The 144179-nt window shown below is 44.0% G+C and overlaps 6 protein-coding genes and 2 pseudogenes across 14 annotated transcripts; 3 read left to right on the top strand and 5 right to left on the bottom strand.

Moving 5' to 3' along the window:
• Positions 1–586: 586 nt before the first annotated feature.
• LOC129830720 (cdc42-interacting protein 4 homolog) lies at positions 587–31236 on the bottom strand. 6 transcript variants are annotated; one of them, XM_055893364.1, is made up of 16 exons: positions 30922–31235; positions 20271–20386; positions 17301–17357; positions 16644–16791; positions 16108–16170; positions 15334–15438; positions 15009–15137; positions 12817–12963; positions 12434–12631; positions 10250–10414; positions 5640–5669; positions 4704–4813; positions 4379–4511; positions 2678–2787; positions 2439–2575; positions 587–2331 (listed from the first exon to the last, which is right to left on the bottom strand). In XM_055893364.1, exons 1-16 carry the CDS (start codon positions 30943–30945, stop codon positions 2186–2188), a joined length of 1818 nt encoding a protein of 605 aa, XP_055749339.1. In that variant the 5' UTR covers positions 30946–31235; the 3' UTR covers positions 587–2185. The 6 variants fall into 6 exon arrangements, with proteins under 6 accessions (XP_055749339.1, XP_055749348.1, XP_055749356.1 ...); XM_055893373.1 differs by lacking the exon at positions 5640–5669 and having other exon boundaries at positions 2436–2575; positions 30922–31236; XM_055893381.1 differs by lacking the exon at positions 10250–10414 and having other exon boundaries at positions 2436–2575.
• A 174-nt stretch (positions 31237–31410) lies between these two features.
• Positions 31411–35944, bottom strand: LOC129867567 (kin of IRRE-like protein 1; annotated as a pseudogene).
• On the bottom strand, positions 35511–41055 carry angptl6 (angiopoietin-like 6). The gene is made up of 7 exons (XM_055943811.1): positions 40675–41055; positions 39433–39914; positions 39150–39290; positions 38770–38989; positions 37260–37453; positions 36605–36875; positions 35511–36485 (listed from the first exon to the last, which is right to left on the bottom strand). Exons 2-7 carry the CDS (start codon positions 39892–39894, stop codon positions 36301–36303), a joined length of 1473 nt encoding a protein of 490 aa, XP_055799786.1. The 5' UTR covers positions 39895–39914; positions 40675–41055; the 3' UTR covers positions 35511–36300.
• Positions 41056–52900: 11845 nt separating this feature from the next.
• LOC129830739 (suppressor of SWI4 1 homolog) lies at positions 52901–57602 on the top strand (annotated as a pseudogene).
• Positions 57603–57701: 99 nt separating this feature from the next.
• p2ry11 (purinergic receptor P2Y11) lies at positions 57702–61247 on the top strand. The gene is made up of 2 exons (XM_055893435.1): positions 57702–58304; positions 58919–61247. Exon 2 carries the CDS (start codon positions 59007–59009, stop codon positions 59949–59951), a length of 945 nt encoding a protein of 314 aa, XP_055749410.1. The 5' UTR covers positions 57702–58304; positions 58919–59006; the 3' UTR covers positions 59952–61247.
• Positions 61248–69800: 8553 nt separating this feature from the next.
• LOC129830765 (eukaryotic translation initiation factor 3 subunit G-like) lies at positions 69801–74340 on the top strand. The gene is made up of 10 exons (XM_055893467.1): positions 69801–69901; positions 69988–70034; positions 70392–70480; positions 70613–70672; positions 72647–72751; positions 72939–73131; positions 73258–73377; positions 73675–73811; positions 74005–74111; positions 74270–74340. The coding sequence occupies exons 1-10, from the start codon at positions 69879–69881 to the stop codon at positions 74283–74285; spliced, it is 897 nt and encodes a 298-aa protein (XP_055749442.1). The 5' UTR covers positions 69801–69878; the 3' UTR covers positions 74286–74340.
• A 472-nt stretch (positions 74341–74812) lies between these two features.
• Positions 74813–92550, bottom strand: dnmt1 (DNA (cytosine-5-)-methyltransferase 1). Of its 2 annotated transcripts, XM_055893446.1 has the most exons (35): positions 92312–92550; positions 91544–91586; positions 90540–90647; positions 90136–90385; positions 89806–89881; positions 89628–89718; positions 89493–89533; positions 89351–89405; positions 89179–89262; positions 88863–88972; positions 88637–88755; positions 88392–88484; positions 88116–88267; positions 87730–87917; positions 87319–87333; positions 86861–87044; positions 84807–84904; positions 84298–84451; positions 82645–82760; positions 82355–82556; positions 82050–82186; positions 81275–81454; positions 80363–80587; positions 79975–80167; positions 79770–79860; positions 79490–79624; positions 79047–79329; positions 77382–77523; positions 77056–77222; positions 76780–76957; positions 76168–76363; positions 75727–75890; positions 75420–75536; positions 75226–75334; positions 74813–75089 (listed from the first exon to the last, which is right to left on the bottom strand). In XM_055893446.1, exons 1-35 carry the CDS (start codon positions 92356–92358, stop codon positions 75055–75057), a joined length of 4578 nt encoding a protein of 1525 aa, XP_055749421.1. In that variant the 5' UTR covers positions 92359–92550; the 3' UTR covers positions 74813–75054. The 2 variants fall into 2 exon arrangements, with proteins under 2 accessions (XP_055749421.1, XP_055749428.1); XM_055893453.1 differs by lacking the exon at positions 87319–87333.
• An 8938-nt stretch (positions 92551–101488) lies between these two features.
• On the bottom strand, positions 101489–131081 carry s1pr2 (sphingosine-1-phosphate receptor 2). Of its 3 annotated transcripts, XM_055893486.1 has the most exons (3): positions 130342–130932; positions 114365–114427; positions 101489–104977 (listed from the first exon to the last, which is right to left on the bottom strand). In XM_055893486.1, exon 3 carries the CDS (start codon positions 104809–104811, stop codon positions 103690–103692), a length of 1122 nt encoding a protein of 373 aa, XP_055749461.1. In that variant the 5' UTR covers positions 104812–104977; positions 114365–114427; positions 130342–130932; the 3' UTR covers positions 101489–103689. The 3 variants fall into 3 exon arrangements, with proteins under 3 accessions (XP_055749461.1, XP_055749471.1, XP_055749453.1); XM_055893496.1 differs by lacking the exons at positions 114365–114427; positions 130342–130932 and adding an exon at positions 130939–131081; XM_055893478.1 differs by lacking the exon at positions 114365–114427.
• Between the last annotated feature and the right edge of the window lie 13098 nt (positions 131082–144179).

The raw sequence follows: 144179 nt of genomic DNA on the forward strand, positions 1-144179 counted from the left end.
AGCATTGGGCCAGAGACTGAAAGGTTGCTGGATTGAATCCCCGAGCTGACAAGGTAAAAATCTGTCGTTCTGCCCCTGAACAAGGCAGTTAACCCACTGTTCCTAGGCTGTCATTGGAAATAAGCATTTGTTCTTAACTGACTTACCTTGTTAAATAAAGGTTATAACATTAACACGCCAGAGGACTTGGGGTTCTGCTGAGTTTGCCTCATTTACATTTTTTTATTCTGCTTTGCCACTATCATAAACACTGATAACAATATTTTAGTTATGTGTATTATTATTAATAATAATAATAACAGTGGAGGGGAAGGGGGTAGTTAAAAAATGTACCCCAAAAGGTTCTTTGAGGATCTTATAGGGCTTCCCCCAGTTTCAATTTGAAGAACCCCTAAGGATACTCCAACAGCCTTTCCCTTTAAGAGTATGTACATGCACTTGATATTTCTAGACATTTTCTCATCTCATTCAACTGCATCTTATTTCTTGGGGACCAACTTGCTCTCTTATAAATAATACAACGGTTGGCTCTACGCCAGACAAACATTAGCAATAAAAAAAATCCATGAATAAATGATACAACCACTTGAAATTTGAAATGCGTGTTACATTTATTAGTCTTAAAAACTGAAGACATTTGCATGTTAGGTATATACACAATGCTTTCAACCAGAAAGGCACCTGGACATACGAGTGAGTTTTTACATTAGGAATATTCCCGCGTGGCTCAAAACTGGAGCGTCTATTAAACTCCAGACAAAATGGACACATTCACCTCACGAAGATACACATCTGCTCTCAACTTCTCAATCTTTATTCATCAGGTTAAAAAGCTAATAAGACAATAGTGGTGTAGTGATAGCTAAAATATATTATTTTATAACATAAATATGATAGTCTTAACATTGCACATATTCTGTCTGCAACTATTTATTGGCATCGCTCTCACCTCTGGATACAGACAGTCCACCGAGTTTGCAGGGAAAAGTACAAATGGGAGTTGACTCCTATGATATAAACCAAAACATGCCTTAAACTTTTTTAAATGTAGCAACTTGCACATCCTTAATAAATTATATTCTCAATACAAACAACTCATTATTTACCATTCAGAATCAAGAGCTATAAAAGAGCTCTCGTATAGGCCATTTATGTCGATGGCTTGAAACTGAGCTGTAGTGAAGATACGGCTGTGATTGTCTGAAACATTTCTTTATTGCCATCAGTATGTGCGTGTCTCTCTAAGGGGGCTTTACTGTCAGTCTTTGGCCTTGTGGGTGGCTAATCTATTTATACATCAGAGCACAAGGAAATAAAGTCACGCAAACTGGTGAGTATATCTGATCTGAATAGTGGCTGTCAACGGGGCTTTCCTACTGAAATGTAGTGCCCATAGACCTGTGTTGAGACCCTTCCTTTATCTGAGCAAATGTTCTTTGTCCAAAACGCCATGTGCAAGTATGAAGAAGAGCAAGAATGTGATCAGTTTACATTCTGGCTGCATGGGAGTGATAGAGAGAGCAGGTTATGCTTACTAATGTGTCAGATAAACATCCTCTTAATCCTGGCTCCTGTTCAGTAGGGCACACTGTAGCACTGTGTTCTCATTGGACAAGTTCAGGTAGTACCTCTGTTTCACTCGGTTTCAAAATGTTTTATCCTTACTGAACACAACCCTGATATCAAATGCTCCAGTACAGCACTTCTAATCCTTCTCTCACTGTGAAAAGGAGAAGCCTTCCCACAGTGAGGTGAGGGCATATGGACATGTTGGTTGGTGCCTCATTCTAATCTATATCATCAGTCCTGCTATGATATCCACTACTAAACCACAACCACAAACGCACTGTGATAATATCAAGGAGAACTACGATGAAAATGTGTGGCTTGTGGTAAGTATAGTGACCTGGTACAGACATGCAAGCCAGGAGGAGCCAAAAGCACAATTGACTGCATCTTCTCTGGCCAGCAGGGGAAAGAAATCATGGGTGCGTATCTGTGAGGAAATCAAAGTGACTCGATTGGCCCTAGTAGTCTCCTTACGGACACCCAGATGGTCCTGCCCACAGTGCTTTTTTTCTCTTTCTGATTGGTCCCATGAGAGAGCTGCCACATTATTTTGGAATCATCATCAGTGATGATTGGCCGTTCCCTCAGGCCTCGTGTGGGTGGGATGGGTGTCGGGTCACTTGCTGATGCTGACGTAGGATGTTGGGATGTAGCCCTCGTTCCCGTTGGCCCTGCGGACCCTGGTCCAGCCGTCACCTTTATCCTCCTCCACTACAGACAACACCTCCCCCTCCTGCATGGTGATGGTCCCCTCACTGGCACCTAGCAGGGACATGACAGCATGTTACACTATCGCCATGTACAAGTAAGTGTGTTATACAATATTAGTGTTGAGTACATTGGTGTCATTGTGACCCATCCACAACTACCTGGAAAGTTGTACATGGCTGTACATTGGCCGATGGGAGCGGCAAGTTCCTCCTCCTCCTCAAAGTCGTCGTCAAACTCGGCGTAGATGGCCTGAGAGGGATCCGGGGTGCCTTCTTCAGAGTGGGTTCCGTCAGGGCTGGAGGGAGAAACACACATATGCTTAATAATAAATATAGATATATGACTACAGTACATTTACTGACAGCCATAAGTGAAGTCTCAGCGTCTGGTTTCTAACCTGTATGGTTCGTTGTTGTTGGAGTGAGACCTGTAGCTCAACGCATCCTCTCGTAACGTATCTCTCCTGAGCATCGAATCCCCTCGCCTTCCTGCCTCTGTCAACCATGACTACGAAACAAAGCACGGAGGAAATATGCCATTGTTTCCTATAGATTGTGCTCGTGACAGACAGGATCACAACTTTATTTTAAGAATGTGAAATGTCAGAATAATAGTAGAAAATGATTTCAGCTTTTATTTCTTTCATCACATTCACAGTGGGTCAGAAGTTTACATACACGCAATTAGTATTTGGTAGCATTGCCTTTAAATTCTTTAACTTGGGTCAAACGTTTTGGGTAGCCTTCCACAATAAGTTGGGTGAATTTTAGCCCATTCCTCCTGGTAACTGAGTCAGGTTTGAAGGCCTCCTTGCTCACACATGCTTTTTCAGTTCTGCCCACAAATGTTCTATGGGATTAAGGTCAGGGCTTTGTGATGCTCACTCCAATACCTTGACTTTGTTGTCCTTAAGCCATTTTGCCACAATTTCGGAAGTATGCTTGGGGTCATTGTCCATTTGGAAGACCCATTTGCGACCAAGCTTTAACTTCCTGACTGATGTCTTGAGATGTTTCTTCAATAAATCCACATAATTTTCCTACCTCATGATGTCATCTATTTTGTGAAGTTGCACTAGTCCCTCCTGCAGCAAAGCACCTCCACAACATGATGCTGCCACCCCCGTGCTTCAGGGTTGGGATGGTGTTCTTCGGCTTGCAAGCATCTCCCTCTTTTTCCTCCAAACATAACGATGGTCATTATGGCCAAACAGTTCTATTTTTGTTTCATCAGACCAGAGGACATTTCTCCAAAAAGTACAATCTTTGTCCCCATGTGCAGTTTCAAACCGTAGTCTGGCTTTTTTATGACGGTTTTGGAGCAGTGGCTTCTTCCTTGCTGAGCGGCCTTTCAGGTTATGTCAATATAGGACTCGTTTTACTGTGGATATAGATACTTTTGTACCTGTTTCCTCCAGCATCTTCACAAGGTCCTTTGCTGTTGTTCTGGGATAGATTTGCACCTTTCGCACCAAAGTACGTTCATCTCTAGGAGACAGAACACGTCTCCTTCCTGAGTGTGACAGCTGCATGGTCCTTTGGTGTTTATACTTGCGTACTATTTTTTGTACAGAAGATTGTGGTACCTTCAGGCGTTTGCTCCCAAGGATGAACCAGACTTGTGGAGGTCTACAAAAAATATTCTGAGGTTTTGGCTGATTTCTTTTGATTTTCCCATGATGTCAAGCAAAGAGGCACTACGTTTGAAGTTAGGCCTTGAAATACATCCACAGGTACACCTTCAAAAGCCATGACATCATTTTCTGGAATTTTCCAAGCTGTTAAAAGGCACAGTCAACTTAGTGTATGTTAACTTCTGACCCACTGGAATTGTGATACAGTGAATTATAAGTTAAATAATCTCTCTGTAAACAATTGTTGGTAAAATGACTTGTGTCATGCACAAAGTAGATGTCCTAAACGACTTGCCAAAACTATAGTTTGCTAACAAGAAATTTGTGGAGTGGGTGAAAAACGAGTTTTAATGACTCCAACCTAAGTGTCTGTAAACTTCCGACTTCAACTGAATGTATTCTAGCTTGCATATGGGAACATGTCATGCAGTACATGACTGTGGCCAGTAGAGGGGAGTCCATTACCTCATACTTGTTGAGCTCTCCTCTCAGTCTCTCCATGTTCTGGGCTGTCTGGTTGATCTGGGGAGACAGGCTGGCAGGGTCTCCCATCTGGGGGTTCTTCTCATACACATCCTTCATCTTCTCCAGGGCCTCACTGGAGACACACACAGAGACAGAGCAACAGAGAGGGAAAGAGAAGAGATGAGAGGTGGATTGATTCTCTGGGGAAATGCATCCCCTGTGGAGTGCAGTAATTGGTAAACAACACACACACACACAGTTGGGAGAAGTTGTCAGTAGTCACAGAGATGGTTGTCAAAGCAGTCAGTCAAACTCCCCCACACACCTCTGGTCCACTTCTTTCTGCAACTCCTTGCCAATGTCATCTAGTTTCTGTTGTAACCTCTTCCTGCGCTGCTCGGGGGGGAGATGGCCAAAGTCCTCTGTCACCGTGGGCTGAGAAAACGCACAGGGAGGAACAGTCACTTTAACACGGACGCACGTGCACACACACAGACACGTTCTCCATCACCACGACACGTGGTAGGAGAGGAACACACCCCGCCACCCACAACCACCTCTAGAGGAAACGCCGGTCTGTGGTTATGGTTCAGCTCAAGGGAAACGGTTGATGACAAGAAAAGATATTTAACCTCTAGTAATGACATTGTTTTTGCTTTAGAGTGGACAAACAGATATGCTTTGTTTTTACAGTGAGCTGAACCCAAGACCACCACCATTGTCACCCATGTAATCATTCCCAGTACCATCCCATTGGCAGCACACACACCCAAATAAGAACCTGTTTCTAGGAACTCTTCCATTAGGTTTTGTAGTGATCGTTTAAAGGAAGGAGTTTATCATAGTGACAGACCAGTAAAACAATGGAGGTAAACTGAAGCCAATATATCAGTCAAATTAGATAATTTTGCCCCATTGCTGAAGTGACTTGAGTTATTAAGTGTTGTTACACCCCTAATCCACCAGGTGGCCACCTCTTCAACTCCAAACAGACAGGCCATGTTATCAGCCCTCTGCTTTGCATCCAATGCTGAATTTGAATCTGGCTGTGTTACAGTTCATGTGCTAGCAGCTAAACTAGAGCGTGAACATTCCAGCATTGATTTGAGAAGGTAAACAAGAAGACTTTAGTGTGATGTTTGAGACCAAGATGCTTGTACAATTGTACTGATGGAGAGGTGGTCATGTGTGAGATTCCCTGTCGATGTGAGAAGCTTGAGACACCCTTTAACACCCCACACAGACACCACTCTAGTATTACCATTACTATGATCCTCTCTGGAGTGAGCCTCTGAGGGAGAGAGAAATAGACAGACAATGTGTGTGTGTGTGAGAGAGAGAGAGAGAACTGGGTGGTTCAAAACCCTGAATGTTGATTGGCTGAAATCCGTGGTATACAATGGGTATGAAAAAAACATTTATTTTTAACTGCTCTAATTACATTGGTAACCAGTTTATAATAGAAATAAGGAACCTCGGGTGTTTGTGGTATATGGCCTCGGCTAAGGGCTGTATCCAGGCACTCTACGTTGTGTCGCACATAAGAACAGCCCTTAGCCGTGATATATTGGCCATATACCACACCCTCTTATTGCTTAAATATACAGTCGTGGCCAAAAGTTGAGAAAATATAAATTTTCACAAAGTCTGCTGCCTCAGTTTGTATGATGGCAATTTGCATATACTCCAGAATGTTATGAAGAGTGATCAGATGAATTGCAAAGTCCCTATTTGCCATGCAAATTAACTGAATCCCCAAAAAACATTCCCACTGCATTTCAGCCCTGCCACAAAAGGACCAGCTGACATCATGTTAGTGATTCTTTCGTTAACACAGGTGTGAGTGTTGATGAGGACACGGCTGGAGATCACTCTGTCATGCTGATTGAGTTCGAATAACAGACTGGAAGCTTCTAGAATCATTGTTCTTCCTCTGTCAACCATGGTTACCTGCAAGGAAACATGTGCTGTCATCATTGCTTTGCACAAAAAGGGCTTCACAGGCAAGGGTATTGCTGCCAGTAAGATTGCACCTAAATCAACCATTTATCGGATCCTCAAGAACTTCAAGGAGAGCTTTTCAACTGTTGTGAAGAACGCTTCAGGGCGCCCAAGAAAGTCCAGCAAGCGCCAGGACCGTCTCCTAAAGTTGATTCAGCTGCGGGATCGGGGCACCACCAGTACACAGAGCTTGCTCAGGAACGGCAGCAGGCAGGTGTGAGTGCATCTGCACGCACAGTGAGGCAAAGACTTTTGGAGGATGGCCTGGTGTCAAGAAGGGCAGCAAAGAAGCCATCTCTCTCCAGGAAAAACATGAGGGACAGACTAATATTCTGCAAAAGGTACAGGGATTGGATTGCTGAGGACTGGGGTAAAGTCATTTTCTCTGATGAATCCCCTTTCCGATTGTTTGGGGCATCTGGAAAAAAGCTTGTCCGGAGAAGACAAGGTGAGCGCTACCATCAGTCCTGTGTCATGACAACAGTAAAGCATCCTGAGACCATTCATGTGTGGGGTTGCTTCTCAGCCAAGGGAGTGGGCTCACTCACAATTTTGCCTAAGAACACAGACAATAATAAAGAATGGCACAAACACATCCTCCGAGATCAACTTCTCCCAACCATCCAGGAACAGTTTGGTGACGAGCAATGCCTTTTCCAGCATGATGGAGCACCTTGCAATAAGGCAAAAGTGATAACTAAGTGGCTCGGGGAACAAAACATCGATATTTTGGGTCCATTACCAGGAAACTCCCCAGACCTTAATCCAATTCAAATCAAATTTTATTTGTCACATACACATGGTTAGCAGATATTAATGCGAGTGTAGCGAAATGCTTGTGCTTCTAGTTCCGACCATGCAGTCGGAAGTAATCCCATTGAGAACTTGTAGTCAATCCTCAAGAGGAGGGTGGACAAACAAAAACCCACAAATTCTGACAAACTCCAAGCATTGATTATGAAAGAATAGGTTGCCATCAGTCGGGATGTGGCCCAGAAGTGAATTGACAGCTTGCCAGGGCGAATTGCAGAGGTCTTGAAAAAGAAGGGTCAACACTGCAAATATTGACTCTTTGCATCAACTTCATGTAATTGTAAATAAAAGCCTTTGACACTTATGAAATGCTTGTAATTATACTTCAGTATTCCATAGTAACATCTGACAAAAATATCTAAAGACACTGAAGCAGCAAACTTTGTAGAAAATAATATTTGTGTCATTCTCAAAACTTTTGGCCACGACTGTAAATACAAAGTGCATTCTGAAAGTATTCAGACCCCTCAACTTTTTCCACATTTTGTTATGTTACAGCCATAATCTAAAATGTATTAAATAAAACATTTCTCATCAATCTACACATTATACATCATAATGACAAAGCAAAAACAGATGTAGACATTTGCAAAAATGTTTACATAAGTATTCAGACCCTTTGCTGTGAGACTCGAAATTAAGATTAGTTGATTGGAGTCAACTTGTGGTAAATTCATTGATTGGACATGATTTGGAAAGGCACACACCTGTTCATATAAGGTCCCACAGTTGAAAGTGCATGTCAGAGCAAAAAACAATCCATGAGGTCGAAGGAATTGTTCGTAGAGCTCCAAGACAGGATTGTGTAGAGGCACAGATCTGGGGAAGCGTACAAAAACATTTCTGCAGCATTGAAGGTCCCAAGAGCAAAGTGCCCTCCATCATTCTTAAATGGAAGAAGTTTGGAACCACCAACACTCTTCCTAGAGCTGGCCGCCCGGCCAAACTGAGCAATCGAGGGAGCAGGGACTTGGTCAGTGACCAAGAACCAGACTGTCACTGACAGAGCTCGGGAGTTCCTCTGTGGAGATGGGAGAATCTTCTCGAAGGAGAACAATCTCTGCAGCACTCCACCAGTCAGGCCTTTATGGTAGAGTGGCCAGACGGAAGCCACTCCTCAGTAAAAGGCACATGACAGCCCACTTCGAGTTTGCCAAAAGGCACCTAAGGGAATCTAAGACCATGAGAAACCAGATTCTCTGGTTTGATGAAAACAAGATTTAACCTCTTTGGCCTGAATGTCAAGCGTCACGTCTGGAGGAAACCTGGCACCATCCCTACGGCGAAGCATGGTGGTGGCAGCATCATGCTGTGGGGATGTTTTTCAGTGGCAGGGACTGGGAGACTAGTCACAATTGAGGTAAAGATGAACGGAGCAAAGTACAGAGAGATCCTTGATGACAACCGGCTCCAGAGCGCTCAGCACCTCAGACTGGGGCAAAGGTTCACCTTCCAACAGGACAAAGACCCTAAGCACACAGCCAAGACAACGCAGGAGTGGCTTCAGGACAAGTCTCTGAATGTCCTTGAGTGGCCTAGCCAGAGCCCAGACTTAAACATCTTTGGAGACCTGAAAATAGCTGTGCAGCGACGCTCCCATCCAACCTGACAGAGCTTGAGAGAATCTTCAGAGAAGAATAGGAGAAATTATCTAAATACCGTTGTGCCAAGCTTTGTGCGTCATACCCAAGAAGACTTGAGGCTGTAATCGCTGCCAAAGGTGCTTCAACAAAGTACTGAGTAAAGGGTCTGAATACTTATGTAATGTAACATTTGGGTGTAGATTGAGAAAAAGAAAATAAAAAATAAATATTTCATTTTAGAATAAGGCTGTAACATAACAAAATGTGGAAAAAGTCAAGGGGTCTGAATACTTTCTGAATGCACTGTGTATTCAGAGTATAAAAAACATGAAGGAAACCTGCTCTAAGCCTTGAGACAATTAAGACATGGATTGTGTAATTCTCTCCTTCTCTCTTTCTTTCTCTCGGAGGACCTGAGCCCTAGGACCATACGTCGGGACTACCGGGCATGATGACTCCTTGCTGTCCCCAGTCCACCTGGCCTTGCTGCTATTCCAGTTTCAACTGTTCTGCCTGCGGTTATGGAACCCCTACCTGTCCCAGACCTGCTGTTTTTAACTCTTAATGATCGGCTATGAAAAGCCAACTGACATTTATTCCTGATTATTATTTGACCATGCTTGTCACTTATGAACATTTTGAACATCTTGGCCATGTTCTGTTATAATCTCCACCCAGCACAGCCAGAAGAGGACTGGCCACCCCTCATAGCCTGGTTCCTCTCTAGGTTTCTTCCTAGGTTTTGGCCTTTCTAGGGAGTTTTTCCTAGCCACCGTGCTTCTACACCTGCATTGCTTGCTGTTTGGGGTTTTAGGCTGGGTTTCTGTACAGCACTTCGAGATATTAGCTGATGTACGAAGGGCTATATAAAATAAACTTGATTTGATTTGATTTGTGTATGTGTGCCATTCAGAGGGTGAAGGGGCAAGACAACAGATTAAAGTGCCTTTGAACAGGGTATGGTAGTAGGTGCCAGGCACACAGGTTTGTGTCAAGAACTGCAACACTACTGGGTTTTTCACAGTCAACAGTTTCCTGTGTGTATCAAGAATGGTCCACCACCCAAAGGACATCCAACCAACTTGACACAACTGTGGGAAACACTGGAGTCAACATGGACCAGCATCCCTGTGACACGCTTTCAACACCTTGTAGGGCCTATGCCCTGACAAATTGAGGCTATTCTGAGAGCAAAAAAGGGGACGCCGGGGGGGGGGGGGGGTGCAACTCAATATTAGGAAGGTGTTCTTAATGTTTGGTATATTCAGTGTATGACACCTCCAAAGATTCAGTCTTTCCACTCTGAAAGGTCAACACCTGAATCATGAAACATTTTGATCAATAATTTAGCCCGTTTTGATTGGACATATTCAGTCATTTCCTGGAACAATAAGAAAGAACAGGTTGATCCACCAAACAGGTTAGCGGAGGCCTTTGTGAGGAGACGTTGTGGCCCCTGAACCTGATGACTCACCGTTCGCCCGAGGGTCCGGAAGGAGGATATTCTGGGTTTGACTGTCTTATTGATCTCCTTCAAACAGTACGACAATGGGTCCCGGCCGAACTTGGGGGAGGGGGGTCCATTAGCGGGCGAGGGGGCGGGGGGCGTGGACAAGGGGGTGAGTGAGGAGGGGGAGAGCTGGGACAGGGTGAAGCACAGACACCCAGGGAGAGGGTGGCATGGAGGGAGAGAGGGAGGGGAGGACAAAAACAAAACAGATGACAAGGGAAAGAGAGAGAGACACCATCAACACCTTAAGCACACCACACAGAGAAGACAACACTGCAGCAGTTACCCCTGCAGAAGCCCACAGTCACCGGATCATTCACATAGCGCCACAACAGCCGCACCACAACAGCCGCACCCCAACAGCCGCACCCCAACAGCCGCACCCCAACAGCCGCACCCCAACAGCCGCACCCCAACAGCCGCACCCCAACAGCCGCACCACAACAGCCGCACCACAGCCCCAACACCAGCAATTAAACACCAACAAAACACAAGCCACGATGAAGGGTAGAGTAGAGTGAGCCTACGTGAGGAACAAGGTTGACAGATTGGAGCGGACCAACAGGAGGTTCCATTGGTTAACCTCAATCTGGACACAGATACATAGGTAGACTGAAATATGTACAAAGGACACCCTACAGGTCTGGGCCTGGTATACGTGCTTGTAATACGGGTAATAAGAAACATGGCAGGTCTCTAACCTGGTGGGAACTACTGAACGTTGGCGTGATGGTGTAACCACATGACCAAGTGAGGAGCAGTGAGGGAGAATATCGTCAACTCTACAGGCTGGTTTCTCAGTCACAGATCAGCCTGGACCTACAGTAGTCTTGGACTAAAAAGCAGTTTAACTAGGAGCTGTTTGAATCAGTGTTGTGCAGTGGGGAGGGGGTAGACTTTTTACAAATGACATCCAAAGCTCTTTCTCACAGGCCAATATGAAAATTAACTCTGATCATTACTGAACCACCTCTTTGGGGAGAGCAGGAGCGATGACACAGAGCGGTGCACCACACAGACAGGACGGGAGGTAGACAGGGTGTATTAGAGGAACAGGATTGGACAGCAGTCAGCAGTGTAGCCAATCAGACATGCAGCAGGAGGAAAGTGCTGGAAGAGACTGGAGGGGAGAGAGAGAGAGATGCAGCAGTGGGTAGAGGCCGGCCATGATGTAGGTTAGCTAGGTGTTAGTTTGCTGTACTCTCAACATTCATGTGTAGTTTATTTTTAGTAATTTCAGACTGGCTCAGGAGGCCTGTTTAAGGGACATCCGATATATTCTAGATCTAGACGGCCTCTAGTGGTCCAACGTCATCCATGATCTCCAATGACAGTGTAGAGAGAACACAGCAAAAAATGAGTTCACCTGGAACTAGTCATCCCTCCCTGTCCCAGTATCATCCCTGATGGTTGGCATTTCCCAAAGGTGTCATTGTGATGGTTTGACTGCTAATGTTATAGTCTAGGCCAGTATAATAGCAGTGTGTTTGTAGCGGAGAATTCAATGTGTTTGTGCCTGTCTGTGCTGATGAAAGCACAAGCTCTGCAGAACGCTGCCTGCCAGTAGAGTTGACCTATTGGAAACCACAGTCAGTCACACGCTGCAGAAAGTCAGAGGGGGCTTATTCACAGACAGGCCAGGGACACAGCCATGCACATACCAGTTCTAGAAAGGTGTGTGTGTGTGTGTGTGTGTGTGTGTGTGTGTGTGTGTGTGTGTGTGTGTGTGTGTGTGTGTGTTAGAGAGGGGGGCCATGCAGTATGTACATGCAGAGCTCTGGGAACAGGGAAGATTGTGTGTGAGACCACAGCTTCAGGACCATAGTGACAGATGGAACGTCCCTCTGGGGACCCCCAGACGCTGTCTCCCTGATTCAGCCCCTCTGCTTCAACACTGACACACACTGCTCCTGGTTGATCTACCTGCACCTTGGAGCACTGATCATTTCAAACACTAAGAAATCAACTCGGGGGACTAGTCATTCATAGGAGGGAAATAACCTGATTTGGACATGAATTGTAGATTAGGATAATAATCCTCCTAATTCAGAAAGTTACTCAGTCAGAACTGAGTCATGGGAGTGGGATGTACCAGGGGTGTAAACTAGTAATTGTGTCTGAGGAGGACTGGTGGTACTAGCAGCCTACCTTACTCTTCTTGCTGAACAGCCAGAACGGTTTGCTCCTGTTCTTGCCCAGCAGCTCCAGGGGGCCTTTGGGGGTACCGAGGGTGCCCAGGCTGCTGTCTGAGGAGGCACGGTTGATGCCCTGACTGTAGTCCTCAAAGTCCAGGTCGCCAGGACGCTCAAAGCCTGACTTGTACTGCTCTATAAGAGCTATGGAGTCCTGCAGGGACAGTGGGTTAGATTATGACAGTGAAACACAGACCAACAATACCAAAACGTTTCAAAGCATTTGTGTTTCATACCCATTTCCCTCACATTCTTTTGAACTTCATTGGACCACATGTATCCACGTACGTTACGTCTGGGTTTGTTTTGTATACATGCAGTACAGTACGGCCGACTCACATTCCTCTCATTGACATTAGTGCCCGCTTTAGTGACGCCCTCCAGACACTTCCCGATAATGGGCATCACGTGCCTCTCCGTGTCTGAGAACAAGACGTAGCCCTGCGCCAGCTTCCTCACCCGCCTCTCATCCATGTCCTGGAGTTTCTATAGGGAGAGGAGGCACATACAGGACGTAACTCAACCAGATCTGCCATGTCTTGGTGCCTGATTATAGAATAACAACCTGCATCAAGTGCAGCTTCAAGTGTCTCCTGAAACTTGACCCCAAAAAACCATCTGGGTCAGCCGATTTAGACCCTTTCTTCTTTAAGGCTGCTGCCCCTATCGTCGCCAAGCCTGTCTCTCCTCTCTGGGGAGGTTCCCATTGCTTGGAAGGCAGCCACGGTGTGTCCTTATTTAAAAGGGGGAGATCAAGCTGATCCTAATAATCAACTGACTGGCTTTCTTGATGTCTATAGTATTCTCTCTGGTATGAAATCTGGTTTCCACTCAGGTTATGGATGTGTCACTGCAACCTTAAAGGTCCTAAATTATGTCACCATTGCCTTTGATTCTAGGCAATGTTGTGCTGCTATTTTTATTGACTTGGCCAAAGCTTTTGATACGATAGACTATTCCATTCTTGTGGGAATATTGGAGTATTGGTGTCTGAGGGGTCCTCGGCCTGGTTTGCTAACTACCTCTCTCAAAGAGTGCAGTGTATAAATGTATGTAATGTTATGTATGTATGTATGTATGTATGTATGTATATGTAAGAACATCTGCTGTCTCAGCCACTGCCTGTCACCAAGGGAGTACCCCAAGGCTCAATCCTAGGCCCCACGCTCTTCTCAATTTACATCAACAACATAGCTCAGGCAGTAGGAAGTGCTCTCATCCATTACTAAGAAGATTATACAGTCATACTCAGCTGATGTTGTGTTAAATGCTCTACAATAAAGCTTTCTTAGTGTCCAACAAGCTTGTTCTGAACACCTCCAAAAAAAGGTAATGGTGTTTGATAAGAAGAATGCCCCTCGCCCTACCGGTGTGATTACTACCTTTGAGGGTTTAAAGCTTGAGGTAGTCACCTCATACAAGTACTTGGGAGTATGGCTAGACGGTACACTGTTCCCATCTCATCACATATCAAAGCTGCAGGCTAAAGTTAAATCTAGACTTGGTTTCCTCTATCGTAATCTCTTTCAGCCCAGCTGCCAAACTAACCCTGATTCAGATGACCATCCTACCCATGTTAGATTACGGAGACATAATTTATAGATCAGCAGGTAAGGACGCTCTCAAGCGGCTAGATGTTCTTTACCATTTGTCCATTAGATTTGCCACCAATGATCCTTATAGGACACATCACTGCACTCTATACTCCTCTGTAAACTGGTCATCTCTGTATACCCATCGCAAGAGCCACTGGTTGACGCTTATTTATAAAATCCTCTTTGGCCTCACTCTGAAATATCTACTGCAGCCCCATCGCAAGAGCCACTGGTTGACGCTTATTTATAAAATCCTCTTTGGCCTCACTCTGAAATATCTACTGCAGCCCTCATCCTCCACATACAACACCCATTCTGCCAGTCCCATTCTGTTAAAGGTCCCCAAAGCACACACATCCCTGGGTCGTTGGTCTTTTCAGTTCGCTGCAGCTAGCGACTGGAATGAGCTGCAACAAACACTCAAACTGGACAGTTTTATCTCAATCTCTTCATTTAAAGACTCAATCATGGACACTCTTACTGACAGTTGATGCTGCTTTGTGTGATGTATTGTTGTCTCTACCTTCTTGCCCTTTGTGCTGTTGTCTGTGCCCAATAATGTTTGTACCATGTTTTGTGCTGCTACCATGTTGTGTTGCTACCATCTGTTGCTGCCTTGCTATGTTGTCGTCTTAGGTCTCTCCTTATGTCGTGTTGTGTTGTGTTGTCATATATATATATATATGTGTGTGTGTGTGTGTGTTTTAAATCACAGCCACCGTCCCCGCAGGAGGTCTTTTGCCTTTTGTTAGGCCGTCATTGTAAATAAGAATTTGTTCTTAACTGACTTGCCTAGTTAAATAAAGGTTAAATTAAAAAAAGTCAGCTGTGTTTTTAGTGTCTATTGAACCAAATGTTAGCATTTCAAATAGTTCCAGCATAAGGAAGGGAAGCTAGGCTAAGGTCAGGATGGATGGGTGAGAGGCTCTGCCGCACGTTGAAGATGAGAGGCACGTCGCTGAAGTAGAACTGGCTCTGCTCCTGGTTGTATTTCTGCAGCTGGGCTGCGTAGTCGTTCTTACACTCCTCCGCTATGTGTGTCCTCATGTTGGCCTGCTGTTTGGCCTGGAAACAGGTAACAAAACAAACACACAGGTCACACACACAGGTCAGTCTGGTGGCTCACATTCCACTGTTTAAAGGGGAAACAGGACAAGTAGGACAGCTGGATTGTGTTCAATAGGGCACACCGTAGGAAAACCTTTCGCAACGGAAAATGAAAACCTGTGTTCTTTTTAATTCTGTGTTGGTGTCCTACTACCTTCTCTACGTCGGCCTTTGTGGCGTTGATGTCCTGGTCAGTTTTCTCTGCATATTGAGCAGCTTTGTCCGCTTCCCGCCACTCCCTCTCAAAACGTTTCTTACTCTAAAACACAGAGACAGAAACACATCCATGTTGATCTTAGCTAACACAATACTGTGCTCTGTGGGCATTCTCTGAATGGAATAGAATAGACTCTACTATTGTGTAGAAGAAGCGAGACCTCTGCTACACCCAAGGGTAGTCGACACTTGCCCAATGGTCACTAGCACCTGACTTTACTGAATGGGGCTGGAACATCAGTGGTTTAAGTGAATGGTGCTGACCCATACAGCGACGAGCAATGCGCTGGAGTGCTGCTGGCTTCTGGTTCCCTACCCCTGCTTTAAAAAGGAGCTCCTCATCTCTTTTTACTGTATATTACAAATACTGGTCACCTGAGTCACCACACACACACACAACTAGAGAACAAACGTCCCTTTCACTGATGTAACAATGACCCCACTTACAGCAGACAAAAAGCAGACAATATGAGAAAGCATTCAGAAACATTTGACAACTTTCACCACTATAGACAATGGAGGACAGTGACTGGACAAAACATTGCCCTTTGACTGAACAGAAAGAATAAACAGACAAGTTGTTCCCTGACAAGCAAAGTATAGGCCTACTGTATAGAGAGGATGTATACATTAGTATTCTACCAACAACGTAGATGTTCCCTTTGGAAGAGAGGAGCTATTGGCAGACGGCCTGACATGTAAACAAACTTACACTGTCGAGCTGCTTATAGGTGCTCTCCAAACTCTGCTGGGCTTTCTTGGCCTCCGACAGATGCTGCAAACAGACGAACAGAGAGAGGACACATGAGACACCAAGAACACTAGGATGATGACATGACGGTCCCTACTTAGACAGGGCCATTGGCATTGTGTACAGAATAAACAACGGCCACCAAAAACCACTGAACAAAACAGATGGTAAACAAATAGCAGTCTGTCTGTCTGTGGGTCATGTCTACTGGGAGACTTTATAGTGTTTGTATGTGTTCTATATTCCATTGGGGATGGGCCAAGGCATTTCTCTCCTTTCAGAGGATAACACGACAGTTACCACCCCCCTACGAGACAACCCAAGTAAGGCTACCTTCGTGCCATAACAGAGGAACCTACAAATCTCTGCTGGTCCTTCCTGTCTCCTTCATACTCTCCCTCCTTTTCCCTAGCTCCCACCCATTTTCCCTCGCCCTCACTATAATAATGTGAGTTGTGAATTCCATCCTTCCCTCTCAGTATGGATCTCTCTCTCACCGTCTTACGCTCCATCTTGAGCTCCTGCAGGTACTTGGTGAGTTCGATGCAGATGTTCATCATCATGTTCTCAGCAATCAGCTCCCTCTGTCCTGCGTAGTCATTCATCTCATTCAGGATGTCCAGGAAGGACTGGTGGTTGGAGAACCTATGGGAGAGGAGGGGGAGTGAAGGAGGAGGGAGGGAAGAGGGAGGAGGGGAGGGAAAGGATACAGAAGAGATGAGATCTGTAATGGATTTGGGCATTGACAGGAAGTTACATACACTGTTGCTTAAATAGCTGTGTTAGCCAGGTAATGATAGGTCCATTACTTCCTTATTCCCGTTTCCCTCTCAGGGGGTATAGTAGCAGTCATTTGCATTGCTCTGCAGGTGCTGGCATAGCCTCTCCAACTACAGTACTATAGACAGGAAAGCAGTTTGAAAAGACATCATTGAAATTACGTCATGTATTGTTGCTGTATTATTTTAGTCTAGCTTTGTTTTCCTTCTCTTTGTCTGATTAGGAACTGAAAGTCATGTTGAAGATCACAGCTGGCCTGGGCAGGTACAAATAAAGCACATTTATTTTATGCACACACACACACACACACACACACACACACACACACACACACACACACACACACACACACACAAAAGCCCACAATAGCTCACCTGCATTCCTGTTCCTCTTTACAGCCTCGTTTAGGATTGTATTTCTTTGTTAGATTTCTGTCAATATTAGGAGAGGGGGAAGATATGGTAAGTAGTGTGGAAGATAGAATATATGTCAAAAGCACAGATGCAAACTTAATTATCCTAAATGATAGACAAACACAATGCATCAAATTAGGGTGTCTATTCAAATATCAATAAAGAAGTTCAAACCTAAGTTGGTTACAGTTCGCCTTTAATAGAAATGATTCAATTTAAAATCAATCCACACCTCTAAGAACAATACACACAAATATTTGCTTCTTGTAGGCAAGACTGCCCCGGTCCACTGGCACAGTTGATCTTTCCTTTTTGCCGTTTTTATCTCAATATCAAATCATTTATAGGTAACAATTAATTACCTTACTGTAAATGTTTTTAATTAAAATGGTCAAAAAGAAACAAGCAAGAATTCTGCTAAGACTGTGAGTGGTCTGTCTGGGAGTGGTCAGAGGAGCCTAATGGGAAGGATGTGTAACCTGAAAGCTAGCTGTTATTGGTCTTCTATTAACATCTAGGTCTAAAGAACCCCCCGAGCCAAACAAGCTGAAATGTCAGGCAGCTCTTACACTAAAAGGGCATTATCATAATTGTCACAATTTCACTGTATTCTTCCAACCTCAGTGTGGAGATATATATACACTGCTCAAAAAAATAAAAGGGAACACTTAAACAACACAATGTAACTCCAAGTCAATCACACTTCTGTGAAATCAAACTGTCCACTTAGGAAGCAACACTGATTGACAATAAATTTCACATGCTGTTGTGCAAATGGAATAGACAACAGGTGGAAATTATAGGCAATTAGCAAGACACCCCCAATAAAGGAGTGGTTCTGCAGGTGGTGACCACAGACCACTTCTCAGTTCCTATGCTTCCTGGCTGATGTTTTGGTCACTTTTGAATGCTGGCGGTACTTTCACTCTAGTGGTAGCATGAGACGGAGTCTACAACCCACACAAGTGGCTCAGGTAGTGCAGCTCATCCAGGATGGCACATCAATGCGAGCTGTGGCAAGAAGGTTTGCTGTGTCTGTCAGCGTAGTGTCCAGAGCATGGAGGCGCTACCAGGAGACAGGCCAGTACACCAGGAGACGTGGAGGAGGCCGTAGGAAGGCAACAACCCAGCAGCAGGACCGCTACCTCCGCCTTTGTGCAAGGAGGATTAGGAGGAGCACTGCCAGAGCCCTGCAAAATGACCTCCAGCAGGCCACAAATGTGCATGTGTCTGCTCAAACGGTCAAAAACAGACTCCATGAGGGTGGTATGAGGGCCCGACGTCCACAGGTGGGGGTTGTGCTTACAGCCCAACACCGTGCAGGACGTTTGGCATTTGCCAGAGAACACCAAGATTGGCAAATTCGCCACTGGCGCCCTGTGCTCTTCACAGGTGAAAGCAGGTTCACACTGAGCACATGTGACAGACGTGACAGAGTCTGGAGACGCCGTGGAGAACGTTCTGCTGCCTGCAACATCCTCCAGCATGACCGGTTTGGCGGTGGGTCAGTCATGGTGTGGGGTGGCATTTCTTTGGGGGGCCGCACAGCACTCCATGTGCTCGCCAGAAGTAGCCTGACTGCCATTAGGTACCAAGATGAGATCCTAAGACCCCTTGTGAGACCATATGCTGGTGCGGTTGGCCCTGGGTTCCTCCTAATGCAAGACAATGCTAGACCTCATGTGGCTGGAGTGTGTCAGCAGTTCCTGCAAGAGGAAGGCATTGATGCTATGGACTGGCCCGCCTGTTCCCCAGACCTGAATCCAATTGAGCACATCATGTCTCGCTCCATCCACCAACGCCACATTGCACCACAGACTGTCCAGGAATTGGCAGATGCTTTAGTCCAGGTCTGGGAGGAGATCCCTCAGGAGACCATCCGCCACCTCATCAGGAGCATGCCCAGGCGTTGTCGGGAGGTCATACAGGCACGTGGAGGCCACACACACTACTGAGCCTCATTTTGACTTGTTTTAAGGACATTACATCAAAGTTGGATCAGCCTGTAGTGTGGTTTTCCACTTTAATTTTGAGTGTGACTCCAAATCCAGACCTCCATGGGTTGATAAATTTGATTTCCATTGATAATTTGTGTGTGATTTTGTTGTCAGCACATTCAACTATGTAAAGAAAAAAGTATTTAATAAGAATATTTCATTCATTCAGATCTAGGATGTGTTATTTTAGTGTTCCCTTTGTAACAGTATAACTTTAAACCGTCCCCTCGCCCCGAAACGGGCGCGAAACAGGGACCCTCTGCACACATCAACGACGGTCGCCCACGAAGCATCGTTACCCATCGCTCCACAAAGGCCACGGCTCTTGCAAAGCAAGGGGCAACACTACTTAAGTCTCAGAGCAAGTGACGTAACTGATTGAAATGCTACTAGCGCGTACCCGCTAACTAGCTAGCCATTTCACATCCGTTACACCTTTATTTTTTTGAGCAGTGTATATATATATAGAGAAAAAAAACAGGAAATCATGTTTGACTACACTACCCCTTTAAGGGAAAGCCAATGCAAAACTAGTCAAGAAGAACATCTATGTTAAAACAGATCCACTTCTCCTATTCTTCCTTCTTTCATTAGAGCTCTCTGACCACATCCTGTCCATCATGTGCCAGTCTGCTCCCACTTCCTCTCCTCTCCACCAGAGCCCATCAGCAGATACTGACAGACACACTCGGAGTGAGAGTGAGGAAGAGAGAAAAAGGGAAAAAGGGAGGCAGTAATGCAGGCTCAAGCTTGAGAATGAGGGCAGTGTTTCTGGGACTGTCTGGGCTGGGGCAATGCCAACAGGGAGAGACAAGTTCAATTCTGCCCCAAACTAGTCATAAGACACCACATACATTTCATAAAACAGCTTTTGAGCACAAACATCAACTGCTGTGGACACACGCAGGAATGAGGCATGAAGAATGAGGCCTACCTCAGCTGCTTGGCATAGTTCTGCTCTATCTCCGTCCTCTCCTTCACAAACTTGACATACTTCTCTACCAGTTCCAGCCCGGATTGCGTGTGCTTGTCGATGATGTCATATTGGTCCTGGGGAGAAGGAACATGAAAAGAGAGAGAGAAAGAGATTATGCACGATACACACGAGATGGATGATAGCTCATCACCATTAGATAAGAATGACAGGGCACGTTTCATTGGATGAGTGACGTCATCTAAAAGAATGCTGGATATTAATCAGTCTGAGGGAACATAGTTTACTGTTGATAGTGAATCTCAAGTCACCATATCTACCCAAATGTTATGCCTTCCAAGAATTCTCTACATATGCACAACCCTTGACCCCCGACCTTGAGATGCTAAATCATGCTGCGTTCTGCTAATAAAGAGAGGGGGAGAGGGAGAAAAAGTTGGAAAAGGGCGAGAGAGCGAGAGGACACAGGGAGGACAACCTTTTACCGACAGGAAATAGGAAGCGCCCCACTCTTGCACTTCCTGTGGTACGTAGACTCAGTAGAAACATCCCGAATATGAATTGCATATAACACTAAACAGCCAATTGATTGCTGCATTAATGTAAAATTGGAGGCGGCAAGTGGAAGGGAGCGAAGGTAGGGAACTTGTTTGTCGACCCTTTACAAGGCCAAAAATTGGCTGAAAGAAATCTTCATAAATTGAAAAAGACACCAGTTTCATTTGAGGACCAAAATGTTGGCAGCTTGTAAAATAGAAGAGATTTGATGTACCGATTCTATGGCACATGGTTTATGAACTGATACAAAAAAAACAAACACTTGATTCAAAAACTTAAGAGTTTTTCAATAAAAAATGATGTATAAAATTCTTGCCACCAACAGAATGTTATGTATATGGGGCATACAACCATCTCAGCTCTGCAGATTTTGCTGCGAAGAGACAGTATCATTAGATCATTTATTCTGATATTGCCCCTATGTAGCTTGTTTCTGGTCACAGGTTCAGGAATGGCTGAAAAATCACAACATTTACCTCAAATGAACGCTACAAATAGCACTGTTGGGAGATTTGGAAAGCCATAGTCAATCAATCAACAATATAATAGTTTCAATCAAATTATTCATCTTTAACTTACAATCTGTAGATACTATGTGATTAGGAAGGTTCAGAATCTATGTGAAACATCACAACACAATTGAAATCAAGTTGAGGGATCGTGTAATTGGCATGCTGACTGCAGGGATGTCCACCAGAGCTGTTGCCAGAGAATTTAATGTTCATTTCTCTACCATAAACTGCCTCCAACATCGTTTTAGAGAATTTGGCAGTACGTCCAACCAGCCTCACAACCACAGACCACATGTAACCACTCCAGCCCAGGACCTCCACATCCAGCTTCTTCACCTGCAGGATCGTCGGATGTGTGCTGGGGTGGGGGGGGGGGGGGGCTTCGTTATTGTTATTTTATTGTGTTACTTGTTATTATGTTTTACTTTAGTTTATTTGGTAAATATTTTCTTAACTCTTCTTGAACTGTACTGTTAGTTAAGGGCTTGTCAGTAAGCATTTCACAGTAAGGTCTACAATTGTTGTATTCCGCGCATGAGACAAATGGAAGTTTGATTTGATGCCCTCCAAGACCCACCCATGGCTGCACTCCTGCCCAGTCATGTGAAATCCATAGATTACAGCCTAATGAATTTATTTCAATTGATTGACTTCCTTATATGAACTGTAACTCCGTCAAATCTTTGAAATCGTTAGAATGGCGAGTTAATATTTTTGTTTGGTGTATATTCTTGCTGTGTAACTACTGTGGAGAAAAGAAAGAGATGTGCCACGTATGTAAACTGTGTATATAATGTACAACAAAAATAAAAAGCTGTAAAAACAAAGTTTAAGTTTGTCCTCGGAAGAGGGTGATGGATGGGTGAAACAAAAAACGAAACACTAAAACGTAACGCATCGTTATTTGATTTCCCTACACTTTATAAGCAAACATATCGTCAACTCACACAAGAAAAACAAAATAGGCTTGCTACCACACGTATCATTAACAGAAATTCCCACACTTTGATATGCAGTGTTCTAGACTCTCTTCTCTTTAGTTCCTTTTTTGGCTGCGTGCTTTATGGCCACTTCAAGCACAGACAAGCCTGTTAGAGAGTGATGATGATATCAAGGAACAGCCAATCCTCCCCCCGAACACCTCCAAGCCCTCTGTAGTTACAGTATGGAGGAGGGCCGTCTATGGGAAGAGATTCCTATCATGTTGGGCCATGTTCTTGACCCATCCTACCCCTTCAAAGGGCACACGAAAAGAGAGTGAACAAATAACACCTAAGGCCTTTAATTTGAGAAGAGCACGTAACACATGAACATGTGGGCTTGTATGAGACATTGCGAGCAACTTGCTGTATGTGTGCATGTGTATAACAAGGAGGACTTATTTTTAGAAGTCTGATCAAATGTTTTGGGGCAGGAAAATGGAGGGCCACAGCACACAGTGTGCTCTTCTGGTGTTCACCCTAAACACCACCAAGAGACAAGGAGAGAACATACCAACTGGTTGATTTTCATTCCAGTTTAACAAAGTTCTCCTGTCTTAGCGGTTAAGTTGTAAATAAACCAAGCTGATTGTTGTTTCACAACCATTAGGCCTACTGGCTGGGGGGGGGGGGGGGTCTTCCACCGCACGAACAACCTTGTGTGCCCTCTCCATGAGGCAATTTTGTTTAGAAATTGGTTCCAGTTTAAAGTCTCAGTAAGCTAGGACATTCAGTTGGGCTTTTCATTAGCATACTGTTGGCTTCATGATAGCATTTAGGACACACGGACACGGCAAACAGTAATCTTCCAAAGACTGTAGGCCTAGCCATCCATGTTGGCCCTGCCTCAACCCAGCAGCCTGTGTCTTCTACCTCCACCCCCCAACTCCAGACAGATTAACTTGTAAAGGCATCACCCTAGGCATGGGAAGTCATCCTGCTCAGTGGTGGAAAAAGTACACAATTTTCATACTTGAGTAATAGAAAATGACTCAAGTAAAAGTCACCCAGTGAAATACTACTTGAGAAAAAGTCCTTGGTTTATCCAAAAGTAAAAAAATTAATTGCTAATTCTTTTATAAAGCAAACCAGATGGCACCATTTCTTGTTTTTTTACTTACAGATAGCCAGGGGCATGCTCCAACACTCAGACATAATTTACAAATGAAGCATGTGTTTAGTGAGTCCTCCAGATAAGAGGCTGTTCTCTTAATAAATGTGTGAATTAGTACTTTTGGGTGTCTGGGAAAATGGATGGAGCAAAAAGTACATATTTTCTTTAGGAATAGAGTGAAGTAAAAGTAGTCAAAAAAATAAAAAGCACAGATACCTCCAAAAACTACTTAAGTACTTCCAAGTATTTTTACACCACTGATCCTGCTCCACGACCATGGAGAATGTTTCCTCCCTTAGTCACTGTCTTTAATGAACTTTATAAAAAGGGCCCGTCTGCCATGCTACATTTTTTACAGTCCTGGATTGTGGAACACACACAGAGCCTATCCTCACTCAGTCACACTAGCAGCCAGGGCTAATGCCCATACACTGATCTTGCACACTGAACACTAGGTGCCTAAAATAACTGCTGGATTAACGGCAAGGAAAGCAGGGGACAGATGCCACAGAGCAGGCAGCACAGTTGGCCACAAACGTTACTGGCCAAACACAATCACAACCAATTAGGCAGTCTGGACATTGTGGCGAGAGAAGGAATGAATGTATGTTTGCCAATAGTCTCCCTCACACATAAATACAAACATATGAAAACCTGGATAGATCTGTGCGCAAATTGAAGTCATTCTCTCACAATCAATTTCACTAGTAGTATGGTCTAAACCTGATAGAAGGTACAGTAAACTACCAGCTAATAAAATCTGTTTGATTTTGCATGTTCTCAGAGAAAAGTAGAGGTTTGAAGAAATGTCTCTTGGGTTAAAAAGTGAAACAGATGTGGCAAATATATCCATATAAATAAATACAAGAGCATGGATAGATGAGATGTTTTGAGTTCATTAAATGAGGTCAAACCTAATTAGGTTGCTGGTGCTCCATGCAGCGCAGCACTGAGGATGGAAAGGGGACAGGAGGAAGAGAGAGAGGCCCAGGGGGAACATGGATAATGAGGTCAAAACCTACCGTCCCACCCTCTCTGTAACGCTCCATTTACATACTCACTATGTGGGTGTGTGTGTGTGTGTGTGTGTGTGTGTGTGTGTGTGTAGGAGGTCAGATCACTGGGTGGGTGGTGGAGTAGCCATAGCCTAGCTCTCAGATAAACAGTGTAGCAACATTGAGGGGCAGTGTGTTCTCGGTCTGACTTTCTAGAGAAAAGACTGCTTGTTTCTCTGTTGGTCTTGTCCATTGTGTCGCCTACCAGCTACCACTGTAACTCACTCTTGTGCACATTGGCTGGGGAATCCATGAAAACCGGTGGCAGACAGAGGTTGAAATAAACTCATACTAATTAAAACCATGTGAGATCGATGAGTGAGAGCAAAGATCCATCCAGCTATCCATGTTAAAAAGTAAGCTATTGCTTGTTGTCACACGGTACTCTAGTGGGCAGCAATCCTGGTCCTGGAAAGCAAGTGTACACTACAGTGTTTCCCCAGGCTATTTTAAACTCCTCAATTAAGGTATTGGTGGTCAGTAATTAGCCTAGTTGACAAACCCTCTCTCCAGGACTAGAGTTGTGTTGGTGACCTCTGGCATGTTGAAATGTTGAAAACATTGAAGGATCTGGAGTAAATGTGCCATCATGTAACTGATATCATTCAATATGTCAACTTCAAGTCAATGGTGGGTGACAATATAAGTTGCAAAAGAAAATGTATTTGGAGCAAAATTACTACAGGGTAGCAAGCAAGTGATGAGCTTGGCTCAAGCAGCCATGCCCATGCCCTTGAGACTGTGCTCCATCCATGCGCGCATTGGGCAGCAAGAGGCAAAAGTGTCCTATTTCTGGGAATCAAGTAATGCCCAACTGTGTGACAACTTGTTGCGGGCATGGCCCTCCCAAAAGTGGATCCTTCCTTAGGACAAAACTAGTCTTGGGGCAAGGAATGTCAATGAAATTCACGTGAGTTTAAAACATCAAAGTCCTAGGCCCTAGACATTCTGAATGTCTGGCAGTTTGTGCACAACAATCTGGGTCATTAGTTTTTTCTTGAGAAATTAAAACATTGACTTGAACTTGGCTAGCTAGCTAATAGCATAATGATCTGAGAGACAAGACACCAGCACAAGCTGCTTTGTTCTTTAGCGTCCCCAATGACAGCACTTTGATTTGAGTTACAAATCGTGCTACAACTTATGTACCTGCTACAATGGCTGTGTTTACACAGACAGCCCAATTCTGATCTTTTGCCCATTTATGGAAGGGGGGGGGGGGGGGGGGGGGGGGGGACTTATATGCAGATTCGGGAATGCCCACATGCAGGAACGCAACAAATTGCGTGCTGCAATCACACACTATTAAAATTATGGGCAAAAAAAACTACCTGATCTGATTGGGCAAAGGACAAATGAGTGAAACATATCAGAATTGGACTGCCTGTGTAAACAGCATCACATTTGTATCTGTTCAGAGAGTGACATGCTGGTCCAACTCAAGGTGTCAAAAAATAATATGGACCCATCCAATTGGCGACAGATTTTCATGTGAATATTCTAAAATCTTAGTCATTTCAGAGTTTCTTTTAGGAAAATCTGGCGCTGGACAACATAACAGGGAACATTTTTATTTACCAGACATTTGAGAAATTGAATGGACATCCTCATGCATTCAGATCCAACCTGACGCAGCATCAATAAATGAGGGATGCTGGCCAAATTAGCCACATTTACAAGTCCTTAAAAACCACCCTTAAGCAAATTACAAAAACACTATTCCTTGTTTTGATGTGTAGCATATGCAAAACTTTATAGACTAGTTTCCTAAAACAATTGTCCACCTCACGGTTGACCTGTCAGAGATGAGCACTAAATGCATCAGGGCATTGCATGCAAAGGCTTCGGTGTCCACAGTATGATTTTCATATTTTAACAGCTTATTTCTCTAAATTGTTGTGCACAAATTTGTTAACATCCCTGTAAGTGAGCTTTTCTCATTTGCCAAGATAATCCATCCACCTGACAGGTGTGGCATATCAAGAAGCTGATTAAACAGCATGATCATTACGCAGGTGCACCTTGTGCTGGGGACAATATAAAGGCCACAAAATTACTACAGTGGAGTATCCAGCAACTTCGCACAACCATTGAAGAGGAGTGGGACAACATTTCAATCAACAGCCTGACAACTCTATGCGACGGAGATATGTCACGCTGCATGAGGCACGCTGCCAAGTTAAATAAAGCTTCAATAAAAATGTATAATCACACCAGATACTGCCTGGTTTCTGATACACACCCCTACCTTTGTTTTTAAGATATGTGACCAACCGATGCATATCTGTATTCCCAGTCATGTGAAATCCATAGATTTGGGCCTAATTTATTTATTTCAATTGACTGATTTCCTTATATAGACTGTAACATGTTTGAACTTGTTGCACGTTACATTTATATATTTTTGTTCAGTATGTATGCATGCGCATGTGTACATTGTATACAAAGTATTCAGACCCCTTGACTTTTTCCACATTTTGTTGCGTTACAGCCTTATTCTAAAATTGATTACATTGATAAGGAAAACAAACAATCTGCACACAATACCTCAATCACAAACAAAAACAAATTTAGAAAATGTTGCTAATTTCTAAAAAATATATATTACATTTACATAAAAGTATTCAGACCATTTACTCAGTACTTTGTTGAAGCACCTTTGGCAGCGATTACAGCCTCGAGTCTTCTTGGGTATGACGCAACAAGCTTGGCACACCTGTATTTGCGAAGTTTCTCCCATTCTTCTCTGCAGATCCTCAGTCAGGTTGGATGGGGAGCGTCGCTGCACAGCTATTTTCAGGTCTCTCCAGAGATGTTCGATCGGGTTCGGGCTCTGGCTGGGTCACTCAAGGGCATTCAGAGACTTGTCCTAAAGCCACTCTTGTGTTGTCTTGGCTGTGTGATTAAGGTCGTTGTCCTGTTGAAAGCTGAACCTTCACCTCAGTCTGAGGTCCTGAGCGCTCTGGAGCAGGTTTTCATCAAGGATCCCTCTGTACTTTGCTCCGGTCATCTTACCCTCAATCCTGACTAGTCTCCCAGTCCATGCCGCTGAAAAAACATTCCCACAGCATGATGCCGCCAACACGCTTCACAGTAGGGATAGTACCAGGTTTCCTCCAGACGTGATGCTTGGTATTCAGAACAAAGAGTTCAATCTTGGTTTCATCAGACCAGAGAATCTTGTTTCTCATGGTCAGAGAGCCCTTTAGGTTCCTTTTGGCAAACTCCAAGTAGGCGGTCAAGTGTCTTTTACCGAGGAGTGGTTTCCTTCTGGCCACTTTACCATAAAGGCCTGATTGGTGGAGTGCTGCAGAGATGGTTGTCCTTCTGAAAGGTTACAGAGTAACTCTGGAGATCTGTGAGAGTGACCATCGTGTTCTTGGTCACCTCCCTGACCATGGCCCTTCTCCTCCGATTGCTCAGTTTGGCTGGGCGGCCAGCTCTAGGAAGAGTCTTGGTGGTTCCAAACTTCTTCCATTTAAGAATGATGGAGGCCACTGTGTTCTTGGGGACCAGAAATGTGTTTGTACCCTTCCCCTGATCTGTGCCTTGACACAATCCTGTCTCGGAGCTCTACAGAGAATTCCTTCGACCTCATGGCTTGGTTTTTGCTCTGACATGCACTGTCAACTGTCTGAACTTATATCATGTTCAAGCAATTGAATTTACCACAGGTGGACTCCAATCAGCTTGTAGAAACATCTCAAGGATGATCAATGGAAACAGGATGCACCTGAGCTCAATTTCGAGTCTCGTAGCAAAGGGTTTGAATACTTATGTAAATAAGGTATTTATGCTTTATATTTTTAATATATTTGCAAAAAATGTTTTTCTTCGATTTGTCATTATGGGGTAGTGTGTGTAGATTGATGAGGAGAAAAATTAATTTAATACATTGTAGAATAAGGCTGAAATGTAACTTAATGTGAAAAAAGGGAAGGGATCTGAATACTTTTCGAATGCACAGTATCTGCTTCCATTAATTTCTTTCAACTGGTGCCGGGGGACCTTCAGATGAGTCTTGTGAGGCCCGTGGGCATCCTAGAGCAAAACAACCGACATGTGCATGTTCTTGAGTCTAACCTTTCCACAGAGGGGTCATATTATTGTAGCCCAGACTGTTTGCATGCTACAGACAGAAGTTGGCAGATCGCCTGTACCAACTTCAGACGTGTCCCATGGAGTAATCTTTCCATAGAGGAGTCATAATAGTTTGAAGGCCAAACCGTTTGGACGCTACATACGATTTTGTGAGAAGAAAGATTTTCGGGATGTCTCATGGTCTGACAAACCCTACTCTAGTTCTGCCACCTTTCACCACAGCTGCGGAACTGCGACATCAGCGGATGCGGTGGATTGAGATGCATCCAATGCAACAAAAAAAGCTGACCTCTTGCTTGAATTGACAGATGTATTATTATGCTAATTAGAGTTCCGCAGGGCGCGAACATCGACTCTAGGGGTTTCTAAAGCAAACTTAAAGCAGACTCAGAGCTGCCAACTCTCATGATTTGGCCCTTACCATGTAGGTCCATTGCTTGGTCAAGAGTTGTTGATATCTGAGAGAGTTTTGCATAATACATCCCATGCCTCAACTGGATTTGCCTGAGCTTTATTTATCACGGCCACTGATCGCTCTATACGAACAACATCTTGAAAATGTTTGAGGTGAGAGGATTGTAGGGGTAATCCAAGCACTAAAGATAACATTTTTTGCTGATGTCAACCCCACATAAATGATTCATTTTCTGAACCAGTTGCAGTACAAATGCAGAGTCCTCATTCAACAAGAACAAAGGTGGATCTTTGTTCACAGGGGAACCCAAAACTGTAGTAAGGCAATTTAAAACATGTGACCAGAACTGGGACACCACAGGACATTCCCAAAACATGAGCATTAGTGTTCCAACAGCATTTATGCGGCATCTATCACATATTAGGAGTAGGAATCAGCTTCATAGAATTCAGCCTTTTGACAGCATATAATAAAGTCGATTTCATCCACACTTGCATTAGTCCCTTCGTTTGGTGACGAATAATTTTGTCAAACAGATTGTGAACCGAAAACTGTATGTTTGATTCTAGAGGGGGGGCAATGAATAGAACAATTGTTTGGTTAGGGTAGGTCATAAATAGGTCATATTTATGACATCTTGTCTTCAAGAGATTTTATTATCAATTTACTTCAGTATGATCAGTGGAACAATTCTCATTCTCAACAATTGGCTAAAATATAGGGTAATTACTGTGCTTGTCAACACTGCCGACATTCCCCACACATTTTATTATTCCACTTCTTCCCAATTTTGCCAGTGTAATCACATATTTGAAGTCTGATATGGCTACTTGTGTCTTTGAAAATGAATGATGAGGCTATGTATTATTGCAGCTATTCATGGACAGTTTTGAATAAATTATACAAATAAGCATTGATATTCAATGCTCCAGGAATAAAATATTTTAGTATTGTGCACAAGCTAGGCAGAGATGGTAGGGGGACTATGTAGAGTAAGATGACAGCAAGGATCTTCAACTATATAGTAAGCATAAGTAGTAAGTATCATTGCACGAGCCTTGGCTTGCACGAGCCGGCTCGGCTCATAGGGCAGGAGCCCATCTCCTGTTTCTGTTGCGTGAGACAGCTTGATGTAAAGTACACCCCCTGGATAGGACGCTAGTCTATCGCAGGGCCTTACCCCCAATCTATATCCTTAGTAGGCATAAACCACCTGAATATTGATATTCATTCGATTTTTCATCAAGCTTGGCTGATTTTAAGACATTTTTTAAACACCCAGCACTTGGGAAACATAGATCAGGTGTGGCCAACTCTCCTGTAAATCAAGTAGGATTTTCTTTCAGACCCATTTAGAAAAAAATAAAAAAGTGTTACCCACTTCCATTAACCATTAACATTAAAAATTCCTGTGCTGAGCATACAACTTTCCACATGAGAACAGGGATCAATCCCTGCTTACAACCTTCCCACTGTTTCTAACATTTGCCTGTGTCCCGATCTCATTTCACTACTGTCTGAATAAAGTGTCAAACCACAAACTAACAAAAAAAATACTTTATACCCAAAAAATCTCAAAGTAACAAAGTCATCAAATTGTGAGCGTTCATTTCATGTTCAAAGCATCCTAAATACACCTAACCTGTGGTTTACATTTTTTCCCCACCCCGGTCATAGGCCTACGCCATGTCCAAATACATAGAATTGCAGAACATTTGTTTTAAAACAGTAACTAAATAATTCTAAATAATTCTCAGCATTGTTTGACTACCTCCATCAAACCCCGTCTCGTGTTATGCTCATAGTCATAGAAGAACCTACATGAAACGTTACATTAAAAGTGGCAAAAACAATACTTTGCAAAACTTCACGAGAGCTAAAGCCCTTGGCAGATCCCAGACAGCTCGCAAACTCACCCAGAGATCCGTGCCCCAGTCCATGTTTAACGTCTTCTTATCAGCGGATCCCTGAATACAAAGAACTTCTTCAAAGTTATCCCAATTTGGAGGACGCCTCAATCCTAAAAAAATATTTCCGAGGACGCTCAAATACCCCTTCTGGTATCCTTTCCGTTTCTAAACAGTGAGAATCATTTCTCCCTATAATGTAGCTAGTTATCGCTAACTAGTCTAGTTAATCTAAACAATATTCGTTGCAAAGGAAAGAAGAATAAACTAGCTTTCATATCCGCGTCACTCCCAAATCCTAATTCTTAAAGGGACAGTTCCCTAATGTATTTGCCTTCAATAAAATGTTCACTGGCGACAGACTGGCAGTGGCATGTCATAAGCAGTGACGCTTGTTTATTTACTTTTAAAAACAGTTTTGAAAATAGTTTTTCTTCAATAAAATGTTCACTGGCGACAGACTGGCAGTGGCATGTCATAAGCAGCGACGCTTGTTTATTTACTTTTAAAAACAGTTTTGAAAATAGTTTTATAAAGGAAAATGAATGTTCAGATTCTACTGTAATTAGACTACAGCAAGCAATACAATTAAGCATTGATATAGGAATATGAACATTCTTATTAAATTCCTTTGTATGATGACAGATGCAAGACACTTGAACAGCCAAAAATCTACAAAAGCATTAAAAAAACGCTAGTCACACAAAAAGCTCATAGTTAAGATTGTTTAAACACAATTCAACAAACTGTACCACTGAATCAAGGCCCATGTATCGACAGTATTCTGATTCATTTTCTAGACTGAGGTAAGCACACACACACACACACAGGATTGACTTCATACTTACATAAATCCTCAAATTTTACAACACTATTTGTTCAAGAGGGCAGCCAGCACATGGCAGTAATACATTTCCTTTTGTTATTTTCTTATACAGTGTAATTCCTAGCAGGGGTGCAACTTTCACTGGGGACGGGGGATGGGGGGCATGTCCCCCCCTACATTCTGAATTTGCATTTTCTGTCTCCCACAGTCTATCATTGGAATTTGATACAAAACGAGGCAACGGTGTGCTTTAAGACCATGCAGACGTCTCCGAGCGGTCGCATAGGCTGTTTGGAGTGTTTATCCGACTGGATATTTAAAATATATATATATATGTCCCTCCACTTCTAAAACCAAAGTTGCTATGTGTCTAGTCTACACATAGTTGACATTGACTCCAAATCCCATACAAGTACATTAACAGTAAACTCACATAGATTTGTTACTCAAAGTCACATTCAAAATCAAGGAAAATACTAGTCCAATTGAATCCCCACCTTAATCTTACATTTTAAATATTTTTTTGCAGATCACGCAGTCGATTTGATTTATTAAATCCCATTGTTGCTTGTAGACCAAATCATTTTCATGTCATACAAAAGTGTTACTGCGTGAAGTTTAAAATACATTCTGTCATTACTAAATTGGGAATGTGATATATTTTAAACTTTTTTTTTAAATGTACACACACAAAAAGATTTCATGAATAAAAGCTTGTCATCCTAAAATGAAGTGGATGTTGACGCAATCTTTATAAGCAGGAGGGATTCGTATTTCTTTGGTCCTCAACTCGTGGCTCAGTCGTTTCATTCAGTGTAAGTGGAGTTCACAGGAGGTTGGTGGCACCTTAATTGGGGATGACGGGCTCTTGGTAAATGGCTGGAGCGCAATCAGTGGAATGGCATCCACGCTCCGTTCCAGCCATTATCATGGGCCGTCCTCCCCTCAGCAGCCTCTACTGGGCTGGAGTTAGCCTGCTCAGGAGCAGATTAGTTCTGAAATGTATCTGGCTAAAGGGTGAGCCACTTTCGTATGACTGGCTATCCCGAGTTGAACTCAGAGTTTTCCTAATTTACCTAGGTAACTCCTCAAACCTTCGTAGGATACCCCTCTGGATCAGATTGGTCTACCCCTGTTGTAGACAGTGGCATCATTGGAACGTTGTTTGGCTGGTTGACGTCTGTGGTGTTGATTGTTATGAAATGATAATATCTTTGTATTTTCCTCAACATACAGAAGACGTTCAGGAGTATCAGGGTACTGAACAGGATAACAAATGTAATAATTACAATAATTATAATTGTGGGGTCATCTGAAGAGGAGGAAATAGAAGGAGAGGAGGAGAGTTTAGACATGATTCAGACCAATTCTGTTGATACATTGATTCAGGCTAGCTTGTGATCTAGGATTTCTGTTTCACAATTCAGCTCTTTAAAATTAAATGCGATTAATTTATTAATCTTACTGAAAGAATATGAAGTATGTCTTATGACAGCATGAATCACTACATCAGGGTCAGCTACGTTTCTACCATAACATTACCCTCAGTCGGTCAGTTATAACTACCTTTCTACCTTTCATAGTTACTGTTGTTGTTCTGGTGGCCGTCCCAACTCTATTCGTGGCAGTGCAGATGTAGATCCCAGCGTTGGTAGACGTGGCTGTGGTGATTCTAATAGTCCTCTGGCCCCCCTCAGTGGACAACTTCACATTGCGTGCAGCGGTGTAGTTCCACTTCATCTCAGGAGGAGGGTTCCCTTCAGCACTGCAGTTCAGAGACACATCACTGCCTGCACTCACCTCCACTGTGTCATTCCCTAGAAGGAACTTAGGAGCATCTAAGGAGAAATGAGGTGCTTTTAGAGTAGACCACTCAAAACTATGCAACTTATGGGATTTCAATTGGAAGCCATACCCGTCAAGTGTTTTTGATTTATGAAAAAGATCAAGATTAATAGCCAACTCACAGTGTACAGTAATGTCGAGAGGTTCTGATGTTACTGTAGGATGGGGTCCCTCTGGTCCCAGGTCCAGTTCTGCTCTACATCTATACTGAGCTCCATCATCATCTCTACTGGGGCTGATCATCAGAGTATCTGACACATCCACTGGTGTCTTACTGACGTTACTGTAAGTTACATTATCTAAGGGTTCATTTCCTTTGTACCACTTCACAACCAGGTTCTGTAGAGGAGCGATGTTCTGTATGTCACACTGCAGCTGGTACTCTGTCCCCTCCACCATGGGACCAGAGTGTCTCACAACAGAGATGGACACGCTGTCTGGAGTCTCTGTAGAGGAGGTCAACAATATAAAAAAACTCAATGCTGATATACAGTTAAATAGAAACATACCTTTCTGATTCACAAGGAGGAAAATACTCACTGTAGAGAATGACTGGAAGTACTTTTGAGGGTTGTTTGCCATCATTGAGAGTGATGTAGCATTTAGGTTCTATTGTCCAATCAGTAAGTTTATCCACAGTCCAGGTGACAACGTTGACATCTTGTTCAAAACCTGTACCTCCTAATGTGGCCTCCCAGCCCATCCCCTCGTGGTCTGTGGATGATGTGCTGCAGTTGACTGAGACTGAGTCTCCATATCTCACTACCACTCTGGGAGGGTTGAGCTCAAGAGGAAGGTAACTACTGTAAAAACATACAAGAATGAAGACATCAATGTGAAATCCACATCAAATATAAACTGTTCTGCCTTGTGAGATGTTACACCACATGGAAATTCACACCCACCCCACCCATTTAGACACTGACATATCACTCAATAACATCAACAGTGTCTGTATTGTACCTGAGTGAGTGTGTGTTTCTTGTGATTTCATGTCATTATATAATTGTATCCTTTGATTTGGGTCCTGAGTTGTTTCTATCCATGTGACCTGATCAGGAAAAACGCAGGTCCCTGTCTACTGATGACTGTTACCTTATTGCATTATTGCAACATATCAATATAACTTTTTTATTGCTCATTGAATACTTTAATTTCTTGACTTTAATTGCTCTCAAATTGCTCTTAAAACTAATTTCCTTTGTCAACAATCAACTTCTGTTCAAGTTTTGTTAGCGGGAGGCGAGCACATGTTTAACTACCACCCTGGGAGACAGCAAACAGTTACTATATCACCAGAGTAGATAATAACTATATGATAAACTACATTCAACATAAACATCATAACCCACACAGCGATCACAACAATAGATATTAATAGATAAGTATGGAACAAATTAACCACTCACCTCCATGTAACAGCATTAGCATGAGGAGGCCCAACATCCTCTGGAGTGAGATCATGGTAGTTCTCTGGTACCCCATGCTGAGCAAGGTGAGGGTGATGGGGGACAGGATGCCCTGACTGATGGTCCAGGCTCGGTCCTAACGCTGTGCTAGTGCTAGTTAGTGTATCTCAGGCAGAGCGCTTACTGTGTGAAGCAAGTGTTTCAAAGAGGAAATTCAAACCCTACCCTGATGCTGTGCAAAGAGGAAACTGTTAAACTGAAACATGACATCAATCCAGTGGTGGAAAAAGTACCCAATTGTCATACTTGAGTCAAAGTAAAGATACCTTAATAGAAAATGACTCAAGTAAAAGTGAAAGTCACCCAGTAACATCCTACTTGAGTGTAAGTAAGAAAGTATTTGGTTTTAAATAAACATAAGTATCAAAAGTAAATGCAATAGCTCAAATATACTTAAGTATCAAAAGTAAAAGTATAATAATTTCAAATTCTTTATATTAAGCAAACCTTTTTCCTCATATTAAGCACATTCTTTTATTTACCGATAGCCAGGGACACACTCCAACGCTCACACATCATTTATAAAGAAAGCATTTGTGTTTAGTGAGTCTGCCAGATCAGAGGCAGTAGAGATGACCAGGGATTTTCTCTTTATGTGCTTGAATTAGACCATTTTCCTGTCCTGCTAAGCATTAAAAATGTAACGAGTACTTTTGGGTGTCAGGGAAAATGTATGGAGTAAAAAGTATATTATTTTCTTCAAGAATGTAATAAAGTAAAAGTCATCAAAAATATAAATAGTAAAGTACAGATACCCCAAAAAACGACTTACGTAGTACTTTAAAGTATTTTTACTTAAGTACTTTACACCACTGCATCAAACCACAATGTCAGTTCTCATTAGTAAAAGAAACATACTCCTACTTCACCTTGTGGTGTAATCTTCAAACATTGTTTTACAATTTTTGATCAAATAAATACATTGCAGTTAGAAAACAATTCCACATGTTGTGTTGGCATGTCAGTCTAACGCTGTCTTATTAACATACCTGTTTAACATATAAGAACTTCATTAACATCCTTCCTTATCCGTGAAGGAACCATAATATTGCCGTGATGCATGATTGACATGTGTATAACACAGGAGGCTGCTGAGGGGAGGACGGCTCATAATAATGGCTGGAATGGAGTGAATGGAATGGTATCAAACACATTTGAAACTATTCCACTCCAACCATTACCACGAGCCCGTCCTCCCCAATTAAGATGCCACCAACCTCCTGTAGTGTATATCTAACGGGAAGAGGGTTAGGTGGGTTTGATCATCATGGTGACTGTCTTGAGGGAGTAGGAGCCACCGTGGAACTCTGCCCAGTAAACCCCGTCCTGGTAGCGGCTGCGGTAGTGACCCCCTCGATACCACACGCCGTTTAAGTTGGAGTGGGCACACATGTGGTACCACCAGCCCCCCTTCTGGAAGTGGGCACAGTTCCCTAATGAGGAAATGGAGAGAAACCAACTCATCAAGCCAAACCTGGGTGCTCAAACAGGCAGCCATGAAAAGAGGCAGAAATGAAAAAAAGAGAGGGTAGTAGAGAGAGAGAGGATTCACCTGAATAAGCATCCTTATCCTTGTCCAGAGTTGTAAAGGCTTTGTTATTGTGCCAGGACATTGAGTCTCCGGCGTTGCCTTGGTATTCCCCCAGCCTCAGACGGTACCAGTCGCTTTCAGGCTCCAGGCGGAAGCTGTCGTACTCTGCAAACACCTGGCGGCCCTGCCAGTCCTCCATGGCCACCCGAAGCTTGTAGTGGGCCTGCTTGGTCAGCCAGTAGAGGTGCTCCAGACCCAGCCAGTACTCTCCATCCAGGTTCCCAAAGCCTTGCTGGGGTGGAGGGGTACAACAGATAGTTTAGGGTTAGGTTCACTGTAGCAATAGTTTTCATGACTTCTGTGGTGTTAAACCGTCCTCAACTGAAGGATACTCTTGAGTCTCTGAGCTGTAATACCAGCTGTTTTTCTGGTTTTAGAGCCCACTGTGATGGTTGTCAATTACAGTAACTATACAGCTCGTGTTTCATGACATATAATCAGCTGAAATGAAAGGCAAATGGAGGAGGGGAAAGGATTATGGGTCTGCTATGGGTCTGCAGTGCACACACTCACTGTGTGTTTTGTAATGCAATGGTAATAGCACAATGTCTGATGTCATAACAAGCTCTTGAGCGCTTCACTTTTAGTGCTCACTACACACTGGAGGTGAGAGCACCTTGTACTGCTCCCAGGTCCTGAAGAAGTTGACTGATCCGTCCTGTCTCCTCTGGATGACGGTCCAGCCTCCCTGGGCCTTGGTCTGTTCACACCAGGCCTGCAGAAGCCGGTTGGCGCTCTGTGGACGCAGCAGGTAGATCCCATTGGTGGTCTCGCCCGAGTCCAGCACATGCTGGCAGTCCCTCCAGGGTCCTGAGGGACAGAGATGGTGTAGGTATGTGATTCACAAAGGCAGTTAGGATTTCGGAACATACCTGGGTTCAAATAGTCATAATTGTGCTCGATTGAGCCTGCCTGGTGCAATGGAACTAATGGAAGTCCAGAATGTCCAAACTCCGCCCACCTGCCACTAGGCAGGCTCAACCAACTGCTGGAAATGAGTGAGTGAGACACGTAATGGAGAGAGGGGTCTGGAATTCTGTTTGTTTTAGAGCCAACAGGGTCACAGATACATGTTTTCTCGCTTTGCTTCAGCTTATCTCTTTACTGCCGAAGACATTCTTTCACCACACATGTTGAATGTCTTATGTCACACTGGGAAAGATAAGCATACACCGCATGAACGGACACGAAAGGCTAAGCATCACCTCTCTCTCACACAGTCCAGACCAAGGGTTAGTCATACTGTAACCGTACACTCATTCTATAGACAAGTATCTCCTTGTCACTCATCACACACACATAAGCTCTGAGTCTACATTGTAACTGGTGTGAAGTCCCCATGCTGCTGCTGCTGCTCAGCTCCACTGTGGGAGGAGCCTGTCCATACAAGGTGGTGTCACACATCTGAATGCTCTGCCTTGTAATCTCACACATTCCAGTTGCGCACACAACGTGCATTGTATGGGGGTATCACCTTGTAATTCAAGGTTACATAGCAATGTCCTATAGAGGGCTGTGATTAGGGTGTGTGTTTGTGCGTGTGCGTGTGCGTGCGCGTGTGTGCGTGTGCGTGCGTGCGTGCGTGTGTGTGTGTGTGTGTGTGTGTGTGTATGCGTGTGTGTGTTACTCATTAACAAAGCCCCTTCTCTACTCTGATGAGAACAGCTGGCAGTTATTAGACATTGTTTAGGCATTCCCAGAGAGATAACAAAGTTCTATCAGCGGGTCAGTGACTCCCCGAGCTTCTGCACAGTGTCTTCTGGAGTGTAAATAACACTGACAAAATACTGACACTGTTTCATACACAAACTCAAGGTCCCGACAGCAAACAATTAAGCATTTGAAGGGCCGAAAGAAAACAGCTTGTTTGTTCTGATTGTTGTCAAAGGTGACAGAAAAACCATATCGAAAAACAATATCGAAACAAAACAGGAACCAATGAGATATGCGATGTATTGACTGAAATAGAAACAAGGTGTTATAATGTGTGATAACGCTGCCGGGGGAAGATAGATACATAGTGTTACTCTGTCTTACAAAGACAGACCTTCATTCCTACATAGACAGTGTTGGTTAAGCTGAAAGCGCCGTTGGCAGTTGTAAGCTCTGAGGGTGCCATGATTTACCTGGGGTCTTAGTGACAGGGAAGCTTATGAAGGGGGCGTCAGTAGGGGTGTCGGCCATGGTGGTGGGGAGCACCTTTGTCCCCTGCAGGGGTTCTCTCTCCTCCTGTGGCTGTAGTGGAGGGGCGCCCTGGTCTCTCTGAACATCATTAGCCATCTCCTTGGACTGTGAGCTGTCATTCAGACGCCCACTGGACTGGATACTCAGGGGTTCAGAGGTCATCTGTCCAACACAACACAAATATATAAAGACATTTGTACAGACCATTGTGGGTACTGTAGTATGTTATGGTACAACTTTAGCTTCATGGGTCAGGGTCAATGCTTGAGAAAGGCCCATGATAACAATGCCAGTGATTTGATAAATACAGAGCTCCCCCTACCTGTGGAGGTGGAGTAGTGTTCTTGGTGGTCTGGCACAGCTTCTCCAGCCGGGCGATGAGCTGACTCTGGTTGCTCATCGTGGAGGTGAGGGCTCCATACTTCTTCTCCAGCTCCCTGTAACTAGTGGAGATCTGCAGCATCTGGGATGTTGGTCCACCATGACCGAGCAACAGACAACGGGACAATCAGGGATGTATCAAGGTGCTACATGCCTGTAGTTATATAATTCTAACTTCCCCCTTATGAATACAGCTGTTCCCACAATGCTCTCTGTCTGATTACCTGTGCGGTGGCGTTGAGCAGTATGTTCTCGACCCGCCTCTGTTCGACCACCTGGTCCTTCCTGTACATAACCTCGTGCAGCAGCTGGGCGTAGAGCTGGGCGATGCGGGAGTTCATGCTGCCGCTCTCTTTCCGTAGCGCCCGTACCTCCGTAACCAGGGCCCCCTCCTGCTCCAGCTGGCCCCTTAGCTTCTCCAGCTGTTCCTGCTGACGGCTCAACTCACCCCGCAGAGCCGTTACCTCTGAGTGGTTGGAGGCGCCGGTGGTGGACTCGGTGCTCACGCACAGCGCCCCCTTCAGTTTCTGCTGGGGAACGATAAAGGTGTAGGAGCAGCGGCCTGCTTTTAGCTCTGAGGAGCGGGACGGGCGCTTCTGGGTCTCTTCCTTCCGCCCCCCCACCTCAGGCATGACTAGGAGGAGCACCAGCAACAGAGACAGGCCAATAGTCAGCTGCTTCTCCATCTACCTGTTCAACTGCTCTTCTGTCCATGGAAATAAGCAGTGATAGAGATTCATTAGCAGATTCCCCCAATAAAACATGATACTCTATATCTAGAACATGTAGACAGGTATTCATTCAGTAAAACTAGCATTTGCCCATTTCAAACAACTGTAATTGTACACCAACAAGTACATCACAGTCAGACACTGGCCACAAAGATGCAAAATTCCATACAGGCATTTTCAGTGGATAGCAGAGCATGTAAAAGTGCTACCACAATATCTAAGATGGAGCTCAGACTGTCTTTTAAGCCTTGAAAACCCACCAGATGTTCCCCTGGTAGGTGAAAGTACACGTAACCCTGTCTGCCTGGCTGGAGTTTATTAACAAGTCAACACTGGGGTGACGATGGTCAACAAAACCCAGTCAGAGTCAACTCACACTTACATCCCATTGGTCAACACAATCCTTTCAGGGTCAACTCTGGCTACCACCATTGTCAACACCATAAACACCATTATCACCTCAACATTGACACAACACACTCTATTTGCAGGGGTCACTACTCCTCAACCTCAGTGAAACACATTACTGGTAGCAACAAGTTTCTGTAAGTAAACTGGAATACCAAAGAAAAAGAATACATCACATGATTGCCAAATGGTAGTGTCAGAAGCCCTGTGCCATATTGCCAAACATTAACCATTGATCATCTATCATTATAATAGTAGCACTATTCTTATTAAATCTGAAAGGGGATCCTATCTTTGTAACTTTTAAAGTGAGGGAGCATGACTTACCTCAGTCCTGTTCAGTGGTATAGAGTTAGTTGGCAAACTCTGTCAGCTGTGTTCCTGTGTGTATCCCAGAATCCTGAGCTCTAATGGGTACAGAATGTACTTCTTTAAAGCATCCTCATCTAGAATCCAGATGACAGGACTAACGGACCTTCCTTAGCATTGCCTCAGAATGGTCTACTGCCTCAGAATTGCCTCCCAATGAGAAAGTCCACCGCTGTGGCTATAGCATGCAGCCCGGCGACCCTTTTTCCTAGTGTGTCTGAACCTCACAGAGACAGGCAGACCAGAGAGACTGAGCTACAGTAAGAAAGACTCAAGGGAGAAAGAGAACTACACACCAAACTGACACACAACGTTTTTTCAGCAGCAAGACCTCCCCCTCACTTCATCCCTGTCACAGGCCCTCTAAACAAAGAGAGACATAATTACAAACTACCCAAATGACACCCCCTCTCTCTCTCCTCCCATCCTCTCAGCTCAGCTGCCTCTGGCCCTCAGTGCAGGAGGCAGGAACCCTCTCTCTGTCTCTGTCCGTTGCCTCCCTTCAGCCTGCTGTTCTCTCACAGAGGCCTACTCCCAGGCGGTCCATATGTTACTGTAGTTCAGCTTGAAAAGGAAGCCTATGAGTAATCAATATAATTTATTAAACAATGTCAAATATAAGAACAATATATTGAGGGTTATAATATGGATAAGATGCAGATGAAGGTGAATATCCACCGTATGATGAGGAATAATTCTGTCAGTCATCATGGATAGTCTCTTTCAACTGCTGTGTGCTAGTAGATACGGTAAAGACGGCATTTCATCTAAAAGGACCCATGAGCGCAACGTGTGAAGTTTACAGGAACATGTCAAATTTGGTGTCAAATGAAAGCTAAGAGTCTATGGTTTTACAAATTAAGGCATATATACATTTTCCAACCATTTTCATACTAAAAATGTGGAATAAGTAAAGGCTTTGATTTGATTTCTGGTCCAACAGAAAGAAAATGGGTCTTAAAAAACATCTACCAGAAAAAGTATTAAAAGGTATTAGAAATACATTAAAAAACAATAATGTAAAGACCTCTGCCAACTAATATCAACACTTCTATTTCGTTTTTTAGATTACATTGCCTTCTGCCTTGTAATTCCGTTACCTAAAACCTCTAATTTCACTCACTCATGAGAAAGGAGGATGAAAGGTCACAGAAGTAATAAGTAAAGGTATACCTACCAATTAGTTATAGTGTTTTTACTTATATCAAGTTTGTTTATGAATTATTAAGTGATTAAAACTATACCAGGCGGTGTCAGAGGAAGGCCCAAGAAATTGTCAAAATCTTCAGCCACCCAAGCCACAGACTGTTCTCTCTGCTACCGCAGGGCAAGCGGTACCGATGCATCAAGTCTGGAACCACCAGGAGCCTGAACATCTTCTACCCCCAACCCATAAGACTTGTAAACAAGACTACTAAATAGCTAATCAAATGGCTACCCGGACTACCAGCATTGACCCTTTTTGCACTAACTCTCTTGCACTGACTCTATGCACACACACTAGACTCTATCCACACACTCACATATATTAACACTGACACCCCAACACATGCACAGATGTATACTGACACCACACACATGCATACTGATGCCACACACACACACTTTCACCCTCACCACATACGCTGATGCTACTGTCTATCCTGTTGCCTGGTAACTTTACCCCTAACTATATGTACAGTACATACAGTTGAAGTCGGAAGTTTACATACACCTTAGCCAAATACATTTAAACTCAGTTTTTCACAATTCCTGACATTTAATCCTCTTGAAAATTCCCTGTCTTAGGTCAGTTAGGATCACCACTTTATTTTAAGAATGTGAAATGTCAGAATAACAGCATAGAGAATGATTTATTTCAGCTTTTATTTATTTCATCACATTCCCATTGTGTCAGAAGTTTACATACACTCAATTAGTATTTGGTTGCATTGCCTTTAAATTGTTTAACTTGGGTCAAATGTTTTGGGTAGCCTTTCACAAGCTCCCACAATAAGTTGGGTGAATTTTGTCCCATTCCTCCTGACAGAGCTGGTTTAACTGACTCAGGTTTGTAGGCCTCCTTGCTCGCACACTTTTCAGTTCTGCCCACAAATTTTATATGGGATTGTGGTCAGGGCTTTGTGATGGCCACTCCAATACCTTGACTTCGTTGTCCTTAAGGCATTGTGCCACAACTTTGGAAGTATGCTTGGAGTCATTGTCCATTTGGAAGACCCATGAAGTGCACCAGTCCCTCCTGCAGCAAAGCACCCCCACAACATGATTCTGCCACCCCGTGCTTCACGGTTGGGATGGTGTTCATCGGCTTGCAAGCCTCCCCCTTTTTCCTCCAAACATAATGATAGTCATTATGGCCAAACAGTTCTATTTTTGTTTCATCAGACCAGAGGATATTTCTCCAAAAAGTACGATATTTGTCCCCATGTGCAGTTGCAAACCGTAGTCTGGCTTTTTTTATGGCGGTTTTGGAGCAGTGGCTTCTTCCTTGCTGAGCGCCTTTCAGGTTATGTCAATATAGGACTCGTTTTACTGTGGCTATAGATACTTTTGTACCTGTTTCCTCCAGCATCTTCACAAGGTCCTTTGCTGTTGTTCTGGGATTGATTTGCACCTTTCGCACCAAAGTACGTTCATCTCTAGGAGACAGAACGCATCTCCTTCCTGAGCGGTATGACGGCTTCGTGGTCCCATGGTGTTTATACTTGCGTACTATTGTTTGTACAGATGAACGTGGTATCTTCAGGCGTTTGGAAATGGCTCCCAAGGATGAACCAGACTTGTGGAGGTCTACAAATGTTTTTCTGAGGTCTTGGCTGATTTCTTTTGATTTTCCCATGATGTCAAGCAAAGAGGCATTGAGTTTGAAGGTAGGCCTTGAAATACATCCACAGGTACACCTCCTATTGACCCAAATGATGTCAATTTCTCTATCAGAAGCTTCTAAAGCAATGACACCACCTTAGTGTATGTAAACTTCTGACCCACTGGAATTGTGATACAGTGAATTATAAGTGAAATAATCTGTCTGTAAACAATTGTTGTAAAAAATTACTTGTGTCATGCACAAGTAGATGTCCTAACCGACTTGTGAAAACTATAGTTTGTTAACAAGATATTTGTGGAGTGGTTGAAAAACGAGTTTATTGACTCCAACCTAAGTGTATGTAAACTTCCGACTTCAAATGTATATACTGTAATCTAGTCAAGGCCTATCCTATTTAATTATTGCTGTACATATACTATTCTATACTACGTATTCTTCAGCTATACTAAATATTCAATCCATATACTGTCTATAATGTCTATACATCCCAGTATATATATATATATACAGTACCAGTCAAAAGTTTGGACATACCTACTCATTGAAGGGGTTTTCTTTGTATTTACTATTTTCTACATTGTAGAATAGTAGTGAATACACAAACACTATGAAATAACACATATGGAATCATGTAGTAACCAAAAAAAGTGTTAAACAAATAAAAATATATTTTAGAGTCTTCAAAGTAGCCACCCTTTGCATTGATGACAGCTTTGCACACTCTTGTCATTCTCTCAACCAGCTTCATGAGGTAGTCACCTGGAATACATTTTAAAAAACAGGTGTGCATTGTTAAAAGTTAGATTGTGTCACATTCTGACCTTAGTTCTTTTGTTATTTCTTTGTTTTAGTATGGTCAGGGCGTGAGTTAGGTGGGTTGTCTATGTTAGTTTTTCTATGTTGTGTTTTGCGTTTGGCCTGGTATGGTTCTCAATCAGAGGCAGATGTCGTTAGTTGTCTCTGATTGAGAATCATACTTAGGTAGCCTTTTTCCACCTGTGTTTCGTGGGTGATTATTTTCTGTTCTGTGTTTTGTATTTTCACAGTTCAGGACTGTTTCGTTTCGTTCTCGTGTTTTGTTGTTTTTGTTCGAGTATTTGTTTTCATTAAAAGAGATTATGAATACTTACCACACTGCACCTTGGTCCTCCTCTCTTTCTCCCAACGACGAACGTTACAGATTGTGGAATTTCTTTCCTTCTTAATGCATTTGAGCTAGTCAGTTGTGTTGTGACAAGGTAGGGGTGGTATACAGAAGATAGCCCTAATTGGTAAAAGCCCAAGTCCATATTATGGCAAGAACAGCTCAAATAAGCAAAGAGAAACAATAGTCCATCATTACTTTAAGACATGAAGGCCAGTTAATACCAATATTAAGAAGGGACTTGCTTGGGCCAAGAAACACGGTGGAAATCTGTCCTTTGGTCTGATGAGTCCAAATTGGAGATTTTTGGTTCCAACCGCCGTATCTTTGTGAGACACAGAGTAGGTGAATGGATGATCTCCGCATGTGTAGTTCCCAAGCATGGAGGAGGAGGTGTGATGGTGTGGGGGTGCTTTGATGGTGACACTGCCTGTGATTTATTTAGAATTCAAGGCACACTTAACCAGCATGGCTACCACAGCATTCTGCAGCAATACGCCATCTCATATGGTTTGCGCTTAGTGAGACTATCATTTGTTTTTCAACAGGACAATGACCCAAAACACACTGTGTAAGGGCTATTTGACCAAGGAGAGTGATAAAGTGCTGCATCAGATGATCTGGCATCCACAATCACCCGACCTCAACCCAATTGAGATGGTTTGGGATGAGTTGGACTGCAGAGTGAAGGAAAAGCAGCCAACAAGTGCTCAGCAAATGTGGGAACTCCTTCAAGACTGTTGGAAAAGCATTCCTCATGAAGTTGGTTGAGAGAATGCCAAGATTGTGCAAAGCTACCATCAAGGCAAAGGGTGGCTACTTTGAAGAATCAAAAATATTTTGTTGATTTATTTAAATTTGTTTTGGTTACTACATGATTCCATATATGTTATTTAATAGTTTCGATGTCTTCACTATTATTCTACAATGTTGGAAAGAGTAAAAAATAAAAAAAATTAAAATCATGAGTGGCTGCATCCAAACTTTTGACTGGTACTGTATATATACACTGCTCAAAAAAATAAAGGGAACACTTAAACAACACAATGTAACTCCAAGTCAATCACACTTCTGTGAAATCAAACTGTCCACTTAGGAAGCAACACTGATTGACAATACATTTCACATGCTGTTGTGCAAATGGAATAGACAACAGGTGGAAATTATAGGCAATTAGCAAGACACCCCCAATAAAGGAGTGGTTCTGCAGGTGGTGACCACAGACCACTTCTCAGTTCCTATGCTTCCTGGCTGATGTTTTGGTCACTTTTGAATGCTGGCGGTGCTTTCACTCTAGTGGTAGCATGAGACGGAGTCTACAACCCACACAAGTGGCTCAGGTAGTGCAGCTCATCCAGGATGGCACATCAATTTTTATTTTTTTATTTTACCGTTATTTTACCAGGTAAGTTGACTGAGAACACGTTCTCATTTGCAGCAACGACCTGGGGAGTAGTTACAGGGGAGAGGAGGGGGATGAATGAGCCAATTGTAAACTGGGGATTATTAGGTGACCATGATGGTTTGAGGGCCAGATTGGGAATTTAGCCAGGACACCGGGGTTAACACCCCTACTCTTACGGTAAGTGCCATGGGATCTTTAATGACCTCAGAGAGTCAGGACACCCGTTTAACGTCCCATCCGAAAGACGGCACCCTACACAGGGCAGTGTCCCCAATCACTGCCCTGGGGCATTGGGATATTTTTTAGACCAGAGGAAAGAGTGCCTCCTACTGGCCCTCCAACACCACTTCCAGCAGCATCTGGTCTCCCATCCAGGGACTGACCAGAACCAACCCTGCTTAGCTTCAGAAGCAAGCCAGCAGTGGTATGCAGGGTGGTATGCTGCTGTGGCAAGAAGGTTTGCTGTGTCTGTCAGCGTAGTGTCCAGAGCGTGGAGGCGCTACCAGGAGACAGGCCAGTACATCAGGAGACGTGGAGGAGGCCGTAGGAGGGCAACAACCCAGCAGCAGGACCACTAACTCCGCCTTTGTGCAAGGAGGAGCACTGCCAGAGCCCTGCAAAATGACCCCCAGCAGGCCACAAATGTGCATGTGTCAGCATATGGTCTCACAAGGGGTCCGAGGATCTCATCTCGGTACCTAATGGCAGTCAGGCTACCTCTGGCAAGCACACTGCAACACAGCAACACTGTCAATCAGTGTTGCTTCCTAAGTGGTCAGTTTGATTTCATAGAAGTGTGATTGACTTGGAGTTACACTGTGTTGTTTAAGTGTTCCCTTTATTTTTTTGAGCAGTGTATATATATACAGTATATTTATACTCCAGACTCCAACATTGCTCGTCCTAATATTTCTACATTTCTTAATTCCATTCTTTAACTTTTTAGATTTGTGTGTATTGTTGTGTATTGTTAGATATTACTGCACTGTTGGAGTTAGAAACACAAGCATTTCGCTACACCCACAATAACATCTGCTAAATACACTACATGACCAAAAGTCGTTGAACATATCATTCCAAAATCATGGTTATTAATATGGAGTTGGTCCCCCCCTTTGCTGCTATAACAGCCTCCACTCTTCTGGGAAGGCTTTCCACTAGATGTTGGAACTTTGCTGAGGGGACTTGCTTCCATTCAGCCACGAGCATTAGTGAGATTGGGCACTGATGTTGGGCCCGCCAAGGGCCTGGAAAAGACCTTCCCCAAAATGTTGCCACAAAGTACGAAGCACAGAATCATCTAGAATGTAATTGTATGCTGTAGCGTTAAGATTTCCCTTCACTGGAACTAAGGGGCCGGGCCCGAACCATGAAAAACAGCCCCAGGCCATTATTCCTCTTAACCAAACTTTACAGATGGCACTATGCATTGGGGCAGGTAGCGTTCTCCTGGCATCTGCCAAACCTACATTAATCCGTTGGACTGCCAGATAGTGATGCGTGATTGATCACTCCAGAGAACGCGTTTCCACTGCTCCAGAGTCCAATGGTGGAGAGCTCCAGCCCACGCTCGGCATTGTGCATGGTGATCTTTGGCCTGTGTGCGACTGCTCGGCCAGGAAAACCCATTTCATTAAGCTCCCGACGAACAGTTATTGTGCTGAAATTGCTTCCAGAGGCAGTTTGGAACTCGGCAGTGAGCAGTGGTGTAAAGTACATAAGTAAGAATACTTTAAAGTACTACTTAAGTAGTTTTTGGGGGTATCTGTACTTTACCTTACTATTTAAATGTTGGACTTTTACTTTTACTTCAGTATATTCCTAAAGAAAATAATAAACATTTTCTCTGACATCCAAAAAGTACTCGTTACCCCTTTCCCTTTCCCTTTACATTTTGAATACTTAGCAGTACAGTAAACTGGTCCAATTCACACACTTATCAAGAGAAAATCCCTGGTCATCCCTACTGCATCTGATCCGGCAGACTCACTAATCACAAATGCTTAGTTTGTAAATTACGTCTGAGTGTTGGAGTGTGTCCCTGGCTATCTGTTAATACAAAAAAACAAGAAAATCATGCTGTTTTGTTTGCTTAATAAGGAATTTGAAATATTTTATACTTTTACTTTTGATACTTAAATATATTTTAGCAATTACATTTACTTTTGATACTTAAGTATATTTAAAACCAAATACTTTTAGACTTTTACTCAAGTAGTATTTTACTGGGGGACTTTCACTTTTACTTGTGTCATTTTCTAGTAATGTAACTTTACTTTTAGTCAAGTATGAAAATGTGATACTTTTTTCGCCATTGGTAGTGAGTGTTGCAATCGAGGAAAGACGATTTTAACACGATACGCGCTTCAGTAGTTGGTGGTCCCATTCGGTGAGCTTTTGTGGTCTACCACTTCGTGGCTGAGCCGTTGTGGCTCCTAGATGTTTCCACTTCACAATAACAGGACTTACAATTGACCGGGGGAGCTCTAGCAGGGCATTCATTTTACAAACTGACTTGTTATAAAGATGGTTTCCTATGACGGTGCCATGTTGAAAGTCACTGATATCTTCAGTAAGTCCATTTTACTGCCAATGTTTGTCTATGGAGATTGAATAGCTGTGTGCTCGATTTTATGTACCTGTCAGCAAGGGTTGTTGCTGAAATAGCCAAATCCACTAATTTGAAGGGGTGTCCACATACTTTTGTATATATAGTGCATGTGTATGCGACCAATAAAATTTGACTTGATTTGAGTCACCACTAGAATTGTTATTTTTATGCTATTGAGTAGGCCTATATCTTAGCTTAATATAATTAAGCAAATTATGAATCTAACAATAGAAATCCTTATTATTTTGTAAGAAATGTAAGGTCTTTTTACATGTTGCAATAAAGTTGACTAAAGTAGAAGCTCATCTTTTGTTTGTAGGTATTTTCAGTTGGTAATGAGTAATATGTAATATCAAAATTGCTCATAGGTAACTATAAGGTTACGCATCACTTTAAATAGCTACATCCTGTGTAACAATTAGCGATAACCTTGTACTTATGCAGATATTACAGATATATACTCTGTGGTGTATTAGTGTGTTTATTTTCTCACTTGGATGACGATTAGATTGTCAGAATGGGTAACGTACTTTGTAGCTACACAATAATTAAAAGTAAGTACATCTCAAGATACACTTAATTTTTACTGGCTGTATCCTGTGTAACACCTAGTAATTACATTACACGTATACAGATATTACACGTACTCTGTGGAGTAATAGTGTGTTCATTTTTTCACTTGGATGGTGCTTCCAGAAGCTTTAAAATTAGGGCCAGGTTGTCAGGGTGGATGACGTACTATGTAAGTACACATTAATTACATAATTACATAAGGGGCACACAATGCAAATAGTCCAGGTAGCCATTTCATTACCTGTTCAGGAGTCTTATGGCTTGGGTGTAAAAACTGTTGAGGAGCCTTTTTGTCCTAGACTTAGCACTCCGGTACTGCTTGCCATGCGGTAGTAGAGAGAACAGTCTATGACTGGGGTGGCGGAGGTGTATGACAATTTTTAGGGCCTTCCTCTGACACCGCCTGGTGTAGAGGTCCTGGATGGCAGGCAGCTTAGCCCCAGTGATCTACTGGGCCGTACACACTACCCTCTGTAGTGCCTTGCGGTCAGAGGCCAAGCAATTGCCATACCAGGCAGTGATGCAACCAGTCAGGATGCTCTTATCTTCTTACTTGGATGGCAAAGAGATTCAGGTTTTCATAATGGGTAGTGTATTATAATCTGGGATGACACCCATATGGTAGACCCCAGTCAGTGAAGTTGATTTATATATAACTGTCACACCCTGATCTGTTTCACCTGTCTTGTGCTTGTCTCCATCCTCCACCAGGTGTCTCCCATTTGTCCCCATTATCTTCTGTGTATTTATACCTGCGTTTTCTGTTTGTCTGTTGCCAGTTTGTCTTATCCCGTCAAATCCTACCCGCATATTCCCATGCTCTAGTTTTTGTTTTTCCTAGTCTTCCCAGTTCTACCCTTTCTGCCTGTCCTGATCCTGCCTGCCCTCCTGAACCTGTCGTCCTGTACCTGCCTGACTCTGATTTGGATTATGACTCTTTGCCTGCCTTGACTTACATTTACATTACATTTAAGTCATTTAGCAGACGCTCTTATCCAGAGCGATTTACAAATTGGTGCATTCACCTTATGAAATCCAGTGGGACAACCACTTTACAATAGTGCATCAAATCTTTTACCTTTTGCCTGCCCCTTGTACTATAATAAACTCTGAGACTTGTACTATCTGCCTCTTGTGTCTGCATCTGGGTCTTAGCCTGAGCCATGATATAACATGTTTTTATAAACTCAACCAAGTTAACCAAGATGGTACACTTTGGTGGCAAGCAACAATATTGAGTGGAGCAGCTTCTATCTCAACGCCATCAGACTGTTAAATAGCCATCACTTTGCTGCTTCCACCCGGTTACATAACCTTGCTCCTTAGAGGCTGCTGCCCTATATACATAGACTTGAAATCACTACCCACTTTAATAATGGAACACCAGTCACTTTAATAATGTTTACATAGTTTTGCTTTACTCATCTCATATGTATATACTGTATTCTATTTTACTGTATTTTAGTCTATGCCACTCCGACATTGCTCGTCCTAATATTTATATATTCCTTAATTCCATTCTTTTACTTTTAGGTTTGTGTGTATTGTTATGAATTGTTAGATATTACTGCACTGTTGGAGCTAGAAACAAGAATTCCGTACACCCGCAATAACATCTGCTAAACATGTGTATGTGACCAATAACATTTGATTTTATTTGGAGATTTCGAAGGGTGCGGATTGACGGGTTGGTAATTAGAGCCTATTGAGCATCCAATTTTTATAATCTGGGACACCCAGGGCATCTGTCCACAAGAGATTTACATTTACATTACATTTAAGTCATTTAGCAGACGCTCTTATCCAGAGCGACTTACAAATTGGTGCATTCACCTTATGATATCCAGTGGAACAACCACTTTACAATAGTGCATCTAACTCTTTTAAGGGGGGGGGGGGGGGGGTTAGAAGGATTACTTTATCCTATCCTAGGTATTCCTTAAAGAGGTGGGGTTTCAGGTGTCTCCGGAAGGTGGTGATTGACTCCGCTGACCTGGCGTCGTGAGGGAGTTTGTTCCACCATTGGGGTGCCAGAGCAGCGAACAGTTTTGACTGGGCTGAGCGGGAACTGTACTTCCTCAGAGGTAGGGAGGCGAGCAGGCCAGAGGTGGATGAACGCAGTGCCCTTGTTTGGGTGTAGGGCCTGATCAGAGCCTGAAGGTACGGAGGTGCCGTTCCCCTCACAGCTCCGTAGGCAAGCACCATGGTCTTGTAGCAGATGCGAGCTTCAACTGGAAGCCAGTGGAGAGAGCGGAGGAGCGGGGTGACGTGAGAGAACTTGGGAAAGTTGAACACCAGACGGGCTGCGGCGTTCTGGATGAGTTGTAGGGGTTTAATGGCACAGGCAGGGAGCCCAGCCAACAGCGAGTTGCAGTAATCCAGACGGGAGATGACAAGTGCCTGGATTAGGACCTGCGCCGCTTCCTGCGTGAGGCAGGGTCGTACTCTGCGAATGTTGTAGAGCATGAACCTACAGGAACGGGTCACCGCCTTGATGTTAGTTGAGAACGACAGGGTGTTGTCCAAGATCACGCCAAGGTTCTTAGCACTCTGGGAGGAGGACACAATGGAGTTGTCAACCGTGATGGCGAGATCATGGAACGGGCAGTCCTTCCCCGGGAGGAAGAGCAGCTCCGTCTTGCCGAGGTTCAGCTTGAGGTGGTGATCCGTCATCCACACTGATATGTCTGCCAGACATGCAGAGATGCGATTCACCACCTGGTTATCAGAGGGGGGAAAGGAGAAGATTAATTGTGTGTCGTCTGCATAGCAATGATAGGAGAGACCATGTGAGGATATGACAGAGCCAAGTGACTTGGTGTATAGCGAGAATAGGAGAGGGCCTAGAACAGAGCCCTGGGGGACACCAGTGGTGAGAGCACGTGGTGCGGAGACAGATTCTCGCCACGCCACCTGGTAGGAGCGACCTGTCAGGTAGGACACAATCCAAGCGTGGGCCGCGCCGGAGATGCCCAGCTCGGAGAGGGTGGAGAGGAGGATCTGATGGTTCACAGTATCAAAGGCAGCCGATAGGTCTAGAAGGATGAGAGCAGAGATACAACCTTGTGACAGTTATTACTAAATCGGATGCAGCTGATAAGAAACTAAATACTAAATTGGTGAATTGAAACACTAAATTGTTGAATTTAGTGGAAACTTGCCCTTTGTAACAAACATGGTAACAATTGTTGTTACACCTCTGTAATTACAGAATGCAATTACCACCAGTTACATGTTATTACAGTATAACTATGAGTTATTACAATTAACTACACTACCTGTTACATGTAATTACACTGTAATAATGAAGTTTTACCCTTTGGACTTCATATTGCAAATGTTCTTTAAATACCCCAAGCAACACCAGGTCGGTAGCCAAATACACATGCTGGAAGCTGAGAACAAAAGTTTGGTTAGGCATTTGAATAAGACGAACGTTTTTCAATGTGACACACAACGCGCCGGCGCAGTCAGATCCACGTGGTTGAAGAGCAGTATCTGATTGAAATGAAGGACACGGAGAGGCATAACGGAGCTTGCTCGCTTTTTACATTTAGATAGTTAGGTTCATTAGCGACGTGTTATATTATTGACTCTATTATATTGTTTTGTTAAACTGCCATTATGTGAAAGTCAAAGGTAAGCGGTTAAGTAGTTGTTGGCTAACGTTAGCTATCTAGTTATTGACACGATTCTGTGGATGAAAAGGATGTTTTTATGAGAATATCTGAACAATGATTAAAATATTTGTAACTGATTACATCCACAACTGCGTTAGCTCGTAACATAGCGAAGTATCCTGGCCATATAAACGAAGGTGTTAATTCAATTTCAGACCAAAAACCAGAAGAAGTCACGTGTGAGTGCGAACCATTTGGCGGAAGAGGTGTTCGGTGCGGTCCCTCACTCCTTCGTGTTTCACCGTGGCCAAGTCGGCAAGAATGTCGGTCAGCTAGTGGAGGACATGCGGCGCGTCATGGAGCCCTTCACTGCAGAATCTCTTAAGGTCCGTTTGTTCATGTCATGAAACTCAAAACTGGTATTTATAACTGACTTGAATCAAATTGACGTTACTGCATGCCACATTTGTTACTTAATATATTTGTTAATGTTTATAAAACGTATCATAATACTTATGTGATCTTGCACTTTCAACCACTGCTCTGAGTTTATACATAGAAGTGTGTCTTGGCTCATAATGGATTGCATTTGATTGACAGGTCTTGCCTGCTTGTGATTGACAGGTGAGAAAGAAGAATGTGCTGAAGGACTTTGTGGCTGTAGCAGGGCCACTGGGAGTAACACACTGCATGATCTTCACCAAGACCCTCAGCAGTGTCAACATGGTAAATAAGTCTGCAAACACCAGGGGTGTATTCATTACTGAAACCGTTTTACTGTTTAAGAACCATTCACTGTTTAAGAACCAAACTGAAGCAAATTAAACAGGGAGTGACATACTTGATTTTGTAAAGTAGAAACTCGTATTTTTCTTGTTAAAAAAGTATGTTTTGTTATATATATTTTTACCCTTAACAGGTTTTGTTTGGCATAAATGGTTTATTTTGCAACAGACAACGTTTTGCAACAGAATCGGCGTAATGAATACACCCCTGTTGCGTTACTGTACCACAAGGGGCTTTAACAGTAGACACTGCAGCTGCTCTAAACCCATGGCCTTATCAAAGGCAGGCATAGGGAATAGCTTTAGGATATATCGCTATTGATCAATGAAGTATATGCTGTGTCAGCCACCTCCTTAGTTATTCCAATTGCTGATGCAGATGATGAGTTATGAGAATATCTGAATTCATGATTAAGATGTTTTATCACTGATGCATCAATATCTACAGTTGGGCTGTTTACTAGATCCTAATGGCAAATTAGAAAGTGTATGAGTAATTTTTTTCTCTTTCCAGAGGCTTGCTCGGCTGCCGAAAGGCCCTATGCTCCATTTCCGGGTGACCAAAGTGAGTACACAAACCCATATGACTTACTGGAAGAAATGGGCTCAATGGATGACAGATTTTGACGTGACTGTTCGGTGATATATGTTCAAAGTAAACGCACTGATGAGCCCCAATACTAGAAACAAGCAAATATAGGGTTGTGTGCTTCAATTGCTTTTCCTGAATATGTTCTTAATCGTTTTCAGTACTCCCTTATTAAAGATGTGGTCTCGTCACTGAAGAGGCACAGAATGCATGAACAGCAGTTCACACATCATGCACTGCTGGTCCTCAATAACTTTGGCTCGGAGGGCATGCATGTCAAACTTATGTCCACCATGTTCCAAAACATGTTCCCTTCCATCAATGTGCACAAGGTATGTCAAAGGCACCAGTACCTGGATTTTTGCTGGATTGGTGATTTGTGAAATATGATGATAGTATAGTCTTCTGATTATCTGTGACGATCACTCAAAAGTAAACGCTTTCTGACATCCCAAAATCCTTTTATCCTCTTATTATATTGATGAGAATCGGATTAGTATGCATTTTAACAGGTTTGCTTCTTGTAGGTAGCCCTCAACGCCATAAAGAGATGTACTTAGCTGAACTACGATCCAGTGTCTCAAGAAATTGAATCTCGCCATTAGTACGTATGCAAGATGTTTTGTGCACTCATTTTAATTCAAGGTGGCTTGGTTACTCTATAGGAAGACTGCTTGGGCTCAGAGGATGACAGATTGTGATTTGATTGTTTAGTGATGTATATTCAAAGTAAACGCACTGATGCGCTCATCATGCAGAATCCCCCCCGTAGCTGACTAAATGGATCAGTCCACGCTCATCCTTGTCCTTCTCCCTATCCCCCTCTGCAGCAGCCTGAAAGTAGTCCCTGTGGGCATGAGTAGAGGCGTGAAGAAGCTGATGCAGGAAAAGTTCCCCAACGTGAGCAAGTTTGAGGACATCAGTGAGCTGCTGATGAAGTAAGAGCCCTGTCTGTTATAGTCCTAGCAAACTGCAGAGTGTCTCCTGCTCTACTTGATCTATCTGGTCTATCTGCATGTGTTTGGGTTCTCAATATTGCTTTGATAAATTTGCGCTGTTTCATAATGTTATTTGGGTGATACTACCTTGTCTATGTTGGCTGTGAAGTGATCTACCTACAAAGTAATTCTGATTTGGCCAGTTGTTATGTGTTTTCTTACCCTGCTAACTTTCTTTCAGAGGGGCTAATCTTTCAGAAAGTGAAGCAGAGCAAGATGGAGATCACAACATAACGGAACTGCCACAGATCTACTCCGGGCGTGGTAACATGGCGTCTCAACAGAGCGCTGTGAGACTGACTGAGGTGATTACCATGGTGACTTAGTGGCTGATCTTAATGGTATTACATTGTTACCAGTGTTTCAATAGAATTGTCTACTCCTGTGTTGGCAGTGACTATAAATGCTAGGTTTATAGCATCAGTTTGTCTTGTCATTTTCTGTCCATGGGATGTACATGATGAAAAGATATCTATGATTACCTGTGATATTTCACAAAAGTAAACGCTTACTGACACATCCTGACATTTATCACCATGGTGCCTTCAGCAGTTGATCCTACTGATGTGACATTGTTAGCAGTTTCTGGTAGGGTTTTACAGCATCAGTCTCTTCAGATTGGCCCACGCATCACCATGCAGCTGGTGAAGATCGAGGAGGGAATGGGAGAGGGGAACATTCTCTACCATGCAGTCAGTAAGTACACCTGTCAGCTTCCTGTTGATTTAGATGTCTGGGATGTACATGATGAAATGATAACAATGATTACCTGTGATATTTCAACAACAAAAAAGTAAACGCTTACTGACACATCCACTGAGAATGGGTGTTTCTGTTAATTGGTCATGGTGAAATGCTGATACAGGCACTCTGAATGTCTTTTCTGAAGTCGCCAAGACTGAGGAAGAGCTTCAGGAGATCCTGATCCGAAAAGAGGCGCAGATGAAAGAAAAGCAGGAACGGAAGAAAAAACAAGAGCAGGATGTTGCCCAAAAGAAAGCGCTACGAGAGGAGAACAAGTGAGTGTTCTAGCACATTGTAATGGCTAGTCATTCCACCTGAGTTGGAGTGGAACCGTGATGTTTGTTTCTGTAACGTCAGAAAAAGAAGCATGGCAGGCATCAAGAGGAGGCGCCAGGAGGAAGAAGAGCATGACCCTGAAGTGGAGGATCCTGGGAACCAGGATAACAGGCCTCCGGTTGTTGAATCTGACGACGAGGCAGAGTACTACAGACAGGCTGTAGGGGAGGAGCCAGATGAAGGTATGTACTCTTTCAGTACTGAACCAAGTCTCTGTAGTTTGTGTTTTGTTGTACTATATGTTTGTGCTACTTTGGCAGACAAAATCACCTATATTTATTTTTCTCCCTCCCCGATCTAGATATGTTCCCTGCAGCCAAGAGGAGGCAAAGACCTGAAAGGCCCTCAGGAGGACCCTTCAAGAAGAGGAAACCATTCTCTGGCGACGACAGGAAAAACAAATATGGTTCCAAGTCACCTCATAGGTCTGGTCCAGGAGGGAAACCCAGAGACCGAATGGGGGGTGACGTGGACAGGAAAGAGGGAAAGAAATTTGGGGCAAATATTTTGGGAAAATGTCACCAGGGGGCAAGAGGTTTGGAGGAAAGACATTTGGGGATAGGGGCAAACAGTTGGGAGGGAAGAAATTTGGTGACAGGGATAAAAGATTTGGAGGGAAGTTTGAGGGGGGCAGTAAATTTGGGGGTGATGGGGGTTCTAAGTTTAAGGGCAAACCTCGTCCTGGTGGTTTCAAGAAGGGTCCTGGAGGGGCGAAGGGGGGCTTCAAACAGAGGAAGGGGAAGAGCTGAGCTTTGAAAGCCTGGACTGATGCACGCTTAGCGCTCTACCCTGGTAAAACACCAGGTGGCAGTATGGACTCACTCTTGTGGTCACTGCAGTTTCTGATCAACATGAACAGAGGAGCGTATTCCTTCATGAAAGGACATTGGTATTTCTACAAGTCAGCTGGAGGAATGGATGAAAATGTAATTTTGTACCTTGTGAACATGTTTATACATTTTTTTATAAGCATTGGCAAATTGCTGAATACAGGGAAAGAAATTTGGGGATGGGCAAATCTTTTGGAAAGATGTCACTGGGGGGGCAAGAGGTTGGAGGAAAGAAATCTGGGGATGGGGCAAACGTTTGGAGGACAGAGGAATGTATTCTTTCATGAAAGGACATTGGTATCGCCACAAGTCAGCTGGAGGACTGGAGGAAAATGCAATGATGTAATTTTGTACCTTGTGAACATGTTTATAAAAATGTTATAAGCATTGGCAAATACATTTTTGAATACCAAGTTCAGCTCAATTGTGCGTAGCGTTTTTTTCTTGTGTCTGACTCATGTAGCCTCTGCCACAAGCTTTCACTTCAAAGCGTGGCCGTAAACTGGAGCCGAGGCTGATGCGCATGAGACTTGAGTATGGAACGCCGTTTGGGTTTTTGCATGTCAAAAAGATACACATAAAATAACACTATTTGACTTGTGTCAAATAAGCTTCTTGACCAATCAGGGCCTGAATATGACTCCAGGTCACATAATTTAACACGTTCATACATTTTTTACGTAGTTATTACACATTGATTACACTCACTCGTAATTCATATGTCACAAAGATTCACCTATACGTATGCTATGAGTCATAGATTTTTGTCACTGATGATCCACATTTGCATAAAGGTCGTTTGGACTCCGCCCAATTCTCGGGTACTGATAACAGACGTTCACTCAGCTTCTGTTCTTCCGAGGTAAAATAAGCTGTCCAAACGGTGTCCCATAGAGTTGTCACATTTTCATTTGGTACTGTGCTACAAATAGAACAGGGGGCAGGCAGTGTTGGTCACACTTCTTGAAAATGCCTACAAATGGGTTGATTTGGTTGGATGGAAGGTCAGAAAGGGAAGTGACTGCTTTAAATCTTTGTACATGTAACTCACCTATCATGGGAAGTTCTACTGGTCTCTGTGTGAACGTCTACCCCAGGAAATGTAGCCTTATCTGTCTGTCAATGAGTAAGTACTAATCTGGCTTTATTCTGAGGTCATTGCCATTATACATTTAAATATCTGTAAAGTGTAAGGACAAAAATTGAGTAAATGTGGACCGTTTATAGTTGACCACCTGTTTTTTAATGCTGGTGCATGCTTCAGGTTTTTGTGTCTGTTGAATAGACTGGAGAAGTAACATTAGAAACGGTCTTGTGGCTTTTCTTAGAGAGAAATTCTATTTAACTTGTTTTAGGCTCCATGGGGTGTTTTGGACAGACATTCTGTTGGTTTAAGATTTACACAACCTTGGTCCATGGTATTTTAGATTATTATTTGCTATCCATTGCACAACATTAGTATGGAGAACTGCAGTGTGTTTTTATTTATTTTTGACCACAGGTGTATATTTCTGATAAGACAACAGCTCTGAAGGTATCTTAAAACACTACTAATACTAGCAATTTATTACATGTATTGCGACAGAATGATACTGATTGATGTTATGAACAATTGTGACTGATGTATTGGCTGGCACAGTGCAAAGTTCCCCTAAGGGGATCAGTATGACCTGCATAAAAGAATGGTTCTCCACTTCAGCACAGAATATAATGAATATCTTTATCCTTTTTCTTCCACAGAGATGAACAAATACCACTTTTGGGAGCCAGTTTGCACAGCCTTTTCCCCTCCTATTTTCTAATCTCCCACGGAAATCAATACACAAACATGATGGATTACAACTCTTCTTGTCATGGTGACAAGTTCCAAGTGCAGTTATTGCCTTCAATGTACGGTGTTGAGTTCTGTGTGGCGTTGGTTGGTAACCTGTTTGCCCTGAGACTCTTGGCGACTAGGGAGAGGAACAACTGGCACACTGGTGTGGTGCTGTCCTGTAACCTGGCCATCAGTGACCTGCTCTATGTCCTCACCCTGCCCCTGCTCATAGTCTACTACATGCGGGAGAACTGGCTGTTTGGGATGGCGGTCTGTAAGATCGAACGCTTCCTCTTCACCTGCAACTTGTATGTCAGCATCTACTTCATCATGTGTATCAGTGTGAACCGCTATGTGGCCATTGTGTACCCCTTCTCCAGCTGGAACCATGTGAACCCCGCCAAAGCCAAGGCTGCCAGTGTCGTCATCTGGATCTTTGTGACAGCCATCTCCTCTCCTGTGCTGAAGTTTGCCTCCACATGTCCAGAGGGAAGCAAACAAACCAATTGTGTATCCTATTCCTATTGTACCAACAGTGATGCAGTTGAAGTTGCATACACTCACTTGTATTACAAAGTCTTTCTGTCTGTGGCTGGGTGTTTTATTCCCTTCGTGGTCACATTTGCATCATACTGCGCAGTGTTGAGGGCGGTGTGGAGGAATGTGAATATAACCTCCCTGGAGAAACGGAAGGTGGCCCTGATGGTGTTTGCGGTGGTTGTGCTATACGCCATTTCCTTTGGGCCTTATCATCTCCTCCAGAGCTACTATTTCTTCCGCAAGGTTGATGAACTTGGCTCTGTCTGCGACTGGGTGTACAAGGCCTACCAGGTGTCCAAGGGACTGGCTACATTGAACATGTGCATCCATCCACTGCTCTACATGGCTGTGTTTGATAACATCCGAGTGGCCTGCTGTGGAAGGAGCTCAGCAGATATGGAAATGAATAATACATGAACAAAATGATGCTCTCTCTGCACCTTGGATGCTTGCACTTATGGTGTTTCTGATAAGCAAGTGTTACACACAGTTGATGACTTATCTGTGAATAACTGCAGCTCTATGCACTTCCTTCCAATGTTCTGATGTAAGATGTTTTTGATGGTCATGTTTCTTTTCATGAAGTCTAAACTATGCCCTCTTCTATATTCATTATTACAGTATCAGATAATAGAAATTGAACATGTTCAAAATAACTATTTGAAATGTAGCTACATTACAACATAAAAACTTAGTTTTCACACGATGAGAAATATATTAACACCAAAAGCACTGGATAAAAAGTTATAACAACCATGTTGTGCCCTAGGAGACGGTGGATGGAAAAGCGTGCTAGTTTGAAATTGAAAATAGGCGCTGTAGCTATTGATAAAGAAGAACATCAAGACGATGCAGCTGCTTTAGAAGTGAGATCGGTTAAATGACGTCCCTTGAGAGGGCAAGAACAAGATGTATGTGAGGAGAAGTGCCGTATTATCATAAGGACATGTATACTTGGAATACGGAGGAGCAATGGAGGGAAAACGTGAGACAGATGAGGTCTAAGAGAGAGGGAGAAATAGGGTGAGCTTAAGTCAGTTAAAAGTGGCGGGGAAAGGGGAGATGGTTTGTTAAAGAGGAATGGTAGAAAGTGTAAGCAGAGTGAGTTGTACGCAGGATCGAAGACAGGAGGGGAAATAGAAGTTAAACAGGGCGAAGTATCGGAGGCGCAATGGCGACCTGTCATTCAGGCAGGTAGCCCCACCTGTTTAGTAAAATACATTTAAAAAATATATATATATACATACACACACGTTTTGCATGTTATTTTGGCATTTATGTGTCACATAAATGTTTACAACTCAAACAAAGCATTTGTTAGTAAAATGTAGAATTGTAAACTGGGTGGTTCGAGCCCTGAATGCTGATTGGCTCCCGAGTGGCGCAGCGGTCGAAGGCACTGCATCTTATTAGTGCGAGAGGCGTCAATACAGACACCCTGGTTCAAATCAGGTTGTATGTCACGATCGTCTTGAGGATAATGAGTGGACCAAGGCGCAGCGTGTGAAAAATACATCTCTTTTATTAGAGACGAGTGAAACACGAAACGAACACTTATAACCAAACTAAACGACCGTGAAGCTACAAACGTAAGTGCAAATACAAACGCTACAAACGTTCTACATAGACAATTACCCACAAAACCCAATGCCTATGGCTGCCTTAAATATGGCTCTCAATCAGAGACAATGAACCACAGCTGCCTCTAATTGAGAACCAATCTAGGCAAGACACTGACCCATTTAACATACAAACCCCTAGACCAGGGGTGTCAAACTCATTCCACGGAGGGCCTAGTGTCTGCAGGTTTTTGGTTTTTCCTTTCAATAAAGCCCTAGACAACCAGGTGTGGGGAGTTCCTAACTAATTAGTGATGTTAATTCATCAATCAAGTACAAGGGAGGAGCGAAAACCCGCAGACACTCGGCCCTCCGTGGAATGAGTTTGACACCTGTGCCCTAGACAATCCAAAAACACATACATTCCCCATGTCACACCCTGACCTAACTAAAATAACAAAGAATACTAAGGCCAGGGCGTGACATTGTATCACAACCGGCCATGATTGGGTGTCCCATAGGGCTGCGCACAAATGGCCCAGCGTCGTCAGTCATTGTAAATAAAAATTTATTCTTAACTGACTTGCCTAGTTAAATTTAAAAATATACAGTTGAAGTTTACATACACCTTAGCCAAATATATTTAAACTCAGTTTTTCAGAATTCCTGACATTTAATCATAGTAAAAATTCCCTTTCTTAGGTCAGTTAGGTTCACCACTTTATTTTAAGAATGTGAAATGTCAGAATAATAGTAGAGAGGATGATTTATTTCAGCTTTTATTTATTTAATCACATTCCCAGTGGGTCAGAAGTTTAGATACCCTCAATTAGTATTCAGTAGCAGTGCCTTTAAATTGTTTAACTTTGGTCAAACGTTTCAGGTAGCCTTCCACAAGCTTCCCACAATAAGTTGTGTGAATTTTGGCCCATTCCTCCTAACAGAGCTGGTGTAACTGAGTCAGGTTTGTAGGCCTCCTTGCTCGCTTTTTCAGTTCTGCCCACAAATTTTCAATAGGATTGAGGTCAGGGCTTTGTGATGGCCACTCCAATACCTTGACTTTGTTGTCCTTAAGCCATTGTGCCACAACTTTGGAAGTATGCTTGGGGGTCATTGTCCATTTGGAAGACCCATTTGTGAGCAAGCTTTAACTTCCTGACTCATGTCTTGAGATATTGCTTCACTATATCCACATAATGTTCCTCCCTCATGATGCCATCTATTTTGTGAAGTGCATAATCTGGTGCGTATTCGGGAGGGTGATGAGTGGAAAAACGTGTTTAGTACCACATCTGGCCATTATGAGTACCTCGTCATGCCGTATGGGTTAAAGAATGCTCCAGCCGTCTTTCAATCATTTGTAGACGAGATTCGTTTGAAGGCGCTGTTTACCGACGCTCCCGTGTTGGCACATCCGGACCCCTCTTTGGCGTTCATAGTGGAGGTGGACGCGTCCGAGGCTGGGGTTGGAGCCGTGCTATCACAGCGCTCGGGCATGCCACCGAAGCTCCTCCCCTGCGCTTTTTTTTCGAAGAAGCTCAGTCCGGCGGAGCGAAACAATGATGTGGGGGACCGGGAGTTGTTAGCTGTGGTAAAGGCCTTGAAGGTGTGGAGACATTGGCTTGAGGGGGCCAAGCACCCTTTCCTTATTTGGACTGACCACCGTAATCTGGAGTATATCCGGGCAGCAAGGAGACTGAATCCTCGTCAGTAAAGGTTGGCCATGTTTTTCACCAGATTTAGGTTCACTATCTCTTATAGACCGGGTTCCCTCAACACGAAGGCCGACGCGCTGTCCCGTCTCTATGACACCGAGGATCGGCCCATCGATCCTACTCCCATACTTCCAGCTTCAAGGCTGGTGGCACCGGTGGTATGGGAGGTGGACGCGGACATCGAGCGGCGTTACGGTTGGAACCTGCGACTTCACAGTATCCTACAGGTCTTAAGTACGTGCCGCTTGGTGTCCGTGATCAATTGATTCGGTGGACTCATACGCTACCCTCTTCGGGTCATCCTGGTATTGCGAGGACAGTGCATGGTCTTAGGGGGAAGTACTGGTGGCCCACCTTAGCTAAGGACGTGAGGTTCTATGTCTCCTCCTGTTCGGTGTGCGCTCAGAGTAAGGCTCTTAGGCACCTGCCTAGAGGGAAGTTACAGCCCCTCTCCGTTCCACAACGGCCGTGGTCTCATCTGTCGGTGGACTTTCTTACCGATCTTCCCCCGTCTCAGGGGAACACTACGATCCAGGTCGTTGTGGATCGGTTTTCTAAGTCCTGCCGTCTCCTCCCGTTGCCCGGGCTCCCTACGGCCCTACAGACTGCGGAGGCCCTGTTTACCCATGTCTTCCGGCACAACGGGGTGCCTGAGGACATCGTTTCTGATCGGGGTCCCCAGTTCACGTCCCGAGTTTGGAGGGCGTTTATGGAGCGTCTGGGGGTCTCGGTCAACCTGACCTCGGGTTATCACCCCGAGAGTAATGGGCAGGTGGAGAGAGTGAACCAGGAGGTGGGTAGGTTTCTGCGGTCGTATTGCAAGGACCGGCCAGGAGAATAGGTGAGGTACGTCCCATGGGCGGAGGTGGCTCAGAAGTCACCCCGCCACTCCTCCACGAACATGTCCCCGTTTCAATGCGTGTTGTGCTACCAGCCGGTCCTGGCACCGTGGCATCAGAGTCAGACCGAGGCTCCTGCGGTGGAGGAGTGGGTGCAGCGCTCTAAGGAGACCTGGAGGGCCGTCCAGGAATCACTTAAGCAAGCTGATGGATGGCAGAAGAGGAGCCCTGACCGCTACCGCAGTGAGTCCCCCGTGTTTGCACCGGGGGACAGGGTCTGGCTCTCGACCCGAAACCTGCCCCTCCGCCTGCCATGCCGGAAGCTGGGGCCGCAGTGTGTGGGGCCATTTAAAGTCCTGAGGAGGATAAACGAGGTGTGTTATAGATTACAACTCCCTTCTTACTATCGTATTAACCCCTCGTTTCATGTGTGTCTCTTCAGGCCGATGGTAGCTGGTCCCCTTCAGGAAGGTGAGGTGCCGGAGGTCCCTCCGCCCCCTCTGGACATGGAGGTGTCCCCGGCGTACACAGTACGTGCTGTTCTGGACTCTAGACGCCGGGTGAGGGGCCTGCAGTACCTCATGGACTGGGAGGGGTACGGTCCGGAGGAGAGGTGCTGGGTACAGGTGGGGACATCTTGGATCCGTCACTGCTGAGGGATTTCCATCGCCTCCATCCGGATCGCCCTGCGCCTCGCCCTCCGGGTCGCCCTCGAGGCCGGTGTCGGTGCGCTGCGGGAGCCGCGCGTCAGGGGGGGGGAGGGGTACTGTTACGACTCCCACCGAAGGTGGCTCCTCTTCCTGTTCGGGCGGCGCTCGGCGCTCGTCGTCACCGGTCTACTAGCTGCCACCGATCCCCTTTTCCTTTTCTGTTAGTTTTGTCTTATTGTTTACACCTGTTTCTTGTTTGGGTTTTGGTTAGGGCTATTTAAGCCGGTTATGCCCGCCTGCTTTTGTGCGGGCTTGTTCCTCTGTTAGTTTATTGATGTGCATTTGTATCTTATTTTCTTCGGACTGTTTGGGTCCTGTTTTTCCCCGGTCAGTTTGTATGCGCCTGGTGTTTTTGGCGTGACCGTTTCTGTACCGGAATAAATACGATTGTCCTAAACCTCTGCTCTCTGCGCCTGACTCCAAACCCACTACTGCTAGAAGTCCTGACAATATCAAGCAAAGAGGCACTGAGTTTGAAGGTAGGCCTTGAAATACATCCACAGGTACACCTCCAATTGACTCAAATTATGTCAATTAGCCTATCAGAAGCTTCTAAAGCCATGACATAATTTTCTGGAATTTTCCAAGCTGTTTAAAGGCACAGTTAACTTAATGTATGTCAACTTCTGACCCAGGAAATTTGTGGAGTGGTTGAAAAAGAGTTTTAATGACTCCAACCTAAGTGTATGTAAACTTGCGACTTCCACTGTACAGTCGTGGCCAAAAGTTTTGAGAATGACACAAATATTAATTTCCACAACGTTTGCTGCTTCAGTGTCTTTAGATATTTTTGTCAGATGTTACTATGGAATACTGAAGTATAATTACAAGCATTTCATAAGTGTCAAAGGCTTTTATTTACAATTACATGAAGTTGATGCAAAGAGTCAATATTTGCATTGTTGACCCTTCTTTTTCAAGACCTCTGCAATCCGCCCTGGCATGCTGTCAATTAACTTCTGGTTCTCATCCTGACTGATGGCAGCCCATTCTTTCATAATCAATGCTTGGAGTTTGTCAGAATTTGTCGGTTTTTGTTTGTCCACCCGCCTCTTGAGGATTGACCACAAGTTCTCAATGGGATTAAGGTCTGAGGAGTTACCTGGCCATGGACCCAAAATATCGATGTTTTGTTCCCTGAGCCACTTAGTTATCACTTTTGCTTTTGTGCAAGGTGCTCCATCATGCTGGAAAAGGCATTGTTCGTCACCAAACCGTTCCTGGATGGTTGGGAGAGGTTGCTCTCAGAGAATGTGTTGGTGCCATTCTTTATTCATGGCTGTGTTCTTAGGCAAAATTGTGAGTGAGCCCACTCCCTTGGCTGAGAAGCAACCCCACACATGAATGGTCTCAGGATGCTTTACTGTTGGCATGACACAGGACTGATGGTAGCGCTCACCTTGTCTTCTGCGGACAAGCTTTTTTCCGGATGCCCCAAACAATCGGAAAGAGGATTCATCAGAGAAAATGACTTTACCCCAGTCCTCAGCAGTCCAATCCCTGTACCTTTTGCAGAATATCAGTCTGTCGCTCATGTTTTTCCTGAAGAGAAGTGGCTTCTTTGCTGCCCTTCTTGACACCAGGCCATCCTCCAAAAGTCTTTGCCTCACTGTGCGTGCAGATGCACTCACACCTGCCTGCTGCCATTCCTGAGCAAGCTCTGTACTGGTGGTGCCCCGATCCCGCAGCTGAATCAACTTTAGGAGACGGTCCTGGCGCTTGCTGGACTTTCTTGGGCGCCCTGAAGCGTTCTTCACAACAGTTGAAAAGCTCTCCTTGAAGTTCTTGATGATCCGATAAATGGTTGATTTAGGTGCAATCTTACTGGCAGCAATATCCTTGCCTGTGAAGCCCTTTTTGTGCAAAGCAATGATGACAGCACGTGTTTCCTTGCAGGTTATTCGAACTCAATCAGCATGACAGAGTGATTTTCAGCCTTGTCCTCGTCAACACTCACACCTGGGTTAACAAAAGAATCACTAACAAGATGTCAGCTGGTCCTTTTGTGGCAGGGCTGAAATGCAGTGGGAATGTTTGTTGGGGATTCAGTTCATTTGCATGGCAAATAGGGACTTTGCAATTCATCTGATCACTCTTCATAACATTCTGGAGTATATGCAAATTGCCATCATACAAACTGAGGCAGCAGACTTTGTGAAAATTAATATTTGTGTCATTCTCAAAACTTTTGGCCACGACTGTATATATATATCAGACCGTATACCATGGGTATGACAAAACATTTATTTTTGCTGCTCTAATTACCACGGCTAAGGGCTGTGTCCTAGCACTCTGCGTTGCATGGTGCAATAGAACAGCCCTTAGCCGTGGTATATTGGCCGTATACCACATATACCACACCACCCTCTTGCCTTATTTTCTTAAGTAAATTCCATTTGTGCATGTGCATAACTATAGATAAATTCTGACAGGAGAGTTTGAGTGATGAAAGTTGGACAGATGATCTCAATATGTTCAAGAAACACTTGGACGAACTTAAAAAATATATAATGTTAGGCTATTTTCTGGCAATTGTGCCTTCTTTATGTGCCAGATGTTAAGACTACAAACAATTATAAATGGCCTATTTGCAAGATTGAATTGTCACTTCAATAGGCATAGGCAATTGACTAAAATCTGGGTTTATAATTGCAATTCAACGTTGCCATGGTTTGCTGAGCTAGATGGTTTGCTGAGCTAGATGCAGGTAACGTTAGCCTTTAGCCTCTGATAACTTCCAATTTAGTTAACTAAACATGGTCATTAAGAATTGCATAATAACAAAAGGCCACAACAAAAAACGGAGTTATATTTATTAAATCCGTTTGCCAGCTCCAGGTAGGCTTCACAAGTGACACAAATTGATTTGCAATGACTCCAGTGATATCGTAAATTCAACATATTTATGGTACTGTGTCAAATGGTAGGTTACAGTAGCCTAGAATGGCATAAAAGTTAATAGCCTACTTGATGTCCAACATATGCTAATGTGGCCTATCATTCTCCACATTTAATGTCAGTTTCATAGTGGACTTTTTCTCCATAAATTCCATTTTAAATGTCCACTCTAGAGCGCTCTAGAGCGCTGCGCGAGTGGACATTTGAAACGGAATTTATGAGTAAAACATTTCGCTTGATACGGTTATCCATAAGAAAAGTCTACATTTGAATGCAGTTTACTTTATTCCACCTCTGGGCGAATTTATCTAAAGAGCTCTAGAGCACATAAAGTCCTTTCCGATGCTTTGTCGCCATTATATCAGTTCTAGTGCGTCAATATGTTTTATGGAAAACATATTAAATAGCCTACCTACAACTGGTAAAAAGTTGTCACGATGCTGCACTGTCTCCTTGACTCAGCAGTATGGGATCAATATCATGCCAAATATATTGTGAACATACAGCATGCATTTTGTATTCGTGTATCATGATCTGTACAAATAAGTACTAATCCACAATTGTAAATCGCCAATCCACAAATGTAAATCACTATCCACAAATGCAATTCATTATCCACAAACAAACACCTTTTGATTTGTATTTGTAAATCAATATATTGCATTAGAATTTTGACAGATATGGCAAACCTGCAACGCCATATTTGGAAGCGCTAAGGTCACCTGACTTTTGGCAGGGATTTGACAACAAGAAAAAGACCAAAAGTTCTCACATGTAGAAAGAGATTTGTAGTACCCCTAGAAAGCATGTAGTAACCCTAGAAAGCACGACTACAAATCGCTTTTTTGGGGGTCATTGTCCTGTTGAAAAACAAATGATAGTCCCACTAAACGCAAACCAGATGGGATGGAGTATCGCTGCAGAATGCTGTTGTAGCCATGCTGGTTAAGTGCGTCTTGAATTCTAAATAAATCACTGACAGTGTCACCAGCAAAGCACCCCACACCATCACATCACCTCCTCCATGCTTCACAGCGGGAACCACACATGCAGAGATCATCTGTTCATCTACTCTGCATCTCACAAAGACACGGCGGTTGGAACCAAAAATCTCCAATTTGGACTCATCAGACCAAAGGACAGATTTCCACCTGTCTTGTTCATTGCTTGTGTTTCTTGACCCAAGCAAGTCTCTTCTTATTATTGGTGTCCTTTAGTAGTGCTTTCTTGGCAGTAATTCGACCATGAAGACTTGATTCAGACTGTCTCCTCTGAACAGTTGATGTTGAGATGTGTCTGTTACTTGAACTCTGTGAAGCATTTATTTGGGCTGCAATTTCTGAGGGTGGTAACTCAAATGAACTTATCCTCTGCAGCAGAGGTAACTCTGTGTCTTCCTTTCCTGTGGCGGTCCTCACGAGAGACAGTTTCATAATAGCGCTTGATGGTTTTTGCGACTGCAATTGAAGAAAGTTTAAAAGTTCTTGACAGTTTCCGGATTGACTGACCTTCATGTATTAAAGTAATGACGGACTGTCATTTCTCTTTTCTTATTTGAGCTGTTCTTGCCATAATATGGACTTGGTCTTTTACCAAATAGTGCTATCTTCTATATACCACCCCTATCTTGCGGTCAATTTGCAATCTACAAATTATTTGTAATTCTGTTCTGGCCCCCCGACCTACCTCTCAAGAAAGGGCTGAATCTAGTTGATGATCCCTGCTTACGGGCATGTGACCCCAGTGTGTAGGAGTGTGTAGGAGGGAGATTCCTTGGTGTAAGACGTGTGCAGAATGGGGCGTTAGACAAAGGAATTTGTAGCATTGGGGAAAGTAGTGGTATGTGTTAATTGCAGGGGTGCCCATGGGGCTGGGGATCAGAAATGTCCGGTGCAAGAGAGGCAGGTTGAGGTTTCCAAGGTTAGAGTAGTTGTTATATGCTGAGGCAGGGAAGGAATTAGAGGAAGATTAGAGGAAGATCCCTCCCCCTTGAGGGATCCTGAGAGGAGTGGTGTAAATTGTAGATCTGTACCAGTACAGAGGGATAGGCCAACAAGTGATATATGTTTCAGTACAATTGGATTTTTAGCAATTATAGCAATGGTTATCAACTGAACTGCAGGGGTGTAATGTACATCGCAGAAAATTGAGGTTGTGGTGGCAGCTGCAGAGAGGTTTGTTGTGCGAGACTTGACGTCAGAAGAGTTACAGTGTGTTAAGTGGGGGTGTCTCATCCTTTCAGACTGTTGGCCTGAGGTAGGACTAAATATATTTAAAAAGTGGAGCAGGGTGGTGGTTTATTATTATATTGTTTATTACTGTTATATATTTTTTTGTGAAGTGTAGGTTGGTAGGGTATTTGTTGATTAAAAAACAAATTCAAGCAAAGTATAAGGTAGTTATACTCCAGTCTAGTAACGTTAGGTGGCGGTAATTCAACATTAGTTGGTTGCCAACCGCCGTTAAACCTCATCGAATAAGATTTGGTGCCCTATCGTCTCAGTTGAATTAAGTAGCCTTCAGACCCGTTGGTGGCGCTCTAGCTATCCTATCTGGTAAGCTTTTCAGTTTGTGTCGTTCGTGTATTTTTACTTGTTCTCTGGCCGCTGCGCGCACAGACAGAATGCCGTCGATTGAATACGACGAGTGAGTTCTTCAATACAAATATGATGATTGTCCTATATATCATGTGTTTGAATTTTCAAATACTGTGTGTTAATCCTTCTTTCTAGTTCCAAGCCCAGTTGGGCGGACCAGGTTGAAGAGGAGGGAGACGAAGGTAAGAAGCTGGCTAACATTAGCTTGCTAGCATTGACATTAACTTGCTAGCTAAACCAGGCGATTTCCACGTGTATTTTTTCTTCATTATAGTGGTTAGTTTCGCTGTCACACTTCGTAGACAGTAAGACAATTTTTGTGATTTGTCAGGGAGAAGGCTACCCCCCCCCCCCCCCCCTAACGTTAGTTGGCTAGCTAGTAACTAACGTTAGTCTGTCAGGAAAACAAAGTCTACTCGTCATGCTGTAGTGTGCTTGTCTTAGTTGGTGGTAGGCAGCTAACAATCCACTAACAGACAGTATCGATATTATTGTTAACTATCATGACCTCATTTGTGTGTTGTCATCCCCACCACCAGGTACCCTACCCCCTCCAAAAGAAACCGTCAAAGGAAATATCAAAACCATCACGGAATACAAGATCGATGAGGATGGAAAGAAGTTCAAGGTACTTTTTGTTTTAATGCTCATCCAAATAGGAGAGTGGGTTTCTTGATTCCTTCCCACAAAGTCTACTGCCCCTGATGTCAGAATCAGATGTAACTAACCAAGAAATTAACATTTGTCATTTGTGTTATAGATTATTCGAACCTTCAAGATTGAGACTAGGAAGGCCTCCAAAGCTGTTGCCAGGAGAAAGGTCAGTGTTTTCTTTGGGAATTTAGCACAATCTTAACCTTTGTTGCACAACACCTCAGTATTGAGTTTGATAGGATTGTACATTAAGGGCTTGTAAGTAAACATTTCATTGTACCTGTTGTATTTGGCGCATGTGACAAATAAAATTTGATTTCTGTTCAGGATGGGGGGGTATAACGCCATGTCATCTTGTAACTGTATATCAAACATAGTGACCATAGATGTTGACAGTGTATATTACATGAGTCTTAGGATATGGAAATGTGAAGTGCCCAATTGGATTAACGTGTGTTTGGCTTGCTTGTATGACATCAGTGGTATTTACTATAATCCGTAACGTCTCATCTTTCACAAAACACATAGAGCCCTGTAATTTACAGCATTTCCCTCACTCAGACAAAACAATTCTAAAGTTACCCAACTAGCGAGATGGATGGGAGCAACTTCTTGTCACACGCAGTGCTCAAGTTCAGAACCGCTGTCAGTCAAAACCCATACAAAGCTGTGAGGAGACCCTGAGCTCTGACGTCATGCATAGCATGCTATTGTACAACCACTGCCTCCAAATCTGCAATTTCTCATCCATATACAGGTACAAGGGTTAACCAACAATGCAATTTTAAGAAGAAAAAAAGAAATATAACAAATAATTAAGGAGCAACAGTAAAATAACAGTAGCGAGGCTATATACAGGGGGCTCCGGTACAGAGTCAATGTACAGGGGCACTGGTTAGTCGAGGTAATATGTACATTTAGGTAGAGGTAAAGTGACTATGCATGGATAATAAACAGAGTAGCAGCAGTGTAAACATGGGGGGTGGGGTAGGGATAATGCAAATAGTCTGGGTAGCCATTTAATTAACTGTTCAAGAGTCTTATGGCTTGGGGGTAGAAGCTGTTTAGAAGCATTTTTGACCTAGACTTGGCGCTCCGGTACTGCTTGCTGTGCAGTAGCAGAGAGAACAGTCTATGACTAAGGTGGCTGGAGTCTTTGACAATTTTTAGGGCCTTTCTCTGACACAGCCATAAAATTGCCAAGGACTCCAACCACCCTAGTTATATAATGTTTTCTCTGCTACCGCACGGCAAGTGGTACCGGAGCGCCAAGTCCTGGTCAAAAAGGCTTCTTAACAGCTTTACCTGAGTTTGTTTGTTGCGTATTGTGAAGAAGATTTGCTGCTGAATACGCATCTGAATGCACTCATGACACAAATTACGATCGGCTTCTCTGGATTGCCTTGTGAAAGCCTAACATTAAGATCATATTTTATCATTTAGCTAGTCATGTTAGCAGTAGAACAAGCTTTCAAATGATGCCCATCTGACCCAGGTTGTGATTTATAATGGACTGTTTTTGTATTGTGTAAACGTCAACAGTAATTGGGTAAAGGCAGGGATGCAGGGCGGTGTTCCAAACAAAGTAACTGCAAGTGTGCTTCCTCTAGTTCCTCAACGGCACAGATAGGAGAGCTCAAAAAAGCACCTTTTTATAGTTGAATAATCTTCTTTGAGTCATAAAATTGCTTAGGAACTGTTCACACTTTGGAGAGGTGTGGCCACTTGAAAACACCAGTTAGACCTCACTCAAACCCTCGTCATTTTTTTGTTCTTTGTTGCACCTACCCCAAATGTTCCACACATTCTTTGTTACTGAATCTATCCAGAATATTTTCAGATTTCGTTATCAACAAATGCGTCAAAAAGTACAGTACATTTAAAATGCACATAAAATCAACAGTGTAATGTTTGGATTCAGTTGTGTGTCAGGTGAACTGTTGTCATCACCTTTAGTCTGATCATTTCCCCATAATCTCCAAAAGTGTTTTCTTTCAGTTGCTGCCATGGCCATGCATATCCTTATTCACATTTCAATTTAGCCCTATCCATATAGGCCAATTCCCACGAGTGTAAGGAGTTAAAAAATTGAAGATATTTTGATTTGACTTAACATTGCTTTTCTATCCCCGCCAATCAGAACTGGAAGAAGTTTGGCAACTCAGAGTATGACCCACCAGGTCCCAATGTTGCTGATACCACAGTCAGTGATGATGTCTTTATGGTGTTCATCTCTAGCAAAGAGGTGAGGAGCCACTGAGAGAAGCTGATCTAGTATTGTTCTCTTTGAGCCATCAGAGATCTCCTCTTCAGTCGCAACAATCCACCAGTTCATTTGTTTTTGTATGATGTAGTTAAATGATCCTAATTGTCACCTTTTAGTACTGTTATAAATCATTGATGATATGTAATAACCTGAATCCTTCTCTCAGGACCTGAATGCCCAAGATGTGGAAGAGGACCCCATGAACAAGCTGAAGGGACAGAAGATAGTGTCCTGTCGAATCTGTAAAGGAGACCATTGGACCACCCGCTGCCCCTACAAGGACACTCTTGGCCCCATGCAGAAGGAGCTGGCCGAGCAGCTGGGCCTGTCCACTGGAGACCCGACGAAGACTGCAGGAGGTATTGTCATAATTGCCCATAGCTTAGAAGTTATGTTGGGCTGTAAATGTACACAGTCATGATTGTGGCTAATGATTTTGTTAAATTGACATCACTGATGGATATTTTTTTTAAACTTTGTTTCAGACGAGCCTGAGCCAGCCGCACCAGCCGCAGGGAGCAAAACGGGGAAGTATGTGCCCCCCAGCCTGAGGGACGGCAGCACACGTAGAGGAGAGTCTATGCAACCCAATCGCCGTGGTGCATGTACGTATGATTCAACTCTTCCACTCAGTTTTCTAGAATAAGGAGCATACTAGTCTGGAGTCACCAGACCTTAACACTGTAGTCTCGTTTGAGAAGTATTTTGATGTCTGGACAACACTCATGGTCCTGGTTCAGCATGGAGCAGTCCAATCAGAGTTTAAGCAGAGATTTAAAAAAAAATTCCTCTTGATTTCATTTGGGGAATTCCAACAAAGCCAGGCATTTTGGTAAGATGCCTAAACGGCTGGGGGTGGGATAACACAAACCCAGACCTAAACTGTGTCTATCCTTCCACAGCTGATGACAACGCCACCATCCGTGTGACCAACCTGTCTGAGGACACCCGTGAGACGGATCTGCAGGAGCTCTTCAGGCCGTTTGGCTCAATTTCCAGGATCTACCTGGCCAAGGACAAAAACACAGGCCAGTCCAAGGTGAGTACAGCAGTAGAAGTTCAAATGGCTACTAGTTTAGAAGTAGTGTATACATAACCATTAACTTGCTTGTGCAGGGTAAAAAAGAGAAATTGAAAATTGCGGGAGCATTTACAGATCTTTCAGAAGTTCAAATGGTTGGTTTGGTTTATTTTTAAATAGTTTTCCTTCTAACTGCCTCTTTGTCCTTCAGGGCTTTGCCTTCATCAGTTTCCACCGCAGGGAGGATGCAGCCAGAGCCATCGCAGGAGTGTCAGGATTTGGATACGACCATCTTATCCTCAATGTGGAATGGGCCAAGTGAGTATTGTTTGACTTGTGATGAGCGATTTAATGTCAGATGGAGCACTCGTATGCATTGAAAGGCTAATCAGTGGCTGTTTAGAATCTAGACGCTTCACTAAATTGCATCGGATTCATTTACTGATTTTATTCAACCATCTTTTCTCCCCTCCCAGACCATCAAACAACTGAGATGGCGATGACAGATTTCATTCATGTAGCTCTGAATAAAGACTTGTCATTCCGACTACGTAGCACTTGTTTGTAAATCCAAACTTCTACAGAATATAAACTTAGAATGACTTCCATTTGGGGGGTGGGGGCAGATCAGGCTAGAGGTAATTGCTGCCTTCATAACATTGTAAATATGAGCGTGGGGGGGACCACGTCAATGCACCTCCCAACCGGTAAATAGTCTATCCCTGAGCTCATACTTCAAGGTAACTAACAGCATGTTTTCCATTATTTCCCCTAGTCATGAACAAATAAGGGCATTTAGAGTTGGCAGTCTGCTCACTGCCAAGGAGGGGACAACATTTGACTGTTCTACATGGGAACCTCATTTTTACCCATTGAATGTTATCAGATACTGTAGGTCACTAGTTAATTGCTCATGTGCCATCAGTTACTACATGCCACTTTGGGTATGCACTAATCGCTGCCGTTAAAAATAAGACATTGATGTACTGAAGGCCAAGAAGGTTACAAGGAGGAGGAACTGCCATTTAAGAGCTTTATTTGAAATATTACAACATATAAAAACTACATACGATTCACTTTCCAAGCAGATATTTGCAAATACACGGTTAAAATCACATTTAGACAATCATAAACATGGAATGGTACTGCACTGGCCAGCTCATTTAAAAAATATGAGGATCTCCTGTGGCTTAGTGGGCTTCAGGATCTCCAGGGAATTTGATGATTCTCAGTGGAAAGGGGATTGAGATGGGGCCAGGCACTAGTCAGACACCATCTTCTCCTGCTTGAGGTTCTCTGAGGGAGGAAAATGACATAGTATGGATACTGATGACATGCTTCCCACCCACATTAAAGCCACTATCAGTAATTCATCAAAATGCCCAAATGAGCAGTGGTAACTATTACAGGATGCACTTTGAGCAGGCCTAACCTTTCTCATTCTCTTTCGTATTGCCATTCTCCTTGATTCGCTCTAGGACACACTTCTTGACCTCTAGTCCAATGGCTCTGGAGAGTGGTGGAGGAACAGCATTGCCAACCTGGGGGGGGAAACAGTCACTTTAAAGGCATTTTCTGGGAGGGGATTAAATTCCTGATGGAGAACAGAGAGACCATGTCCAAAACCTGTCTGTGTTTGTCCAGAACATTTCCGAAGAAGCGGTAGGTATCAGGGAAGCCCTGAGAGCGAGCACACTCCCTCACACTGACCACTCGGTGCTGCTCTGGATGCAGGACACGACCCTGAAACATGACAGGACATTTAGTACCCAAAGCATCCAACATTACAGCTCTGCAGGAGCGGGACCCCAATACATTTCTGTAGACTAGTATTTACAACCACTGTACATGTTATTACATGGCTGTGTCCTGAGGTGAAATGGTCCTAGCCATTCATCATTTCTGCTAGAACTGGTACAGTATTAGATTTTACCTGCTTGCCCATGGGCTCAGGGTTGGTAACGGTGGTGCTGAAGAAGCCGTCCCACTCCAGCCTGCCGTAGAGGCCGGCCCAGTGGTTGTGGCGGTTCCCCGTGTGAGGCAAACACCAGGGGATCAGAGTGTTGAACTGCCTGTCAGCAGGGTCACAGGGCACCCCTAGAGGACAGGATGGCAAGCAGAACATGTCTACAGACAGCATTACAACAACCCCTTGGATTTGCCATCCAAACTACATTGGCCATCTGACCTGAAAAAGTGCTATAAAAATGAACAGCTTAAGACTATTTGTCAGAGTCATGAACACTCCAAGCACCCACTGTTTTAGCCAAGAGGCTTAACTGATTAGGTTGCTATTGTATATATAAAAAAAAAAATATCCATTAAGCATTTAATAACATTTGTATGGCCTAAATATCCATATAAAAGTGAGTACCTCCTGAACAAGTACAAACGCCCCTCAGTGCTCCAGAGCTGCTGCGGCCATTCTTCTTGTCTGGGTGGGTGTAGCGGAGCTTCTTGGATGAGGTCCCGTCTCTCAGCCGGACCTCCATGTTGGGCAGGTCCCTCCAGTCAGAGCCAGGCGCCAGGGGGATGTGCCTCATACGTGCCGCTACAAGCGCACTCAAGTCCTGGGAACCAAAGAGTGGCTTAGTTTGTGTCGGGGAAAGCCATTGTCCACCCATCCTCGTGACAGTTCTCATTGCATCTATGGGGCATTGCATAATTCCATTTGAGAAGCAACAATTTTTACTCCTAGTCTACTTCAGAGATGATCCATTCCCGGTTTGATACACCCACGTAGACAGTCACCACGCACCATGAATTTAACCAATGTAGCAAGCATTAGAGGCACAACAAATCTGCTCTCCAAGTGTGGTACTCTCTGCTTCTGTAAAAACCAAAACAGCTTTTCCCTAAGATGCACTGAAGTCGTAATAGCTGACTAAATTATCCAAGAGACTCCAAAGACCGAGCCACACCTTTGGCTGCTCAAACAAGTTACTGCTGAGCCACCAGGTGATTGTAACTGAGGCAGCAGCTGTACCTTGCAGATGTGGTCTTTGAGGATGGGCTGGTACTGTGTGCCTCTGATCTGCCTCTGGAACCAGGACTGGGGCTCTCCGTTGTAGGAGATCTCCAGAGCAGACGCTCCGTTGCGGATCTCTGGCAGGTCAGACATGGTGTCCCTGACTGTGATGGTCCTGTACACACCGCCATTACCTCTGAAACAGGAAGGAACGATCAGAAACTAGACAACCCTTATCCTTCACATCACAAGCTATTCAACCACACGCTTTTACATTGACTGGTGGCTGGTTACCGTGTGACGTTGCTGAAATATTTCTTGTCGTCCACCACCACGTTGAGAGAGCATGCCCGGGGAGCGAACACATGCAGGGGCTCTGGGTAGCGAGGAAGCTTCTCCCCAGGCGCGGCCGCCAGGATGATGGCCCTGCGCCGAGTCTGAGCCACGCCGTACTGCCCAGCCTGGGAAGAGTGGACAGCAGAGGTCAGGCTTAAGCAGATCCCATGAATGACTTTCACAACATGTAGCACCATAACTAAACTAAAATTGCATAATACTGCAGACTATTGGATTTGTCAATCAGAAAGAAAAATGCCAGCTTAAGTTAACTAATAACTCACCTGAAGGACTCCAAATGTGCACTGATAGCCCATACGGACAAGACAGCGCAAAGTCAGTTTCAAGACCATGGAGCTTTTGAAGGAGACAAAGTTCCTCACGTTCTCAAGCAGGAAGAATTTGGGTCTGTAGTAGTCGCAGTAACTATAATAGAATACATGTTAGGGGGAAAGAATATAACTACACAGCAACAACCTAGACGAGCTTCTGTACTTGGACAGATCAATAATATATATATATCCATACATATACTTTTATGTAAACGGGAAAATCTGTTTAACTTCTTATGGCTCGGGGCGCTATTTTCACTTTCGGATGAAAAGCGTGCCCAGAGTAAACGGCCTGCTACTCAGGCCCAGAAGTTAAGATATGCATATTAGTAGATTTGGATAGAAAACACAGAAGTTTCTAAAACTGTTTGAATGATGTCTGTGAGTATAACAGAACTCATACAGCATGCAAAAACCTGAGAAAAAAATCCAACCAGGAAGTTGGAAATCTGAGGTTTGTAGGTTCAAGTCTTTGCCTACCCAAGATAGTATAACTTTGGTCCGATTGCACTTCCTAAGGCTTCCACTAGATGTCAACCATCTTTAGAGCCTTGTTTCAGGCTTCTACTGTGAAGGGGTAGCGAATAAGAGCTGTTTGACTAAGGGGTCTGACAATGCCATGAGTGAAGTCAGGCGCGCGGCCGTGAGAGAGCTCTGTTCCTTTTCATTTCTAAAGACAAAGGAATTGTCCGGTTGAAACATTATTGAAAATTTGATAAAAACATGCTAAAGATTGATTCTATACATCGTTTCTACAAACTGTAATAGAACTTTTGACTTTGTCTAGACTTAGTGCTCGCGCGTTTTGCATTTGGATTACTGGACTAAACGCGGACGAAAAGGAGGTATTTGGACAAATGGACTTTATCGAACATTCGTGGAACTGGGATTCCTGGGAGTGCATTCCGATGAAGATCATCAAAGTGAATGTTTATAATGCTATTTCTGACTTTTGTTAACTCCACATGGCGGGTATCTGTATGGCTTGTTTTGGTGCCTGGGCGCTGTACTCAGATTATTGCATGGTGTGCTTTTGCCATAAAGCTTTTCTGAAATCTGACACAGCGGTTGCATTAAGGAGAAGTATATATTTAATTCCATGCATAACACTTGTATTTTCATCAACATTTATGATGAGTATTCCTGTAAATTGATAATGCTCTGCAAAATCACCGGATGTTTTGGAGGCAAAACATAACACGCCAATGTAAACTGATATTTTTGGGTATAAATATGAACTTTATCAAATAAAACATACATGTATTGTGTAACATGAAGTCCTATGAGTTCCATCTGATGAAAATCAAAGGTTAGTGATTCATTTTCTCTATTTCTGCTTTTTGTGACTCCTCTTGGCTGGAAATGGCTGTGTTTTTCTGTGACTAGGCGCTGAAATAACATAATCAGATGGTGTGCTTTCGTCGTAAAGCCTTTTTGAAATCGGACACTGTGGTGGGATTAACAACAAGTTTATCTTTAAAATGGTGTATAATACTTGTATGTTTGAGGAATTTTAATTATGAGATATCTGTTTGAATTTGGCGCCCTGCACTTTCACTGTCTGTTGTCAAATCGATCCCGTTAACGGGACTTCAGCCGTAAGAAGTTTTAACTGACCTGAGATAAGACACCACCAGAGAGTTTTTGAATTTGGAGTAGGTTCTGGAGTTGAAGCGGTTCATGCCGCTGAAGCCTTGACAGGGAGGGCCTCCACACAGCATCTCCACGTCTCCCTTCTGGGGCAGCCGCTGGCCCAGGGAGTTGGTCTTCTCTCCAGACATCACCAGCTTTAGTAGCACATTGCAGTCCTCTGTAAAAACTGTGGTGCCCGGGTTGTTCAGTCTGAATGCCTGGGCTGCTGGGTCCCACATCTCGATGGCCCACAGAGTCTCAGCGATACCTGACAGGTAGAAGCAACAACAAATTGCAGTCACTATGTGGCCTGACAAACACTTAACTTCACTTTTGTAAGAGATTCTACCTGTATATTAAAAAAGTTCCCTTGTGGTCACCCACAACTTAGACATTTCCCAAGCTGTTGAAGTGAAGAAACTACTAACCAGCTTGGTGGAAGCCTTCAGAGAGCCCACCACAGCCAGAGAACACGTCCAAGGTACGCAGCTTGGGCACCTTGGGGTCCTGAGGCTCCTGGTCTGGAGGCTCCTGAGCAGAAGACGACATCCCTTTGCCTTTACCTGGAGGGCAGGGGGTTTGGAGCCACAGTTATAACAGTAGTCGGAGAAGCCTCATGACAAGCCTAAACCTCTAATAGGCAAGAGGACATTTCAAAAGGAGAGAACTATGTGACTGGCAATAAGTACCACAGAGGAGAGTAGTTACCTTTGCCCTTCCCTTTCCCCTTGCCCTTGTTCACAGCAGAGCGGGCATGGTTGGGTGGGTCCTCAAAGCTCTTGGACTTGGCATTATAAGCCTTTGGGTTAGAAGGCGACCGATATTACCATCTTGAGCAAACTTCCTCGAATGAGCATCTCAGCTACTTAGCATGCAATAATAATAATAATATGGGAAGTTAAAGTTGCCTCACCTCAAGGAAGTAGAATCGGTCAGGTCCACCCGAGGAGAAGTCCTGAACGGTCTCATTCAGGTCCTCTCCGTACTCCACACGACACCGGCCCAGCACCTCTGACATGTTGACTGTCACTTCCTCGTCACTCCAGTACAGCTGGTTGATGTCTGTGTGGTAACCTGCCTTCGCCCCCTTGTGAGTGTTCTCAGGCCTGACAGAGGGTGAACATTAAGAGTACAGTAAAACCACAGAATACAGACATGCAGATATTGGCACCAGTTCACATCCCTTACAGGGAAGAGATGCATTTCAGGCCAAAATTCTCATTGTACAAAAGTTACTAAATTTGGCATGGATCCAAGGGGTCCTTTGCAGTTCTACCATGACATTTGACTTGGGTGCTCACCTGTAGAACTTGTACAAGCGCAGTTTGACTTCAGACACGTCAGCTTTCCCGTTGCTGCGTCTGTGGCAGAAGATCTCCTTGATGCGTCCCACTCTGAAGGGCTCAGGGGCATCCAGGTTGGAGCCCTTGATGTAGTCTGAATGCTTCCTGTAGTACTCTGGGTACAACTCCTCATCCACATCCTCCTTCCTGTGTGGACGCTTCACTGGACTGGCTGCCTTCACACTGAGCACAAAATAAAATAATATAAGGGGAGATAAAAAAATATTTGAAAAAGCTGATGTTGAATTTGCCAACACTAGGATTTGCCTAGTTGTCCCCAATGGAGACCATGCCTATGTAAGGCAGTGGTATTGAAACTTTCAGCAGGGACCCCGTTTTTGCACCAGAATTTCTTGGGACCCACCCCTCCAAATCAATACAATTAGATTTACATCAAATGATCTTCAATTCATTAGATTTATCCCTTAACAGATCTTTCCCAAAAACATTTGTCTACTGTCCCATACAATAACATGTACTCTTAATTTGTGTTGTTGCGACCCCACCGCAATTACCCCACGACACCAACTTTGAATACCACTGATGCAAGAGAATCAACGAGGGGCTTTCCACGATGTGCTAGCGGAGCTGAACTAAAATGCCATGGAGTTGCATTATTATCCAGAGAATGCTTAGAGTCCAGAGTTGATTATGCCTTTTATACCAAGGCTATAATTGAACACATTTACCACTAGAAATATTTTCAACATTCACTGAAGTAGATAGCAAGTTTACAAGATCACTACATTAGTTGCCTTGGTGACCAAAACAGACTTGCTAGTTCAGCAAACCAAACCTAGCTTACCAATCAGAAACAAGTCTTCAACGATGCCGTGTATAAGCATCAGTATTCCTGGATGTTCCACTCACCTGAAGTTGTATGCGTCGGGGGGCAGGTAGCAGCTGTCTCCCACCCTGAACTGCTCTCCCTTCAGGCAGGCCAGAGCATATAAGGCCTTGGAGTCGTGGTCCTCGTCCTTTATGGGTTCAAACACCCGAGGAGTCTCCTGCTCTTCCCTCTCCTCTGCCCTATTACAGCTGGCACAGAAGCTGAAATACAGGGGACACAGTAACCCAAGACCAACTTACTAATCCTCCTATTAAAATATCACACTTAAAAGGTTCATAGACATTGCTAAGTAAAATTCAACGACTTTCAAGCACTGAATTGTAATTTGAAGACCTCAATTTGTATTGAATTGCAGTATAGAAGAAAAACAGCATTACCACTTGACAAGCCTTTCCAAAGGTACTATGCATTGGAATTCAACATTTTGCCATTTCAGATGTAGGGTTTTGTATCATGTTTCTCAAACATAAAAAACACCCAAAATGTCCCTTTGTATGGCAAGCCAAGTTCAAGACAACATTTGATGTCATAATAACCGTACATGGTTTTACCGCAACACCAGTCAATTGAAACTGTAGGAAAGAAATGAAAGTCTACATCACAAACTGATCAGAAATGAAATCATTGGAGCAGAAGAGATTAAAAAACCTTGGCTACAACAAATTTCAAAATGACTTTTCAAGAACCACACGGAGGAAATGTCAGCTTTATGGTATTCCAGTACTAGATTTTCAGAGCTCCAAATGTAAGTACTTAAAGCACTGATAGGGCTGTCAAAGGTCAATTATGGCTCACCTGTACTTGCAGTCCTCTTGGGGTGTGAAGGTGGGCGGGGTCTCAAAGCGGGCACAGTCTCCTTCATACCACAGCTGGTAAAAGAAATTCTTCCCATTGTCATCGTCAATCACCTTGATGTCCTCTACCATGCCACCCTGAAAACACAGTGGTACAAAATACATCAGTGATGAGGTGCATTGAGTAGTAGCTGTATAGACAAATTGGCATGGCAATGACTGTAGGAGTTGGAAAGACAGCGCGCACAGATCTGGGACCAGGCTAGTGACTCCGCTTAAAGAGCGATAAAGCCAATGAATTCTTACCTCCATGAACCAGCTGTCTGAGGGGGCCTTGTACATGACGTTGACCTTGCCCTCTACGTAGCTCAGCTGCATGTCTTCACAGTCCTCGACCAGGAACAGCTCCAGAGGGTCAGAGGACTCCCCCAGTACAGTATCTGTACCGCGGCAGAACCAGTGGGCATGGAACCACTTCCCATTGTTATCCTCCCACAGGGATGTGATCCTGGAGACCCAAGACAGTCAACACCTAACCCATACAGAAACCAATAGAAAAAGCTAAGTCAAGATTCTTAAACTGTTATAGGACCTACCTGGCCAGGTAGAGCAGAATTGATGGGTCATCTGAGCTGACAGAAACACAGTCTCCCACCTCCAGCACCTCATTGTCCATACACACCTTCATGTAGTACTGCTTCTTCCCCACAGTCTGAACACAGGAGGGAGAGGAGAGAACCTTTATCCCAAGAGCTGTTTGCATTGCAGCAAGTCAGTGAAATTACATACACATTTTTGATATTACAAGTCTGGTGTACTAAGGGATATTTTGATCAGTTTGAGGTCAACTTCTTATGGCTGAAGGGGAAGTATTGAGTAGCTTGGATGAAAGGTGCCCATATCAAACGGCCTGCTCCTCAGTCATAGTTCCTAATATTTGCATATTATTATTATTATTATTATTGGATAGAAAACATTAAAGTTTCTAAAACTGTTTGAATTATGTCTGTGAGATTAACAGAACTCATTTTGGCAGGCAAAATCCTGAGTTGAAATCAAAACAGGAAGTCAGAAATCTGAGCCTGTGTGTATTCACCAGAGTCCCTAAAGAAATCCACTTGAGCTATTAATGATGTTGCACTGCCTAGGGGTTCCACTAGATGTCAACCATCAATAGAAATTTCAATGAGACTTCGATGTTGTGGGAGAGAATGAGAGCAGAATCAGTCAGGTGTCCATCAAGCAGCCATTTCCTGATCATGCTTTTCCCCCATGGAAGTCACCTACGTTCCATTGCTCAAGCAGACAAGTACGAATAATCCGGTTGGAACTTTATTGAAGCTATATGTTAAAAACATCCTAATGATTGATTCAGTACTTTGTTTGAAATGTTTCTTCGACCGGTAATATCACATTTTGAAGTTTGTCCGATATAACGCTGACCAGAATTAGCGTTTGGATATGTAAACTAGACTCGCTAACAAAAGAAGGTATTTGGACATAAATAACGGATTTTTTCAAACAAAACAAACATTTATTGTGGACCTGGGATTCCTGGTGTGCTTTCTGATGTAGATCAAAGGTAATGGAATATTTATCATGTATTTATGGTGACGCCATCTTTGCAGCTGTGGTATGCTATTTTTGAGCGCCGTCTCAGATTATAGCGTGCATTTCTTTTTCTGTAAAGGTTTTTTGAAATCTGACATAGCGTTTGCATTAAGGAGAGGTATATCTATATTTATGATGAGTATTTCTGTTGAAACGATGGGCTATGCAAAGTCACTTGATGTTTTCGCATTTAGTGAATCTTGTCGCCTCAATGTAAACTCAGATTTTTTTATATGAATTTAATCAAACAAAACATGCATGTATTGTGTAACATGAAGTCCTATGAGTGTCATCTGATGAAAATAATCAAAGGTTAGTGATTCATTTTATCTCTATTCTGGTTTTTGTGAAGCTATCTTTAGCTGGAAAAAATGGCTGTGATTATTGTGGTGACCTAACATAATAGTTTGTAGTGCCTTCGCTGAAAAGCCTATTTGAAATCGGACACTTTGGTGGGATTAACAAGATTTCCTTTAAAATGATATAAGACACATGAATGTCTGAGGAATTTTAATTATGAGATTTCTGTTTTGAATTTGGCGCCCTGCACTTGGACTGGCTGTTGTCATATCGGTCCCGTTACTGGGACTGCAGCCATAAGAAGTTGTTTAAGAACTTCAACACTAAGGAGTACATACTTTGATAGAGTCTCCAACCCAGGTCAGCTTGCCATTGCTCTGCTTCTTAGTCTTGGCCTTGGACACCTTCTTTGAAGGGGGCTTTACAGGCAACAACTCTTCCTCCTCTATGTTCTCATCATCCTCAGCCTCCTTTACTGCCAGGTTGGGGCATCTGGTGGGGAAATTACATTGATAAGTTAGCCAATGAGTTCAAGCCACCATACCTACAACATAAGCACCCAATTTGAAATAAAGGGCTGTGAAGATGTTCATTAGCTGGCTAGCATTGCCCCATTTCCAGTTCCACCCCATGGCCCAGTTCACACTTAGTGACAGTTATTTTTTTTTTAAGAGAGTCTGGAGTTAGTTTTAAGAGTCTCAGAACTGTTTAGCATTTTTCCAGAATGAGCTCATAGGAAGGAAGTGTCCTGGAACAAAATGGTATGAGTGTTCAGTTACAGCCATGGCAGGAACCATTTATCTCGGCAGCTAAGGAGGAGAGGGGCACTAAAGACCAGCTAACTTACCTCCTCTTCTGGCAAGCCTGCTTGCTGCGACCACTACCCCCGAACTTGATCATGTCCTTGCAGGCTGAACACTTGCCACAGTCTGGAACTAGGCAAACCTGGAGACAGAATGAGAACATGTGTTTTAAACTAGGGCATTTCATACCAAAGCTGCAGCCTAAAGTTACATCTAGACTTGGTTTCCTCTATCATAGTCGCTCCTCTTTCACCCCAGCTACCAAACTAACCCAGACAACCATCCTACCCATGCTAGAATATAGAGATGTAATTTAGAGAGCGGCAGGTAAGGGTGCTCTTGAGCGGCTAGATGTTCTGTACCATTCTACCATCAGATTTGCTACCAATCCTCCTTATAGGACACATCACTGCACTCTATACTCTAAACTGGTCATCTCTGTATACCCATCGCAAGAATACTTATTTATAAAACCTTAGGCCTCACTCCCCCCTATCTGAGACATCTACTGCAGCCCTCGTCCTCCACATACAACACCCGTTCCCAATGTTTGTACCATGTGTTGCTGTCATGCTGTATTGTCTTAGCCTCTCTTGGGTGGGGGCAATATTTTCACGTCCGGACGAAAGCGTGCCCAAAGTAAACTGCCTGTTACTCAGGCCCAGAAGCTAGGATATGCATATAATTGGTAGATTTGGATAGAAAACTCTAAAGTTTCTAAAACTGTTAAAATAATGTCTGAGTATAACAGAACTGATATGGCAGGCGAAACCCAGAGAACTTTATCAAACAAAACATGCATGTATTGTGTAACATGAAGTCCTATGAGTGTCATCTGATAAAGGTTAGTGATTAATTTTACCTCTATTTGTGCTATTTGTGGCTCCTCTCGGCTGGAAAAATGGCTGAATTTTTCTGTGAGTTGGTGGTGACCTAACATAATCGTTTGTGGTGCTTTCGCTGAAAAGCCTATTTGAAATCGGACACTTTGGTGGGATTAACAACAAGATTTCCTTTAAAATGATATAAGACACATGAATGTCTGAGGAATTTTAATTATGAGATTTCTGGTTTTTGAATTTGGCGCCCTGCACTTGGACTGGCTGTTGTCATATCGGTCCCGTTACCGGGACTGCAGCCATAAAACCGCTGTCACTTTTATTATAAGGCAAAATCCTCCCAGATTGCAGTTCCTAGGGCTTCCACTAGATGTCAGTCTTTAGAAAGTTTCATGTTGGTTTTTGGAAAAATGAGCCAGAAATTGTAGGTGGCTCCCATTTTGGCTGTAGTGTTTCCAAGCACGTGGAAGAGAGCGCGTTCTTTGGTATTTTTCTCTGGTAAAGACAATAACGATTCTGTCTTAAATTGTATAGTTTATTTACGTATTAGGGTACCTAAGGTTTGACTATAAACGTTGTTTGACTTGTTTGGAAAAGTTTTAGTAACGTTTGGGATTCATTTTGTATGCATTTTGGAGGGAAACTGGGTAGATTATTGACTGAAGCGCGCCAGCTAAAATGAGTTTTTATGGATGTAAAGAAAGACATTATCGAACAAAAGGACCATTTGTGATGTATCTGGGACCTTGGAGTGCCAACAGAAGATCCAAGTTAAGGCATTTATTATATCGCTATTTCTGACTTTCGTGGCGTGGCGCACCTGCCTGGTTGAAATATATTTTTCATGCTTTTGCATGCGGGGAGCTGTCCTCAGATAATCGCATGGTGTGCTTTCGCCGTAAAGCCTTTTTGAAATCTGACACAACGGCTGGATTAACAAGAAGAAGTAAAGCTTTATTTTGATGTATTACACTTGTGATTTTATGAAAGTTAAATATTTATAATTCTGTAGTTTGAATTTTGCGCTCTGCAATTTCACCGGATGTTAAGTCTCTTTATGTAGTGTTGTCTCAGGTCGTGATGTGTGTTTTGTCCTATATTTTTAATCCCAGAGTGCTACATGCTTCAATTATGAACGGAAGACTGTTCCAATTAGTTGCATAAGGGTTTAGCTAGTTCGCTTGGCAGAAGGTTTGTACTTATTCAAAGTGCAATTAAATAAGGCTCCTCCAAACTCAGATTGGCACTTAGTAAGTTACCTCACAGACACCACAGCGCTGGCGTTTGATTCCGCCATCCTTCTCATTCTGATCAATCTGGTCAGAGAAGAAAGTGTCAAAGATCTTGTAGACCAGCTTGGTGGTAGTCGCTCTAGTGGGCCCTGCTTTGCTGTCCTTCTCAATCTTGGTGGGATGGCGGATGGCCTGTCTTCTAGCAGCTCTCCTACGAAGGGAAAGAAGCAGGTGGTTGGGTGTTGGCCCAATGTACTAATATTATTATAATAATTGATTGCAAATGTAGTAATGCTGTGTTCAAGCTCTCGACAGCCAAAGCAGCCATGCTTTTAGTAGGCATGCAGCAGATTTTTTTTATGACAAACAGCACAAATTGGGATGAGCTATACAGTTCACCAAATTGCTCTATGACAACACTTTTTTGCAATGCACACCAAACAAGCCATGGATATATTCAGACCGAAGGGCTGTAGAATACCTACCAGTACAACAGCATGCTGCATTAGGGAATGTCAAGAGGAGTGTTAAACACCAGGGATCAGAGGGAACAGACAGCAGGGAGACAAACATGACCTCCTTATTGTCCCACAACACAAATCAGCATGTGACCATACACAGCTCTGATGGCTGGACCTTTAGCTTTACGGTTTCAACATAAAATGAACCACAGCCAAATTAGACTGAATTGCATCCTCAATCCAGCTACTGACAGACAAGTCTGCCATTTTAACTTCACACTAAGAGTTAATATTCTCTTCCAGCCACACAGCCGAGTGAGAAGCAGACAGCACTACAGGGGAAGGACAGGGGGAAGGACAGGGGGGGGGGGGGGGGGTTGTGCTTCTAATGGCAAGTCTGTTGCAACATCAGACAATACCAGGTCCTATCATTACCTCTTTCCCAGGGTGACCCCAGCCAGCTTGATCAGGTCCCTCATGCAGGGGGTTACGATGATGGGCTGCTCGTCAGAGTCCCCAGCCTCGTCGTAGCTCTCCACCTGCTCAACCACAAACTGGGCGTGGCGCAGCAGCGTGTCCTCTGTGAAGCGGTTGAAGTTCAGCCCAGCAGGAGGCACTGTGGTCTTAGAGGCAAAGAGAAGAGCTGGCGTGTCAAGTCAGTGCTAAAGCTGATGTCATGTGTGAAGATTTGGGCCATGTTCATTAGACAACAAAAAACGACCTGCATTTATCTAATAAACTTTAGTTGCATCACTTTGAAACATTTGGCACTAATGAACACGACCCTGGTCAAGTGTCTACACCAAACATTAGTAGTTCACCTCGATCTTGTTGAGGAGGTCCTCATAGCTGACGTCAGGGTTCTTCTGCAGGAACTCCACCACCATCTTGCTCATGTAGATCTTCTCCTGCATCACGGCGAAGATGGGAGCGTACTCCTCCCTGGGATCCATCAGGATGTAGTCAGCAAAGGCTGGAGATATAAAAGACGTCATCAGTTATAGGTCAGAGTCACTATATACACCATGAGTATAGGCATTAGGCTAATGTTAACATTCAATCCACTTAAACCTAAAGGAAACTCTTGATGAGATTACCTGTAGTGAATCCAATTAAGGCCTTCTCTCCTCCGTCAAAACCAGTGATCCACCAGGCGTTGATGGGACCAAGCTTTTTGGCAGGAACCCCACCTAGAAGAATAGCAGTACAGTAGTTAGCCAGATGTACACCACTCAAGTATACCTCACATAAAATGGTTTAGTAAAGATAGTTGATTTAGAATGGTTGGAGGAAAACATGTAAAGTATATTAACAGTTAGTGTGAAAAAGGTCAGGGCCATACCATCCATGCAGGGGTTGTCATCATAGATGGGCTTGACTGCACAGCTGAAGTACAGCTCAACGTTCTTCTCAATGAGCCCAGAGTCAAATGGACACAGATGGCCACGCTTGTCATAAACACTGCAAAAAAGAACAGTTCACTTTTACCAAGGTGACTGCAAAAAACATGCACTAAAAAGCTGATGCTGTATACCATTTCGAAGGGACAGCATGAAGGGACCACTCACCAGAAGTTGGTAATCTTGTGCTGGGGTAGTTCTTCGTAGTTCTCAAAGCCGTCTTCGTTTGAGTCAAACAGAGAAAGGCGCTCGTCTGTTAACATTTCTGGCTCATCCAGCTGTAAGTATACAAACATAAGCAAGAAAAGTAATTGTTTCATTGATTGTGCTACCAGAATGACAACTAGAATAGATCCATATTGTTTTACTCTATAAAATCCTATTTAGTGCAAGTCATCATTCAACAAATATCCAGCTGGCCCCAATGACACGTTAAAATAGCACCTTATCACATTTTCTGTAGTATTACTCTTGAGTTTCTCACCGCATTATCAGGATCTCCCTGAAATAACTTGAGGTCCGAGTCATCAAGATACTGCCTGCAGTCTGGACATTTAGGGGGTGGAGTCTGAAACAGGAGATGAGCATCAGTGACACTGACATGGCAACTCTGCACCAAAATTATATAACAGCGTTAGTGCAGGAATAGGCCTCACCTTAGCTGCAGCCACTGGCTTCATTTTCTCACTAGTGGCGTCCTCTGCAACTGGCCTGAGAAGAGAGGATGGAGACAGTCAATGCAAATTGGAGGAAGGTGTGGCCAATTGAAGGGAGGGGTTAAAAGGTCGAAGGTCTTACTTATTGTCTGGCTCCACTTTAAAACGCTTCTCTTCCTGTGTCTACAACAGAAAGGACTGATTAAGAGGTGCATTGATTAATAAGAGTAAATCACATGGTCTGAGTGGCAGGTGCCAGACAATAAGATCACCTCACCTCTTCCTCCGTGTCCCGCTCTACTTTCTCCTTCTCTTCCACTTTTCCATTTGTAACCTCTCCATTCACCTCATCAGACTTGCGCTTCTGACTGCAAGGGAGCAAGAGGAAAGTTTACTCATGAGCAGAATGCATAAGAGCTTGAAAGGTTAAGGGAAACAGATGAGATCCTACTCACACTTTGGAGAACATTGATAAGATGGTCGGTTGTTTCCCGGAGACAGAGTTTCTTGTGACCCTGGAACCAGGAGATTCTGGACAAAAGTAAAGAAACAATGTTTTATTATTTAAGGATTTGGAATCCATTGCACATGCATCCATGTGCCTCAACACTTAGTCATTTCCCAAAATGTACAGTTCTCTCTAAAATGTGTTCGGTGTTTTACAAGTTGCTTGGTCAAACAATTAGATGGACATCAGAACCAATCTTTCAGAGCATGAGACATCCCAGAAAAGTAAGGGATACTGTATAGATTAGAAATTGATGTTCCCAGCCACTCCTACTCACTCTTGGGCTCAGAGTCTGACTTGCTCTTCCGTCCTCCCTTGCCTTTGGGGGCAGAAGGAGATTTCATGGCATCAGCCTCTTTGGTGTCCATGATTCCATCTTCATCCTCTTCCTTGTGAGAGTCACCATTTGCTGCAGAGCCATTTGTTTTGCCATTCTTGCAGTTCTGCTCCACAACATCCCCGCGTGAGCCATTCTCCACACACAGCTCACGTCCCAATAGGGCCTTGACCTTAGAGAGGTAGCCATCCTGAGGGGAACATGCAGGCCCTGGTTAAAAGCACAGCACTATATAGGAAATAAGGTGCCATTTTGGACAAACCCAAAGATACTATTTCTATGGAGTGAGTGATGGGCCAGAGTGAGTGGATTCGTTAGATTGACAGGATGCAGCCACAACTCACCATTGAGATCTCTGAACTCTTCATCTTGGCTTTCAGGCTGCCGAGCTGGTCCTGGGCATCCGCATGCAGGAAGTCCTGCACCAACTTCACCTTTTCTTTGACAAGGTCCTATGAGTTAAATAAACTCGTTTAAGACCTGCTTTGGAAGGTGCTACCCATCTAAGTTATTTTAAGTGCTTAGCCACAAGCGGTTCACTCGCTTACTGTGAGGAAGACTATTGGAGCATGAGGTCTGATACCAACAGGCTCAGAGATGGCTTGTAGCTACAAGCCATCAGACTGTTGAACACTATGCAACTCTCCTCACACATTAGCACTCATATTTATCTTGCTCCTTTGCACCCCAGTATCTCTACTTGCACAGTTGTGCATGTATAATATATATATATATATATTTATTATGCACAGTTACCATTCCAGTGTTTAATTACTACATTGTAATTACTTCGTCACCACGGCCTATTTATTACCTTATCCTACCTCCTAGACTTTCTACTGTACGTTTGTTTATTCCATGTGTAAACTCTGTTGTGGTATGTCGAACTGCTTTGCTTTATCTTGGCCAGGTCGCAGTTGCAAATGAGAACTTGTCCTCAACTAGCCTACCTGGTTAAATAAAGGTAAAAAAATAAATAATAATCCACATGATTGCATGCCACACACAAAATAATGCACAATGTAAACACTTGCCTTGCAACCCCCAAAACAAGTGTAAATATTAAACTACAGATTGTGAATTCTTGTATTATACTTATTCTAAAATGTTTATTCTGAGCCATTTACTTCTCTTGTATTATTTCGTATTGCCAAGTGACATGCAAGTAAGCATTTCGTTGGACGATGTATACCATGTGTATCTTGTACATACGACTAATACAACTTCACAAAGGGATGGTCATGATCGGCTTTATGGACATTAATCAACGATGAAATAACATAGAAAACGTAAATAAGTCTTTAGCAACCGAAACCAAATGTCCAACTTGGTAGTTCAGGTCACTCACCTCATCTGAGATCCCATCTTCATCTTTTTCCAACACCTCCAGTCTGTAAACAAAAACAAAAAGTGTTACCCACTTGCTACAATGACCTAAACACGAACATAGTCAAATCCAACATATCAACATGGCACAACTGGCTGGCAGGTCGCTAACGCTAAATGTTAACGATATCTAGCTAATTAGCTGGACACTTGATTGTGAACCTGACTTGGTTTTGAATTCCTATCCTAGCTACTGTACCAAGCATCGAATAAAATAAGCCAACTAGAGTAATGTTATCATGTTGTAAACAGACAACGTAGATAACTAGCCGTTTTGAGTTGATAACATTTCACAAATAGTCGATGATAGCTAGCAAGCTAACAGTTAGAGCGATAACGCGAACGTCAACATTAGTTAGCCAACTAGGAAATAAAAACATGCATGTATCCAATATTGAAGTGAGGCAACAGCTGGCATGAGCCAAAATGTATTATTTGGCGCCAAATCTATTCCAAAGCATATTTGGTACAGTTAAATAGCTAGACATGGCATAGGTAAACTGTGTGGAAGATGCTAGTTAGCTGAGCAGTTTCAGCGTGGCAAAATTAATTCGCCGTATTGTGCATGGAATGGTGGATCGTGTGATGCGGTGAGAATAAGAATACCACATGCCATGCATGTGTGCTTATTTGACAGGACAAAGGGTGAACTGAATGCAGTGTGCTGTAAGCTAGCTAGCCGAACATGACAGCACTGCAACATTACATTTGCGCTAGCTTGTAACGTTACCTTCTCCTGACATCCACCGGCAGAGACAAGGAAGTATTGGCTAGCATTTCAAGTGTGAGCGTGATACACTAAAATATAAAATTCGTTTATATAAAACAAAAAAAACAAAATAAGAAAAGACAACAAAGAATCGTTAAAACAATGTGCTAAAACCAGAGCTCTCTGAACAACAATGCGGCTAGCTATATGCAGTTCAGGCGCGCGGGCCGTCTTTTCGCGCGGAAACCCGGACATTTTGGGCTTTACCATTACGTTGATGTATAGGTGAAACGCATGGAGAATATGGGATCACATTTCATTAATAAATGTATCGGTTAAGGGTTTGAACAACTTTTACATTGATAGTTAAATTAAATGATACATCCATAGCATTGGCTGTTTGTTTCATAGTATGTCTTCACCTCTCTATGAAACATTGTACATTGTTGACACCCCCATTGATTTGCCTACTACGAAACTACGTTCACCACAATGTACATGATTTTTCAAGGGAAATCGAGTAACGATACAAATGCAATCGGATTGCTAGTGATAATGGTTGATGTTTTTTATTACTTATCAGAGATAGACATAGCTGGCTTTATAAATGTATTTGTTATGGTGACCTGCTGTACAACTAACGCCTCATGTCCACGAGATGCCGCAAACTCTTTGCGTTCCGGCGGCTGTCATTCAACGTCAAAGGAGCAGTACGAACGCTACGTCAGGGATGACGCACTAGGTGGTCGTGCGTTCTGTGTACCATGCGTTCAATATTTTCAAAATGAAATCTGGGGCGGCAGGGTAGCCTAGTGGTTAGAGCGTTGGACTAGTAGCCGAAAGGTTGCAAGTTCAAATCCCCGAGCTGACAAGGTACAAATCTGTCGTTCTGTACCTAACCCACTGTTCCTAGGCCATAATTGAAAATAAGAATTTGTTCTTAAACTTCACTGTGCTACGGGTACCGAATATGGGTTCACTTTCCAAAATAACCGCTGAATGGAAGGGTGCCAAAATCAAAAATATTTCAAAAAATATTTATAATCATGCAATCACAAGTGAAATATACCAAAACACAGTTTAGCTTGTTGTTAATCCACCTATCGTGTCAGATTTTGAAAATATATTTTACAGCGAAAGAAATCCAAGCTTTTGTGAGTGTAGCTTTCAATGCTACATCAGCTAGCCCCAAATTAGCATGGTCACGAAAGTCAGAAAAGCAATAAAATTAATCGCTTACCTTAGATAATCTTAGGACGTTTCCACTCACGAGACTCCCAGTTACACAATAAATCTTCTTTTTGTTCGATAAATATTACTTTTATCACAAAAAAACGCCATTTGGGTTGCGCGTTATAATGAGAAAGCTACAGCCTCGTTCCGGTCCTGAAAGAAAGATGTAAATTTCCAAACGTATCAGATTAAAAATATTACAAAAAATATGTATAATCATGCAATCACAAGTGAAATATACAAAAACACAGCTTAACTTTGTCACGTTCCTGACCTGTTTTCTGTTATTTTTGTATGTGTTTAGTTGGTCAGGGCGTGAGTTGGGGTGGGCATTCTATGTTTTGTGTTTCTATGTTTAGGTCATTGGTAATTAGCCTTATATGGTTCTCAATCAGGGACAGGTGTTTGACGTTTCCTCTGATTGAGAACCATATAAAGGTAGGCTGTTCACGCTGTTTGTTTGTGGGTGGTTGTCTTCCGTGTCTGTGTCTGTGCACCACACGGGACTGTTTAGTTTGTTCGTTCGTTTGTGTCGTCTGTACCTGTTCATGCGTTCTTTGTGTATATGTAAGTTCGTTTGTTCAGGTCTGTTGACTTCGTTTATTATTTTGTAAATTCTCAAGTGTGTTTAGTTTTCGTCTTGTTTAATAAATATCATGTCGTATAACAACGCTGCGCTTTGGTCCAATCCCTACTCCTCCTCTTCGGACGAAGAGTTGTTGTTAATCCACCTATCGTGTCAGATTTTGAAAATATATTTTACAGCGAAAGAAATCCAAGCTTTTGTGAGTGTAGCTTTCAATGCTATAACAGCTTAGCCTTATATTAGCTTGGTTTGCTTGGTCACGAAAGTAAGAAAAGCAATAAAATTAATCGCTTACCTTAGATAATCTTCAGGTGTTTCCACTCACGAGACTCCCAGTTACACAACAAATGTTCTTTTTGTTCGATAAATATTACTTTTATCACAAAAAAACGCCATTTGGGTTGCGCATTATTTTGAGAAAACAAAAGCCGTGTTCCGTTCGACAAATCCCCAAAAGTTTTCGAAATGGTCGTAGAAACATTTCAAATGTTTTTTATAATCAAACCTCAGGTTGTCTTTAACAAACATAATCGCTAATATTTCAACCGGAGCATAACCTATTCATTAAGAGAGAAAAGGAAAATGGTGAGCTCCTTCCTCGCCCGCAGGAAATATTCCGAGGACACCTGACTAGTTTTGAAAAAAACTTGTTCATTTTTCAGAATAAAAGCCTGAAACTATGTCTAAAGCCTGGTCACAGCCTGAGGAGGTCATTGGAGAAGGAATCTGGTTGATACCCCTTTAAATTGAGGTTAGACGGGCCAGGAAACAAAGATTTAAAAATATATATATATCACTTCTGGGTTACTTTCTCAGGATTTCGCTTGCAGAATAAGTATTCTTTTTCTCACAGACAATATTTTGACAGTTTTGGAAACTTTGGAGTGTTTTCTATCCTAATCTGTAAATTATATGCATATTCTACGATCTGGGCCAGAGAAAATGTCAGTTTACGTTGGGCACGTTATTTTAAAAAATAAAACAATTCTGAGGGTTCTTAACTGACTTGCCTAGTAAAATAAATAAAACAATTCATCTGGTGGATATGGGGCAACGTGACGGGGGTGTAGTTTATTTATGGGTCATTTCAGTGGCAACAGAAATTGTATTTGAATTCCATTATTTTTTATTTTGAAATTTAATTTAAAAAATGTATTTGTAAGGCACAAATTGAATTCAGAAATTGAACTTGTATTTAATGATTTGAAACTGAATTGAATGAATATTGCATTCAGTTTTAAAATACAATTTAATTGAATATTAAAATTCAATATTTATATATTCAGTTTCAATGTTGTAGATATTGCATTCACTGTCTGTGTACCAAGTTTACAAACTATAATTTCAAGTTCATATAAGTTAATATTAAACTTCTCAGATGCATTTAGATTTCAAATTCAGTTCATTGAATTCATATTGAAAACCAGAGACAACATCCTGGTGTCTCTGGTAGGTGCCGGTACTCAATTTGTTGGTACTGTTTATATTTAGGTCCAGAAGCTCCACAATACTTTTGAGCTAATATTTTCTAAAAGTAACAGGAGCTCAAGCAGTAGAACATTTGAAATGCTGGTACTCAGCTCTAGTGAGCTCCTGCCCAAGTCAAGCGCTGCTACTTTGCCAGCCAGGAAAGGTAGAGGAGAACAGATTAAAGACAGTGTTAACACACTTAGCTAAAGCCTATAGAGACCCACAAGTGTCAAAATAACCATAAAACCTAGCGGTCAAACAGGGAAACGGTTCCAATTGTTTTTCCACCATTCATTTTTTTCATAGGGATTTTATAAACACTTAAAATAGGGGCTGTGTTTTGTGTAGGCTTACCCTGGCGTGACGTTTTGATAACTATTTAAATCTCTCTCGGAGAAGGTGACTTATCAATATATTTGTCTATTTACTCTCAGATTCGAAAAACGAATTAGCATAAAAGTAGACATCATGCAAGACTACAAATCCCTGCACATCATCTCTGACACCTTTGTTAACAGGTATTATATAAATTTAAAACTTACACAAACTTCACCTAATTGTCAATTTAAAGACATTTTTGCCAATTTATTCATTACATGGTAGTTAATCTAGAGATCAATTATGCAGTCTCATCCATATCATCATGGCATTTGTAGTTATTTATAATAGCCACATGAGCAGTTATATTTTACTAGGCAAGTCAGTTAAGAACAAATTCTTCTTTTCAATGACAGCTTAGGAACAGTGGGTTAACTGCCTTGCTCAAGGGCAGAACAACAGAATTTTACCTTGTCAGCTCCAGGATTTGATCTAGCAACCTTTCAGGTTACTAGTTCAACGCTCTTAACCACTAGGCTACCTGCCTTCTCAGGTAGGTAGTTAATTAGCATTTCATTTTGGGCGATTAAATACAGGCTAATTTAGTGATAAAAGTCACCTTGTCCTATGGAGATTTACACGGTTATCAAAACGTCACACAAGGTTAAGTCTACACGAAACACAGCCCTTATTTTAATGGTTTCTAAAATTCCCTTTGGGGAAAATGAACGGTGTTTGACCGCTAGGTTTTTATGGGTATTATGACTCATACTGTGGTACTCTATTTGGATAAATTCAGGAAGTTCATGTAAAGGACTGCACCCTGCTTGCTTATCAAGTACCGTTTAAAGTGCCAGGGCCCTCATTTATCAATGTTGCGCAGAAAAGCTTCTAAATTAACTGTACGAAGAAAATTTTGAATGTTCGCAAGTAGAAAAAAGTTGGTATTTATCAATTGCTCGTACGCTTGATTTACACACACCTGTATGTATTTTGCCTTGATAAATCAGACACGTTCTAAAACACTGCTAGTGCACGTGAAGTCTCATTTACATAAAGAACCACCCTAAATGAGCAATTATGGTCATAAACCTTCCCTTTAAAGCTGCAAGAAATGTAACTAACTTCTGTCCGCCAACATGGAGAAATCAAAGAAAATATACTTTTCGGACGCTGAAATAGAACTTTTGATCACCGAAGTGGAAGCAAAACAAGACATACTTTTTGGAGCCCTCAGCAATGGCTTGACAAATAAGAGAAAAAATTATGCTTGGGAGCAGGTTAGAGCTGTGGTAAATTCTGCCTCATCTGAGTGCAGAACAGTTAATGAAATTAAATATAAATGGTTTGATTTGAAAACATATGCCCCCCAAAAAATGATGATCCACAAAAGGGATAGAAATGCAACGGCCTGAGAGAGAGAAATCAACCATTGAAATAACTTGTTGATTGTGTCAAACGTGAGACAAATTCTGGCGTAATATAAATGTGTTTTCCTTGTCGATTTGATTACAATATTTGGAAGAACAGATACCTAAAACCGTTGCATGATATTGACTCTTGTCTTCAGTTCCAGAGCTATGGGTGGTGGGAAACACTCCGTCAGGCATGGGCTCATCGGGTCTGGGTGGATCATTCAGTGGAATGTCATTTTTGATTGTAATGTTGTGGAGCACACTGCAAGCCTTGACAATGTAGCAAACCTCAAAAGGATTTTGCACATTGTATTACATTCACGTAATGGCATTTGAAGATGTAATTTCATAGGCTGGTATTGCAGTATGCCTCCTGTCCCAGACAAGCACAGCCAACGCCCTTTCAGAAGGCCTATGGTGCGCTCCACTGTTGTTCTGGTGCGTGCGTGGCCTTGGTTGTACCTAGCATCTTGTTGGTTTGAGGGGTTTGTGAGGGGAGTCATCAGCCATGTTTTTAATAGGTAGCCCCGGTCTCCTGCAGTTATGAACACAACATTCAGTTTCCCAGTAGAGGTCTAACATGGTAAATAAATCAAGTCACTTACCAATAAGCCATCCATCCTCAACAGCTCCCTTCTGGAGGTTAAGGCCGACTGAACTGTTGTTCTGCGCAATGAAGGAATCGTGTGTCCCACCTGGCCATTTGGCCACTACATTCAACAAAGCCAAATGTGAATCACAGATGACCTGCACATTGACAGAATGGAAACCTTTTCTGTTGACGAAGTTGATTTCGTTCACTGATTGTGCTTTTATTGCGATGTGGGTGCAGTCAATTGCTCCAAGGACATTGGGAAATCCAGCTATGGTATGAAAATCCCTTTTCAGTGTGCTTAAATTTACGCACATTCTCAAGTATAAGTACAAATTGATAAATCCCACACTTTGCTTAGAAATGATTGCACGCATGCTTTACGAACATTTCTGTTCGCATGCAACATTGATAAATGAGGGCCCAGGATAATGTCTTTGGTTTTGAATCTGAATTTAGAAAACTGAATTTGAATGCATCTGAGAAGTTGAATAGAGTGCATTCGGAAAGTATTCAGAGCTCTAGAGTGCCTCTGTGGCGATGGGAGATACTTCCAGAAGGACAACCATCTCTGCAGCACTCCACCAATCAGGGCTTTGTGGTAGAGTGGCCAGATGGAAGCCACTCCTCAATAAAAGGAGCATGATATCCTGCTTGGAGTTTGCCTAAAGACTCTCAAACCATGAGAAACCAGATCCTCTGGTCTGATGAAACCAAGATTGAACTCTTTGGCCTGAATGACAAGCATCACGTTTGGAGGAAACCTGGCACCCTCTCTACGGTGAAGCATGGTCGTGGCAGCATTATGCTGTAGGGATGTTTTTCAGCAGTAGGGACTGGGAGACTAGTCAGGATCGAGGGAAAGATGAACGAAGCAAAGTACAGACAGATCCTTGATGAAAACCTGCTCCATAGCGCTCAGGACTTCAGACTAGGGTGAAGGATAACCTTCCAACAGGACAACGACCCGAAGCACACAGCCAAGACAGCGCAGGAGTGGCTTCGGGACAAGTCTCTGAATGTCCTTGAGTGACCCTGCCAGAGCCTGGACTTGATTCCGATCGAACATCTCTGAAGAGACCTGAAAATAGCTGTGCAGCGATGCTCCCCAACCAACCTGACAGAGCTTGAGAGGATCTACAGAGAAGAATGGGAGAAACTCCCCAAATACTGGTGTGCCAAGAAGACTCAAGACTGTAATCACTGACAAAGGTGCTTCAACAAAGTACTGAGTAAAGGGTCTGAACACTTATGTAAATGTAATATTTCAGTTTTGTATTTGCAAAAAAATCTAAACCTGTTTTTGCTTTGTCATAATGGGTTATTGTGTGTAGATTGATGAGGGGGAAAAACAATTCAATCTATTTTAGAATACGGATGTAGCTTAACAAGATGTGGAAAAAGTTAAGGGGTCTGAATACTTTCTGAACGATCAATGTTTCTTTTGAAAAATTATTTAAATAGGAATAGTTTCACCATATTAAAACGAGAGCTCAGTTCACATAACATGGTTGACCTTAGAATGTTTATTTTTTTGAACCTTAAAATTAATAACTAACCATATGAAATACGTAAACTCCAGAATTTACTTTGTCAAAGCATTGTAAAGGGCTTAACAACGATGGGTAAAACTTTTGGGTTTAAGTGGATTAAAATATTCCTAGAAGTCACAGAGGGTGGAAAGTGTCTTTATTGATATAAAAACGTGTTCTATATTAAAGGGTACTTTGTTTAATATAACAGGCTTTTAAAATGTAATATTGGTGCACAATTTCTACTTAAAATATCAAAGGGATGCAAAAGAGACTCATTTCGTGGAACGACCAGTACACAATAGCAACATTTGTGTCTATTGTCGAAAAACAAACCTTCATAATTGCAAGTGTGTGCAGTAAAATGTAATAAAAATCATCACAGAACCATTGAGCACATAACATAAGCCAGCATCTCTTCATATTTATTTTGGGTTGGACAAATGGAACGAATAGATAGATATAGATCTATATAATTTGCATTATGCAACCGAAAACAAAAGTTAATAATGAATGTGTAGAAATACAAAGTCCATGAATAAAAAAGAAAATAATTATATTAAAACTCACACACATCATACTCAACATATTATCATAGAAATTAGTGCTGTGAATGAAAGTGAAATGTACAAGTAAAATTAAAGTCTGTTTCACCACAAGGTGGCACTAGTTCATTCATTACGGTTGATGTGCAGTGAATTTCTTGTAGCTTTCGTCCCTCTCGCCCCTACCTGGGCTCGAACCAGGGACCCTCTGCACACATCAACAACTGACACCCACGAAGCACGGTTACCCTTCGCTCCATAAAAGCCGCGGCCCTTGTCTGCAGAGGGAACAACTACTACAAGGTCTCAGAGCGAGTGACGTCACCGATTGAAACGCTATTAACGCGCACCCTGCTAACTAGCTAGCCATTTCACATCGGTTACAAGAGCATATGAGCTCCTTTGTATGTTTTTGTTGTGATATATCTATAACAGGAATTTGCAGCTGACTCCAAGTGCCTGTATGTTTTAAACTCGCAAGTGTTCAGTCTTGTTTTTCCCAATGTGGATGCCTGTTTGTGGGTGTGCCTGTCTGGCGTGAGTGTGTCCATGTCTTTTTAAGCATATGCAGCTGTTTCAGTTGAGCTTTATACACACAGTGTAAACCTTTATGCCTTTTGTGTTCTTCACCTACAGGTTTCTAGACTCTGTCATATCCTGCTGCTGAGCTCTGGAAATGATTGGCCACGTTCCCAGCAGCGCAGGGTCATGGCTAGAAGGGATCCATCTTTTGTCAAATTCACTTTAAAAGTTTTTTTTTAAAAGCATTTTACCTAACCATTTTCCTAACCTTAACCTAATTATCCTAACCTGCTATGTTAATCATACTAACCTGCTACGAAAAGTCAAATCGGACTTTAATTTGACAAAAGCTGGATCCCTTTTAGCCATGACCGCAGCGCAGCCTCCTGGGGCTGATTTAGCCAATGTTCCCACCCAGGAATCCTGGACGTCTGACAGCAACCAGGCCAGACTCTCTTTCAAGGCCACACTCCGTGGCCCAGAGTCCGCCCACCCTGTCTCCCAAGGCTGTCTCCCATCTTTATGGAGCGCCCAGAAAAACAGCCACTCTCTCTCCTAAATAACAATTTCTCAAAACTGCCTGCCACACCCCATTTTCTTTCTCTCCCTCCCTGACCTCTCCCACCCCTTATGGTCACCCCTAACATTTCACACAACAGAACTCTTTCTCATGTTAGTCTGGAAGCAGTTAAAACCATGCTGTTAGATGTGAAGGCCAAGGTTAAATGGGGAAAGTTTAATGACAACATTTGCATAGAGCTTTTTCATGTTGAAACAAGTATTTTTTAGACTTTGTTAGAGCATGTTTGGATTAAATATCAGTTTTCAATTACACCTCATGCAGCCATGTGAGATTTTGAAAGATGGCAATAGGCCTGGAAAGTGAAACGTATCAGGACATGTTTTTCTCATACAATACATGCACAAATATGAAAATGTGTGCACACTTCACTTGGTTAAAAACACACACACAAAACACATTGGATTCTTTTGATATTTCATTTATTTTATAAAAAGGAATGCATTTAAGAAAAACAAATTATGTACCACTATTAGTGTTTAATATGTACCGTTCTGACATAGGCATAGTGCTACTGGACACACAAGACATTCCATACATGAACACAGTTCATACATACATACATACATACTGTACATACTTACATACATAGTTATTCATATATTTATACAAATCATACAGGGTTAGGCAACATATGAATGAAGTGACTGGTATGTTTGCGTTGTCTTAAGAAACCCGGGAGAGAGCAGGCAGTCAGGCAATATGGAAGCTGCCATAGCGCTTTCACTATTCCTACTGGTCTGGCCTAGCCTGGAATCTACATTTCTAGTTTCAGTTTATGGTGAAGTGAAACAATTGTAACAGAGCATATCAGTTTGGATTCCAGGCTAGGGCTCGCTGTCTAACTAGCAGGCTGTAAAAACCTGCATGGAAATATGAGGACCAGAAGCGTGGCCAAGTGAGAGTGAGTGTGTCTGGACCAAAGGCAGATGAGGTTCTTCCTGAACAACAGGAACCGCTTTATGAAACACAGGACTTCCCTGTCGTTAGAGGAAGTAGAGTTTATTTAGGTGTCTTAAGAGAATAAAGAGGGCGACCTCTCTTGAGAAGGGAATGGAGACCCCCGCTCCCCTTGAAACTGGATCTTCTCTCGTCAATGGAGGGGGATTATTGGGATTGGGGAAGATGAGACGTGTCTACTCTGGACTAATCCCATGTCTTCCTGTGTTGAACAGGACTGTACTATTTTTCAACCATTCTACCTGGACTGGCTTGGTGGTGATATTGCTGTTACTTGTTGTGGTCTGTTTAAGACTTCAGAGAGATTGACCTACCTTGTTTAATCCCACCCTCTGCACATCAATGACAAGTCAATGATCAATAATACTGTAAAAAAAAAATAGAGCGGTCTCGCTCCAAACACTTCAGACTTACATTCAGGCCCATTCCCCTGGAGCAAGGCCCAATAATAACAGAAAGCACACTCTGCCACTGCGTTGCTACAACATCGTCAAGACAACAGTCCTGTTGGTTATGGGCTGCTGGGTAGCTGTCATTGAGTGAAATTTATCAGTGCCAACTCACTTCAGGAAATGTGTTTTCTGATTGGGCCTTCCTCTTAGGAAACGTTAGTCACAAAAGACAACAGTAGAAGCGAGAGGGACAGATTTAAGTGGGCGGAGAGAGAGAATGTTAATGAATAAGCTGAATTTACTGGAGTACACCAATACACATTAGTTCTTACAAAGGAGTTAGAATGTCATGCAATATACGTAAGCATAGTACTTTTGTTTTTGCAGTTAATCAAAGGGATCTATGCATGTTTATATATGAAGATATATAGCCCTGGTTTAGAGGGGTACTTGTAAGGGTTTTGGCCTGCATGGAGTGCAGTACTGAGTGAGGACTAGTCGCTGCCTGGGTGCCTCACGTCTCTCTATATGAGCAATGGCCTATGAGTATTGTATGTATGGATACATATATAATTCACTCAGGGAAACTTCTGTGGTTTAACCTTTCAAGAGGGTGACAGCCATAAACAATCACACTTACATGTCTACAAAGTGCAATATTTGAAAGCTTTCCATTATCAGGGCGCAGTAAAACACACCAAAAACTCAGCATCACGATTATGTATATGGTGTCTGTGGATTTGGCTTTCAATAAGAGAGTCTGCATACATGTAAAACAAGCCGACATGCAGAACATTAGTTAAAGTATCGTTATAATCAAGACTCCCTCAACAAAGATTGACTCCACTCTGTGAAAGTCTCTAAGAAAATGTTTAACATTATTATTTTTTTTAAGAAAAAAAAGTATCAGCTACGATTGTGAATTCATTGAATAGTGAATTCACTCAAGGATGATTGTGTTATCACGCTCTTGTGGTGAATCGGTTGAATGCTGATTGTGAATTCACACAGGTATGATTGTAATGAGAGTCAACGATGTTGTGACATCTCTCCAGACAAACAGACAGACGGTCTTCTGTGTGGCAGGTCTGAAGTGGGGATGGGGGGTTCACAGATGTGCTTTCCTCTTTAAGTCTCTTCACCTGCACACAGCCCCATCACACACACTATCCCTCTCACACACCCAGTTGAACAGACACACACGCACACACATTCACATTCAGAAAACACACACTGTGTGATTATAGCATCGAGTCAGACACAGGTGGTGCACTCTGCCTGCATGATGGGCGTGGTCTGGTGTTCGTGTTTGTTGGTACAGTGCTCCATAGAGCTGGAGCTCTTGAGGGGCACCAGGCATCGGTCAGTGGGGCGCCCGCTGGTCAGCAGCCCCCAGCAGCACAGCACGCGCAGGAACTCTTTTCTCATATCCTTGCTGCGTAGCGTGTAGATCAGCGGGTTGAGTGCCGAGTTGAGCGTGGCGATGCCGAAGAAGATGTCTGCCTTGGAGAGGACGGGGCAGTCCAGCCTGCGGCAAGAGGTGTCCAGGAGGAGGACGGTGAAGGCGGGCAGCCAGCACACGATGAAGACGCCCAGCACGATGGTGACCGTCTTCAGCAGGGCGTAAGCCGGAGAGTTGGTGGCCTCCTGGTGGCTGGAGCGCACGATCAGATAGATGCGCACGTAAAGGATGCCGATAGAGAGCAGGATGATGCTGAAGATGGTGACCACGAACAGGATGTACTTCTTGGAATAGAGGGGCAGCAAGACCGAGCACTCAGGCAGGTTGTTGATGCAGTTCCAGCCGATGATGGGCAGGCCCCCCAGGAGGATAGAGGTGACCCAGCACGTCCCGATCAGCAGGAACATACGACACGTCCTGTTGGAGCCGTACACCCTGACCTTGGTGATGGCGATGTAGCGCTCGATGGCGATGGCCAGCAGGCTGAAGACGGAGGCGGCCAGCGCTATAAAGGCTGTGCCCTCCCTGATGAACCACTGTACTGGCACCAACTCAAAGGTCCTTGGCCCTGATAGGAAGATGTTGGCGATGTAGGCAGAGCCGGCCAGCAGGTCGGAGAAGGCTAGGTTCCCGATGAAGAAGAACATGGCGGAGTGGAACTTCTTGTTGCGGAACACGGCAATGAGCACCAGCAAGTTCTCCAGAATGATGATGCTGCAGATGATGACGAAGACGATGTTGAGGGAGCTGAGCTGCGCCTTCCCGTTGGTGCGCTCCTCCAGCTCCTCCGAGGTCATGTCCTTGGCAAACACATAGTAGGCATGGATCAGGGTCCGGTTGTAGTACTGGGAATACTTGCTCTTCATGGCAACAACGGGGTGGCAGAGCACGGTGGCTTTACGGCAAAGAGTCATTCACACAGTGGTATGGTGGCGGTAGAGCTGGTCTGGGCCGATGGTCATTCTCTCAAGAGGAGACGTCTGGGAGACAGGGGGGGACGCAGGGCAGGCAGGCTGAGGGGAGGGACTGTGCCCGTCCCAGAATCACGTCTCTGTGGCCCAGGAAGCCTGGTTGGGTCACCTGCAGAGAAACAGAGAGACATGGTCAGGATTACTAACAGGGCATGAGTAGGCATTGCCTACTAATTGTCTACTAATTGGTTTGATGATATCATTCGAAACACTTTTTTACTACAAAACATATAAAAAGCACAATTTCCACACGTTGATGTTGGGGTGGTGCTGGAGATAACAATGAAGTTGAATTTTTAAAAACTTTTCCCCCTTTAAATAGACATTTTAAAAGGGGGAAAAGGATGATTCAAGTGTCAACTCATCTAGGGGAGACAAAGTAATGAGTTGGTCTGTGTTACAGTGAAATAGTTTATTAAAGTCAGACTTGCTTATGACACAAATCAGAGCAGTTGTGTGTGTGACTGATTCTTACTGCCATAGGGCCTGCTTTGGCCCGTGGACCTGGGGTGATCAGACATTTCTTAGGGTTCAAAAATAGATCCAATCCGGACAGATCTGGCATCTGCCTTTAGCCACAACTATCCCCTGAGCATTACACAGAGAGGACTGTGTGTTACCACATGTGCTACTGCTGCAAATACACTGTGTACTGTGTCCTTTTGCTACATCTCCAGCTAAACACCCACACAGGCAGACAGTTGCTGCTTTTGTCTGTGCAACAGGATTGGAATGGCAGTAAAGAGATAGTGTATTAGTGTTGAGCTTTGAGAGACTCCAGGGCAAGGTTTACGCCATCATAATAACCTATCATGAAGAGTTACACACTTTGACCCATCTGCAACTGTAATTCCTAGGAAAATCAGTACGAGGACAAATAGGAAACAAGACATTTTTCTTCCAGAACAGTAGCCTAGATATTTCTGCAGACAGATCACCTATAGGCTGTAGCCTCAGAACCTAATGGTCCGTCAGGCTAGCACAGACAGCAGCTAGGTCTGTCTGTCTACCGAGGATATTTCGCTCATCATTTCTAAGCACTTTGCTGTCAACACTCTGCTCCGTCACACCATCGTTGTCCGGACTGAGCAACATTTAACTCCATTGAAGTCCCTCTAACACCAGCATAGCAGCATAGATCGTGGATCAGCCAGACCTCAACGTGATGACCCCAAACACTGGAGGGCATATCACAAGATGGGGACTTTCCAGACTTGTGGGAAGCATATTATTAACCAATCTAAAGTGAAATGAAAAATCTATTTTCATGGTCATTGGTTAAGATAGTTGTAAAAGCCACAGTCGGGTCATAACATTTTAATTAGCAGATGTGTGTTACTGGTTTTCAGATCCACTCTACCCTTAAACTTTTACATTTAATAATGAATTCAAATTAAGCCGTTTGTTCATTTGAATGATACAGTGTAAATAATTACTTTTAATCAAATGTATGCAAATAACACACTTGTCCATAAAGAAAGCTTGGAATCAGTAGTCAAAAGTCAAAACAGTGTTGAAAGCAAAAGGAGGGTCTGTTAAAACAAAAATAAAAGCTGTCCAGCAGTATAGAGGTTCTGGAAAGCTGATTAGAGTCTGAGCTGGTCTCTTAAATAAAGAGATGCCGCTGGAGAACAGCTCATAGTAACCTGATCCTGATGCTTTCACTGCACGCCTCCTCTCTACAGCCTGCACTGCTGCTGCCTGCTTCATTTCCCTAATCTAAACGGTTTTACTGCTGGTTTGGGTAGCTAGCTAGGTAGTCTAACTGCCGTCCTGTCTACTGGGCTGTGACAAACCTCAGTGAGGGTGAGAGGGGCTGGGCTGGGGAGAGTGGAAAGAGCGGCGTGCCCATGTGGAATGGCATCTGGACACAAAGGCAGGAATCTGAGACATCTCTGTGACGCACACAAAACCCTCACGCACTCGTGCACACACACTCACAAAAACACACACTGATACCAGCACACACCAGACCCCCACTTATAAGCTTCACCGTCATGTGCCTGTCCATGCACCGTACTCAGGAATGAAATGTACTGAACATAGCCCTATACACTCTCTCTCTCACACACACACACACACACACCTAAGAGTATATACTCAACACACAGAGAGCTGAGGAGAGCAGCACACCAGCCCAGCTGCACACACACACAGGTTGAACACACACACAGTGGCTCTTGGCTACTAATAATAACCAGAATGCTCTGCTGTTTCCTCAAGCAGGAACAAAAGAACAATAGTCTCCTTCAGTGTGGAGGAGCTCTGCCTTTCAGCCTGAATAACACAGCCACACCAAGCCATGCTGGAGTCACTCCCTCCCTGGTCAGACTACTCCCAATAGGGCTGCTGCAACTGTATTAGCCGTTGAACGTGTGCTGATGTATGCCCATTTTATGCTGGGGTCAAATCCAATGTCCCCTCTGTGGAACAATAAAGTTGATTCAATTCAATTAATATATTCCTATTTCCTTATCGGAATCATAGCATCAGGTCTCCGCCCGTCCCCCGGGTTCCTGTGTCCATAAGTAGAGAGAAATCGGGGCTTGAGGCTGAGTGGCTCTGCCAGCCGCACCAATGTAATTACATCACGTTACATTACTACTGCAGACGGGAATGATGTTGTTATTGGAGGAGTCAATATAAACCAGCTCTCTAAAAACTGCTGAGATTGAACAGAGCAAGAGGAGATGATGTGATGTTTTGGAAGCAGCTTCTTCCTTCCTCTCAGCTCATCTTTCAGTTTCTAAGGAGAGTTTCCTGACTGTTTTCCCGACTTTGCTCGTAGACGGCAGCTCAAGGTCCCGTCAGACTGTGCGTGACCGTGGAAACCTTGGCGTGCCACATGACATCTCTGTGACCAGGGGATTTGACAGCGTGTGAAACCTGATGGGCTGGTTTACCTGCAGTGCTGTTGTCTCGCCCTTGATCTGCCCTGCCCTGTGCCACACAGGCCCAGACGTCTCCACGGCAACTAGCTGACAGACAGGACATGAGAGCAGCAGACTTCCTGCTCCACTGCTCTGTAGTCCCGAACCTCATACGGCACGAGACAAAGCTGAGCACTGTCTTGACACCTCATACATCACACATCACTGTCATATCCCTGCTGCTGTAGCCAAAACAGATAAACACATGCTCAGCACCAAGACCAAAACACACCTGCCACGATTCCTTCCTTCTTTCCCTACCTACCTTCAACAACAGGACGTGATGAGAGTGACTGAGATTAAAGATTACACTGAGGGGTAGGCCTAGGTCCAATTAGAGAGCAAGTCTGTGTGCTATGTGAGATTCATGTGGTTCTACTGGCAGGTTTTACACTGGTGCAAGAAGCTAAAGCCTCAGGCTTCTGTATTTCTATGGCTGAAGGCCCTACTCTAACCCACATAAGTGTTCAATGGTCTATTGCAGGACCAGGGGTCTCGACCATACAGTACAGGCTGGAGAATGGTGTCTCCATTGTGAGTGTGTAAAAAGAGAGAGATGGATGGATGGATGGAAAGAGAGTGAGAGGAAATAAGAGGTAAAAGGCAGCAGCGAGAGACAGGAAGACAAGCACCAGACATACGTTTCTCAGGTGTCATTCAGAGAGACAGGAAATCAAAAAACGCTTCAGGGAGCACATTTGCATCTAGAAAGGAGCCGAAGACGCATCTCCAAACATGTATGCTCATGCTGCATAGCCTAGATATGGGGTCATTATCAAAGCTATGTAAACTCAGCAAAAAAAGGAACATCCCTTTTCAGGACCCTGTCTTTCAAAGATAATTCGTAAAAATCTTCAAAATAAATTAATAAATCATCTTCAATGCTTTCAACACTGTTTCCCATGCTTGTTCAATGAACCATAAACAATTAATGAACATGCACCTGTGGAACGGTCATTAAGACACTAACAGCTTACAGACGGTAGGCAATTAAGGTCACAGTTATGAAAACTTAGGACACTAAAGAGGCCTTTCTACTGACTTTGAAAAACACCAAACGAAAGATGCCCAGGGTCCCTGCTCATCTGCGTGAACGTGCCTTAGGCATGCTGCAAGGAGGCATGAGAACTGCAGATGTGGCCAGGGCAATAAATTGCAACGTCCGAAATGAGCGACACCCAAGACAGCGCTACAGGGAGATGGGACGGACAGCTGATCGTCCTCGCAGTGGCAGGCCACGTGTAACAACACCTGCACAGGATTGGTACATCCGAACATCACACCTGCGGGACAGGTACAGGATGGCAACAACAACTGCCCAAGTTACACCAGGAACGCACAACCCCTCCATCAGTGCTCAGACTGTTCGCAATAGGCTGAGAGAGGCTGGACTGAGGGCTTGTAGGCCTATTGTAAGGCAGCTCCTCACCAGACATCACCAGCAACAACAATGTTGCCTATGAACACAAACCTACCGTCGCTGGACCAGACAGGTCTGGCAAAAAGTGCTCTTCTCTGACGAGTCGCGGTTTTGTCTTACCAGGGGTGATGGTTGGATTCGCGTTTATCGTCGAAGGAATGAGCGTTACACCGAGGCCTGTACTCTGGAGCGGGATTGATTTGGAGGTGGAGGGTCCGTCATGGTCTGGGGCGGTGTGTCACAGCATCATCGGACTGAGCTTGTTGTCATTGCAGGCAATCTCAACGCTGTGCGTTACAGGGAAGACATCCTCCTCCCTCATGTGGTACCCTTCCTGCAAGCTCATCCTGACATGACCCTCCAGCATGACAATGCCACCAGCCATACTGCTCGTTCTGTGCGTGGTTTCCTGCAAGACAGGAATGTCAGTGTTCTGCCATGGCCAGCGAAGAGCCCGGATCTCAATTCCATTGAGCACGTCTGGGACCTGTTGGATCGGCGGGTGAGGGCTAGGGCCATTCCCGCCTGAAATGTCCAGACGCAGGTGCCTCGGTGGGAGAGTAGGGTAACATCTCACAGCAAGAACTGGCAAATCTGGTGCAGTCCAAGAGGAGGAGATGCACTGCAGTACTTAATGCAGCTGGTGGCTACACCAGATTCTGACTGTTACTCTTGATTTTGACCCCCCTTTGTTCAGGGACACATTATTCCATTTCTATTAGTCACATGTCTGTGGAACTTGTTCAGTTTATGTCTCAGTTGTTTAACCTTGTTCTGTTCATACAAATATTTACACGTTAAGTTTGCTGAAAATAAACGCAGTTGACAGTGAGAGGACGTTTCTTTTTTTGCTGAGTTTAGTTTGTGACCATGTAGCCCATCTAGTGCGTCTCCAACACCAAGGTTGTTTTACATCCACAAATGATCAGAACTAAAACAACCAGATAATAATATCCGTCTTACATAATCAAAGCTGCTCAAAGTTTATCACGCAATGCATATTTAGTACGATATTCAAATGAACCATGCTGAATATTCAGGAGTCCGAATAGTAAAGATCTTCTGAAACCTTATCCTCTGGTTTCCTCAGGCTCGACTGGTGAAGAGAGCTAGGCAAAACTGTGCAACAAAGTGGGACTTGAAAGGGAAGTGTAGTAGACAGGACTTAGACAGAAATAAATGTTCTCTCTCATTAACCCAATTGATTCTGAGTTCGGGCATATACATTTTAAAATGTGAAAACAATTTCTAAGATGCGTACTTTCAGATTTTCCAAACTCACCTGCGTTGCTCGCACTTTGAAGTCCACAATGTAGGGGGGAGGTTCTAAGGTTTAAACTAGATGGTGATGGACAGAGATCAGCCAATTATTACAGAGATCAGCCAATTAAAACCAGCGGTTGTTTCGTCCGCTCCTACCATAGACTTCCAGTCAAGGCCCGTTCTGAGGCGCTGTAAAACCAGGTGGTACGACAGAGAGAGCCGGCTGGTGGACAAAATGATCTGGTTCCTAACCCCACACTGAGACAAAGCCCCCCATCCCGGCATAGTGGTCATGTGACCCACTGACAGCTCCCTGCTCTGCTCTCACAAAAGCCCCAGGTGGTGTTTTCCCTTTCCCAGCAACACCTGATAAGCCCCAATTAGCAGTGTGTCTGTGTGTGCCTGCTGCTCCCCTCCCAGATAGCTGTTCCATTACCCACCTGCTGTCACTGCAGCACTCACAGCTACCCAGCTCCACTTTCTCCTGCTGCAGGGGAAACCAGTGAACCTAGACATCAGTGTTTGAGATACCTCAGACACAACATTGTCTTGTATAACTGCACTCAGTCACATAGACACACGGAGACGTACATACATATACAGTACCCTGAGTGTTCAAAAGATTAGGAACACCAATATTGAGTTGCACCCCCTTTTGTCCCCAGAACTGCCTCAGTTCGTCGGGTCATGGACTACAAGGTGTCGAAAGCGTTCCACAGGGATGCTGACCCATGTTGACTAACTTGTTTCAACTGGGCCCTCACTGTTTCCCATGCCAATGAGCATGGAACAGACACAGCTGTATTTGCGCAACAGAGAAGTGTTCAGGTATTGACATTTCTCTGACATATTTTGGGTTGATCTGGTCCACCTCGGAAACCCGAATCGGATGGGGTATTGATTTTGCAAAAAATGTCAGATGGGAATTTCTCAAATCCAATTCGATTTGGATCTAAATTTCCGAATGTGAGATGACCTCTACTTCACACTACCCCTCTATCACATTAAAGCTGTTGTATTAGCATCAAAACACCAGACAGACGCAATCTTACCTCTGTGGTAGTCATTTCTCTCCTCCTCCTAGCTAATCTCTCTCAGGCTTTTAGAGCAGCCAGAGGGTTATGGGTTATCATTATCCATCATAGTCCCACACTGGGTAGGACCTATCTCTGTTGTGATTGGATGCCTTGTCGGGTTCCATTTTTGGCCCGTCTAATGGCGTTGTGAGCATACTCGTTGAGAGCTCTGCTAGCTCTCAGGAGGATTGTTCCATTCTGCACGCCCTCCCCTTAACGCCTCCTCCCCCACCCCAGTCCCTGACCACAGGTTACCACCCTTGATGTCAAGGGCCAATAGTGTCTCTGCGGTATCAAACACAAAGCAAGTGAGATGGAGCATTAAAGATGCCAGTGCAGGAAGGAAGAGATATTTATATCTCAGCAGGACCGTGAGACACAATGCAGTGTATAAAGTCAGGAAGCAATGGGGCTTGCAACATACATGATAACAGGCGTACAACATACATTGCCTTTGGAAAGTATTCAGACTCCTTAACATTTTCCACATTTTGTTACGTTACAGCCTTATTCTGAAATGGATTAAATAAAAACAATTCCTCAGCAAAAACAGAAATACCTTATTTACATAAGTATTCAGATCCTTTGCTATGAGACTCGAAATTGAGCTCAGGTGCATCCTGTTTCCATTGATCATCCTTGAGATGTTAGTACAACTTGATTGGAGTCCACCTGTGGTAAATTCAATTGATTGGACATGATTTGGAAAGAAACACACCTGTCTATATAAGGTCTCACAGTTGACAGTGCATGTCAGAGCAAAAACTAAGCCATGAGGTCAAAGGAATTGTCCGTAGATCTCCAAGACAGGATTGTGCCGAGGCACAGATCTGGGGAAGGGTACCAGAAAAATGTATACAGCATTGAAGGTCTCCAAGAACACAGTGGCCTCCATCATTCTTAAAAGCAAGAAGTTTGGAACCTTCCTGACCAATCGGGGGAGAAAGGCCTTGGTCAGGGAGGTGACCAAGAACCTGATGGTCACTGAAAGAGCTCTAGAGTTAATCTGTGGAGATGGGAGAATCTTCCAGAAGGACAACCATCTCTGCAGCACTCCACCAATCAGGCCATTATGGTAGAGTGGCCAGATGGAAGCCACTTCTCACATGACAGCCCGCTTGGAGTTTGACAAAAGGCACCCAAAGACTCTCAGACCATGAGAAACAAGATTCTCTGGTCTGATGAAACCAATATTAAACTATTTGGCCTGAATGCCAAGAGTCACATCTGGTGGAAACCTGGCACCATCCCTATGGTGAAGCATGCTAGTGGTGGCATCATAATGTGGGGATGTTTTTCAGCAACAGGGACTGGGAGACTAGTCAGGATCGAGGAAATTATGAACGGAGCAAAGTACAGAAAGATACTTGATGATAACCTGCTCCAGAGCACTCAGGACCTTAGACTGGAGTGAAGGTTCACCTTCCAAAAGGACAACGACCCTAAGCACACAGCCAAGACAACGCAGGAGTGGCTTCGGGACAAGTCTCAGAATGTCCTTGAGTGGCCCAGCCAGAGCCCGGACATGAACCTGATGGAACATCTCTGGAGAAACCTGAAAGTAGCTGTGCAGCAACGCTCCTCATCCAACCTGACTGAGCTTGAGAGGATCTGCAGAGAAGAATGAGAGAAACTCCCCAAATACTGGTGTGCCAAGCTTGTAGCGTCATACCCAAGACAAATCGAGGCTGTAATCGCTGCCAAAGGTGCTTCAACAAAGTACTATGGCACATTTTATGACGGCTGAATACCAACTAACAGACTTAGATCATGTACACTACATTATCAAAATGATGTGGACACCTGCTTGTCAAACATCTCATTCCAAAAAAATGGGCATTCGTATGCACACACTATTTGCATACAAATCTGTAGATGCTCTACAGACGATCAGTAACACTTGTATTTCACTCTTTCCCAGAGAGCTTTTTCCAAATCAGATGAATGACACCCCCCCCCCCCCGGTCTCTACTGTATCTCAGTCACAGCTCATCCAGCTTTACACACAGACACCAGCAACACTCTCTTCTATAGCTCCAAGTCATTACATAGTGGAAACGGGCATGGAAGGACAAGCCCTCCACAGCACACTGACTAAACAGCCCCAGCCAGCCAGTTAGCCACACACTGAGCTTAGCTTCACAGTCAGGCTGTAGTGGGACTGAATTTGCTGGTGATAGCAGGTGGCAGCAGTGTGTCTCTGCTCTCTCTCCACATCCCTGAGCCCCAGGGCTCCATCCATGACATGAAGTGATTTCACAGCCATCACTGCAGCATTGATCGCCCTCAGTCAGTTCCCAGGGCAAGGCAGAAGCAGAGGCAGAGCATTCAAGTTCACAAAACCAGCAGGACCAGGGGCAGAAACACTATTTGGATAGTCTATCTGTAGATGCTCTACAGACTATCAGCAACATTTCAACTAGCTAACTATCTACTAACCCTAGCTTTAACCCTAACCTTAACACTTATCCTAGCTAACCCTAGCCCTTATTCTAAACCTAACCCTAGCAAGCAGTTGCTTATCAACAGATAGTTTGTTGATAGTATGATCCTCTGTAGAGCATGTACAGATGGACCAGATAAAGTGTGACTTTAAAAACTCAGCTAGGTGAGTGGTCACAGAGCAGAGGAGACACGAGCAGGACTCATCCTAAACCCTAACCGCGGTCACTGTATAGACAGATAGGTCTTTGAGTTCCATCTGCAGTCACAAACAGACAGGGTTTAATCTCGGGCGATTTTCCCATAGGGAAAATACATACAACATTAACAACCCAATTGTGAGACGTAAATGAAATAACACTAACCCAGGGTAAGTCTTCAGGGCAACAGTCATGCAGTCGGTTGGTGGTGGTGGTATCAATGATGATCTGTGTGAGTGAGAGTGAGTCAGTGAGTGAGAGAGTGAGAGAGTGAAAGAGTGAGAGAGAGAAAGTGAGAAAGAGAGAGAGAGCAGTGATCCTCCCCTGGCTGTATCTCCTCTAGATGGCTCAGTGTTGACAGGCAGGCTGATAACACCCACAACCATACAGCCATGCAGCCAGGGCTGAAACCCACACCAAGAGAAAATAACACAAATAGCAACACTGAAACGCCACACAATAACACATGTGTGCTAGTGGACCAGACACAGAGATACACACAGACACCTACCAAATGCCAAAAGAAAAATACTATCACTCACACAGACACACCAGCATAATCTTATCTATATGCATACCACTTTGACACGGATATTCACAACTGTTTAGAGGTCAATTTCCTAAACAAAGGAAATAGCTATGGTGAAATCTCCACGAACAGTCTCTGGACTTTGGACTGGAGAGTGAATCACTTGGTCTGTCTGTGATTTGACCTTTGACATACAGTTCTGTAGCACCTGGCTTTGTGGAGCTGGCTACAGCGTGGGCTGACTGATTGTGGGGGAGTGAAACTCAGGCTCAAGAGAGAAGAGGCTCTGTCGTTGAGAGACGTGCACTGTTCATATGACCGCCAGGCAGCTAAATGAAAAAAAACAGAGAGGGGAGAGAAAGAGGGGGTTGTTTTGGGGGAGGGTGAGAGGAAGAGAGGCTGTTTCTGTGTCGCTCTGTGACTTGTTCTGTAGAGAGGCCGGACGGACCAGTGATATGAGATGGAAGCCTGCAATATCTCAGTTTTAAGCTTTAAGAGGAATTCCACAGGGGAACTTAGTGCACATTCGGAGAAATATGAGAAAGAACATGGTGGAAAAATGTCTTTGTTGCTTGCTTTGTGTAAACTTACCAAACCATGTCCGAGACATACACATTCACATTCCTCTGGCTCTTCACTGGGACGTATTGTTTAGATTAGTTATAGTGAAATATTAGTCCAGTAATGATCATTGAATATTTACATTCATGCGTTATCACTGCATAGCTATGGTAGTACAGAGTCAGATAGGCATAACTTATACTGGTGCAGAAAAAATAACAGAAATATATTTCGTTACATACTGTGACTAGACATCAACTTCTGGTTTTTTGTTACAGAACTCCCTGGAAAGGCACACTGTTTTTAGCTTCAAAAGACAGAATGTCTTCCTCTCCCCCTTGTCGTATAGTGTGGGGATTTGTTAAAATCTTGCTGAAGCTGGCAGATTATTGAGGAAGTGTAAAAAAAAAAAAAATACTTGAATGACGGGTAATCTTGTAATTAGGGATTAACCTTCTCCTCATCAACAGATGACAGTTTGAGCACAGCCTCTTTTGGGGGTCTAGTTTCTGTCTGCACAGTTCGGTTAAGAAGCAATGTTTACTTTCAATGGATGGATATGTGCTCTCTCTCCCTCTCTCTCAAGGGACAAGTGAAGAGGGGCATCGTGCAGCAGAGCCACCCACATGATCGACAACCCCCCCATCTACCCAACGGGAGGGGAAATTTACTGTAATACATTTACCCTCAGACCATTCCTGTCAACCCGTCACACGGGGCACAGTGCCAAATTATTAATATTCTTACGTCGCACTATTCTGCATATTTCTCTTTCATCCGGCGTCCTGATTTATAGGGACCACATTTCCCTCTCTCCGTGTTCCCCCTCCTCCTCTGGTATACTTTACACTTAGCACAGAGATCAAAGCACAAGGGCACGAAGAGGTGATTTCGAACACATCTGGAAGGCTCGATTTCGAACACATCTGGAAGGCTCAATTTCGAACACATCTGGAAGGCTCAATTTCGAACACATCTGGAAGGCTCAATTTCGAACACATCTGGAAGGCTCGATTTCGAACACATCTGGAAGGCTCGATTTAGAACACATCTGGAAGGCTCAATTTAGAACACATCTGGAAGGCTCAATTTAGAACACATCTGGAAGGCTCAATTTAGAACACATCTGGAAGGCTCAATTTAGAACACATCTGGAAGGCTCGATTTAGAACGCATCTGGAAGGCTCGATTTAGAACACATCTGGAAGGCTCGATTTAGAACACATCTGGAAGGCTCGATTTAGAACACATCTGGAAGGCTCGATTTAGAACACATCTGGAAGGCTCGATTTAGAACACATCTGGAAGGCTCGATTTAGAACACATCTGGAAGGCTCGATTTAGAACACATCTGAAAGGCTCGATTTAGAACACATCTGGAAGGCTTGATTTAGAACACATCTGGAAGGCTTGATTTAGAACACATCTGGAAGGCTTGATTTAGAACACATCTAGAAGGCTGGATTTCGAACACATCTGGAAGGCTTGATTTAGAACACATCTGGAAGGCTTGATTTAGAACACATCTGGAAGGCTGGATTTAGAACACACCTGGAAGTTTGGATTTAGAACACACCTGGAAGGCTCGATTTAGAACACACCTGGAAGGCTCGATTTAGAACACACCTGGAAGGCTCGATTTAGAACACACCTGGAAGGCTCGATTTAGAACACATCTGGAAGGCTCGATTTAGAACACACCTGGAAGGCTCGATTTAGAACACACCTGGAAGGCTCGATTTAGAACACACCTGGAAGGCTGGATTTAGAACACACCTGGAAGGCTCGATTTAGAACACATCTGGAGCAGACATGTTCTTATAGTTCCATATTAAGGCCTCATTGCTCCATATTCTATATAAAGGAACCACTCGCTGGTTTGCGGCTCTTCAAGACACCTTGAGCTGTCTTATCACCACATCTTATCAACACTCATTTCACACGAAAGGTTCGCAACATTCTGAGCAGTTATACGTCGCTCAAGAGATCACAGTAACTAGGTTTCCATCCAATTGGCGACAGATTTTTATGTGAATAGACTAACATCAGTACAAAGAAAATGTGAATTTTCCCAACAGTAGTGTGTTTCAACCAAACAGACCTGTTGTGGATAAAAATCAGTGCGATGACATTGTTTTTTGCTTGTACCAAATAAAAATCTAAAAAGTTTAATGGGTTTCCATTACATTTTTCAACTCTCCCGATAGTGTTGTCAAAATGATCTGTCTGCATTTAAAAATTGTACCGAAACTTTGTTTCCATCATATCTGTCGTGATTTATTTTTATAAAAGGTATGACTTTACTTGCATAAAAACTGTGGATGGAAACGTGGTTAGTGTCACAAAGGAAGCGTGGTGGTAAAAGATAACAGTAGGCTATGTTCTCACGACACTAAGACACGTACACACTAGTCACATTACTGGTAAACCACAGAGGCAAGGCTCGGAATATTTACACTCAGCCGGGAGGTCTGCTTGTCTCCATCCAGCTCTGGAACTGAAATGAATGCGAGCGCAAGGCACAGTAGAGTTTCAACAGGACAAGTCAGTCTTGAACCAGTATCCTGGCTCGCTCAGAGCAGTGGGGGGGGGGGGGGGGGGGGGGGGGGGGGGCAAGGAGCTCTGTTCTGCTATTGGACCTGAACACAACCGGTTGGTCTGGATCAGAACCCTTTAAGTTTGGAACAATGTGTTCCATTATGGGTCAGATATGGAACTAACAGCTGAGCTCAAGGGAGGATGAGATGTGCTAGTTTCAGGTTTCAGCAATGCTGCTATTCTCACACATCTCTGTGTTGTTGTTTAACACAGTGAGGTACTCCTAAATGAATAGCCTTTGAATGCACATTCACCTTTTCTTTGTCCCGGCTCCCCGCTCCTATTCTGACCTGATGCTAGAACTTGGACTCCAACCCTACTCCGGTTCTATTCTATTGCCTGGCTAGGATACTGTGTGTAATGAGGGTTTGGGATCGCGCACAGCATCAGCATGCATGTGATCATGCATGTATGTGTATGCATGTTAATGAATGTAAGCACCATAGAAGCGGATTCCAAATGCTTTGACACATCTCTATGTGTGTGCAATATTAGTTGTGTTTGTGTGTGTGCACAAATTGGTGGTGAGGGTGCAGGCAGTGACTGTGACACTACAAACTGCATGCTTGTTCCTCTGATGTTCCTGGGATCTTTCTATGCATCAATAACAGCAGACTGTCACGGGACAGAGAGCTGGGAGGCCACAATAGAGGCGAGGGGGATGGTGCCAATGAAAGAAAAAAATATGATATCATCTATAGGGGTGAACAGAGGGGGACGACGCAGCTCTGATTGCTTTTAGATTCTATTTAGATGCTGCATTGAAGCCTTACGTATTTTATTAATACGGACCTGTATTCAGAGCTTTGTCGTCAGAAAAATACATGGCTGCCTAGTGAGAGAACACGCTCTACAAACATTCAACAAAGTTTTAGACAGGATTACATTTTCTTAAAAATACTAACAAGAGATAGCCAATGTGTCTCCTGAAAAACAACAAGGATATTTCGACATCCAGAGACCTCCCGAGCACTGACATAGAAGAGCGCCAATCCCCCCTGAGACTGGACACGAACTGAAGTACTCCTGTAACATACAGTTACAGTACATGGTAGAAGCAGACTACATACAGAGGCAGAGTGAGCTGTGTGGAAACAACCCTAGAGGTTAAGTTAAGGCACCTGCACAAGTACAGTGAAATGCCTTTCTTGCTAACTCAAAGCCCAACAATGCAATAATGCATAACAATTTATTACTAGAAGAATAATATATATGAAATACACAATAACGTAAGTAAGTAAGCATACTATATACAGCAAATATTTAAAAAGTCAGTTCCAATACCATATTTACATGTGCAGGGATACTGGAGTGATGGAGGTAGATATGTATAGGGGTGAGGGGACAGGGATACTGGAGTGATGGAGGTAGATATGTATAGGGGTAAGGGGACAGGGATACTGGAGTGATGGAGGTAGATATGTATAGGGGTAAGGGGACAGGGATACTGGAGTGATGGAGGTAGATATGTATAGGGGTAAGGGGACAGGGATACTGGAGTGATGGAGGTAGATATGTATAGGGGTAAGGGGACAGGGATACTGGAGTGATGGAGGTAGATATGTATAGGGGTAAGGGGACAGGGATACTGGAGTGATGGAGGTAGATATGTATAGGGGTAAGGGGACAGGGATACTGGAGTGATGGAGGTAGATATGTATAGGGGTAAGGTGACAGGGATACTGGAGTGATGGAGGTAGATATGTATAAGGGTAAGGTGACAGGGATACTGTAGTGATGGAGGTAGATATGTACACGGGTAAGGTGACAGGGATAAATGAGTGATGGAGGTAGATATGTATAGGGGTAAGGTGACAGGGATACTGGAGTGATGGAGGTAGATATGTATAGGGGTAAGGGGACAGGGATACTGGAGTGATGGAGGTAGATATGTATAGGGGTAAGGGGACAGGGATACTGGAGTGATGGAGGTAGATATGTATAGGGGTAAGGGGACAGGGATACTGGAGTGATGGAGGTAGATATGTATAGGGGTAAGGGGACAGGGATACTGGAGTGATGGAGGTAGATATGTAAAGGGGTAAGGGGACAGGGATACTGGAGTGATGGAGGTAGATATGTATAGGGGTAAGGGGACAGGGATACTGGAGTGATGGAGGTAGATATGTATAGGGGTAAGGGGACAGGGATACTGGAGTGATGGAGGTAGATATGTAAAGGGGTAAGGGGACAGGGATACTGGAGTGATGGAGGTAGATATGTATAGGGGTAAGGTGACTGGACAACAGGATATAAGATAAACAGAGTAGCAGCAGCTTGCATTCGAATGGGTGAGTCAGTATAAATGTATGTGCATATTATGTGTGAGTGAGCGAATGATGTAGCGTTTGTGTGTGTGTGTGTGTTGGAGTGACAGTGGGTGTGAGTGTGTAGGGCCCTGTGAGTGTGCATAGACGGTGCAAATACTGAAATAAAAGGTAAATAAAGATACAAGTTAAAGTCCATGTAGCTATTTGGTTAGCTATTTGTCAGTCATATTGCTTGGCCATGGAAGCTGTTCAGGAGCCTGTTGGTGTCAGACTTGATACACTGGTGCCTCTTGCCGTGCGGCAGCTGAAAAAATTGTCTATGGCTTTGGTGGTTGGGGTCTTTGATGATTTTCCAGGCCTTCTTTTCACACTGCCTAATATAGAGGTCCTGGATGGCAGGGAGCTCGGACCCAGTAATGTCCTAGGCTGTCCGCACAACCCTCTGTAGCGCCATGCGTTCGAGGATGGTGCTATTGACATACCAAGCGGTGATGCAGCCATTCAATATGCTCTCAATGGTACAACTGTCAAATGTTTTTAAGATGAGGGCCCATGCCAAACTTTTCCAACCTCCTGAGGGGGAAGAGGCGATGTTGCGCCTTCACGACTGTGCGTTTGGACCATTTTAAGTCTTTAGTGATTTGCACAACGAGGAACTTAAAGAAGTCTACCTGTTCCACTGACGTCCCATCAATGTGGATAGGGGCGTGATCAACCTCCCCCATTTCCTGTAGTCCACGATGAGCTCCTTGGTCTTGCTGACATTGAAGGAGAGGTTGTTGCTCAAGCACCACAATGTCAAGTCACTGACCTCCTCCCTGTAGGCTGACTCATCATCGCCGGTCATCAGACCTACCACCATCGTTTCATCAGCGAACTGATAATGGTGTTGGAGTCGTGCGTGACCACACAGTTGTGGCTAAACTGGGAATACAGGAGGGGACTAAGCACACACCCCTGTGGGGCCCCTGCATGAAGGGTCAGCGTGATGGAGGGGATGTTGCCTACCCTCACCACCTGGGGTCAGCCCATCAGAAAGTCCAGGATCCAGTTGTAGAGGGAGGTGTTCAGAGCCAGAGTCCTAAGCTTGGTGACGAGTTTGTAGAGGATAATAGTGTTGAACGCTGAGCTGTAGTCAATGAACCGCATTCTCACATAGGTATTCCTCTTATCTAGGTGGGTGCGGGCAGTGTGGAGAGCAATTGAGATTGCGTCATCTATGGATCTGTTGGGGCAGTATGCCAATTGGAGTGGGTCTAGGGTTGCTGGGATAAGGAGTTAGTGTGTGCCATAACCAGCCTCTCAAATGATTACAGAAGCGATTGCTACAGGGTGGTAATCATTGTGGCATGAAGCCTTAGAGTACTTAGGAACAGGGATGATTGTGGTCATCTTAAAACATGTGGGGAATTACAGACTGGGACAAGGAGAGGTTGAAAAATACTGGGAATATTTCAGCCAGCTCTTCTGCGCATGCTCTGAGAATGAACCCTGGAATATCGTCGCGGCCTGCGGACTTGCAGGTGTTGAACTGATTAAAAGCCCTTCTCACGTTGGCCTCAGAGAGTGAGATCACCCAGTCCACTGGGTCGGTGACGGCCCTCACACCCGGCTCGATGTTGTCATTGTCAAAGCGTACATAACATGCATTGAGTTCGTCTGGTAGAGAGGCATCGTTGAGCAGATCACGGTTGGGTCTTCCTTTGTAATCCGTAATAGACTGTAGCCCCTGCTCATGGGGCGGGTGTCGGGAGCCTGTGTAATATGATTCCACCTTATTCCTATATTGTCCTTTTGCTCGTTTGATGACTCTGTGGAGGTCATAGCGGGCCTTTTTGTACTTATTCCTGTCTTCGGCCGTAGCATCAGGGTTGTCTGCGATAGCGCTGTGTGCGGTAGCCCTGCTCTTTAGTTTAGTGCCAACCTCAGTGTTAATCCAGGGCTTTTGATTGAGGAAGCAGCGAACCGTGACCGTGGGTACATCGTTGCTGATGCATTTTCTAATGAAGCCATTGACGAAGGTGGTAAACTCGTCGACGTTAATCGGTGGAGTCTCAGAACATATTCCAACCAGCGCTGGCAAAGCAGTCCTGAAGCATACCCTCTGATTCTGGTGACCATTTCTCAACGGAGCAAATTGCGGGTACTTCCTGTTTCAGCTTCTGCTTGTAAACAGGAAGCAAGAGTACAGATTCGTGATCTGATTTGCCGAATGGCAGACGAGGGAGGACATTGTATGCTTGCTTATGGTTAGAATAGCAGTGGTCTAGGACTTTCTCCCCTACTTTCTCCCCTCTTTCTTCCCAAGTTCTCTCACGTCACCCCGCTCCTCCGCTCTCTCCACTGGCTTCCAGTTGAAGCTCGCATCCGCTACAAGACCATGGTGCTTGCCTACGGAGCTGTGAGGGGAACGGCACCTCCGTACCTTCAGGCTCTGATCAGGCCCTACACCCAAACAAGGGCACTGCGTTCATCCACCTCTGGCCTGCTCGCCTCCCTACCTCTGAGGAAGTACAGTTCCCGCTCAGCCCAGTCAAAACTGTTCGCTGCTCTGGCACCCCAATGGTGGAACAAACTCCCTCACGACGCCAGGTCAGCGGAGTCAATCACCACCTTCCGGAGACACCTGAAACCCCACCTCTTTAAGGAATACCTAGGATAGGATAAAGTAATGCTTCTAACCCCCCCCCCCCCCTTAAAAGAGTTAGATGCACTATTGTAAAGTGGTTGTTCCACTGGATATCATAAGGTGAATGCACCAATTTGTAAGTCGCTCTGGATAAGAGCGTCTGCTAAATGACTTAAATGTAAATGTAAATGTAGTGGCGTTGGAGACGTGTTGATGGAAGTGGGCATCGCGTGTCTTAGCGATGCCGAATTAAATCACCGGAAACCAGAAAGGCGGCCGCTGGGTGTAGGGTTTCCTGCTTGTTTATAGCCTTGTACAGTTCATTAAGCCCCAGTTTATTATTTTGATTGGCCTGAGGTGGAATGAATACAGCAGTCAAAATAACAGCTGAAAAGATTTGGGAGTTTGGACAATGCTAGGAAATTTCACTGCCTTGCAACCTCTATTAAGGTACCTTGATGGAACAGTTGTATAGGTGTATATATGTGTATGTATGGTATAATATTGTGAGCAGGTCTGAAAGTACTCTGTCATGCTGTGGGGGTATGGTTTCGAGGGCAGTGAGAGAACGGCTACTTGACTTTGACCGGGAGCAGAGAGATGATCTCACGAGGGTTACATTTGACCTGTTGTCACGTTTGGTTGAGACAAACATCATCCATTTCAAATTGATCTGCCAACTCCTATAAAGCATTCTGAACTGTTGCATGACCTGACTCCAGTTCAGTTACTTGTGGTGTATGTTTTTCTTTGTGCAGTTCACTTAAAATCCAATTTCAGTATGTCAGTCAGTTAATGAGAGGAAGTAAGCCCGCCAATAGAGAGTCTGTCAGTCTGCCACATCCATCTTTATTCATAATCACACAGAGATGTATCTCCAATATGTTGTTAATGGAACAGACCTTCTTTCAGAGTTCTAAGTCTCAGTAAGCGTGTCCAACACTGCTCTAAGAACTTTAATCTGAGCTTCTCCCACTTGAACAATCCTGAAAGACCTGACTCCAACTCCTTGTCTCCCTCCTTCTCCCTGTGGGGGGTTGAAGAAGCACAGCTTTTCTTCCAGCTGCACAAACAAAGCCAGCTCAGAATAACAATGGCTGCCAGAATGGAGGGATGAGGAGGAGGATGGGTGTGGAGGGGGGGGGGGGGGGTGTTCCAAACCACACATCTCCATGTGTACCTGCTCCAACATCACTGAAACATGACCACTGACTGGGATTGACCAGACACCAGGAAACCACAATCTGACCACATTGATTAACCATACAGCTGTTGCAGGAGCTCTGAGCTCATTCCACTCCCTCCCTACCGTAAATCACAGTAGAATAGTGTTCGTACACTGTACAGTTTTCAAAGTGTTGTCGCCTTCTTCGAAAGCCACAAAACCAAAATGAAAATGTTGAGGTGGTTTGTTATTGTTTCATGTGCCATGGATGAAAGATCCAATAATGCAATCCAATAACCTTTCTTAGCCTAATTACTTAGACTGGCAGAAAGTTTCTCTAAGTATATGAGTGGTCCACAGTGAAGTTAACAATACTGTATGATACAGACATGCCTTTATCACAACTGTGCAGGATGATTTGAACCAAATGCCTTTAATGATATGTCAGGCATGCTGGTATGTTGGTGAGGGTATTAGGGTGTGTAGCCATGGATACGTTTATGTTAAGTGACTAGAGAAGACGACAGATGTAACAGGACCTTTTAAAGCTGTTGGACTTGGGTAAGGAATTTAAACATCATCCTGGACTGAAATACCCCAAACCTTTTCCTCCTCCAAATGTCTGCTCAACTAAATATTTATAAAGTACTCCTGAGATCACGTCTGACAGTGAGTCCGAGTGTGTTAGACAGATTATGTTTTGAAATAGTTTCATGTGTCTGTGTGTCTGTGTGTGTGTGTGTTTGTAAGATGTTGGGAATGGTGAAAAAAACAGAGCAGGCCATATATTTCCTGATCGGAGACACTCCCAGTTCTTGGCTGTGTATCAGAAAGCTACATGTTGTCAGCTGTTTGTTGCAGCTTGTACTTCTGAAACCTGCGAACAGAAGACACTTATTTTGCTACAGCTGCCACACCCAGGAAAAGTGTTTTTCAGGCTAGCGGAGATTCTCATTTGGGCAAAAGACCGTCCTCTCATTGACTTCTCCTTCCTCTCTCCTCTGTGACCCAGTAAAACCGATAAGTGGTCGAGTGTTAATTCGTTAGTAGGCGAACGAAGGAGGCTGCCCCCCTCCTCGATTACCAACTTCGACAGAGGATGCACAAGAGTATCCACACCACAGGAGGTTGGTGGCACCTTAATTGGGATACAGGGAATTGTGGTAATGTCTGGAGGGGAATGGTCTCAAATACACCAAGCACATGGTTCCCATGTGTTTGTTGCCATTCCATTCGCTCCGTTCCAGCCAATATTATGAGCCGTCCTCCCCTCAGCAGCCTCCACTGATCCTCACGGCAGGTAGCGCAGAAGTGTTTTAATACCCGCCACACCCACTTTGAGTCAGCAAATGTTTTCCCGAAGGAGAAGAGCATGCACACATTTAAAAATGATATGCTACTTATCCTTTTATCTAGAAAATGTATTGCACTAACTACATTTGTTTTGATCGCTTTATACATTTATTTGGGGATCCACCCCTGTAAAGGCATTACACACATTGACTGTGATACATTTTTAGTCAGTACTGCAGCTCTTATCTGTAAGTAGTGGATTGACATGTGACCGTTTCCTTTTAACCCTGCCTGTACAAGCCAGAACGTTGTTGGCTATTTGGCATGCACCCGTTGTTCCCTTCTCTGATCTTTCCGATGTTTGTACTCCTTTCGAAATGGCTGACTAAAGAAAAGTGGTTGTGTGTAGTAGACAACGAGAGCCTTCGGCGTCCCTAAGGAAAAAGATTTCTCACTGCTCGTATTAGCGGCCTCGCTCTCCCAGGATTGGAGCTGAAACATGAGCATCCTTTAGGGACGACCCCACCCACATCTCCCTCCGACTTCAACCCCCATGTGACCCGGCTTCCGACCTGGCCAAGAAATAATCCCACACATCCAGTTCCCACTGCTGAATTATCATCAATTTATTTATCCATCCGTTTACTTTCTACATTGGTTTATTTATTCATCCATTGATTTGACTTGTATTTCTCACGCGCTACTTCTCCTCGCAGTCTTCCTCCATTCAGTAGGCTTTGGTGACCCTGGGGCTCATGGGGGGGGGGGGGGTGTTCAGTTCATGAGGGATAAACTGATGACTGAGCAGGGAAGGGGCCAGGGTGGGTAACAGCACGTAACAGCACCTAGAGACCTCCTGACCTCAACATGATGATGTCATGATCTGCTGGATTTAACCAGAGAGCAGTCTGACATCATGGAGTTTAGATTCACTCTATATGGACTTCTAAACCCAAAAACATGTGTCAGAGCCAGAGCATGAGATCCAATGAATCCCTTTAAATCCTTTTTTTGTCTTTAACAGTAAGTCTGCCTGGTTACACTGTGTGGATGCTGCTGTCATGTCTGCCTGGTTACACTGTGTGGATGCTGCTGTCATGTCTGCCTGGTTACACTGTGTGGATGCTGCTGTCATGTCTGCCTGGTTACACTGTGTGGATGCTGCTGTCATGTCTGCCTGGTTACACTGTGTGGATGCTGCTGTCATGTCTGCCTGGTTACACTGTGTGGATGCTGCTGTCATGTCTGCCTGGTTACACTGTGTGGATGCTGCTGTCATGTCTGCCTGGTTACACTGTGTGGATGCTGCTGTCATGTCTGCCTGGTTACACTGTGTGGATGTTGCTGTCATGTCTACCTGGTTACACTGTGTGGATGCTGCTGTCATGTCTGCCTGGTTACACTGTGTGGATGCTGCTGTCATGTCTGCCTGGTTACACTGTGTGGATGCTGCTGTCATGTCTGCCTGGTTACACTGTGTGGATGCTGCTGTCATGTCTGCCTGGTTACACTGTGTGGATGCTGCTGTCATGTCTGCCTGGTTACACTGTGTGGATGCTGCTGTCATGTCTGCCTGGTTACACTGTGTGGATGCTGCTGTCATGTCTGCCTGGTTACACTGTGTGGATGGTTGACTGTTGGTGTGTTGGAGCTGTTAACAGCAGCACTCCAGGACTCTGTCACTTGGGCCAGAGATGAGAGTGTGTGAAGTGAACGTGTGTGAAGAGGGTTGGCAGAGGTCAGTTGTGGCGGCGGTGTGGTGGGTTTTGTTCTAGTGTAATGAGCCGTGAGGTCACATGGTCGCAAAGCAGACGGCCAGTCGCCTGGATCAGGTTATATCTATCTCCAGCCTGTCGGCCAGCCCCCCCCTCCCCCCGTAGCACAGGCGTCCCATCCACAACCGAAACAACCCACAGCACCCCCACAACATCCCCATCTCACACCTGATATTCTTCTCAACCTACATACACTGAGTACACCAAACATTAAGAACACCTCCCCCCTTTACCCTCAGAACAGCCTCAATTCGCCAGGCATGGACTCTACAAGGTGTCAAAAGCATTCCACAGGGATGCTGGCCCATGTTGACTCCAATGCTTCCAATGACACCAATGCTTAGCAGGATGTCCTTTGGGTGGGGGACCATTCTTGATACACACAGGAAACTGTTGAGCGTGAAAAACCGAGCAGCATTTCAGTTCTTGACACAAACCAGTGCTCCTGGCACCTACTACCATACCCTGTTCAAAGGCACTTAAATCTGTTGTCTTGCCCATTCACCCTCTGAATGGCACACATACACAATCCATGTCTCAATTGTCTCAAGGCTTAAAAATCTGTCTTTAACCGGTCTTCTCCCCTTCATCTACACTGATTGAAGTGAATTTAACAAGAGACATCATTAAGGGATCATAGCTTTCACCTAGATTCACCTGGTCAGTCTATGTCATGGAAAGAGCAGGTGTTCTTAATGTTTTGTATACTCAGTGTATGTAGTTTCTCCCACCCACCACCCCTCTCAAATGATGTATCATGGAGAAATGTTTGCTTGTCTTCATGTGGTGCTTTTAGTCTGTAGTGTCTCCCATCTGAGCATCCAGTTAGTTTAGCGCTCTGTTGCCATTGGTTAAGCATGAGCTAATGTCATCAGGAGCTTTTAACATTTTAGACAGGCTTAATGACCAGCACAGTGAAGAGAGTGAGCTGAGGAGAGAGAGAGAGAGCTGAGGAGAGAGAGGGAGCTGAGGAGAGAGAGGGAGCTGAGGAGAGAGGGAGGGAGCTGAGGAGAGAGGGAGGGAGCTGAGGAGAGAGGGAGGGAGCTGAGGAGAGAGGGAGGGAGCTGAGGAGAGAGAGAGGGAGCTGAGGAGAGAGAGAGGGAGCTGAGGAGAGAGAGAGGGAGCTGAGGAGAGAGAGAGGGAGCTGAGGAGAGAGAGAGGGAGCTGAGGAGAGAGAGAGGGAGCTGAGGAGAGAGAGGGAGGGAGAGAATGACTGACGGGTGTTTTTATCAGGGTAATAAAACACTAGTTCCTCCTCCTTATCAGCTTATCTCTGTGTTTCTCTTACCCATGAATAGATTACCGACACCCTCATTCTGTGTGGGTGTGTCTGTGTAAGGTGTTTTTGCATAATGCTATTCTTTCAAAGAGCAGAAATGTGCAGGGTGCGTTTATGCTTTTCATTGTCAATGTGACCCAAAACTGTGCTCCTAACAAACACTATTTCATTCATCTTGGCCAAGGTGCAGAATGGGTCATAAACACACCACAACAGACATCACAGCAGTCACCTAAATCCATACAACCCAGATAATTATGACATATCCTGTTCCACACATCTTAATCCACATATTCAACACGCTGAACTGTAATGTCAAGCAGTGTCAGAGGAAGGCCTGGAGTGGCTGGAGGTACCAATGTACCAAGTCCGGAACCAAAACGACCCTGAACAGCTTCTACGCCCAAGCCATAGGACTGACTGGTAAATAGTTAACCAAATATCTACATTGAACCTTTTTGCGCTCTCTTTTGACTCATCACATACGCTGCTACTACTGATAATTATCGATCCTGTTGCCTAGTCACTTTACCCCTACCTATAATACATATCTACCTCAATTACCTCGTACACTGTATATAGACTCTTTTCCCCCCCTATTGTGTTATTGACTGTACGTTTGTTTATTCCATGTGTAACTCTGTGTTGTTGTTTGTGTCACACTGCTTTGCTTTATCTTGGCCAGGTCGCAGTTGTGAATGAGAACTTGTTCTCAACTAGCCTACCTGGTTAAATAAAGGTTAAATATATATTTTTTAAATTAAGTACCCCTGCACATCGACTACATACTGGTACCTAGTGTATATATCCAAGTTACCCTTACTCATTGTGTATTCTTTCCTTGTGTTATAATTTTTTTCTATAATTTTTAAATGTTTCTCTATTCATTGTTGGAAAGGGCCCGTAGGCTAAACCTGTTGTTTACAAAGCATGTGACAAATAAACTTTGATTTGATTTTGTAGTCAGTTAAGACCTCAGCATATAATACATGTACAGTATGACAGATAGGTTAGCCTAATGTAACGGTTTGTGAAAGTGTGCAGCAAGTAGGTCGGGGCTTTTACAATAGAATTATGAACAGTTTCTTTATCTTTTAAGATAAAACTGAACAGTGTTGCAAAAAATATATATATTAGCCTTTATTCTTTTTGGAACTCTTGAAAACATGCTAGAATGGAAATTAGGTCTAATCCCCCAGACACTTGGGACCCCGATTCCGCAGACGCTCACCAAGCAGCTCCGCTCCGGTGAGATGGTATAATGGAGCCTTTTGTTTTATTAAAACATCCTTTCAGGACAATGCGCCCTTTACAGTGACGGATGAACGAACCTCGACAACACCCGAGGGGGGCACAGCGGGTCTTGCAACCGCTACAAGACGTATAGGAGCCCCCTGCGAAGCTAAAGCCAGGGGACCACAGCCCCACCCCCCTCGACAAACTACAATACACATAGAGCAGTAGTGGATCCGCCAGCATCCGGCACCGTAGCTTGTTAATATTTAATGGATCATGTTACTCATTAAACACAACGTTCCAAAACATCTGTTATTCCCGGAGAATAAAAACAATATATTTATTGACGTATAATTTTCTGGTTGTTCGGTTAACCATATACTGTACAACCTTGAGGAACACTAATAAGGCATCACCCAAGACACCCATAAGCTTCTCTTAGAATTTGTGTGGTTTCCTTATACGTTATATACTGATAACCTCTCAACACGTTTGACTGCATCCTAGTTATCATTCATGCTGCCCAATTCTAATATCATTAAGGTTACTTAAACAATCATGTGTGATTCGATGTAAGTGGTTGCCACTAAATACGTGCTATAGGTCTTTGGGTAGATTAATATAAAATAATAGGTTATATCTTCCCAAAGTGGGCGAAGTTCATAACCGCCCTCGTGTGTTGCGGACCCGCTGCACGTTGTTCATTGATTGATAGTTTCTTTGTTTTTCCAACAACCGCACGTGTAGAGTGTACACTCGCCACAATTGTACAATTTGGCTGGTAGGTCTACACATGAAACTACTTACCCCATGTGCGAAGTCGGTGGGTGCAGCAAAACCAAAGTCGGCCGATGTAGTTGTGGTTGTTGTCGCCTTAGGTGTAGCATGTGGCTACCTATCTCCAAATCAAATGCATTTTCAAAAGTTCACCGGATTTGTGAGCGCTGTCTTCTTCTGGGTCGAGGGTAATGATGACAATCAATATTTCGGATGACGACTAGACAGTGTTGCTTGTCTAGTCACAGGTAAATCCATAGCTGTAACTACTCTGCCTCAAAAAATATATATACTGCGAAGACTGAATGATTCCCAACACAAAAGACTTTAAAGACAATGCCTAAGACTTCTCGTTCGGCTCATACGTTCTCCTTTGTTGCTCTATCCCCAGTGTCCGTGTGGTTGTTCCTTCTCTAACTCTGAGAACAACAGCTCCACCGGCTATGGAACAACAGGGAGGCGCGCGCACATTACGCACATGTCACACACATATTACTCCACTCAAAACCACTGTCGAAACGTCCTGCTACAGAATATTAACACCAGTCCCATTGGCGGTTAATGGTTTTCACTTATTATGTTCAGATAAACCCTCTACCTTTATTCATAGTCACTAATTAGACTTACATGATAACAGATAGCATTTTCATGGTGAGTTTTTCTCTGTCCAGTGTACAAATGAACTGCAGATGTTTTCGTCCTTAATGTTCCACCACCTCACTTCCGGAGCCCTCGCGCTCCCTGGATGAACGTGAGTCCAGTGCTCCTCCAAATCTTAACTAGCCTGAGATCCGAGGAGTCTTCTGATTGACTACAGTACTACAAATACTGTCTCTGGCATACAGGCTATTCATATACTGAAGAATGTCATTGTTTCCCGTACATTATTTGTAATTAGATTTTACTATAAGGGAAGGGAAATGTATTTGCATTTCAACTTTGATATGGCTCATAGCAAAACATGTAAATAAGCGTTGAGTCAGTTGTTCATGTTGACTCATTCTTGTTTTTGTCTTTAATCAATACATCATGGCAATTGGTCTGCTGTCAGTCAAGAAGGTAGGGGAGAGGTGAGTATGGGCATGTTCTGTCAGTCATTATCAAGCCAGAAATCCAGCCTAGCTACTGTACCGTGATGCAGAGTGACATCAATGTAATGGTGTTGTATACGGCAGACCAGAGACCACATGACACATTACACACATCTTGGTGGCAAATGAAACTAGGTAATGAAACGCACACAGATGAAACATAAAGTCCATACACTGTCTGCTTTCTCCCCCTGTGTTGGTGAGTGAGTTGAGAGTGAATAGAGCTGCATAGTTAGAGGAGACAGGCAGTGATTGGGCAACCCCCCACCCACCAACTGTAGACATCCTTCCCACCTTTCTTCCTTCCACCTCTCCTCCTCCACCAGCTGCGTGGGAGGTGTTCTCTCAGAAGCAGGGAAATTGTGAAATTATCTTGAATAGAAACACACTGTATATTTGGGAGAAATCAAAAGGAGACTCAAAGTAAACGTTCTGTTTCTCTGGAAACTGAGAGTGGCTCTTCAACATGTGGGCGTACCTACCCTCTAAGGCGCCAATAGTTTTCGTACTTCCATGTCAATGACGTACTCCACTTAAGCGTTGTCAGTTTGAATGGACAGTGAGTAATCTGGATGTCTAGCAAGCGCTCATTATGGACTGACTGCACATTGTCAGGGAGTTTATGATGGGACAAGACGTTTGTGAGAGAGTGCATTGCAGAGCCTCACAGAGGAGAGAGGAACCCCCAACCTTGCAGCTCCCACTTAGCTCAGGGGAGGGGTCAAGAGCCCTGACCTCACTTCCTGTTGGGGCTACTCACAAGCATTCCATTGTCTGTGAGAATGTGACTGGGCTCTTGAGACTCCCCACATCTGGCAGCTGTTATTACGGCCCCTGCATGGTGAAACATCTGTCGATGTGCCTTTGAGCAAAGCGCAACCCTAATTTCTCCTGGAAGTCACTTTGGATAAGAATGTCTGCCAAATGACAAAACAAATGTAAATGTGAAGTGCCTTTCTTGTAAGTGAACATGGATTGTTGTGATGCAGTCTGTGGTTACCTGACTTGTCTCTAGCCCTATGTAGTTATGTGAAAGTGAGAGAGAGCGAGAGACAGACAGACATTTAGAGGAACAAAACTATTTCTTGTAATGTCTAGCAAGCAGACCTGGGCAGAAAAAGTTGTATTTTGTAGTTTACTAGAAAACACCAACTTTTCAAATACTCGAGGTAGTCCAACAGTAGTCAGATATAGAAAATAAACTACAGGCAATTATTTCCATTGATATTCAAATAAAGGTCTCCGAAAAACAAATCACTTTTGAAAGTATTTTGAATACCTCTCAGAAAAACACATAATATTGAGAGGTATTTTATATGCAAGTTATTAAAAATATATACACTGAACAAAAATATAAATGCAACATCCAATGATTTTACTGAGTTACAGTTTACATAAGGAAATCAGTCAATTGAAATAAATTAATTAGGCCCTAATCTATGGATTTAGCATATTTAAAACTATAGTTATCCCAGGACTGCTAGCAAGCAAAATGTCCCAGTGAGTAAGAGCAGATATTGTGACTCCTCAACTCATCTCCATACCTCTTCTCAGACCCAACAAGCCAGAGTGGTATTAGACGATCTGAGGATCTGAGTTTCCTTTATTTCTACTTTTAGATGCTGGCCAGCCTTCACTAGGGAAGTCATCACAACAGTCAAGCGTAACTGTTCTCATGCTCTATTTCAGTGAAAGGGGACTTTCCATGGCTAAATGGTATACATTTAACCTATTTTCTGCGGTGTTTACAGATGCAAGGATGTTGTCAAAGTCCTGCAGGGGAATTTCAAGGGGGACCATTATTTAGTGTACACTGAATGCACAAGGTCTAGTTTTCCTCCTTTGCACAAAGAGCAGGCAAGATAATACTAAGAACATATTCTTACTATTCTGCATGAGGATTGCTGGGTGAAATCCACTGTATATTCCTGTTAATATTACCTTGTTTGGATTTGAAAAAGAGAATTAAAGAGAAAAGCAGGGGAAGGATCTCTTACTCACATCACTTCCTCTTCTGAAGTCAGAGAGTAGCTCCACAAAGCCTGGACATAAGCCTTCCTCTTTCCGCCACAGATGCTCCAAAGTTAGACTTTATATTTTTAGCACTGTGAATGTTCCTTAAGTCATGTGTATCTGTAACCCATTCTTGTGATACAATGAGACCTGATGGTCACAATGACATGAATAATGATACTCTGAGTATTCACATTCAGGTCAAAGGATGTGGAAATGATTTTGGTTATGTAACACTTTTGTCCCCGTTAGTCTCCAGAGCGACATATTTCTCACCAACTGATGATTGAGACAGAAGGGGCACAGGGTTAATTTTACCATAAGCTCATAGCCTCATTTTAGTTTAGGTTTACCAGTAACCTTTCTAGTGCAATTTTCTAGCGCAAATATGCTTTACCACAAAGCAGTTATACAACATACAATACTCCTATTTTTGGTTCTATCTTGGACCTAGGGTAGTGCTGCAAACAGTCAGAACATGAGAGAACAGGACACAGCTGAAGGGGCTTTGCACGCTTGCATGTGATTGTGGTTCAGCACCATATTCTACATTCTATTTTATGAATACAGCAAAGGGCATGTTCTAAGAATTGTCAATATGATTTCTGGATGTTCAAATCAATAGTGTTACTGTAGATGAACAGGCAGCCATAGGCCTCAGCTACAGCTGCTTCCAGCCACTCTGAAAAATCACTCAAACCTGTGCCATTAACCATCAGTAAGTATCCTGATGCGCTGTGTGATTCAATCAATGGAGCAATGGGACCGAGTGGCGCAGCGGTCTAAGGCACTAGTGCTAGAGGCGTTACTACAGACCTGGGTTCTATACCTAGCTGTATTACAACCGGCTGTGATCAGGAGTCCCATAGGGCGGTTCACAATTGGCCCAGCGTCGCCCGGGTTAGGGGAGGGTTTGGCCGGGGTAGGCCGTCATTGTAAACAAGAATTTGTTCTTAACTGACGTGCCTAGTTAAATAAAGGTTAAATAAAAAAATAAAGACAGCAGGCGGTGTGTGCTGCTGGTTGTAGAGGAGGAATGTGTGTGTGTCATTGCTGGGTGTTTTTGTTCCCCCCATACCTCTTAACAGACAGAGTAAACATTGTCGCTTGGACGTCTGCTGATCTTCTCCTCTCTCCAAATCACCCATTAGTGGCTTAAGTGTTGGTCATGCAACATGTCTCTCTCTCTCTCTCCCTCTCTCTGCCTGTCTGTCTGTTGTTCACAGGTTATGTGGTAAAACAGGTCCCCCTGCTCCCCCTCCTCCATAAATACCTCTAGTGTTACCTTCCCCTCTTATCTCTAACCTGATCTTCTAGCGTTCTCTTACCTACACAGTAGACTTGTAGTTGTTAGAAACATTTGATCTCTTCGTTGTGGGGTGAGGTTCACCTCATTGTCCACACCACATGGTGGGCACTTTGTTTCCCCCCACTTAAATGAAACCGTATGTGCTTTTGTTAGTTATGTACATGATGGGTACGTGAAGCCATGTGAAGCCACTTATAACACCAGATTTCATTACAGGCATATTATTATTATACATATTTTATAACTGCCAGGCCTTGTTGTACTCATCTTCTGTTTGCTGCCTGTCTGTCCTTTGTTAGTGTTTTCTCTGTGTGTCTTTGTGTTTTCTCTGTGTGTGGCTGTGTGAGGGGAGTCTCTCTGAACGTATATGATCTGTCTATTTATTTTCCTAGCAGAGCTCTCTGTGTGTCTTTGTGTTTTCTCTGTGTGTCTTTGTGTTTTCTCTGTGTGTCTTTGTGTTTTCTCTCTGTGTGGCTGTGTGAGGGGAGTCTCTCTGAACGGATATGATCTGTCTATTTATTTTCCTAGCAGAGCTCTCTGTGTGTCTTTGTGTTTTCTCTGTGTGTGGCTGTGTGAGGGGAGTCTCTCTGAACGTATATGATCTGTCTATTTATTTTCCTAGCAGAGCTCTCTGTGTGTCTTTGTTTTCTCTGTGTGTCTTTGTGTTTTCTCTGTGTGTGGCTGTGTTTTCTCTGTGTGTCTTTGTTTTTTCTCTCTGTGTGGCTGTGTGAGGGGAGTCTCTCTGAACGTATATGATCTGTCTATTTATTTCCCTAGCAGAGCTCTCTGTGTGTCTTTGTGTTTTCTCTGTGTGTCTTTGTGTTTTCTCTCTGTGTGGCTGTGTGAGGGGAGTCTCTCTGAACGTATATGATCTGTCTATTTATTTTCCTAGCAGAGCTCTCTGTGTGTCTTAGTGTTTTCTCTGTGTGTCTTTGTGTTTTCTCTGTGTGTGGCTGTGTTTTCTCTGTGTGTCTTTGTGTTTTCTCTCTGTGTGGCTGTGTGAGGGGAGTCTCTCTGAACGTATATGATCTGTCTATTTATTTTCCTAGCAGAGCTCTCTGTGGGTATGAGTGAGATGTTTCCGTGGTGCAGTGGATCTCAGTGAGTAGCCAATGTTAAAGGGTTCCACCCCTTTTGCCCAGGAATCTCTCTCAGGAGTATAGAGTTACCCCGATTATTATAGCCTGGACTCAATAGACTGTTCCCATGTTCAACTTTATTCATGTGTGTGAGTGTGTGGATGTGTTGTTGTGTCTCTGTGTGTTGGTTACTCTACTGGTGTATTGGGCCATATCTATTATGTTCCATTTCAGTGTGTGTGACTCTGCCATCACCTCTCTCCCTCTGACAGGGTGGAGAAAGGAGGGCAGGGAGGTCCAGAGAGCTCCATGGTGAGGGACGGTATGGACACAGGGATTGGGAGATGAGGGACACGAGGTAGGGGTTGGGGGACTTCCTGGAGCTTAGACCCTGTGTTTACAGAGCCTAGCTGAAGTACCAGTATGAAAACACATTCTCATCCGCACATTCATTATTAAACTAGGCTCTATGAACATGATAACTCAGAGAGAATGTTTTCCTAAACAGGACCTGTCATTTGTGCTGTCATACAACTCTTGTCAGTCATCTTAGATTCTCCTTCTTCGTGTGTGTCTGGTTGAAAGGTAAATACATGTACATATCAGAGGAGGCTGGTCGTTGGAAACATTTAACATTTTTAGATACATCAATGAGAAATATCTGTTTAAAAACACTGTTCTGAAATGTTCTAATCTCAATAACACCCCCCTCATTTGAGGACGGCTATTTTTAGTCCTCCTCTAGAAAACACACCCGGCTCTGTTTATAAAAAATTATAAACAACGTCAATAGACAGCCTATAAGTATGGCATACCACATAGGACAAATGAACAGATAACCAATCTGATGTCTTGCAGTAGCAATTGACATCTTTCTCATCCAATCAAAGGATTGAATAATCTCTCATACTGTAGGCATGTGCGATTTGAATGATTTTGATGAACTGGTTAACATTTTCAAGGCCAGCTATAGCAAGCATGTTACACATTAGTTATTAATTACCAAAGGCTTTGTATTTTTAATTGGGGTGCCACTATGCACACATGAGCTTGTCAGCTATCTACGAGCCAGCTCTGGTCCAGGGCGTTACTTACGTGTAAGATGTAAACAAATAATTCCTAACAACTGGAATAAAAATAGATGTATTTCCCCAGTCATTTTCACCCGTCCTCCTCAACTTCTCAAGTCTAAAACAGGCATGAGCAGCAAGCACAGATAAACAGGAACAACAGACTGAGTTTAGGAATTCTTTGACCTGTGTGTGAGTTCAAATGCTTAATATACTCGAAGGTTTAGATCAATGGTTATGGTGTGTGCCTTTCTCTCCCCCGTGTGTGTGTGTTTGTGCACATATGTGTGTGTGTGTTTGTGCACATATGGGTGGGTGTCGTGTGTGTGTTTGATGTGTAAGATTGTCGCTGAATACTCTTTTGCACGTTCTCCCGCTCCAGCTGTGCAACATCTGGACCCATAGGTTGACCTGCAGTATGTAGCCTACTAACTGGATGGGCAGTCTTAGAGACAGCTACATGCGTACTCAGATAAAAGAGAAAGAAATTGGAGCATAGATGTTTCCCAGCGTTGGCACAGCTCAGCAGGACACCCCGAAGAAAGGAACGCTTGGGCTCCCAAATGCACTCATGCAGACTGTTACTACCCTGAAGATTTTGGGAAGGAGAGGGTGGAGGGTGGTGTTTTGGAGGACAGTAAATGATGTGTGAGGATGGGGGAGCTGAGAGAGTTGGGTAAAAAGGTGAAAATAGGTTAAGGAAATCGAGGAAGGGTGGATGGATGGATGCAGAGGAGTTGAAGGAAGTGAAGTGTGTCGGTAGAGGGTAAAATGAGCTTTCAGTAAGCAGGTCAAGCGTGAGCCTTTTGGAATCTCACCTCCAGGAGATTGTACGCACACTGCCAGTTGTTTACCTGAGAGATAGAGCAGAAGATCAGTGTATGTGTGTGTGCATGTGTGTGTGTGTCTTACTCACTTTGTGTATTTGTGACAGGGATAACTGTGCATGCAGGATTTGTTTGTATAAGTGTGTTTACAAAAGAGTGTTTGTGCCGACATGTGTCAAACACACACATCTCTCCCCTCTCCACTTCCTTATCTTCTAATCTCTCAGGGCAGGATTGGCTTGTTGACTGCAGGGGTCAATGTTGGGGTCAAAAGGGGATCAGGGTCAGGCCATAACAAGAGCACAGCTTTAATCTCTCTCTCTCTCTCTCTCTCTCTCTCTCTCTCTCTCTCTCTCTCTCTCTCTCTCTCTCTCTCTCTCTCTCTCTCTCTCTCTCTCTCTCTCTCTCTCTGTCTCTCTCTCTCTCTCTCTCTCTCTCTCCTCTCTCTCTCTCTCTCTCTCTCTCTCTCTCTCTCTCTCTCTCTCTCTGCTGTCCAGACCAGACAAACCCCCTCTATGGCCCCCATGCACTCTCCTTCACACCCTGGTCCTTTTCACACTATTGTGCCGTCCTGAATCGTACTTTGCTGGCTCGGATATTTTCTTTCCACTTTGTCCTTTCTAGCATAGTTCCAGCAACTATGATGGATGGTAACCAGGCCAGTGAAGTACAGCTTGGCTCAACTCAGTAGGTTAAAAAGAGTACTTCCGTTAAGAGGGAAAACTAATGTGAAGATGACTAAGGGATATCTGTGAGTGTGTATGAGTGTGTGTCTATGTTTACTTGTGTGACAGACAGAGTGACAGGGTGGTGGAATGTGCGTATCGTAAAATAACAAAGGCTATGAGAGGAGATGACAGGGAGACAGTGAGGGTCTAGATCTCACACTCTGCCGACACAGCCTGGAGCAGTGCAGTCTACAGACATCCCAGACACACTGCCGACAGCCTGGAGCAGTGCAGTCTACAGACATCCCAGACACACTGCCGACACAGCCTGGAGCAGTGCAGTCTACAGACATCCCAGACACTCTGCCGACACAGCCTGGAGCAGTGCAGTCTACAGACATCCCAGACACACTGCCGACACAGCCTGGAGCAGTGCAGTCTACAGACATCCCAGACACACTGCCGACACAGCCAGGAGCAGTGCAGTCTACAGACATCCCAGACACACTGCCGACACAGCCTGGAGCAGTGCAGTCTACAGACATCCCAAACACTCTGCCGACACAGCCTGGAGCAGTGCAGTCTACAGACATCCCAGACACACTGCCGACACAGCCTGGAGCAGTGCAGTCTACAGACATCCCAGACACACTGCCGACACAGCCTGGAGCAGTGCAGTCTACAGACATCCCAGACACACTGCCGACACAGCCTGGAGCAGTGCAGTCTACAGACATCCCAGACACACTGCCGACACAGCCTGGAGCAGTGCAGTCTACAGACATCCCAGACACACTGCCGACACAGCCTGGAGCAGTGCAGTCTACAGACATCTCAGACACACTGCCGACACAGCCTGGAGCAGTGCAGTCTACAGACATCTCAGACACACTGCCGACACAGCCTGGAGCAGTGCAGTCTACAGACATCTCAGACACACTGCCGACACAGCCTGGAGCAGTGCAGTCTACAGACATCCCAGACACACTGCCGACACAGCCTGGAGCAGTGCAGTCTACAGACATCCCAAACACTCTGCCGACACAGCCTGGAGCAGTGCAGTCTACAGACATCCCAGACACACTGCCGACACAGCCTGGAGCAGTGCAGTCTACAGACATCCCAGACAAACTGCCGACACAGCCTGGAGCAGTGCAGTCTACAGACATCCCAGACACACTGCCGACACAGCCTGGAGCAGTGCAGTCTACAGACATCCCAGACACACTGCCGACACAGCCTGGAGCAGTGCAGTCTACAGACATCTCAGACACACTGCCGACACAGCCTGGAGCAGTGCAGTCTACAGACATCTCAGACACACTGCCGACACAGCCTGGAGCAGTGCAGTCTACAGACATCCCAGACACTCTGCCGACACAGCCTGGAGCAGTGCAGTCTACAGACATCTCAGACACACTGCCGACACAGCCTGGAGCAGTGCAGTCTACAGACATCCCAGACACACTGCCGACACAGCCTGGAGCAGTGCAGTCTACAGACATCTCAGACACACTGCCGACACAGCCTGGAGCAGTGCAGTCTACAGACATCCCAGACACACTGCCGACACAGCCTGGAGCAGTGCAGTCTACAGACATCCCAGACACACTGCCGACACAGCCTGGAGCAGTGCAGTCTACAGACATCCCAGACACACTGCCGACACAGCCTGGAGCAGTGCAGTCTACAGACATCTCAGACACACTGCCGACACAGCCAGGAGCAGTGCAGTCTACAGACATCCCAGACACACTGCCGACACAGCCTGGAGCAGTGCAGTCTACAGACATCCCAGACACACTGCCGACACAGCCAGGAGCAGTGCAGTCTACAGACATCCCAGACACACTGCCGACACAGCCAGGAGCAGTGCAGTCTACAGACATCCCAGACACACTGCCGACACAGCCAGGAGCAGTGCAGTCTACAGACATCCCAGACACACTGCCGACACAGCCTGGAGCAGTGCAGTCTACAGACATCCCAGACACACTGCCGACACAGCCAGGAGCAGTGCAGTCTACAGACATCCCAGACACTCTGCCGACACAGCCTGGAGCAGTGCAGTCTACAGACATCCCAGACACACTGCCGACACAGCCTGGAGCAGTGCAGTCTACAGACATCCCAGACACACTGCCGGGGCGGGACACAACACCAGACATTCACAGTCACCTACACAAGAAAATGGCCACAAAGGACACCAATTGTCCAGCTGAGACCGTCCATGACACAGCTATTTCAGTTTTACCATCCATGTTCATGACCAGTTGATATATAAAATACAATTTTGCCTTCTTTTCAGTGCAGATTTGTCTTTTGATGTGCATGTCTCGGCACTCAGCAGTTTGCAATGAAAGGGACCATGGTGTTAGCTATCCTCCACCAGGGATCTGGGAGTGATGTTGTTATTGTAAATCACAGTTGAAACACACTTGAAATTGAGCAGAGATTTACTGACTGTGCAGCGGTAGCTCCCCTGCTGCTCACCACATCACACCACCACCTCCACCCTGGGGTCTGGTGCTTTGATCTCCTACACACTCTACACATTCTTCCCTTCTCCATGTCACTTCACTTCCCTCTCCCATGTGCATAAGGGGCTGGCAGACAGGAACTGAACACTGTTCCAGTCGCCCAGACCTCTGTCTTCACGGTCACCAGGGTCACCACAACGGTCACCCTGACAAACCACCGCTGCTGTTGGCCAAATAAGTGATGATCTTTTCCGACTCTCGTTTTCATTTCCCTCCTTTACGCAATCACAGGAGGGCGGGAAGGAGGGAACATATTGTGCAACATTGGAATCATCACACGGCATGGTAAATGTTTCATGGTCACCCATTTTCCATCTCACATGAGATAGCGGCTATTTTCATAGTCAATAATGGCACTGTTTATTTTTTGCACGAAGGTCAGGAGTTTTTATAGCATGGAACGGTGGGAGATCATCTCTCTCTCTCTCTCTCTCTCCTTCCCTCTCTCTCTCTCTCTCTCTCTCCTGCACTCTCTCTCTCCTTCCCTCTCTCTCTCTCTCTCCTTCCCTCTCTCTCTCTCTCCTTCCCTCTCTCTCTCTCTCTCTCCTGCACTCTCTCTCTCTCTCTCCTGCACTCTCTCTCTCTCTCTCTCTCTCTCTCTCTCTCTCTCTCTCTCTCTCTCTCTCCTGCACTCTCTCTCTCCTTCCCTTTCTCTCTCTCTCCTTCCCTCTCTCTCTCTCTCTCCTTCCCTCTCTCTCTCTCCTGCTCTCTCTCTCCTTCCCTCTCTCTCTCTCTCTCCTTCTCTCTCTCTCTCTCTCTCTCTCTCTCTCTCTCTCTCTCTCTCTCTCTCTCTCTCTCTCTCTCTCTCTCTCTCTCTCTCTCCTGCACTCTCTCCTGCACTCTCTCTCTCTCTCTCTCTCTCTCTCTCTCCCTCTCTCTCCCCCTCTCTCTATCTGTCTCTCTCTCTCTCCTGCACTCTATTTCGCTATCTCTCTCTCTCTCTCTCTCTCTCTCCACAGTCGTCATCAGGTTGGGTCTGTTATGTTGATTCTCCCCCTGGTTCCTGCTGCTGCTGCCTCCACTCCTCTTTCCTTCCCCTGACCTGTAAACGGGGTGTTGAGACAGTGAGCAGGGAGCAGGAAGGCCTCGAGCAGGACAAGGCTCCTCTGTGCTGCAGACCAGAACAGGCCAGGGGAGGGGAGACCAGAGTGGAGGATGGGGGATGGATGGAGGAGGGGAAGCAAGGTTTTGGCGGAGTTTGGTGATGCTGATACAGCTGTGCCGTAATTACATTATGACCTCACCGGTCACATCCAATCAAAACTGAAATAACACGGCGGCCACAGTCTATCAAAACGGCAAATCCATTGGCAATTCAAAGAAAAGGGGTGAAAGACTAGGAGCCCAAAGAGAATAGAAAATTGAACGCCATCACCCTTATTACATAAACTATAGACACTACTGTATAAACACAATGTTAACTGTAAACACTCACCTATTACACAGTGTGCTCTAAATACTCAAAGCTAAGATTCCACCCACACATGGTCTACTTAAGCAATAAGGCCCGAGGAGGTGTGGTATATGGCCAATATACCATGCTAAGGGCTGTTCTTACGCACGACCCAACTCAGAGTGCCTGGACACAGCCCTTAGCCTTGATATATTGGCCATATACCACAAACAGCCGATGTGCCTTATTGCTATTATAAACTGGTTACCAATGTAATTATACACACTACCGTTCAAAAGTTTGGGGTCACTTAGAAATGTCCTTGTTTTCCATGAAAACATACATGAAGTGAGTTGCAAAATTAATAGGAACTAGGCAATAACTTATTTAACTAGGCAAGTCAGTTATGAACAAATTCTTATTTACAATGACGGCCTACGAAAAGGCAAAAGGCCTCCTGCGGGGACGGGGGCCTGGATGAGGGCTGGCCCATGGAGCCATTTCCCATACATCTCTGTTTTTCGGGCATCTGGTATTATTTTTGGGTTACCAAGCAGCGATTTAAAAAATTGTTTTAAATGCATTTAAGGGGGTTCCAGACCTCCATGCACGCTATGGGAGCACCCTATAAATAAATAAATAGATAAATATTGTCACGCCCTGATCTGTTTCACCTGTTCCGGTGATTGTCTCCACCCCCTCCAGGTGTCGCTTATTTTCCCCAGTGTATTTTTCCATGTGTTTCCTGTCTCTCTTTCTCAGTTCATCTTGTATGTTAGTCAAGTCAACCAGCGTGTTTTTCCCGTTCTCCTTTTGCTATTCTCTTTTTGACAGTTTTCCCGGTTTTGACCCCTGCCTGACTCTGTACTACTTTCCCGCCTGCCTGATCATCCTGCCTGCCCTGACCTTGATTCTGTCTGCCCTTTGGTACCTTTTGGAGTCTGAACTAGTTTTGACCCTTTGCCTGTCCACGACCATTCTCTTGCCTTACTCTTTTGGATTAATAAATATTGTAAGACTCCAACCATCTGCCTCCTGTGTCTGCATCTGGGTCTCGCCTTGTGTCATGATGAAATACAATATAAATATAGGACAAAACAAACAACACTACATAAAGAGAGACCTAAGACAACATAGCAAGGCAGCAACACATGACAACACAGCATGGTAGCAACACAACATAACAACATGGTAATAACACAACATTATTGGGCACAGACAATAGCACAAAGGGCAAGAAGGTAGAGGCAACAATACATCACACAAACCAGCCACAACTGTCTGTAAGAGTGTCCATGATTGAGTCTTTGAATGAAGAGATTGAGAACTGTTCAGTTTTAGTATTTGTTGCAGCTCGTTTCAGTTTCTAGCTGCAGCAAACTGAAAAGACAAGCGACCCAGGGATGTCTGTGCTTTGGGGACCTTTAACAGAATGTGACTGGCAGAACGGGTGTTGTATGTGGAGGATGAGGGCTGCAGTAGATATCTCAGTTAGGGGGGAGTGAAGCCGAAGAGGGTTTTATAAATAAGCATCAACCAGTGGGTCTTGCGACGGGTTTACAGAGATGACAAGTTTACAGAGGAGTATAGAGTACAGTGATGTGTCCTATAAGGATCATTGGTGGCAAATCTGATGGCCGAATGGTAAAGAACATCTAGCCGGTCGAGAGCACCCTTACCTGCCGATCTATAAATGGTGTCTCTGTAATCTAGCATCGGTAGGACGTTGACAAGGTTATAAATAATGATTTTTAATTGAAATAATTGTGTACTTCAAACTTCGCTTTCGTCAAAGAATCCTCTATTTGCAGCAATTACAGCCTTGCAGACCTTTGGCATTCTAGTTGTCAATTTGTTGAGGTAATCTGAAGAGATTTC

Source organism: Salvelinus fontinalis, chromosome 2 (genome assembly GCF_029448725.1).
Source record: "Salvelinus fontinalis isolate EN_2023a chromosome 2, ASM2944872v1, whole genome shotgun sequence".
NCBI classification, from domain to species: domain Eukaryota; kingdom Metazoa; phylum Chordata; class Actinopteri; order Salmoniformes; family Salmonidae; genus Salvelinus; species Salvelinus fontinalis.

Excerpts from the sequence above, each read along its gene's own strand:
- LOC129830720 (XM_055893364.1), bottom strand. The coding sequence starts at position 30,945 with ATGGACTGGGGCACGGATCTCTGG. Across the intron at positions 15,138-15,333 it reads CAAAGGCCGACGTAGAGAAG|GCCAAACAGCAGGCCAACAT; the intron begins GTAGTAGGACAC and ends ACCTGTTTCCAG. Across the intron at positions 2,788-4,378 it reads GAGAGCTCAACAAGTATGAG|TCATGGTTGACAGAGGCAGG; the intron begins GTAATGGACTCC and ends TTTGTTTCGTAG.
- angptl6 (XM_055943811.1), bottom strand. The coding sequence starts at position 39,894 with ATGGAGAAGCAGCTGACTATTGGCCTGTCTCTGTTGCTGGTGCTCCTC. Across the intron at positions 39,291-39,432 it reads TGCTCAACGCCACCGCACAG|ATGCTGCAGATCTCCACTAG; the intron begins GTAATCAGACAG and ends CCAACATCCCAG. Across the intron at positions 36,876-37,259 it reads GGACCTGGGAGCAGTACAAG|CAAGGCTTTGGGAACCTGGA; the intron begins GTGCTCTCACCT and ends CCTCCACCCCAG.
- p2ry11 (XM_055893435.1), top strand. The coding sequence starts at position 59,007 with ATGATGGATTACAACTCTTCTTGTCATGGTGACAAGTTCCAAGTGCAG.
- LOC129830765 (XM_055893467.1), top strand. The coding sequence starts at position 69,879 with ATGCCGTCGATTGAATACGACGA. Across the intron at positions 70,035-70,391 it reads TGAAGAGGAGGGAGACGAAG|GTACCCTACCCCCTCCAAAA; the intron begins GTAAGAAGCTGG and ends CCCCACCACCAG. Across the intron at positions 72,752-72,938 it reads TGTTCATCTCTAGCAAAGAG|GACCTGAATGCCCAAGATGT; the intron begins GTGAGGAGCCAC and ends TCCTTCTCTCAG.
- dnmt1 (XM_055893446.1), bottom strand. The coding sequence starts at position 92,358 with ATGCTAGCCAATACTTCCTTGTCTCTGCCGGTGGATGTCAGGAGAAG. Across the intron at positions 80,588-81,274 it reads CCCGACGCATACAACTTCAG|TGTGAAGGCAGCCAGTCCAG; the intron begins GTGAGTGGAACA and ends TTTTGTGCTCAG. Across the intron at positions 75,891-76,167 it reads CGTTTGTACTTGTTCAGGAG|GGGTGCCCTGTGACCCTGCT; the intron begins GTACTCACTTTT and ends CCTGTCCTCTAG.
- s1pr2 (XM_055893496.1), bottom strand. The coding sequence starts at position 104,811 with ATGACTCTTTGCCGTAAAGCCACCGTGCTCTGCCACCCCGTTGTTGCC.